Source organism: Acomys russatus, chromosome 5, assembly GCF_903995435.1.
Source record: "Acomys russatus chromosome 5, mAcoRus1.1, whole genome shotgun sequence".
NCBI classification, from domain to species: domain Eukaryota; kingdom Metazoa; phylum Chordata; class Mammalia; order Rodentia; family Muridae; genus Acomys; species Acomys russatus.
Genome location: NC_067141.1, coordinates 43,901,316 through 44,045,494, shown reverse-complemented (window position 1 = coordinate 44,045,494; position 144,179 = coordinate 43,901,316). Strand labels below are relative to the sequence as shown.

The 144,179-nt window shown below is 45.3% G+C and overlaps 2 protein-coding genes across 2 annotated transcripts; one reads left to right on the top strand and one right to left on the bottom strand.

Moving 5' to 3' along the window:
• The first annotated feature begins 29,831 nt into the window (after positions 1-29,831).
• Positions 29,832-107,782, top strand: LOC127189440 (tight junction protein ZO-2-like). Its single transcript, XM_051146268.1, is given in 24 exon segments — positions 29,832-30,020; positions 65,368-65,421; positions 69,015-69,139; positions 71,531-71,633; positions 72,580-73,062; positions 73,064-73,199; positions 78,363-78,466; positions 79,633-79,786; positions 82,528-82,636; positions 82,733-82,863; positions 84,088-84,154; positions 84,892-85,042; positions 88,639-88,747; positions 89,742-89,952; positions 90,727-90,914; positions 91,379-91,474; positions 92,828-92,907; positions 93,880-94,090; positions 100,431-100,531; positions 101,775-101,987; positions 103,109-103,219; positions 104,413-104,727; positions 106,447-106,532; positions 107,515-107,782. Coding segments are annotated over 24 exon segments (3,564 nt in total). The 5' UTR covers positions 29,832-29,960; the 3' UTR covers positions 107,681-107,782.
• Positions 107,783-122,397: 14,615 nt separating this feature from the next.
• LOC127190067 (tight junction protein ZO-2-like) lies at positions 122,398-125,082 on the bottom strand. The gene is made up of 4 exons (XM_051147114.1): positions 124,919-125,082; positions 124,683-124,813; positions 123,546-123,612; positions 122,398-122,586 (listed from the first exon to the last, which is right to left on the bottom strand). The coding sequence occupies exons 1-4, from the start codon at positions 125,065-125,067 to the stop codon at positions 122,415-122,417; spliced, it is 519 nt and encodes a 172-aa protein (XP_051003071.1). The 5' UTR covers positions 125,068-125,082; the 3' UTR covers positions 122,398-122,414.
• Positions 125,083-144,179: the final 19,097 nt, after the last annotated feature.

Below are 144,179 nucleotides of genomic sequence, written 5' to 3'. Positions count from 1 at the left end.
CGCGTGCATGCCACTGCCCACATGTGGAGGCCAGAGGGCAACTTAGAGTCAGTTCTATTCTTGTGTGGTCCCTGGAGGTTGAGCCCAAGTTGTCATGTGGAGAGGACAGAAGCGCCCTTACTTGGTTCTTAGGCTCTGGCACAGGTAGCTGTGTCTCAGTGCTTTGGTGCCTGTAACTTGGGGTAGACTGTCTTCGACTTTCAAGTCAGAGAGCACAGGCTCCTAATTATTTATACTTTTCCCAATGTAAATGGTGAAGCACTTCTTGCCTTAAACTAGCTCCTGTGGGGTTCTGACTCTGCGGTGAGGCCTAGTAGCCCCTGGGTGCTCTGAGTCCCATGATCCAGGCTCACTGTAGATAACAGGATAAGCACATTACATCTGTCAGTTGTCATGGTTTCCTCAAGCATGGCGTTGGAAGCTTTCTAATTCTTATAAATGAGAGGACTTGAGTGCTTCATAAATTAATTTTGCATTTAAACTATTCAGTACAGAGGTTCAGAATCTGGAATGGTCACAAGGGAGGGCTCCTTTAGACACACAGACTGGGTCCGTCGTCTCCATTTTCCATGGCAGCCACAGGACTTTCTCCTTGGTGGCTTCTGCTGCCACTCCAGTCCTGGGATTCCCAGACAAACTGGTTCTCAACTTCCCTGATAGTCACATAAAGACGCCTCTGCCTCTGGCTTTTGGGATCCTTAACTTGATGTTGGAAGGAGTTGTAGCTGCAGGTGTGTAAGAGACCCTCGTTTTTGACAGGTTGAAAATGAAAGCTGAGGACATCTTCTTGAATATTCTTGGCTGTGTAGCCAAGGATGACCTGAAACTTCTGATCCTCTTGTTTCCCTCTCCTGAGTGCTAGGATTATAGATATGTGCCCCAAACCCTGTTTATGCCTTGTGGGGAATCGAGCCTAGGACTTTGTGCATGCTTGGCAAGTGCTCTACTAACTATATTCCCAGCTGATTTCCTTTTCTTTTTTATTTATTTTATTTATTTTTCCAGAGCCTTGTGCTTGCTAGGCAAGTACTCTACCACTGAGCTAAATCTCCATCCCCTTATTTTTTTAATTTAACTTAATTTTATTTGGAGATAGGGTCTTTGTATCCCAGGCTGACCTAGACTTCATAAGATCTTCCCTGAGCCAGTGACTCTCGGGATTTAAACCATGAACCAAACCCATATTTCTAAAGAACCTTCAGAATGATAAAGAACACATTACATATATCGAAGGATTATTTTGTCCAGATTATGTTTTTCTATGTTACTGTCTGTATTGCAAAAAAAATTCACACAAAAGAAATGAAGCCAGGCAGGACGTAGTGGTCCACGCCTTTAATCCCAGCACTTGGGAGGCAGAAGTGGGTGGATCACTGTGAGTTTGAAGCCAACCTGGTCTACAAAGCAAGTCTAGGACAGCCAGGGCTGTTACATGGAGAAACCCTGTCTCAAAAAACAAAACAAAACAAAAACAAAAACAAAACAAAAAAACCAAAAAGCAACAAAAAAGAAATAATAAATATATTAGAAAGTTGAACAATCTCATTTGTAAGAGGGAAGTTAATTCATTGTCATATTTCCTAATGCATAATTATTTTCCTAATGAAAGACCTAATTTTAATTTTATGTGAAGTCATCATAGACAAGAATCATTTTGTAAGAGCTCTGTGTTAAATGTTGGGATCCAAGAATTCCAGTAGCAAATGACACTTGACAACATGCCATTTGTAGCCATTGTAACTTGATTTTTTTTTTTTTTCCTGTGGCCAGCTCAAGCCTCTTATTTGGGAGGGTTACATAGTAATTTTTTAAAAAGATTTATTTATTTATTATGTATACAGCATTGTGCCTGCAGGCCAGAAGAGATGGTTGTGAGCCACCATGTGGTTGCTGGGAATTGAACTCATGACCTTTGGAAGAGCAGTCAGTGCTCTTAACCTCTGAGCCATCTCTCCAGCCCTACATAGTAATTTTTATCACACTCATTAGAAACACAATTTTTTAGAACAAAGTCTGTTGCAAAAGTGTAATTACATCTTCCTTTATGGTTAAATGAAGCCTGGATGGAACTTTTTCTCAGGGCGACAGCTGTAGCCAACCAAGTTCAAGTTCACTCTATAAAAGAATTTTTGTGACTAACTGCTGCTAATTGTTTACAAGATAACCAGTGGGAGTAACATTCATGGACACTATGGAAATGAACTATTTCAATACCAAATGACTTGTCCCTTGTTTTTCTGCACTGTACTGTGGTCACATGATGTTAATTGCTTAATCAGGTAGAGTGAAATAAGCTCTTGGCCTTTTTTTTTTTTTTTTTTTAAGATATTTATTATGTGAACAGTATTCTGCCTGCGTATATGCCTACAGGCCAGAAGGGGGCACCAGATCTCATTGTGAGCCACTGTGTGGTTGCTGGGAATTGAACTTAATGGTCTCTGGAAGAGCAGCCAGTGCTCTTAACCTTTGAGCCATCTCTCCAGTCTGAGCTCTTGGTTTTTTTGTAGTTGTTAGTAGAACCCAACTCTTGTATATCCTCAATCTTCTCATCTGAAAAAATGTGAAAATGGGCCAGACATGGTACTCTGGAGGCAAAGGCATGCAGATCTCAGTGAGTTTGAGGCCAGCCTGATACATATACATACTGGACAGCCAAAGTTACATAGTGAGACCTTGTCTTTGTGTGTGTGTGTGTGTGTGTGTGTGTGTGTGTGTGTGTGTGTGTGTGTGTGTGTGTCTGGTGGGGATATCTATCTATCTTTCTTTCTCAGGGCAAATATTATCTTTGACTATCTTTTATTCTTTGATAATTTTTTGTATATATATATTGTATCTTGATCCTATCCACCCCTAACTGTCCCCACCACCACCAAAGCTCTTCCTACCTTTACTTTTTTACCTCTGTAACCTATGGAGTCAAAATAGTACCACCTCCTGGCATGCTGACTGATATTATTCGTTTATCTTGTGTAGGAAGTCATAACTGTCGTGAGTCAGGAGGGCAACTGTTACGTCATGCCTAGAGGACAGCATTATTTCCTATTCTTTCCATACTGTATTCTTCAGTGTTCCTTGAACCTTGGTGGGGTGGAGTGGGATGGTGGTGGAAATAATTGTCCAATTAAAGGCTGAATACTTAGCAGTCCCTTATTATTCTCAACACTTTGACCAAGTATAACGGTTTGCACTGATGTCTACCTAATATGAAAAGCTTCTCTGATCAGGTTTGGGACCAGCACTAGTTTATGGAAATAAACATATGTGCTTCAACTCTAGAGCCTATAACTTCTTGAGGCAGGAGCTTCTGACCGGGTTTACAGTACCAGGCATGACTTTCTTCCTGTGGAGCAGGCCTCAAATCAGTCGGGATGCAGTTAGTCCCCCCATCCCACCCCCCGGCTTTCATGCTACTGTTACACCAGCAGGCACATTTTGCCTGAGAGATCAGTTTTATAGGGTCCACAGCTTTCTACTGTTACCCTGCCTCCCCAGCAGCCTGCACATCACGTTCAGCACTATGAACGCTAACCATTAAAATCAGTTACAACTTAGTTTCTCTGTGTACTGCAACAGTGCATTGTGGCTTCAGCAATAGGGTCTTTCCATCTGTTGGTAGGCAACCAGCAGAAAAGGGTTTGAGGGACATGTGGGGGCCTCACTGATGAATTATTCACAAGAAGGCATCCTATATCTGGTACTGGCTTTTCATTTAATAATCTGGAAACATTCACACTTTTAAGGAAATACGTGTGGAAACGGTAAATTTAAGTTGTCCACTTGAAAGTATTAAGAAGGCAGACTTTTGGGGGTGTGTCTGTGATGATGTCTCCAGAGAGGTTTAAGAAAGTGGTCAAGACTCACCTCGAATGTGGACAGCAGCATCAAGGACTAGGGCCCTGGACTGAAGCAAAACGCAGAAAAGGGGAGAGACAGCCTCGTAATGGCTTTCCCTGTCTGTTCCCTGTGAGCCGCCACCAAGGCTCCTAGGCTGTGATGGCCTCCAGGGAGTTAACCCTCCCTTCCTCAAGTGGGCTCTTGCCAGGTGTTTGACCATGGTATCAGGAAAAAGAAGAAATATACACAGTTTAATTTACTTACTGAATCCCAAGGAATTTGAGAGATTGGGAATTTAAGTCATTTGGGAGAGAGGAGAGACAGAAACAGAGAGAGAGAGAGAGAGAGAGGGGAGAGAGAGAGAGACAGACAGAGATGAGAGAGAGAGAGAGAGAGAGAGAGAGAGAGAGAGAGAGAGAGAGAGAGAGACTAATTTGAGGAAAGCCTATTGAGCAGAGAACATTTATAGAAGGTAGGGTTCAAGAGTGGAGATGGAGGCGGGGCAGGGACTCCTGGATTGTGCTGATCACAATTTTACTTGATGATTCTTCCTCCTCTGGTTTTATTTTCTCTTTATGTGTGGGTTTGTTTTGACAAGAACAGCATGGTTCCTGTATGTTGCTGTAGCATAGTAAGTGGGGGTGGGGGGAACCCAAACCCACAACTTGAAGAAGCTAGTGAGGGAGCAGTGTGTGATTTGGCTCTTTCAGAGTGACAGGACAGGACTAAAATGAAAGTCAGCTTGCTGGCTGTTTAACAGATGATTCTAAGAGGGTTCTCCTGGGATGGCAGCTGTCTTAGACATAGCTGGATCTAGAAGCCCAAAAGATAACATTCTTTTTGGTACTGTTTTTCTCACTATCTTGTGAAGAGCTGTCTTTATGAGGTGGGACATGTGACTGCTAACAGTCTTGTTTACCTGCCAGTCTTGGCTACTGACTCCAATGCAAAAAGAAGGCATTCCTCTTTTTCTTTTCTTTTCTTTAAAGATTTATTTATTTTCTTTTACCTATAAGAGTGTTTTGCTTACATGTATATATGTGGACCACATTCATGTCTGGTGCTCATGGAGGTTACAAGAAGACATCAGGTCCCCTGAAACTGGAGTTATGAATGGTTATAAGCCACCATGTGGGTACTGAGACCCAAACACAGGTCCTCTGCAAGAGCAACAAGTGCCCTTAACTGTTGAGCCGTCTTCTCAGTCCTGGCATTCCTCTTTTAAAGTCATATTCATCTCAGGAAAGATTGATGATATAGTCTGGCTCATGTGTACCGTGAGCACAGATAGAGCATCACGTTGGATGGGTCCACTTTACCATGTGAGCAGAGGGTGGAGTCTTAGAAGAAGGAAGAGGGAGGTGAATTCTGAGTATCTCTAGTCCGGATACTTTCATTCCAACAGGTCTTACCTATTTTGGGTTTTAAAAGATACTAAAAGGGCCGGGCGTGGTGGCGTACGCCTTTAATCCCAGCATTTGGGAGGCAGAGGCACTCGAATCACTGTGAGATCGAGGCCAGCCTGGTCTACAAAGTGAGTCCAGGATAGCCAGGGCTACACAGTGAAACCCTGTCTCGAAAAACAAAACAAAACAATGCTAAAAAGGATTAGGGTAAGATATGATGCACAGGCCTGTGATCCTGTCTCTTAGGAAGCTGAGCTGGGACACTCACCATGAGTCTGAAGGCAGCCTGGGCTACCTTGTGAGACCTTCTCCCAAAACAAAACAGTAATCATAAAATAAGCAGTATGGAAATGTGATGAAACACCTTTTTTGTTGTTGTTGTTTTATTTTGCTTTTTGTTTTTTTTGAGACAGGGTTTCTCTGTGTAGCCTTGGCTATCCTGGACTTGCTTTGTAGACCAGGCTGGCCTCGAACTTGCATCAGTCCACCTGCCTCTGCCTCCCAAGTGCTGGGATTAAAGGAGTCAGGGCCAGGCAGATCTATATGACTTAGAGGCCATCCTGGTCTACAGAATGAATGTCCAGGGCAGCCAGGGCTACACAGAGAAACCCTGTCTGGAAAACAGACAAACAAAACCCCAAACCCACAAAAAACAAAACAAAACCCCATACAGAATTGTTTGCAATTAAGTAGGCTTCACTGTTGGCCCCAAGCAAGCAGTTCATAGCAGAGGAATATTGCTATAAAATGGCAGCTGGAATTCCTTCCTTGTTTTTCAAAGCTCAGCTTTCCAGGAGAGATTTGTAGAAAGGGCAAATCTGTTTCTGATTTTATTGCATCCAAAGGCAAGTAGGCTTTTGACCAGTTACTACCAGGCCCTGAAATCAATCACCTCCTCTGCCATTAGTGCGTGATGGATTAGTGGCCTCAAAGACTTATGTGCAGATTAATCAGGGAGCGTACATTAGAAGCTGCATTTAAAGCCATCCTCATCCCTGTGGATCATTTCTGGTAGTGCTTTATGCAGAGTTCTTTAGCTTTACCTAATACTGACATTGTGAGGTCTGAAAGACCTTTTCATTCTCCCTGGCTTGGCTTCACCCCCTCCTGTCCCCTCCCTCGTTGATTGGATAGGCCCAGCACAGGAGACAGAGCACAGGAAAGAAAGGAGCTATCGCATCAGTAGAGAGCAACTGTTGAGTTGTTCTAGTTGACTGGTGACCAAAATTTACGCGACTGTGTACTGAGAGAGGCAAGATGAGGTACAAGAAATACATGGCTATTCTGGAGGCGGCTGTGGGCATCACCCCACTTAACAAAAGAGAACTTCTGCCTGAGAGCCGGAGGCATGTAAACCTTTGGCAGCACCCTGGGTAAGCAGAGATGCCCCCACCCCCACCCCTGAGAGCTTCTCTCCTAATGAGGGAATAGTTTTGGCTGTTTGGGGGACCAGAGAGAGAAAAGGGCTTTTCTTTCATGGAGATGACAGAGTTGAGTTAGTCATTGAGAAGGTTTGTTCGTTCTTTTCTTTCTTTTCTTTTCTTTCTTTCTTGGTGTATATAGTGCTGTCAAACAGATTTTAAAATATGGGAAGCAGAGCCCTGAACACCTGAGAAGATGAAATAGGTGCACTAAAACCCATTTGTACTATTTAGGTTTTTAATGTTCAGTGTGTGTGTGTGTGTGTGTGTGTGTGTGTGTGTGTGTGTGTGAGAGAGAGAGAGAGAGAGAGAGAGAGAGACAGACAGACAGACAGACAGACAGAAAGACAGACATACTGACTGACTACTGCAGGGGTGGTTGGCCTGAAACAGATTTCCTATCACAATTCTATGTGAAGCCTATTGATTTACCATGCCGGGGAAAGTTTAGTTCTTTTCTGCAGGGTCACTCGTCTCAGTGCAAACATTTCTAAGGCCCTTCTTTTGTTTCTTCGCACAATGTTGTTTAAAAGTGCCTGGCGAGCTGATGGTATTTTTAGGGCCTGAATGACTTACACTATAAGCAGTCACCAATCACCATGAGGTATCTTTAATAAGTGGGATTTATTTTAAAAATGAAAATTGCTGGCTTCATTATACATTCATTGTGGAAGATGTAGAAAATTTATAAGAATGAGTGGGTTATTTATAGTTCCATTTCCTTAAGAGAATCTCTGATCATGAAAGTCAGTGATTTTCAGCGTAGGAAGAGGAAAAGAATTTTGCCGTCCACTTCCAGGGGACATTTTGTAATGTCTTGAGGCATTTTTGTTGGTGCTAGCACCGAGTGGAGAAAGGCCAGTGGCATTACCACCTCCTGCCATGCACAGGACAGCCCCTCCATAGCACTGTGACCCAGCTACAAATGCCAATGTCGCTGCTCTCTAGACATTTGATTTGGATAGATTTTTTTTTTTTCCTGTCTGTAAATGGAGTTTTTTTATTAGACATATTTTTTTTTTCTTCTGTAAGTCAGGCCTGAAATAGAATTTGGAGACATTACTATTTATTATGTCCTTTACTCTTCTCCTGAGACTAAAATGTGGAGAGATTATGCTGTAATAAACAAACTCATTTTTGTTGTTTGCTTTTTGTTTTTTGAGACAGGGTCCCTCTATGTAGCCTGGCTGTCCAAGAACTGACTATGTACTGCAGGCTAGCCTCGAGTTATTTTTTTATAAGTTTGAGTGTTTTGCCTGTGTGTATGGCTGTATATCACATGCAAACCTGGAGCCCACAGAGGCCAGAAGAGAATGTTGCCTTCTCAGGAGCTGGAGCCACAGAATTGTGGACAGCGTGTTGGGAATCGAACTTGGATCCTGTGGAAGAGCAGTCAGTGCTCTTAAACACTGAGCCATCTCTCCAGTACTGAAGTTATTGTTGTTATTTTAGTTAAAAGAATTAAAATATAGTAACTTCACTCTCCCCTTCCCTTCTTAACCATGGTGTGTGTGGGATGTGCATGTGGTCCAGGTGCCCTTGGAGGCCAGAGGCATCATATCCACCTGGAACCGGCTCTGCAAGCATCTGTGACCCACCTGACATGCATGCTGGAAACGGAACTTGGGTCTTCTGAACGTGGGTCTTGTGAAAGAGCAGTACTTGCTCTTAATCACTAAGTTGTCATCTTTCCAGCTCCCAAAATGATTTTTGTTGTTGTTGTTTTGTTTTTTTGAGACAGAGTTTCTCTTGTAGTGGCTTGTCCTAGACTCGCTTTGTAGACCAGGCTAGCCTCGAACTTACAGAGATCAGCCTACCTCTGCCTCTGGAGTGCTGGGATTAAAGGCGTGCGCCACCATGCCTGGCCTTAAACTGATTCTTGAGAGAGCCTCAGAGTGTGGCTGCACAGAATGAAGCTTAGACCTTGGTCTAAGAGCAACCGAACTGTAGAGCTGGCAGGATCTTCTTTTGGGGGAGGCCCTAAGTTTCCTGCAGCATACAGGTGCCAGGCGATGGGGTCCGCTGGGGAGCCTGACTGGCCAGCACCCTGGGACAACTGGATTAGGGATGCTTGTTGTGAGCATGGAGTCAGGGAGTTGGGAGGTGTGACAATGTGGAATGTGTGTCTTCCATTTCTGAGTTCTCATTTAGTCTCCCCTTGCTAGAGTGTGAAATGGCCTCATTTGAGAGTGCCTGGTGCCTTTGGGAGCAGGAAGAGGGCATTGGACCCCTGCTACTGGGATGAATTATGGATAGTTGTGAACCACCATATTGGTGCTGGTTATTGAACCCGGTTCTCTGCAAGAGCAACAAGTGCTCTTAACCACTGAGCCATCTCTCCAGCCCCTAATATGTTAATTTCATTAATTAGTTTTCCATTTTCCATAGACTTCAGTATCTTATTTCTTTTTAAAATTAGTTAATTAATTTTATGTTTTATGTGTATTGGTGTTTTGCCTGCAGGTCTATCTGTGCACCATGGGCGAACAGTACCCACAATGGCCACAGTTGTCAGTTATTAGTTGTCATGTGGGTGCTGGGAATGAAACCAAGTCCTCTGGAAGACCAAGCAGTGCTCTTAACCATCCAGTATCTCTCTAGCCCCTTAAAGTCTTAGTTCTTAAGCGTTTGCATATGCGTCAATCACTCTGCTAAAATATAGGGTCTGGTTGTAGATCTTTGTTGTGGAGGCTCATAGACCTTCATGCATTGTGTCCATCCTGTCCCGTGTCCCAGCCCCCTCCCCCCTGCCCCCATTCTTTAAGACACAGTCCGGGCTCCCACTCTTGGTTGTCCTCCTTCTTCAACTGGTTATTCTGCGTTTCCAACACACTCACAGATGCTGAGGGGCAAGATGATGCTGAGGGTTTGGTCCATGGGCCGCACAGTAAGTAGCATCCAGAGACACACACCTTCCATTGCACTTGCTTTCTGTCTGTCTTGAGACGTTGTACTTGTCCATTATCCTGATGGCTCCCCCCATCCCCACCCCAATTCCTCCACTCCCAGGAGCTGTTCAAGAGCTCAGTGGTAGGAAGGTAGATTATTTGGCTGCACTTCTGTGAGGGAAAATTTCTCATGAACATTCCCCCCAAGAACTGGGCATGCTGGCGTGTGCTTGTAATCTCAGCACCTGAAAGCGGAGGCAGGAAGATCATTTATTCTAAATCTACAGAGTAAAGTTGAGGCCAGCTTGAGCTACGTGAGATTGTTTCCAAATTAAAAAAAAAATGTAGGCAAGCTAAATTAAAGATGTTTTAGACACACCAAAAAAACTAGTTAAAAACAAGTTGCTTCAGTAAAAGAAACTGTTTAGAACTGATACCTGTAGGAAAAAAAATCCCACATTCAGGCCAAAGGCGTAACCAAGCACATTTTGATTTGCTCGCTGTTTATTTATCTTTGGAAGTAATAATAGAAACTACGAATGGGCTGGGCTCGATCTGCTGCTTGCTTTGTAGGAAGTCCAGACGACCTTGGGTTAGCCCAGGCCTACATTTCCTGCTGCTCCTTGGAGAGGGGAAATGGCCTCTTGCCTGAACAAATAAAATCGACACCATCCCTTACTTCTGGTTGGGCGGTGCAGGAAGGACAGGGCTTAATGCAGAGAGCCAGTATCTTTTTTGTGCCCCAAACAGAAGAGTGGGTCTAGCAGTGCCAAGAGGGTACATTCCTCCTCCCACTGCAGAAAGCCCAGCACTGCTGGCATCCAGCACAGCCCAGATACGAGCTTGCCCCCTTGTGGTGGTGGCAGGGATATGTAGGGGTTAAATGTTCTTGCGTTGAGAGTTACATACAAAGCACCTGTCTCTTGAGATGACAGTGGTCAGTAATATAGATTCAAAGGTATAAGCCAGTTTTACTGAAGCCGTACAAAGGAAGTCCCTTTGTAGTTTCAAGTGTTTGCTTTGTGTATGCTTTAAAATCTTAAATCTTATGTACATCTTATGTACTTTCTTACCAGGGCTGATGGATACATCTGTAATCCCAGCACTTGATGGGAGGATAGGAGGATTATGAGTTTAAGGCCAGGCTCGCCTACATATTGAGACCCTGTGTTAAAAGGGAAAACGTTTTCTATTTCTCAGTGTCCTTCTCGTTTGCTATTTTTCCCCCTCCCCATACACAGAAGGTAAATTCTCTGAAATTCTTGTACCTGAGGGTTAGGCCTAGCCCAGTGTCTGTCAGTTGACAAATAGATTGCTAGATTGTGGGACGTCTATAAGGTGGACTGTTATTTGGCTGTTAGAAGTAATAGTGCATCGAGGGCTGGAGAGACAGCTCAGTGGTTGTGTGCCTACTGCGCTTGCAGGACCAGAGCTCAGTAGCCACCACCAATCTTGGGACACTTGAAACCTCCCATAGCTCTAGTTCCAGGGGGTCCAACACCAGGGATTTTCATGCGAAGACACAAACACGTGCACATTAATTAACTAATTTTCAAGACAGGGTTTCTCTGTCTATCCCCGGCTCTCCTGGACTCGCTTTATAGACCAGCAACCTGTCTGCCTCTGTCTCCTGGAGTGCTGGGATTACAGGCGTGTGCCACCATGCCTGCCTGTAAATAGTTAAAAAGGTGCTGCAGCCTCTGGAAATGGAGTTTACATTGGGTTGTAAGCTGCCACTTGAGTATTGGAAACCAAACCTGGGTCCTCTGCAAGAACAGCCAAGTGTTTCTAACCACTGAGGCAATTCTCCAGCCACATAAACAAACAGACAGACAAACAGACAGATGGACATTTTAAAAAAGAAATGGATTTCTGATATATGCCAAGGATGAACCTCAAGTATGAGATGCTAAGTGAAAAGGGTACCTGCCATAGGTCACTATTGTAATGGACAGTTACATGAAATACAGAACAAAGGTAACCCTGGGAGGCTAGAGAGATGGCTCAGTAGTTAAAACACATGCTGCTCTTATAGAGGACCTGGGTCTAAGTCCCAGCACCACTATGGTGACAACAAATGCAGGTAACTCTCGTTCTAGGGGTTCCACCACCCTCTTCTGGCCCCTGCAGGTACTGCATACACACAGTGCCCCGACATATATGCAAGCAAGAAACTGATAGATAGATAGATAGATAGATAGATAGATTTACAGAAAAAAAAAGTAAATCTCTAGAAACACAAGTGAGATTGGTGGTTGCCTGGGGTCAGAGGTCAGGGAGAAAATTATGGGGCCAGGAATGATTGCTCCTCGATGCTGGGTTTCTTTTGGGGGATAATAGGTGTGCTCTGGATTACAGTGCCTATTGTATAAGTCTGTGTGTATTTACAAGCCATCCTTTGGGGTGAGCTACGGTGGTCAGATTTCAGTGAATTAATTCCCTAGGAGCTCATCAAGTTGAGGGTGTGCACTAAGACCTAACTAATCTGTCTTCTCCAGGGTGCGGAGCGCTGCCTTACTCTCTTCTCCCTGTGAGTGGGACTGGTACCCAGGCTACAGCGCCAGGTCCAAGGACTCAGCGGACCACAGACTGGTGTCCACGTACAGCCTGCTCTCCCAGGTACCTGCTTGCTTGTCTATTACTAACCTAGTCACTGGCTCCCACCAAAAATTTGGTATATTATTTCACATCATCGATAAAGATAAAGTCACTATTTTCTTTTTTTTTTTTTTGGGTTTTCGAGACAGGGTCTCTCTGTGCATCCTTGGCTGTCCTGGACTCGCTTTGTAGTCCAGGCTGGCCTCGAACTCACAGCGATCCGCCTGCCTTTGCCTCCCCAGTGCTGGGATTAAAGGCGTGCGCCACCACGCCCGGCTAAGGTCACTATTTTCAAGGTTGCCAGTATGTTTATGTATGTTTTCTAAAGAAATTTGATGGCAATGCCTTGTCTGTTTGTTTTGGGGTTTTTTGTTTTTGTTGTTGTCTGCTTGTTTTTGAGACTAGGTTTCTCTGGTTTAGCTCTGGCTGTCCTGAAGCTCACTCTGTAGACCAAGCTGGCACTCAGAGATCTTCCTGCCTCTGCCTCCCAAGTGCTGGGATTAAAGGTGTGCATCACCACTGGCCTGTGGTAATATCTTGTTTACGGAGTAAAGTGCTGAAGTATCCTATCTGGGTTAAGGATAGGGGCCCTAGGTTCAATCTCTATTCTTGCATAAAAAGCGAAAGAGGAAGACCAATGGCTTAGCTATGGAGAGCGCCTGTTGCATCTTTCCTAGGTTGGGTGATGTGTTTTCTTGGCTGAGGCACATGTGTAGATCTCCCCCCCATCCCCGCTCTCTCTTGGTTTTTGGAGATAGGGTTTCTCGCATAGTCCTGGCTGTCCTGGCCTCACTTTGTAGACTAGGCTGGCCTCAAACTCACAGAGATCTGCCTGCGTCTGCTTCCCAAGTGCTGGGATTAAAGGCGTGCACCACCATGCTGGACTGTGTGTAGATCTCTTCTGGTTCAAGATAAATGCATAGCTGGTGGGAGTAGCTTTTGGTAGGCCTGGTGTCTGAAGTTGGAGATTGTTTTAGTAGGTCACATTTAGCTCATTCTCATGGATAGGGCAAAATTAAGTAAGAGTGGGAGGCACTTGGGAGTAGATTTAAAAAAAAAAAAAAAAAAAAAAAGAGCACACTGGCTTCTGAAGATAGACTTTTTTCTCAATTTTAGTAAGGACTCAGAGTGAGAAGTACCTGTTTACTGACTCATCTTTAAGGATGAATTATTTAAGATTTACAAGGTATTAGGTCTTATTGTGACAGATGCTTGGGTGTTATAAAAGTAACTTTTATTCACCTGTTTTAATTGTCTCGGAGGATTACTGCCTTTGTCTGTTAACCTAGGCCTACTCATTGAAGCTTCTAGCCTCCATACAATCTTATCTAGGCCTAGAATGTTTTCAACCTCCAAGACTTACTTATCTCTTTCTGAGCTCTGGCTGCCTGGTTCAACTCAGCTATTCTGGCTCAAACTCCTCTCCCAGCTAACTTATTTAATCTGGCTTTTCTCTCAGCCTCTGAATTGCTCTGTTTGACATAAAAGGCATGTGCCACCACACCTGGACTTAAGCTTTTCTTTACCTGAGACTTGGTCTATACCAGGCTGGTCTTGAACTCAGATCTACTTGCCTCTGTCTCCTGGGATTAAAGTGTGTTTGTATTCCAGCTGGATCATATAGACCTAGAAGGTCTTTGGATGTCATCTCTTGCCAGAGCAGCCATGTTTTGAATTAAAATGTCTCTACAGGGTGTATTTATTCTTAGTTAGAGTTTAGCCCTGATGAGGCCCATCTGTGTCTGGCCCAAATGGGGTTGGACTTTTCTCTATGTTCTTGGTTCATAATTCCATCTGCTTCCTCTGGCAGCTCCTGCCTGGGTGGAGAACAGGTGTCTAGGTTAGACTATGTAGTGAGTTCCAGGCCAGCCAGAGCTACATAGTGAAACTCTTCCCAAAAATCATGACAAAAAACCAAATCACAGAAAACAACAACAAAAGACCAAGCATGATGGTGCCTTTAATCCCAGCACTCGGGAGGCAGAAGCAGGAGTATTGGTGTGAGTTCGAGGCTAGCCTGGTCTACAAAGTGAGTCCAGGACAGCCAAGACTACACAGGGAAATCCTGTCTCAAAAAAGAAAAAAAGAAAAAAAGAAAAAAAGGGAAAAAAGAAAACAACAACAACAAACAAACGAACAAGCAAACAAAACAGAAAAGAAAAAGGCTCCCTCTTGTGTTTAACTTTTCCTCTTCTGATAATGGCTTGTGGCAGGGAAGAGAGATGCCTTCCCAGAATGCTGAGCAAGAGATGCTGAAGGAGGGTTTTAACTGGGTTATGGTTCCAGCAGATGCCAAATGAGATTGGGAAGAGAAAAGATATGAAAAAAAAAAAAAAATAGACTGTTGGGATCATAGTTAGAATTGTTTCTGATAAAAATAGCAAGATGCTGGTTTTGGTGTTTAGAATGTAAATCTCAAGGAACTTGGGGGATCTCTTAGAAGTCAGACACCCCTGGCTCGTTTGTTTAAAAATCAGCTGCGTGGTGGTGTCTAACACCCTTAATTCCAGCACTCAGCAGGCAGAGAGAGGAGGATCTCTTGAGTTTTGAGGTCAGCTTGGTCTATAGAGCAAGTTCCAGGACAGCCAAAAACAAAAAAGAAAATCCACGTTGAATGCTGGTCGGTAGGCCAGCCTAGACCACAGAGACGGTGTCAGGACACCCAGGGCTACATGGAGAAATCCTGCCTCCAAACAACAAGAACACAGATCAAGGACCCTTTCTCCCTTGATGAGTAGAGGCTTGCACTTGGCTTGTGTTATTTTCTCATCTTTCTAGGAAGTACTCTTGGGTATTTCATAGTTAACTTCCAGAGCGCCTTTCTTAAGCCTTGTGCTAAAGCCCACGTCAGACATCTTTATTAAGTCTCAGCTGCTTCACAAGCAAACAGCTACACCGGAACTTGGGAGGCAGGAAAGGTCGAGTGCGTTCTGGAACCTGAATAAAATTTCCATTACTGAAGTCAATGAGTCGATGCACTCCTGCAAATGCATCACTCAGGAGGAGGATTGCTGTGAGTCTGAGGCCAGCCTGGGCCACAGAATGAGACCACCTCTGGGAAAAAAAAAAAGTTTTATTTTTATTTTTGTTTAACGTGGCCTGCATATCTTAGATTAGGGTAGAGTTTTGATTTGCCTTCTTGCACACCTTTCTTGGGGCCCTCGCCCTGCCTACTCCAAAAGTGTGGGAGTAGCTTGGTACAGTCAGCCTCTGAGAACATGAGAACACTGCCAAGCGAGCTCTCCCAGAAGTCCCCGGGGCAAAGACAAAGACACCAAAACCAGGCATCCCAACCCTCATTTATTCCACTTAAATACACACAGGGAGAAGCAAGAAGAAAGATGGGACCTGTTGAAATAATCAGGATGCAAATGGGACACACTTCTTTTTACAAACGGTTAGCTTTCCCAGCTGTCATCTGGTTACATAGACCAGGTGAGCATCAGAAAAGAGGACTCAGCCGAGGGCAGGCGTCTGAGGCCAGCTTTGCTTACCTCTACGGTGAGGACACAGACCAGCCTGGTCAGCAGCTGCGACTCACCAAGAATCAGTGCTTCCTCTGCATTTCAGGGATGTTTGCATGGGGCCAGGATGTGACACGTGCCCTCAGTGGGTGACCTCTGTAAGGATGGCAGCTGGCAATCTCAGGGTAATAGGAGTTTGGTCCTATTATAATACTTGGTTGTGGAATATATTAGCAACTTAAGTAGCGAGTTAGGAGATATTCTAATTGTATAAAAAAAAAACAAACCAGTCATGAGCTAGAGAGATGGCTCTGTAGTTAAGAGCACTGGCTGCTCTCACAAAGGTCCCAAGTTTTATTCCGAGCACCCACATGGCAGCTCATGGCCATTTGTAACCCTAGTTCCACTGGCTTTAGGCACACACATAGTATGTAGACATACATGTTGGCAAAGCACCCAGACGCATAAAAATGTTAAAGTATAATTATAAGCAAAGTGCCTAGTAAATTATTTAAGCTTATTAAATAAATATTATAAGATTTGAGATTAATTTTCTTGTTCTATCACTTCTGTTGATAAGACTTGGTACATTCTTTAAATATATATCCCACAGGTTATTAACTTATCTAATTAGCTTATTGTATACACTTAACTAATCATATAGCTTATGCCTGATTCTTAAAACTGTTTGCTTCCACGCTATCCATGTTAAAATAAGTCTGAGGAGTGTCATCTATCTTTTTTCTAAATCTTCATGATAGTTTTATTTTTTGTATATTTAAAGTTGTTATTATTATTATTATTATTATTATTATTATTATTATTATTATTATTATTATTGTGTGAGTCACACAACTCAGCAAAGTCATTCTGTTTTTTCCTTTCACCTTTACGGAGGGGATCAAACTCAGGTCATGAGGCTTGCACAGCAGTCTCATGTTCTACCGGCTGGCCTTCTCAGTGGCTCCTAAACCAGTTAAAAAAGAACTTCAAAGAATGATGTAGGAACTAGAGAGATGGCTCAGAGGTTAAGGGCACTGACTACTCCTCCGGAGGTCCTGAGTTCAATTGCCAGCAACCACATGGTGGCTCACAACCATCTATAGTGTGATCTGATGCCTTCTTCTGGCTTGCAAGTGTACATTCAGACAGAGCATTATATACGTAATAATAAATAAATTAAAAAGAATGATGTATTGGGGTGTCTCCTCACAGATGGCTTATGCTCTATGAGAAGATAGTCAAGCAACATTCTTAACAGTTTTTATTTTGGATGGTGGTGGTAATAGACCCAGGGCCTTCCATATGCTAATGAGCACATGTGCCCCCACTGAGCTAAACCTCTAACCCTTTAATGATTCTTTTTTTGGGCAGGGGGACAGTTATTTTCGAGATGGGGTCTTTTTATGTTGTCCTGGGTATCCTGGAACTACCTTTGTAGATCAGGCTGGCCTCGAACACACAGAGAACTTCCAGCCTCTGTTTCCTGAGTGCTAGGAATAAAGGTGCCGTGCTCAGCCCTCTAGGATTCCTACATGCAGTACAGCAGACCACAGAAGAGCTTCTGGAGGCAGGCGTGTAGAGTTGGATTCAGTATCCTGCCTCTCTACTTAGAGAGACCTGGTGGAGAGTGCTCATTTGATGACCAAGAGTGCTTGGCTCAGAAGTGACATTTTGCTACCTTTTTTTTCTATTACTGGGTTCTACCAATTGGAGACCATAAGCCTATGGGGGCCGTTCTCATTCAAACCACGGTAGCATCCCATCACTGGAGTTGGGTCAAATTCTGGCCCAGAACCTCATTGACAAGGCTGAGTACTACCATGGTCTCTGCCTATGGCCTGAAGAAACCTGGCACTTTGCCATTGAAGTCTCTGAAAAGCCAGAGCCCGCATAAACTTATAGCTGCCTCTTTCCAACTTAAAATCTCTTCCCAAAGAGCAGTGCAGGCCTCTCCATAGGGTTTAAAAATATGTATGTGTGTGAGCGAGAACACGTGTGCCATGGTACATGCGTGGTCAGAGGACAACTTTCAGGAGTCCATCCACTCTCCTTCTGTCACGTGGGTCCTGGGGATTGGACTCACATGCCTCCCCTCCCAGGCCAAAGCTGAATCTGAACTGCACGGCCAATTCTTTTGCCACTATTGCGACTGACAAAACTCATCACATTCACAGATATTACCTGGTCCTAACACCCAGCAGTGGATGCTGGGCTTGGGGATCCTTGCTGTGGGCTGGTAGAGGAGAAGGCGGCGGAAAGATGCGGTTTGCCAAGAGCGTGCCTCTGGGAGTCTGACCGCTTTGTACTTACTGTAACATCTTTTTATTCAGTCATAGCATTCACAGCGATGCGTTGCCAGGGATAACAGTGAGGTTCAAGAGAGGGAGGCAGAGGCAATCAGCTCCTCTGCATTCCTTGGCCACAGCCCTTCCTATTGTTCTCCTTAAGACTCCAGCTTTTCCTAGCCAGACCACCCAGGGCTCCTGCCTTTTTCATACCAGCCCTATGTTCCTGAAAGGCTTGTTTCGTGGACTCCCATTTCCTTGCTGTATCTATAACTTAGATCTTTCCCTTGGGCGTTGCTTGCTGGTATCTACTCAAACGGGTGCTTCCTACTTGAGGCAGAGAAAGGAATCTAAGCAGGAAGCCAGTGATGCCCATCTCTAAACGTGGGAGTCCGAGGCAGGAAGAAGATCACAAGTTGTAAGCTAGTGTGGGTTACATAGACCTTTTCTCCCAAACACACACACACACACACACACACACAAAAGGAAGAAGAAGAAAAGAAAAAAAGGGAGATAAATAAAAGAAACCTAAGGAGCAGAAAAGCGTCTGGGGCCCGAATGACTGAGGCAGGGTCTCAGAAGCCACAGCCACACAGGAGGCTAAGTGTGACCGGAGACAGTGAGCTCGTGAGATTAAATAGTCCATGAGGTTGGAGACGGTGGGTCACCTCATACAGATTTTGGAGGTTGTCTTTAAGTTACTATACACTGGAGGTGAGGCTTCAAAGCTCAGACGTTTGTTTCTCACAGTTCTGGACCCTAGGCCACCCAAGATCAACATATGCTGGATGATTCAGTTCACTAAAAAAAATTTTAATTCAATTTTATTAGTGTGTGTTGTGTGTTTTGCCTGCATGTATGTCTGCACACCTTGCCTGTGTGCAGCACCCTTGGAGGATAGAAGAGGGTGTTGGATTCCCTGAAACTGGAGTTGCAGATGATTGTGAGCTGCCATGGGGGTTGAACCCAGGTCCTCTGGAAGAGCAACTAGTGCCTTGATCACTGAACCATCTCTTCAGCCCCTCAGATTCATTTTTCTTTTGTTTAAAAAAAAAAAAAAGATTTATTTATTTATTTTATGTATACAGTGCTCTATCTGCATGTACACCTGCAGGCTAGAAGAGGGCATCAGATCCCATTATAGATGGTTGTGAGCCACCATGTGGTTTCTGGGAATTGAACTCAGGACCTCTGGAAGAACAGACAGTGCTCTTAACTGCTGAGCCATCTTTCCAGCCCCCAGTTATCTTTTTTTATTAAATAATTTATTTATTGTCATTTTATGTACATCGGTGTTTTGAGTGCATGTATGTCTGTGTGAGGGTGTTGGATCCCCTGGAACAGAAGTTACAGACAGTTATGAGTTGCCATGTGGGTTCTGGGAATTGAACCTGGGTCCTTTGAAAGAACATTCAATGCTCTTAACCTCTGAGCCATCTCTCCAACCCAAATTCAGTTCTTGATGAATTCACTTATTGTTGGTTTGAAGAGACTTCATTTCTTAGTATAACATTTCCTTCCTTTTTTAAAGGTATTTTTAAAATGACTTATTTATTTATTATTATATATACAGTGCTCTGCCTTCGTATATACCTGTGGGCAGAAGAGGGCATCATATCATATTACAGCTGGTTGTGAACCACCATGTGCTTTCTGGGGATTGAACTCAGGGCCTTTGGAAGAGCAGGCTGTGCTCTTAACAACTGAGCCATCTCTCCAGTCCAGTATAACATTTCCTAACTGTGTGGAGACAGGGTGGAATGGGGAAGGGGGAAATGGTAATTAGTCCATTCATCCCATTGCGGACCTCACTCTTTTTTCTTTATTTTTTGCATGTCCATTTGTATGCATGTATGTATTTGTATGTGTATATATGCAGATGTGTGTGTTGTATGTTGTGGTGTGTGTGTGTGTGTGTGTGTGTGTGTACAGAGGTTGATGTCAGCTATCATTCTTGATTGTTTTCTACTTTATTTACTGAGCCCTTTCTTGCTGGGCTCGCAGCTTGCTGATTCAGTCTAGTTAGCCAGCTTGCCCAGGGCGTCCTCTCCCTCCACGCCCGTGCTGGGATTGCTCCAGTATACCCAATGTACATTGGTATCAGGGCTTTGAAATCCTGCCTTCATGCTTGTGTGGCAAGCATCCACCGAGCCAAGGGTCCCACTTTTAAATCTGAGCTTGGATTGGTGATTTTTGAGTGCTAGGTGACCCCTCAAAACTCCATACACATAAAGCAACAGGCTTTCTGTTTCCCTGATACAAACATTGTCTGGGCTGTGGGAGAACTGGATGGGAGGGGAGCCAGTGAGGCTGGATGCAGACAGTGAAATGGTGGGTTTTGAGAAGAGAGATTTTCTACAATAAAAACATATAAGCCAAAAATAAATAAATAAATAAATAAATAAGAAAAGAAAAATCAGAGAAAAAAGAGATAGATAATCTTATAATTTTTTTTTTCCATTTTGACTTTTATTATTTCCAAAGTATCTGTGGAAATTCACTACTGCAAAACATTGTGTGTGTGAGATCCCTGTCTTTACTCTTTTGATGGTGTTTTTTTGGGATTGTTCATCATGGAAAGCATCTCTTTTTGCTGTTTTGTTCAAATGTAGTTGTGGTGGTGGGTTGTGCATGTTCCCCCCCTGCGCTTAGCTGCCTTCCACGGTAGAGGTGAACCCAGGGCCTCACACAAGATTCTAGTGAGCTATAACCTCGGCCCATGCTTTCTTTGTTTTTTGTTTTTTGTTTCTATCAGCATCAAATAACATTTTATTTGCTAGTTTTAAGTAAAATAGTATAATCTTATTTTTGTGAAACTTATTCTGCTTTCTGATTAGTCATCCCTATAACCTTTCAGTTGGGTATACTGTAGTTTTTGGACCATAAGATACACTTTTTCCCCAAAAAGTGTGTGTGGGGGGGATTAGGGTGCGCCTTATGGTCCAATTGCTATTTTTTGTTTTGTTTTGTTTTTCTGCTCTAAAAACTGGGTGCTTATGGTCAGGTGCATCTTATAGTCCGAAAAATATGGTATGTCTAGGATATTTATCTAATTTCAGAGGCAGATACTAGGCCTCACATGGTTTTCTTTTTCCTTTTTTTTTTTTTTTAAAGATTTAATTTATTTATTATGTATACAGTGCTCTGCATGCCTGCAGGCCAGAAGAGGACATTAGATCACATTATAGATGGTTGTGAGCCACCATGTGGTTGCTGGGAATTGAACTCAGGACCTTTGGACCTTTGGAAGAACAGCAGAACAGTCAGTGCTCTCAACCTTTGAGCAATCTCTCCAGCCCTTCTTTTTTGTTTTTTGAGACAGGGTTTATCTGTGTAGCTCTTTCTGTCCTGGAATTTGCTCTGTAGATCAGGCTGGACTCCAACTCACAGAGATCCGCCTGCCTCTGCCTCCCAAGTGTTGGGATGAAAGGCGTGCACCACCACTTCTAGATGGTCTTAGGTGATTTTTTAAAGTTTTTCTTGGCTAGTGAGGTGGTTCCTTTGGTCAAGGATCTGGCCACCAAGCCTGATGATTGGGTTAGAACCCCAGGACCCACACCGTAGATAGAACTGATTCCTGCAAGTTGTTCTCTGACCTCCACACCTGTGCCATGGCATGCACAAGCTTGTGTGCAGTGCACAAACCTATAGATCAATACATGTAGAAAAAGAGAAAAAATTGTCTGTGATTTTTCTAAGTTCTTAAGTGTTTTTTTTTTTTTTTTTTTTTTTTTTTTTTTTTTTTTGGTGAGTATTTAATCATTTTTATAGAACTCATTGGTGGAAAAATTTAACAAAAATGCAAGTAGTCCATAGCAACTATTACACAGTGTATATGATCTGATTTATTGACCAGAAGAATGTTCCTGGGGAAAAATTGCAGTGTTTTTTTGAGACCCTGAAATACCTTGACAGCTTTCTGCTCTTTCCCTGTGGAATGCTATGAGGACAGTCTGGAATACAGTCTGCTGTAAATTACTATCCAGCCAACTAGGAACACTGTTTGCAAAGGTAAACCAACAGTTTTTAATTGGTCAAAAATACAATACATGGAAGTCAGTCTGAGAACTTGCTAGTGGTTTATAATGTGCTCATGATTGGCTTGCATGCTTCAAAGTGCTACTTGAGAGCCTGCAAATAAACTCTGCCTGAAGTCTGCATAACCCCATGACTCAGAATTAAAGTAAGCTTTGCCACACTGTCCTATTTCCAGGGCCATTTTTAAAACTGACATATTTATAATCTTGTTAGATTACTTAATGACCATAAAATATATTGATTTTTGTGTAATGAAAGGGTATTTGAGCACAGGAAATTCTAACTTACTTTGGAACCTTCAATGCATTGTATAGATAGACACATGGGCTTTTTTGTTTTTTTAAGACATGGTTTCTCTGTGTAGCCTTGGCTGTCCTGGACTCACTTTGTAGACCAGGCTGGCCTTGAACTCACAGGGATCCACTTGCCTCTGCCTCTGAGTGCTGGGATTGAAGGCAGGTGTCACCACTCACTGCCGGCACTTAAGTTTTTAAAAAGGATTTGTTTATATTATTTTATGTGTATGAGTGTTTTGCCTGTATGTATGTGTCCTATGTGCCTGCCTTTAGAGGTCAGAAGAGGCCATCAGGTCTCCTGGAACTGTAGTTATGAATGGTTATGAGTCACCATGTGGTGCTGGGAGTTGAACCTGGGTCCTCTGGAAGAGCAACAAGTGCTCTTAACCACTGAGCCATCTCTCCAGCCCATGGGCAGAATTGTTCACCACTTAATAGACAGTATACTTTATTTTTAGACACTAGGAGTAATTCTTTTAAATCACAAGGTTTGGAAACAAAGCAGTTAAGAGCATATGCTGCTCTTACAGAGGATGTGTCAGAGGGCTCACAGCCACCTTTCACTCCAGCTCCAGGGGATCTGATGCTCTTTTCTGATCTCTGAGGGCATTGTATCCCCCACCCCCACCCGCTCTCTCTCTCTCTCTCTCTCTCTCTCTCAATAATATATCTTAAGAGTTTTGAGTTTTTTTTTGTTTTAATTATGATATATAAGCTGAAATCCTACTGATCATATTTTTTTTTAACAGGTATGAAATCACAACAGACTACATCCATTAAAATACAACCAAAAAGTATTTTCCCGTCGCACACCTGGTAATTTTTTTTATTGAAGTTAGACCATTATGTATGATATAATGGCATAACTTTGGGAATTAGATCATCTGCCTTCCTCTGGTTTTCTTTTGGTATTTACCATGGATTACAGTTTCTTAGTTTATTTACTTTCTTGATTCTCCACCTCTAGTTTTAAATTTTTATCTAGTTTGCAAAATAATGGACTTCACTAATTATATATATATATATATATATATATGCACTGCACACACGCACGCACGCACGCACACACACACACTATCTCACTCATATTTGCAGAAATAAATACCTCATGATTCCTGTGCTATGGTCGTGTCCATCTCTGTTCATCTCGGCTGTAGATTTGGACGAGGACCACAGGATTCTAAAGCCTGGGGATGTAGATCAGGATGGGTACATGTTTAGTATGAATGTGTTTCTGAGGCCCCAGGTTCCATCATGCAGAGTGGCGATGGGAGGGGAGAAATAAATCATTATTCTGCCGAGTGGATGGGTTGGACAAGAGTATGTGGCATGGTAAGCTCCACATCTAAGTAAACAGTTCTGTGGGAGTGTAGGATTTGGAAAGCCAAAAAGGGAGCCAGGTGTGGTGGTGCACACCTTTAATCCCAGCACTCGGGAGGCAGAGGCAGGTGGATCGCTAAGACTGGCCTGATCTACAAAGTGAGTCCAGTATAGCTAAGGCTACACAGAGAGACCCTGTCTCCAAAAACAAACAAACAAACAAACAAACAAAAGGAATCAAAGATGAGTAGTAGTTTTTAACCATCTTTGAGAGTGAAAGGACCAATATGTGATAGCTAACAAGGAGTGCACAAAAGTTGGGATACCCTCACCCCAAGCCCACGGGGTACGGAGGTGTTGTACCGGGAAGGTAAGGGAGGCATTTCTTCCTTCTGAGAAGTGTCAGGGGTCACATGAGGCTTTAGTTGCTGCTTGGGCAATTCTTCTGACTTGTCATCATTTGTCAGCTCTTGTGTGTGTATCTTGCTCTTTCTTCATCATATTGTGGGCAGCTCTCTGTTATATCCTGTCCTTATCTCTCTCTACCTACCCTAAGGGGGATAGAGTAGGTATTTAAGAAATGTTTGTGGAAGGGGTGGGTCTGTATGACTCCAGTCTGCCTTTAGGCGTAGAAAGTGGCCTGGAGACCATTCAGTGAGAGTTTACATTGCTCCCAACTGAAGAAAGTAGGTAACCATGCTGTAAATATATACACACAGACACAAATGTATATAATATATATTCTCTGTGTGGCGGACCTGGGGGACACCCTCTGTATATAGATCTCAAATCTTTATTTTTTATTTTTGTTTTTTTAAGATTTATTTATTATGTATAGTGTTGTGCCTGCATGTACACCTGCAAGCCAGAAGAGGGCATCAGATCACATTATAGATGGGTGAGAGCCACCATGTGGTTGCTGGAAATTGAACTCAGGATCTTTCGAAGAATAGTGTTCTTAACCTCTGAGCCATCTCTCCAGCCCCAGATCTCAAATCTTAACTTAGCCCTGCCCTCCCTCGTCCCCTTCTTTTGTTGTTGTTGTTGTTGTTGAGGCTGTCCTGGAACTGCCTGTGTAGTTCACCCAGGCTGACCTTGAACTAGAGACTCTCCTATGTCAGCTACTATGACCTGATTTCTTGCTTAGATTTCTCTCTCTGCCTGGTGAGTGAATCTTAGCATTCGGCAGGAAATCTGGCTAACTGTATTTAGTTTGTCACATTTGTTTGAGTAGTTTTATTTATTTATTTGAGACAGAGTCTTACTGTGTCGCTCTGGCTGGCTTGGAGCTCACAGAGACCCACCTGCTCTGTTTCCTGAGTGCCGAAACTGATTTATGTAACTAATCTACTTCAGAAACCTTATGCGCTGTAATTTAGAAACTGCAGAAGCATTCATTGTAATTTCAAAAGAAAAATTCTTTTCATGACGCTGTCACCAAAAGATCTTTCCCTTAAGCTTTCTGATTCTTCTATGTGTTTTTCATGATTTATTATTGTTATCACAGGTTAGCTAAAACTTGTTCACTTTCATTGACGGTTTTTTAATTTTTGTTTTGTTTTGTTTTTCTCAAGACAGAATTTCTCTGTGTAGCCCTGGCTGTCATCAGACTCGCTCTGTAGACCAGGCTGGCCTCAAACTCACAGAAAGTGCCTGCCTCTGCCTCTGGAGTGCTGGGATTAAAAGCATGTGTGACCACTGCCCAGCCCATTGACAGTTAACACTGTCATTATTCTCCTTGCTATATACGTTTTCTCATATTTTAGTTACCCCCCCCTTTTGTCATTGTTTTTGTTGACTATATACTGAAGATTGAATTTGGCCTCATACATGCCGGGCAAGCATTCTACCACTGAGCTATATCCCTGGTTTCTTTAAGAAATTAAAAAAAAAAAAAAAAGATTTATTTCTTTATTATTATGTATTCAGTGCTCCGCAGGCCAGAAGAGAACATCAGATCCCACTATAGATAGTTAGGAGCCACCATGTGGTTGTTGGGAGTCAAACTCAGGACTGCTGGAAGAGCAGCCAGTGCTCTTAACCTTTGAGCCATTTCTAGCCCCTAAAAATTCTTGGTTTGTTTTTGTTTTTCGAGACAGGGTTTCTCTGTATAGCCTTGGCTGCCCTGGGCTTGCTTTGCAGACCAGGCTGGTCTTGAACTCACAGCATTCTACCCGCCTCTGCTTCTCGAGTGGTGAGATTAAAGGCATGCACCACCACACCCACCCCTAACATTATAAATAAATAAATTTATTTTTTGAGACAGGGTTTCTCTATATACCCTTGGCCATCCTGGACTCGCTTTGTAGACCAAACTATCCTCAAATTCACAGAGATCTGCCTGCCTCCAAGAGTGCTGGGATTACAGGCGTGTGCTACTGTGCTCAGCTCCGGTTTCTTTTGGGATTTTTAAAATTTTGTGACAGGGTCTTACTAAATTGCTCAAGCTAGTTTTAGACACTATAGTCTAGGAATGTCATGACCTTGAACAGTTCCCTCCCAAGTAGATAAGTAGCTGGGATTTATGTGTTGCTATTTATATTTTTGTATTGCTTTGCTTTTTTTTTTTTTTTCATTGAGGAAGAGCCTCCCAGGGAAGTTGAAGCTGGCCTGTAACTCAAAATTCTCCTGCGTAAGTGCTGGGATTATAGACCTCGGTCACTAATGGTAGGCCTGCTTTCCGTTAAGTAGGATTTAATAGCCCTTAATCACTGGATATAGATGGCTTCCATCTCCCCTCATTGGAAACAGACACCTAGCGAAGTAATGAGACTGTGAATTGAAATAGCTTTGGCCAATATCAGCAGTGGGTCTCTGTGAAGGTGGCCTTCAACTCACTACATAGCAGAGGGGACTTCCAATCCTCCTGTCCTCACCTCCACATTGTTTACGTTGTACTGGGGATCAAACTCGGGACTTTGTGTGCAGGCTCAGCACTCTCTCAACAGCACTGCATCTCCAGTCTGAGTCAGTTCTTTTTTCTTTTTTTTTTTCCGAGACAGAGTTTCTCTGTGTAGCCTTGGCTGTCCTAGACTCACTTTGTAGACCAGGCTGGCCTTGAACTCACAGCGATCCGCCTGCCTCTGCCTCTTGAGTGCTGGGATTAAAGGCGTGCGCCACCACCACCCGGTCTGAGTCAGTTCTTAAGTGACTTCCTCACAGTTCTGTACTATTGGCTATGTTCCCTTTCCTAAAGCACACACTGCCCATGGGCACCCTTTGCCCAGAAAGTTTCTTCTGCCCTTTCAGCTTTGCTCTGATTTCTGCCCTGCAGAGTTCATAATACTGGCATTCCTATAGGCAGGTCCTGTCGTTGGTCCGCCCCGTGCCTCGAACTACATCAGGTGTCTGAGTAACCTGGTGCCTTCTCACCACACGCCAACACTCACAGCTCCTGGATGATTCCCAGACCTCCCTAGTCAGGTACCCATTAACACCTCCTGTCGCTGGCACATCTCCACCTGGATGACACATAGCTCTGGACTGTTGTGTGTCTCTAAACTCATTCATTATCCTTCCTCAGGCCCCTCCCAAGGTAAGCTCCCTGCGCCTGAATTCTCCATTGTGGTCAAAGTGCTGTCTGCTTAAGTATGCCACAAACCTGTGAGTTGTCTTCGGCTCACTTCCCTCTTGTCTCTCACAACTGATTGGAGCCATCCAGCCCTATTGAGCCTCTTCCTCAGTTTCCTTTGAATCTGGCTCCCTTTCATCTGATGCCGCCTGACTTCAGAGCCACGTCATATTCTTGTCTGCTCTCTCACAGTGGTACTTTGCACAGATTAAATTCTCACCGCTGCTCGCCAGACTCTTAACTGCCAAACCCATCTTCCCAGAATACAACAGAGAGATCTATATAACATGCTAACTTAATCCCGCTTTTGTAAGGGTGCTTGGCAGTTGCTGGCCTGCGTCACTTCACACCATGGTATCCTTAGGGAAGGCTAAGGGTTACTGCATTCTTTGTTTCTACATATTATTTTCACCTGGAAGACCACTTTAACTTTCTCTCACGTGTGCATCCTTACTTCTTTTTATTTATTATTTATAGTTTTCTGCCTGCATGTTAGCTTGCTCGCTAGTAGAGGGCACCAGATCTCAGTATAGATGGTTGTGAGCCACCATGTGGTTGCTGGGAATTGAACTCAGGACCTTTGGATGAGCAGACAGGGCTCTTAACCACTGAGCCATCTCTCCAGTCCACATCCTTACTTCTTAGCATGCATTAGCAAGCTGTCTCTGGGAAGCTGTCCATGAAACTCATCCTCTCATATCAGCAGGGAAGGGCTTCCATTTTCCTCTTGCTTGCTGACTGCTGTAATAAGACTCTCTGAGGCAGGAGGAAGGCTGGCCTGACCTGTCTAGTGAGACGCTGCCTCAAAAGGGGGTGGGAGTGGGGAGGAAAAACAAATTCCAGGAGCGGGTTTGAAATCCTGCGTCACTATGAAATACATCGCTTCTCAGAAAAGAGCGATGAATTTAGGTGTAATCTCAACACTCCAAAGCCTCAGGCAGGCAAAACTCTAGGTTGAGGGTAGCCTGGGCTACATAGCAAGAGCTTGTCACACATACTAGCTGTTGTATGGCCTATGCTGCCATCACAGAGCTCATGTAGCAACTGAAGGGAGGTTTCAACAGTTTATGCAATGCTAACTCATGTCCAGGTGTTGTGCGGAAAGAATTGGGGTGATGGCATATAAATCTGTCATCATTTGTCACGATGGGAATATTCTTTATCTGCTCTGCCTAGTACAGCCATTGGGCGGGCATGTGTGCCTGTCATCCCTGGGAATGTAAGTAGCATGACTGAGAAACTGAAATGTTCCTTGCCTCTCATTTTTAGTTCACTGAAAGTGAAATGTAAATACAGGCGGATGGCATGGGCTGCTCGCAAATTGGACAGCCCCACTCTAGGGAGGAACAGGTAACCAACCATTCGACAGGTGTAAGTGCTACTTGGTATGTTCTGAGCCCTTTCTTTCCTTTGTTGATGTTTTGTTGACGTTATAAGCTCATGAAAGTAAGGTGTGATTGGTTCACAAGGGCAGTCATTACCATTGTAGGCCAGCACCACCCAATTTGGAGAACCATTTTTAAATAGGTGCTTAGATGAAGCGAGTAACACAACGTGCACAGGTCAGGAAGACCAGCCCGCGTTCCTGTGGAGACTGGAGATAAAGTGGGAAATGTTACTCACAGGGCTTACTCAGAGGCGTGGACTTCCTAACTCCAAAGGAGGCCAGCAGCCTAACGCTTTGAGGGCAGCATCTGCAAGACTTGTTTTTCCACATATACTGCCAAACTTGTTCTGATTAGACAGGAAGTGAAGCCACTTTTCAGAGAGCCCGCCGGCATCTGGATCTCGTCATGGGGCTGTCCAGACTTTTCTACCTTTTACCTTTCCATTTGTGCACCAAGGCTAGGGTTTGCCCTCCAATTTGAGGGAAGAACTGCGGGGGGTGGGGTGGGTTGCAGCACTTTCTCTTTTAACCCCAAATCACTTGTTTAATTAACGAATCAGTATTTGACTCCAAATACATGGTGTGCCCCTATAATAGGACAGTTTATTTAAATCGCACGACTCTTGCACGAGGGGGACTTTGAATAAATCCTGTTGTTTCAGCCTTGTGACCTACTGTCGTTTATACTCAAGAGACAGAGAGGGTTTCAATCTCGTTATTGGAGTTGTTGGCGATATGCCAAAGAGGTAACCTGGCCCGCATTGCCCTAAAAAGTCTCACTTTACTATTTACTCTGAACACCTTTGTACCCTTGGAATCTGGGTCAGCAGCGGAGCTGCGAAATTTGGGGTGCAACACTTGTCTGTGCTGGCTGGCGCTGCGGGACTCAAAGCTTTGGGGTTTCTCCAGCTGTTCTCTGGTAGAGAACGCAAGCACTGCTTGTGGGAAGCCCCGGGATGCTTTCTAAAAAGTGTTCCTCAGGACGCCGCCGCGCGACCTCCCGGGCATCCGTGGACGCGGGCCAGCCTCGCCAACGCTAAGCGCTTTCCCCGGGCGGGCGCTCGGCCGGACCTGCGGGCCCTTAAAGCGCGCGGTGGAGCGAACCATCCGGCCAGCGAGGCGGGGGTGTAGGCGGCACGCGTGAGCTCAGGAGCCTCCTGCCGCCCCAGGTCCTCGGTCGGCGGCCGGGAATCGGAGCGCGTGACGTTGCCCGCCGCGGGGCCTCGGGAGCGGCGCCGGAGGGCAGTCCCCCGGCGGCGGGGGTGGTAGCGCCCGCTGGAGTTTTCCCGGCCGAGCGGCTGGCGTGGGCGCAGCTTAGGCTCGGGGCGGGCCGGCTGCGCCGCGGGAGGAGGGACAAAGGGGAGGCTCCCTGTGGTGGCGTACGGGGCGGCCACTGCAGCTTGTAGTTCTGAGCCGCAGCGAGGAGGACGTGCGGGAAGCGCGCGCGAGATGCCGGTGCGGGGAGACCGCGGGTTCCCACCGCGGCGGGAGCTGTCTGGCTGGCTGCGCGTAAGTTTCCTTTCGGGCCGGGCGGCGAGCGGCTGCGTGGGAGCCGGTGGGCTCCGTGCGGCTCGTCGCTCTCTCTGGGCTTGGTATCTTTGGGTACTAGTTAGTAAGGGTCCTCCCGGAGGGGAGGACTGCTAGGATGGCGCTGATGGCTCATGGCCTTTCTGGAATCACTTGGCTTTGAGATGAAATCGCAAGTAGGGGAAAGTGTGGAAGTGCCCCGGTGTCGGCTCCGAAGACTTTCTTTGCCCGTGGCTCTGTGTGTGTGTGTGTGTGTGTTCGTGTTCTTTTTCCACCTTAATGCAGAGATTCTGTGCCCGTGGTCGCCGACTGGACGCCTCAGTGTGTGTGTGTGTGTGTGTGTGTGTGTGTGTGTGTGTGTGTGTGTGTGTGTGTGTTCGTTCGTTCTCTTTCCAACTTAATGCAGAGGCTCTAGCCATGTACTGAGAGAGACCGAGGACTCTGGTACCCAAACCCTCACTTTCCTTTTCAGTCAGCTGCCTTCGCGGTACAGCTTATTTTGCAGTAGGTAATGAAGATGGGGTTTTGGAAGAAGCCCCAGAGAGGAGTGATGAATGGTTTGTATTCTGGTAATATCTTACCTGTCATCAGTCCCTTTTATTTTATGTCTCCATTTGTTAAGTTTCCGCTTTTACACAGTAGTTTATTTTAAGGTATAAATAATCAAGGATTCCGACTTCAGGCCTTTTCACATTCTTGAAATGTGAAGAACTTGGGAGGGAACCTGCCAGGACCCAGTAATGGAATACAGCCTACCCCCCCACCCCCACCCCCTCTATTTTAGTTTTAGTTCCCGGGCTGAGTTGCTTCTCTGGCAACTGTCTGACCTGAGTAATAATGGCTGTGGCTTTCCTGAGCTTCCCAGTGAACAGTCATTCCCTCCTAGAAACTGCCCTGTGCTGCACACTCCCTGTCTCCGCTGCGGAGTCCCAGCGGAGAGGGAAAGAGGCCTCCAGAGCTCCTAGGTGGTCTATGTTGGCGGTGCCCATAACCCCTTACAGAAAACAGGTCCTTCCATCTGCCCAGGACAGGCTCACCTGGGAAGAAGGTAGTTTTAGCTGAGAAATTAGGAAGTACTAATTGCAGTTGCCTCAGAGTGCCATTTACCATCCTGCTTGGGGGAAGGATGTATTAGTTAATTCAGTAAATTTTCTTGAAGGATGTTGCTTCAACGTGGGGAAGGCAAAGATAAGTCAAAGTCTTGTGTCTCATCCACAGTTGTGTAAGGGTAGTGTGCAAGGAATAAATGGTACCAACAGTGCCATTTAGAAGTCTGGCAGGGGGCTCTTCTTAGTGGGATGGGGGGGGCGGGAGCCATAGCCAAGTAACAGTGGATTTTGAGCCCCACCCCCTACCTCCAAGAGTTTCTTGCAAAGGTTGATAAAAGGGAGGATTTTTCCTTTTGAAATTCTGGTGTGTATGTGTGTGTGTGTCTGTCTGTCTGTCTGTCATTGTCTTTGTGGGTGTGGGTGTGTGGTGCTGGAGATTTAACCCAGGGCCTCAAGCATATTTCTGAGCTGTAATCCCAGCTGCAGCTTTTCAGTACCACTGAGCCACCATTTAATAAGCACCTACGTAGTGCGAGTCCTTTTGAGAAGATAGAAACTTGACTAAGACTGGCTATTACTGCTTGCAGCAGCCTAGTGAACACCAGCATGGCAGCCTGCTTTTTAGATGGATCTGGGTTTAGATGACTTCTGGCTCTGAGGAGGAGGGGACGTGCAATCCTGATGCACACTCTGCTATTCAGAATTGCAACAAAGGATGGGATTGTCTTCTCTGCATCCCTGGGCGATTCTTGCAGGGAAGAAAGAGCGTGTGAGCAGCCACTATGGAGAATGGCCGGGAATGATCTCCATCACAGTGCGCTCACCGGCGTTAGGGTGTTAGGTCCACAGTGGTCGTTGGCTCCAACATTTTAGTGTGAAGGATTTGGGGTTGATAAGGGAGGCGAGCTCTAGGAATATAGGTAGGAGGTACCTGATATCTATGAAAAATCTGAGACAAGGAAGGTGTTGGGAAGTCTTGGGAAGATCTTTGGGAAGCCTTGACTGCCAATAGCAGAACTTTGGGAGGGTGGAATTGCAGGAACTTCTCATGTGCTAAATAATGGTTCGACTCTCCTCACGGGCCAGTGAGCTGCCTTCATAATAAACACTCCACTGCTCTCCCTACACAGTAGTAAATGGTACTATTTTCTTGAGGTTTGCTTAAGAGTAAGACCAGATTCATCTTTGTGTCGCCCTCTGGGGAATTCATTTGCAGTGACTTTTGCCTCGATTTATTTAACCCTTGATCTAGTTCCTTGTACGTTAACAACAGATCACAGCTAACCAGCTATCTCCTGTGTGAGCAGGGAGCATTTTTCTAGTACATCCGCATGCTTGGGAGATGACAAGATTCCTACCAGTCATTTTCTTCTCACAAGATTTTCTCTCCTTAGGAGGCTATCTTTTAAGGAGACAGAATCTTGAAACGAGGTGGAGTCACTTTAGGTCACTGTAGCTCTGTGTAAAATTGCAGTTGTCTAAAAAGACATTCCGATTTGGTTGGGCATTGGCTTGAGGTGTGGGTGCCATAGGGCAGCTGTGGAATTGGGAAGGTCCAATCATCACTCAGCCTTTCGACATCTCCCAAGATAGTTAGCCATTAGGGAATTCCGTACCTAATCCCTAAGACAAATCCCTTTAAACAGCCTGGCCATATTAAAGATTTCTCTCAACTGAGAGCTGGCTCCCAATAAAACGCCTCATTCGTTACCAACAATCAGGGATGCAAAAACCTGTGGCCACAGTGACCTTTGGCCCCCAGTTTTGATGCTGGAGGTAAGGATCACTTTTGGTTTGGTGCTACCCAGTCTTGGGTGGAGAGAAGCAAATGAGCATGTTAGCTGGCTCACTGGGAGTCTTGGGATCCTCAGCCTGAGAGAGTCAGGGGCCTAGATTGAGAGGCCCAATTTAACACCCGTTTGGTGAATTAAGCCCGTCAGGCTTCGTATATACTTGGTTTAAGCATAGTAAACCATTCAGTGCCCATTTAACTAGCACAGGAAAATTTGTGATGTCCCCTCCTCCTTTTTTATTTTTATTTTTTGGTAGCAATCCATACAGCTCAGTCATTTGGGAAGGTCTAAGGAGGTATTAGCTTTAAACTTGAAAAGGAACTATCCCCAGTATCCATTATTGAAACTGCAAGTGATAATAATTTGGGATGGTACCTGGGAAAAGCTAGTCAGGTAGGCTTGCTGTGTTTTTGTGACATGCGAGCTGTCCGTTGGAATTCTGCTCTCCCCCGCCCCCCCTTTGATTTAGACATGTACTTCTCAGAGTCTGGCAACTGACTTCCGGAGCATGGGAAGGTCAGTGTGCGCTTGGGCAGTGGTGTTGCTGACCCAGTGATGGGCATGCTAGAGCCCTAAGCCTGGGCTGCACCCTCAGGCCTCTAGTCTGGCATTGTTGGTTTGTGTTTAATGACCTTGGCCATTATTGGGAAGCTTCTTCAAGGTAACTTACCTGGGAACTCAGACTTTGACACCTCCAAATACTTAGCCATTGATTAAGTTGTTTTCACCCCAGAGTATTTTCCTGCAAGTATGTACAAACTTGCAGCTAATTTAAAAAAAAAAAATTTAATTAATTTTATGTGTATGACGCTTTCTTTGTATGGCTGTCCCTGTACCCCTTATGTACCTGGTGCCAGAAGGGGTGTTGGGTTCAGTGGGACTGGAATTACAGAGGGTTGTGAGTAGCCACGTGGGGGCTAGGAATCAAACCTGGGTCCTCTTCAAGAGCCGGCAGCGCTTTTAATGTTCGAGCTACCTCTCCAGCCCTATTTTGTTTTGTTTTTGTTTTTCTGAGACAGGGTTTTTCTCTGTAGCCCTGGCTGTCCTGGGACTCTTATAGACCAGCCTGGCCTCAAACTCAGAGATCTGCCCACCTCTGCCTCTCCTGGGATTAAAAGTCCTTGCAGGACCACCACCTGGCCATATTTAAATAATTAAATAATAAAACAGCAACATCAGACTAACCCAACCAGCTGTGGGTTTAACCCTCTAGAGGCAGAAACAGGCAGATTTATGTGAGTTCTAGGCCAGCCTGGGCACAGTAAGACCCTGTTTCAAAATAAACACAAACAGAAAACCACCATCACCAACAACAAAACTGACTCAATAATTCTCTCCCACAGGGATTAAATTATTTTTTATTAGTTTCTTGAAAGGGACATATTCTGTTTTTCAAGTCTTATACATGCAAGGAATTAAAAGCAAAGCCAGCCATCAGTCCCACTTACTTCAAGATTGGGTAACTTAGGGTGAAGCAAAAATAATTGTTGGGCTAGAGGGATGGCTCAGAGGTTAAGAGCACTGACTGTTCATCCAGAGGTCCTGAGTTCAATTCCTAGCAACCACATGGTGACTCACAACCATCTATAATGTGATTGATACCCTCTTTTGGCCTGCAGGTGAACATGCAGGCAGAGCACTGTATATGTCATACATACATACATACATACCTACATACTCTTAAAAAAATTATCAACTAAGACTGAACCTGTATTAAGAAGAGTTTTGTGCACTCTGGGAGACAGAGGCAGGCGGATCTTTGTGAGTTCGAGGCCAGCCCAGTCTACAAAGTGAGTCCAGGGCAGCCAGGGCCGTTCCACAGAGAAACTCTGTCTCAAAAAACAAAACAAAAAAAGAGTTGTGAACTTATGATAAGTAGTAACAGGTGTAATAGCTGAGAGATAAGTGTGGGGGCTGCTTTTGCTGAGACTTGGGCAGAACCGTGTAAAACACACATGACTTGGTTCTGGAGAACTCTGAGTGTAGCCCTGCGACACCTTCGGAAGCCCCAGAATCTTCCTGAGAGACCAGCAGTGTCAAACACCACGGAGTCTGTCTTGAGCATGCACATGTATACCCACCCCCTCCACTGCTGCAGTTCTTTTGTCTGTGTTTGCCCACGTTGTGTCTGCCGGGCTCTTTTACCATCTAGCCCAACTCTCTTCCTTTCTGTGCTTTCTACAGGTAGGTGTTGCACCGCCAAATATTGGAGCGCAAATGCTGTTCATTCCTTTGTGATAAAGTGGAGCGAGAGGGAGGAGGTCCTTTGGCTCTTCTGGAGAATGTCACTTTGTTTTCAAGTGGGGCCCCGGGAGAGTGCAGATTAGCTTTATGGTGCTGGGGGATGGAACCCATCTCTATACTTCCAGTGGATATACTGAGCTGGAAAAAATGGGTTCCAGCAAGGATGTTGTAGCAGCTAGAAGGCTTGAGGTAGAAAACTACCCACTTGCTTTGACCTAAAAAGAACAGTTAAGATAACCTGCTGATGTTGAATGAAAACCAAGAGGGGACACTGTGAGTCCCAGGTGTTCTCTCGTGTGCCTGGGGTGCCATTTGCCTAGTGGTGCCTTTGCCTAGTGACTTGAGTTTAGTCATTTCACATCAGCATGCGCGTTTGTCGAGTGCACCTGCCAGCTGGTTAAAGCTAGGCGCGTGTTGATGTCAGCGACGCGGGCTGACATCATTCCGTAGTAGGATATATTTTATGATATGCTTACTTGAATTTCAGACTACTGTTTAGCCTAACTAGACTTTCATGGGTGTGGTTTCTATTTATGATTTTTCCTCCTCCGGTTCTATGAGAGGGAGCAGTAAATATAGTAGGGGTGAGAATGTAATCTGGACACATCTGTGAATGAATATACCTCCCGTCGCTTTTGTTGTTTCAGGGAACTGGGGGTGGAACCCAGGGCTCGGGATATACTAAGCACCTGCTGTGCCATGTACCTGTTAAATTATTATTATGCCTACATGTATATTGTACAGCACATGGGTACCTGCTACCTTTGGAGGCCGGAAGAGGGTGGCCGATCCTCTGGGTCTGGCCTTACAGGTGATTCGGAGCTGAGAAGTAAGTGCTGAGAACCAAATCCTGGTCCTCTGGGAGAACAACCAGTGCTCCTAAGTGCTGAGACACTTTCCTGGGCCAGGTTTGTGGATTTTGTTGGTTGTAACAGTCGTGCCCCCCCCCCCCCCCCCCAGGACTGTACTGGTTACTAATGATTAAAGTCCAGTTACAATTTTGCCATTATAGTAGTGAAAACTTTTGAGAGTGTTTCAGGTCAATTTAGTCCCTTGAGTTGAAGGTGAGCAAGGTATTGTGTGACAAGACTTTTCCTGGTAGACAAAACACACTCAACTCCCCCAGTTCGAGAGCCCATGACAGACTGGCTTTTAGCAGTATAATTAACACCAAAGTCCAGTTTGGTGAACCAGTGAGTTTTATTGGGGTTACTTACAGGAGTATGGATGAAGGGTTACTTACAGGAGCAGAAAGGACCCTAAATCAGCTGCATCACCAACGCTCAGCTCACCCCAGCAACATGGGCAACAGCTCAGGCAGGTTGAAGCGCCCTTGAAGATGCTTCAGTTGGCCCAACTGGCTTCCAAGCAGGTCTGCTTGTCTGAGAGTCTGAAGGCCAAGACAGGGCCTAGTAAATCTGGTCCATTTCAGTGAGTTCTTGAAGCTCTTTTTCTGTTTGTTTGTTTTTTGTTTTGTTTACCTCCGTGTTTAAGGAGCTCCCCTGCAGAATGGAATGCTTTTAATCTCTGAGGAGACTGTTCTACAACACAGGGTAATAATGCTTTCTAGTAGCACTTGGCCCTTCTAGGGCATGGAGCTTCCAGGGCCTTTGTTCTCAGGAGGAAGGAAAAATAAATTTGTCAGATGGCTTCAGTTTGCTTTCATGTCCCGACTGTAGCAATTTGTTTACACAAGCTGAGAGCCAATCCTACCCGGGTTCAGTTTCTTCTTTTTGCCTTACAAGGATAGTAACCACACCTGAGAGCCTGGGTGGGTGGAGTTTCAGCCTGCAGGAGTCATGCATTTACCTCAGAGAAGTCACCCGCCTCTTGCCACTTTCGAGTCTGTGGAGGGAGTTTCCTGGGTAAACTAAAGGACTTCCTGATGAGCTCAGTTTCGAAGGAGCATGCTTCCTCTTTGCCTTCTTCAGTCCGGAGTCAGCTGCTCCTCTGTTTGGGATTGGCTGGTGTGCACCTGCCCCTGTTCATTCCTGCCCAATACATAGCACCAGTCACGTCCCATTAGCTGTGGGCCCTGCCCTTGTGTGAGTCATAGCGGTAGGCCCAAGGGCTTTTGGGCCAGGGCATCAGTCATATTCACTGTGTACTGATCAAGTAGACCTGATTTGGGAAGGCATGAGGTAGTATGACTCAGACTAGTGGGGAACATGTGAGAAAGAATTCCTTGTATTTATGTAGTGAGTGAATGATAGTTCGTGAGCAAAAAAGTCTTACCCAAAATGTCAAATTACATCCAGAAGAACTCCAAATTACTTGCTCTTCAGCTGTGTGTGTGTGTGTGTGTGTGTGTGTGTGTGTGTGTTTAAAAGAGATCCATTGGGTTTTTTCCAGAAACACATTTTAAAAACTATATATATTTTCCTCCCCCTCCCGAGACAGAGTCTCTCTGTGTAGCTTTGGCTGTCCTGGACTCGATTTGTAGACCAGGCTGGCCTTGAACTCACAGTGATCCATCTGCCTCTGCCTCCTGAGGGCTGTATTTTTTTAAAGGCAAACTTCCCAGGGTGCCTGGTCGTTAGTTGCTTGGCTCACAAGCACAATGGAAAGATCGGTTATTAAGTTGCAGCTTGAATAATGTACTAGCACAGAGCCGACAGCTTCTCCTCCCGCCTCAAGCCAGTAGCATCTGCCTTCCCTCCCTCCTTTTTTCCAGATTTCATTTAAAATTTTTTCCTGAAATTTCTGCTTTATATGTATGGAGATTTTTGCCTTCTTGCAGGTCCGTGTATTATCTGTGCCTGGTATTCTCAGAGGCTAGGCAAGACTGGAATTAGAGATTTCCCCCCTCTCCCCACCCCCCTCTCCCCACCCCCCCCCCCCCCCCCCCAGCCCGTGAGACACGGTCTCTGTATGTAGTTCTGGCTGTGTCCAGGAGCTCACTGTGTAGACCAGGATGGCTTCTAGCTCACAGGGTTCCTTCTGATCCCAGTTCTGGAGTGCTGGGGTTAAAAGTGTGTACCACATGGCCAGCTTACAAAGACAGTTGTTAAAAGGAAAAGTATAGGCTCAGGATCCCCAAGACCAAGTTCTCAGCACAAAGGAGATTTATTTGCCCCGGAGGGACAGAGGGCAAGGAATAAGGGACAAAGACAAGAGATAGAGGATGAGGGAGAAGGAGTAGGGACCAAGGGAGAAGGACAAATGGGACAAAGGACTACTCTGGATAGAGTGGAGACATAAGCGGTATGTAGGCAAATAGTAGTTTATAGAGGTAAAAAGGGGAAACCTTGTGTCTGGATGGGGTGTTTGTTTTTAATTGGGCCTGTTAATTAGGTGAGCCAAAGGGGGCTTTTATTGCTCACCTTCAATACTTTGATATCTGGACCTTGGTTTATCAGCCTTAGGAGGAGGAAGTGGACAAAAAAGGGCACAGACCTTGGGGGCTAGCCTTAGAAATGTAATCTAACAGTTTTCAGCAAGACAAAGGGAAATGGGGGGCGAAGGGCAAAGCCTGCCAGAGCCAGCGCTCGCCACATTGTGGCCATGCTACTTTGAGTTGTGAGCTGCCACGTGGGTGCTGGAAAATGAACCCAGGTTCTCTGTAAGGGCAGCAAATACTCTTAACCACTGAGCAGTCTTTTCAGCCTGTGTTATATAAAAAATGAGTTTGAGTTATATTTAATATACGTGTGTGTGCACATACGTGCCTCATGAGGCCAGAAGAGGACATCAGATTCCCTGGAGCTGGAGTTACAGGCAGTTTTGATCCACCTGATAGGGATGCTGGGAGCTGAACCCAGGTCCTGGATCAACAGGAAACACTCTTAATTGCTAAGCCAGCCTTCTCTCAGCTCCAAGATTTTATCGTAATTTTAATTATATGTGTGTGTTTCTGGAGGGGTTTGTACACATGACTAGGGGCAGTACACCAGGGGCAGGAGGCCAGGGCCAGTAGATCTGCCTGGAGCTGGAGGTATAGGCAGTTGTGAGCTGCCTGCTGTAGCTTCTGGAAACTCTATGTGCTGAGCCACCTCTCTAGTCCTACTGTAGCCTTCTTTTAGGACTTCTTGAGAATTCATTTTCCTTCTTTTCTCCACCCTTTCCAGGCAACGCTGCATGCAGTGAGCCTCCCACACCCTCGTCTTTTGCCATAGAATTTTCCCCAGGGTGAACTTTTGCTGGGGTGAACGTGGAAGAGGCTGCGGGCTGCAGTTGGGAGCCTTTTCTGGTCTGCTTCCAGCCAGACCAGCGACCAGACTCCTGATTGATGTTAGGGACGGGGGACTTCCTCCTTCATGGACTCCTGTGAAAGTGCTTGCTCTGGTAGCTCTTCAGCCTCAGGTTAGCTCCTCTTGAGCTGAGCATAGCCTGGGGGAAGCACTTCCCTATCCTCAGGCTGCTCTGGTTAGTGTCTGCATGAGTTTTAAGAGGAGAGAGAGAGATTTATGGCATCCTGGACACTCCCTGAAATTTCCCAGGTATAGAACTTTTGTTTCTTACCTCCTGATGTTACTGTTACCAGGACAGAGGGACAGCTGGAGACTCTTGGAAAGTGAGAGCCCCCCAGGTGGTCCAGAGTGGCCTATGGCCTGTATGGGGATTTATTTTCTTTCCTTTTTTGGGCTCCTGGGGAAAAACCCGTGGTTCTGTTTCTGGAGCTATACCCCAGCCCTAAGTGAAGTTTTGTTTTGTTTTGTTTTGTTTTTCTGACACAGGGTTTCTCTGTGTAGCCTTGGCTTTTGATCCGCCTGCCTCTGCCTCCTTGCATTAAAGGTATGTGCCACCATCCCCAGATTTTTTAAAAAAAATTGTTTTGTTTTCTGAGATAGTTTCCCTGTGTAGTCCTGGCTGTCCTGAAACACTCTGTGTAGACCAGGCTGGCCTCGAACTCAGAGATCCTCCTGCCTCTGCCTCCTAAGCTCTGGAATTAAAGGTGTGCGCTACCACAGCCCAGCCTAAGTAGAGATTTTAATGTAAGGTCTGGGAGGGATACTAGTTGAATACCCTGCTCAGATGCCAAGTTTGGCAGATGACTCTCAGAGAGACGGGTTGAGAAGGGGGAGAAAATATGCTATCAGCTTTCTTTTTTTGTTTTGTTTTTTCGAGACAGGGTTTCTCTGTGTAGCCTTGGCCATCCTCTCACAGCGATCCACCTGCCTCTGCCTCCCTAGTGCTGGGATTAAAGGCGTGCGCCACCACGCCCGGCTCGCTATCAGCTTTCTTAAGAACTGGAGTTTAAAACAGTTTGTCTGGAAGAATGTTCCATACAGAAGAATTTCCCAAAGGAACAGAAGAGCCCAGGGAAGACCTGTCCTCTACAGTCTGCGTAGTCATTATTGAACATTTTCTATCCTGTCATGTTTACGGTGATTATTGAAGTACAATTTATATACAGATTTATGTTTAAATTTCAGATGAAGGGTTTTGTTGTCGTTTTCCAAGACAGGGTTTCTCTGTGTCACCCTGGCTGTTCTGGACTAGCATTGTAGACCAGGTTGGCCTCGAACTCACAGAGATCCGACTGCCTCTGCCTCACAAGTGCTGGGATTAAAGGTGTGCGCCACCATTGCCCGGCCAGATGAAGAGTTTAATGATTGTTTTTATTTTTATTTTATTTTTATTTATTTTTTATTTTTTTGGTGCTAAAATTGAGCAGTTTCTATTGTGATAAAATATAATGTTAAATTTAATATTTAGAAATATGTGATTCAGTTAGTGCGTGTTCTGTGCTGTGCCATCTGGCCACAGAATTCCATGGAGTCACTAGTGTGGTTGTCATTTGGATATAAAAGAGGGTCATTTTGTATCACCATAGAACTGGCCCCACTAAAGGGAGCCTACTTGGTTCCCCTCTCCATGGACTAGTTTTGCTTGGCCTGAAGAAGGCTTATTTTGGTTTGTTCGTTTTTTGAGACAGGGTTTCTCTGTGTAGCCTTTGCTGTCCTGGACTTGCTCTGTAGACCAGGCTGGCCTTGAACCCACAGCGATCCACTCGCCTCTGCTTTCCCCAGTGCTAGGATTACAAGTGTGTGCCACTAGCTTGAAGAAGACTTTTATAAACAAAGTCAATATTTATGTCTTTCTTTCCAGAGACTCTATGACATCCATCTGTGTTCTTGTGTGATACTCAATAGTTCTTTTGTTGCTCAGTAACATACCATGTGTATGCACACTCAGCATCATTCCATGTGTGTGTACACTCAACATCATTCCATGTGTGTGTACACTCAGCATCATTCCATGTGTATGCACACTCAACATCATTCCATGTGTATGCACACTCAGCATCATTCCATGTGTATGCACACTCAACATCATTCCATGTGTATGCACACTCAGCATCATTCCATGTGTATGCACACTCAACATCATTCCATGTGTGTGCACACTCAACACCATTCCATGGAAATGCACACTCAGCATCATTCTATGTGTGTGCACACTCAGCGTCATTCCATGTGTGTGCACACTCAACATCATTCCATGTGTATGCACACTCAACACCATTCCATGTGCATGCACACCCAACATCATTCCATGTGTGTGCACACTCAACACCATTCCATGGAAATGCACACTCAGCATTATTCTATGTGTGTGCACACTCAGCATCATTCCATGTGTGTGCACACTCAACATCATTCCATGTGTATGCACATTCAACACCATTCCATGGAAATGCACACTCAACATCATTCCATGTGTATGCACACTCAGCATCATTCCATGTATGTGCACACTCAACACCATTCCATGGAAATGCACACTCAGCATCATTCCATGTGTGTGCACACTCAGCATCATTCCATGGAAATGCACAGTCAGCATCATTCCATGTGTGTGCACACTCAACATCATCCATGTATAGGCCCACTCAACATCATTCCATGTGTGTGCACACCCAGCATCATTCCATGTGTGTGCACACTCAGCACCATTCCATGGAAATGCACACTCAGCATCATTCTGTGTGTGCACACTCAGCATCATTCCATGTGTGTGCACACTCAACATCATTCCATGTGTGTGCATAGTCAGCATCATTCCATGTGTATGCACACTCAATGTCATTCCATGTGTGCACACTCAGCGTTATTCTCTGTGTGTGCACACTCAACATCATTCCATGTGTGTGCACAAGCAACATTTTATTCTTTTGATAGACTTTAAAATTTTTTTTCTGTTGCTGGGCACAGTGGTGCACATCTTTAATCCCAGCACTTGGGGAGGCAGAGGGAGGAGGATGTCTGGGAATTTGAGGTCAGCCTGATCTACAAAGACAGTCCAGGACAGCCAAGGCTACACAGAAAAACCCTGTCTCAAAAAACAAGAACACGGGCTGGAGAGATGGCTCAGTGGTTGGGAGCACTGACTGTTCTTCCAGAGGACCCGGATTCAATTCCCAGCATCCACATGGCAGCTCACAACTGTCTGTAACTCCAAAAATCTGACACCCATAGACATACAATGCACATAAAATAAAAATAAATAAATTAAAAACAAAAACAAAAACACACACAAAAAATTGCTATTATGAATAAGGCTGTTTTGAAAATTCTGGACACATTGTATTGGACACATAACACATATTGGGCACATAACACATACTTCTTCTATGTGAATTCCAAGCATTAGAATTTCTGTGGTGAATTAGGGAAGATTGTCAGTCTGTAACTGTGACATCACACAGACCCTGACCATAAATTATATTGTCTTGCTATTTATTCCCTTGATCCTCAAGCTGTTAACTATTTTATCGTGTCCAGTCTTTGTATCTGTATTCTATGGCATTGTATGCACATCCTGTGAGTCAGGATTTAGTCAGGAAAATATGTCCTGCTGATTTCTAGGAGGGAGAGATTTAATGCAGAATATTGAGTGTCCCTTAAACCGTAGAAGGCTGTTGGAGTAAAACCCATAGTCCCATCACCAGCTTTCAGATTTGTCCCACAGACCCCAGGATCGTGCTGTTGGCCCTAAGCCTTGTCAGCTCTGAGGCTGGGGTGGGGGTTGGGGGTGGGCAGGGAAGTCAGCTTCCTGCTGCTGGCACAGGGAAGAGGAACACTGGGCGGCGTCTGTTGTCCTTCATTCTTTCGGATTGTCCACGTGTGCTCCTTGTGCCAGCGGTTCCTCAGCCAGGGATTTGGAGATGTCTGGCTTCTGGTAAAATAGCCCTGTGCCAGAAAGTCCTGGATGCCTCTTGTGATGGCCACAAGGTACTCAGTCAGTGGAAGTGGCTGTCATCTCTTATTTCATCACCATTTTGGAGGAGCACTAGACTTTCCATTTGTGCGTTCCCGAGTCTGTCCTTGACAGTCAGTCACCTGATACAGTCCAGAAGACCTGTAATAGTGACCTTCTTCATAAGGCATCCTGCCTTCGGAAGGACCTACATGCTGTGATTGAACTCTGCTCTCTGCCTCAGCTGGTCTCAAATTCTGTATTTGGGATTCCAGGCACATGCCACCACTTCGGGCTCTGGATACGTTTCTATAGGAGGAGTCAGTGTGAGAAGTCGCAACTTGAAGGCTTGGGGGTGATGCTCAGTTGTGGAACACTTGCTTAGTATGTTCTAGGCCCTGGGTTCATTCCCCAGAACTGGAAAAGAAAACAAAACCAGATAGATGGATGTGGTATCAAGCCTGTAATATCGTCACTTGGGAAAGCAAAGGCAGGAGAAATGAGATTTTCAGGTTAGCCTAGGCTACCTAGCAATTTCAGACTATTGAGGGAGACCAAAGAAATAATGACTTTCAAGTTTACGAGTTAACGAAGAAATAGAAGATGGTTTCTTAATTCTACTAACTTAATTCTTTGGTGAATAACTTATCAATCCTAGTGAGTGCGTTGTCTTTGGAGTCCTTTTAATTTGAGGGTGTAAATTCAAAGTCGTATATAAATCTGATTTATTTTAATGGGCTTTACCCATTTTTAACTTCTTTTGGATTTTGTCAACTGAAATGGAGACTACACATCGATCCTGTTTTGTGCGTCAGATCTCATGACAGAAGAGTCTATGAAAAAACGTGGGCAGAGCTGAGTGTTGCGGCCGGCATACACCTTGGATCTCAGCACTCAGGGAGGCAGAGGCAGGTAGACCTCTGTGAGTTCAAGGTTTATAAAGCGAGTCCAGGACAGGTGAGGCTACACAGAGAAACTCTGTCTCAAAGCAAAGCAAAACAAAAAAAAACAAAACCAAAATCCATCTGGGCAGTGGTGACCACCTCAGTCATTTGAGTTTGTTTTACAAAATGTAAAATTAATAAAATATAAGCTTTAAGAACCTTTAGTACCTTTGACAGTGTCCTCTTTCACCCCTGAAGAAAACTTGACTCCTTTCTTTTTTCTCTGGGCCCCCCCCCCCCCACTTTGGGATATTGGTGAGTTTTTCTCCTTCATTCTCTTCTACCACTGCAGCCGCCTTTACCCTTGCTCTCTATTACTTGCTCAAGGTTAGCTGGAAACAGTGGTCACACGATCCATCAAAGGCCATTTGAGGCTTCTTTTTGTCCGCAGTACTGCTTCTTTGAGAAACTGGGCGTTATACTTGGAGAATAGACATCTTGAGATGCACAGGACCTGCAGCTTTGCTCCAGCCCTGAGATTAGCTGGGGCTGGGTATTTCTGTGGATTGGAAAGTGCCAGAAATATATTGACAGAATCCTGTTTTGTCTGTCTGTCTGTCTGTCTCTCCTCTCCACCCCCCCCCCCCCCCCCCCCCCCGTCTTTCTTTCCTCTCCAGACTTGGAGTCAGCCAGAGCTCACAGTAGATGTCCAAACAGTTTACAGTGCCTGAAACAATGAACAAAGGGCCTCAGTGTGTGGAGAGCAGAAAATGGAGCTGGAGGGAAACTTCTGGGTAGTGACCTAGTTCACTCCCCTCTGCACCCCTCCCCATTCCCGAGCCTAACATACGTGTATTTTATTTTGTGGGGATGAGACCCAAAGGCCTCATGCGTCCTAAGGATGCGTTCTACTACTGTGCTATGTCCCTAAGCATCCCACCCCCACCCCCTGTGTGTTGACCTAGATACCTATAAATATTTAGGCTTAGTATTATAACTTGAAGAGGGATTTGTCCTAATGCTTTATATATTTTTGTGTAGTACAGTATTTATTTTTATCCTCTTTATTTATTTTTAAATCAGGTCAAATTCTGGGGTTGACTGGTATTCCCTGGACAAAAGTCAGGAACTTAAGAAAGGCGGCTGAGATTCTCTCCTATAGTTTGTGCAGGTTGCTCTGTATAGGGACTCTAGGCATCTTGCTTTTCAAAGATAATTTCTCACTGCGCTTTTCTGCTGGAAAAAAAAAAAATGTGGCCAAACAGAACTCGGTTAAAAATAAATTTAGCTTGGGCATTGCCAAGTTTCTAAGTGTCGTGTCTATGATTGGCTTGTCCAGAAGACAGGAGGTCATGCTGTGTTCTGCGTCTTAGCATGGAGGCCTTCCTATCATCTGTGGAGCACGGGGAAGACTCTCTGGCCTCTGAGTGGGGAAGAGCACAAGAACATGCAGCCCGTGTGGGTTCAGATTCAACTTTGGGACTGGAAAGATGAGGCAGAGTGATGGCTCACGAACTAAGAGCATTGGCTACGTGGGGGACTCTCCCAGCTCTTGAGTCACCACTGCCCTGTCGCCTGCGTCATTTGGAGTGTGACTTGAAGAATAGATGTCAGAGCTGGTCCAATTGGATCATGTCCCAGCAATGAAGTGTCCTAAGAAAACAGCAGTAGTGTATCCTTCCTGACAGTTCCCAGGCTTATGTTTTCGGCTTCATACTTAGGCTCGTGATTTATGGATTGACGTGTTGTAGACTGGGAAGCTGTCATCCCTGTCTGTCCCTTGGTCTTTGGAGTGTTCACACTTGGCTGTCATTCATAGTATAAACAACAGAAGCCCTTTGACTGGGGGAGAAGTTGATTATAACTAGCTCTTTGAGATGGTAGATTACAAAAATGTCTTCTAAAGTATAAACATTAAGTGCCCTTTGAGAGGTACGTATATAGTTATAAGATCAGAGAGTCTTTAAAAATGCATTTTATGTGTATTATGTGTGTGTCTGAGTATATGTATATGGATATATATCAACATGTATTCCAGAGTCTGTGGAAGTCAGAAGAGGGCTTTGGATCCCCTAGAACTGAAGATACAGGTGGTTGTGAGTGTGAGCTGCCATGTTGGTGTTGGGAACTGAACCTAGGTCCTCTGTAAGAGCAGCCAGTGCTCTTAACTAAGGCGCCATCTCTCCAGCCCCAGAGCTGAGGGCTCCGAGTGAGGGTGTGAGCCACACTGGATCTACCTGATGATATCGGAGGCTTGCTTTTACGTTAGGAGGGATTGTTTTCGGCAGGAGGGCAGATCTGCATCTTTGTAGTCCTAGGGCGGAGGTAGCATAGTTACTGCTTGGAGAAATGAAGGAAGATGAAAGGAAGAGAAAGGAGAACCTGGGTCCTAAGGACTGCAGCCTCTTAATCTCCCTGCTCCCTCCCTGCTCTGTTTCCCCAACATCTCTTCCCTTCTCCAGTTGACAAGGGGCTGGAGAGAAGGCTCAGTGGTGAAGAGCATTGACTGTTTTTCTAGAGGACCCGAATTCAATTCCCAGCCCTCATATGGCAGCTCACAACTGTCTGTAACTCCAGTTTCAGGGGATTGGCACACTCAAATGTATATATACGCAGGCAAAACTCTAATGCACATTTAAAAAAAAAAAGTAAATTATTTAAAATTAAATAAATTGACAAAAATGCATCTGTTTGTGGCCTACAACGTGATGCTTGGATACAGGCCAACCCCCAACCCCACCCTACAGTCGCCATCCTCCGCACTTCCTAAGAGGGACCTTACAGAGGGCTCAGTGGCTGAACTTGCATCTCTGAGGTGACAAATCTGAAATGCTCCTGAGTGAAGCTTGGAAACATGTCCTGGTTTTCACAGGTGCTGCGATGTTCACTGGGGACAGGTTCATTTCAGCTCAGCTTCTGAGCCTTGGCCAGAACTCTGCATAAGCTGTCTCATCGGATACCTGCAGGACAGGCTCAGGTGCTGTCCGTGCTTGGTGCTCTGTCTCACGCTGCATTTGGTTGTGTGTTTTTGCTGGTGAAGCTGGGGCAGGAAATCTCAGGGCTTAGTAACAGTAGGGCTGTGGTTTAGACCCCACTGAATTCTCCCGGACAGCTGGGAAGGAAGGGTTAAGTTCATTTTATAGGCTTAGAAACCACGAACACTTGCTGCTTGGTATGTGTTACAGAGAAGGAATATGAGCCCAGGCCCATTTGAAACCTGCAGGTCATCTCGATTCCACCAGCCTCTGCGTCTCTACCTCAGGCTGGAAGAAAGTCAGGGAGAAGCTCCGCATTCGTGTTGAACCTTCATCCCAGGGTACTGTGATTGCAGCCTATCAATTGTAAGCATCTGTAATACAGGACCCTCTCACCCCACCCCCATCTCAGTGTCTCAGGAGGGCCTCGAACTTTCTTTGCATCTGAGGATGACAATACAAGTCACACACCAGGTGTATGTGGTACTGGGAATGGAACCTAGGGCTTTGTGCATTCTTAGCAAGTAATCTACCACCTGAGTGTGTCCACAGGCCACGTTATGCGATCTATTTTGGTTTACTGTTTTTAATTTTAGTAACTCAGTTGTGCAGTACTCAGATGTGCCTTTTGTAAACGACAGTTCTGTGTCTCAGTATCAAAAGGTTGCATATTCTCTGCTGGTTTCTAAGAGTGTAGGCGTTCTTCCTGATGGATATAGGGATAATTTTTACCACCAGGAAATCATGTGTAAAAATCATACATCAGGGTTTGTTTGTTTGTTTGTTTTTGTTTTCCAAGACAGGGTTTCTTTGTGTAGTCCTGGCTTTCCTGGAGCTCGCTGTGTAGACCAGCCTCACCTTGAATTCACCTGCATCTGCCTCCTGAGTTGGCTCAGTTTCAAGACATGCACCACCACCGCTCGGCTGATACATCAACATTAAAAAAGATTTGTTTATCTATTTTATGTATATGAATACTTTATGTATACCTGCAGGCCAGAAGGGGGTATCAGATTGCATTATAGATACTTGTGAGCCACCGTGTGGCTGCTGGGGATTGAACTCAGGACCTCTGGAAGAGGAGCCAGTGCTCTTAACCACTGAGCCATCTCTCCAGCCCCATACATCAATACTTTTAAGAGCTGTTTTCAGAGTCTCTGTGGCCCCAGAGACTCAGAGATGAGTATGACACAACCTAGGGGAGGTGGATTACATGGGCACCCAGCTAAAACCACGCCTTGATTCTAGAAATATTGTCAGCCCAGTGTGCTTTCTTCAAGTCTTCATGGCTTCTGGTAGAAATAACTGTCATTCCTCAACCCAGTTTGAAAACTATTATTGATGTCAAGATAGCTTACAGCTACAAAAGGTGGGTTGAGAAACAGAAAAAAAATAATGTGTGCTTGGAAGCTTGCTGTGTTGGTCACAATTTTGTAAGTTTTGTTGGGATCAGAGTACAGGTCTTAAACCATTGCTCCCCCCCCCCCCCCCCCCCCCCCCGGAGCTTTAGGTCCACCAGATACTAGTGTTTTAGAGCAGAGCTGCCCGCTTTCTTCTCATCTAGCAGAAAGCATGTGTATTGGTATAGTGGAAGGTGTTTGTTTGAGAAAGGGTCTCGCAATGCAGCGCTGGCTGGCCTGGAACTCACTATATAGACCAAGCTAGCCTCGAACCCACAGAGATCTAAGTGTCTCTGCCTCCTGGAAGGCATGTGCCACGGCACCTGGCTGTAGTGGGAGTTTTGATTGGGAATAAGGATCAGTGAATTCTGGAGCCCAGACCATTTTTGGGAGTGGGGCAGGTATGGTGCAGGAAGGAGGCTGTTGAAAACTGGGCCAGCCAATCACAGGGCTAGAAGGAGGCAGGAAGACTTTGGTGGATTATCTACCCACCCCGGATTTATCTCCCGATAGTTAAACAAATACATAAACAAATAAAACCATTGACAACAGGATTACCACTTAACAGGACAGCTGAGCTTGTTGAGGGTGGAAGTGGGAAAGAAGGCAGCTAGAGACTTGGCGGTGTGGAGAGGGCCCAGTGGTCCTCCTGTTGGTGGCACTTTGTCTTGGTGACTGATAGCCTGTATGTCCATCAACTGCCCTCTTACTGAGTCATACATACATGTCTGCCAGGAGCTGCCAAACCATAGTCTGCCACTTACTTTCTTATGTTCTTCCCGCCTTCCCCCCCCACCTCCCCCAGCCTTGGCTGTCCTAGACTCACTTTGTAGACCAGGCTGGTCTTGAACTCAGAGATCCACCAGCTTCTTCCTCCCAGAGTGCTGGGATTACAGCACTGTTTTCTTTTCCTGTCCACTTCGTAAAAAACATTTGCATGTTTTCGAATAAGTAAAATTTGATTTTAATTTTTGAAGCTGTGTGTGCTGGTGTGCATGCCGCAGTGCTCCTGGAGATCAGAGGGCAGTCTTGTGTGTCACTCTTCACCTTCCACCTTGCTTGAGATAGGGTCTCTTTATTTACTGCTGTTCCATGAGCCTCCGGGAATTCATATTTCTGCCTCCCACCTAGGAGTTCTGGGATTGCACACACACACATCTGGCTTTATGTGGGTTCTGGGGGATCCAAGTATAGACCCTGAATTTCTGTGGCAAGTGCTCTACCCATTGCGCCACTTCTTCCTTATATGGGTAAAATTTCAACAGTCATGTTTGGACCTGGAGTTTACACCCTTGTGTGTTTGGTTTTTCTGTGGTTTCAATGAAGTCTGGTGCCTGAAAGTATGTAGTGGAGAATTCAAGAAAGAAATGTTTTGAGTAATCTTTATTGCAGTATACTGTTTTGATTATTATTGTGTATTTTAGAATAGTTCCGTTTGATTATTGGTTGTTGTCATCTCTTACTGTCCCTTTATTTAGAAATTGCATTTTATCATGGACATACACTAAGGGTGGGCAGGAAGAAACATTATATTTAGGATTTTGTGTTGTCTGGGGTTACAGCCATCTACCTGGAGGCTTGGAATGTGTACGCTAAGGATGAGGAAGGTTAGCTGCCCCAAGGTTCTTCATGCCAGAAATGCAGGACATGTGTGGCTCAGTTACAAGCTGTGGCATAAGGATAAAGGGGAGAGCTCAGAGCTCAGCCGCCGTGTGACGGGTTCTGCTGATTCCACCTCTTTCTGATAGCCAGTGACCCTCTCCTGTGTCTTCTCAACACTACGTGTGAATATCATAGCAAGCCCTGGTTCCTGCGCCATAGGCTGGTTCTCACAGGCCATCACTGCAACAAACTGCTTGCCAGGGATGCCCTTGCTCACATAATTCTCATAGTAGCTCTTGCTTCATCTGCCTCATCCCTAGTGTGGCCAGACCCTGGGCGCCAGTTGCGTATGTGGGCATTTTCAATATAGCATGGACAGTAGAGGCTGGGCAGCTGCTTGATTACAGTCTGGAGCACAGAGTCAGGTATGGGTCATTCCTCCCCCAATGGGCCAGTCTTGCTGCTGCCTGTGGAAAGTTCATTCATTCGAGGATCTTGTTGTAGTCAGTTATCTCCTCCAACTTTTGCAAGAGTGGAGTTGACACTGTGGATAGTACGTGTAGTGGTGTTGGTTACTCCTTCAGCAGCTGGATGTCTCTCTTTTGCTCTGCCAGCTGGTGCTTGTAGTCGTCAGCCGAGCCTTAGCTCTGCAGTGTATGTCTGTTGCTGCACTAGGGATAGAAGGTGCTTAATATGGTTGTGGCTTGGTGGCTCATCTTTGGCTTGGTAGCTCATCTTTGGGCATCTCCAGGCTGTACTGGCTCCTCCAAGACTCCACAGCAAATAGGGCAGATGAGATTTTTTTTTTTCATCAACACCCCCGTGGAAACGGGTTCCATCGTACCTCAAGTGTCATCTCTGAAACACAGATCCTTCCATGTGGTGGTGGGGGGCCAGGTTCCCTTTTACAAGGTTCCCACTCCTTGACGCCTCCACTCAGTGCCACCCAGAAGATGCTCCAACTATCCCCTCTTGTTGGTTATTCCCCGACTGAGTTCTTTCTTCCTGGTGACAAGGGGTGGGTGTGGTATCACAAGTGGGAGCACTTGCTCTGGATAAAACTGGCGTTCTCTGGTTGAGGGTTCCTGCCTGAAGCTGAGGCCAGGTGGCTGCAGCTAGGGTCGGTGCTGCATCTCACTCTTTCCCCATAGAGGAAGAGAGGGATGGAGTTGAAGATTCTGGCCACTTCTGGCTGTCTTGGATGAACCCTGTGAATAGCTCTTGTTGTATTGGTGCACATTTAGTGTTGATGTGCATGGACTGTTTCTTCGTTTTCCTTTACGGTTTGTGAATCTGACCTCCGTTCTTGTGAGAGCTTTTAGTACACTCATTGAAAGCCCATTTCTAATTTCTTTTCTTTCTTTCATTTATTTATTTTTTCATTTCTAATTTCTTAATTTTGAAATCTTGTATTTGGTTAAGAACCAGTAGATTCTTTTAGTTTCTGTATTACTGCGCCCCCTAGTGGGTCTTTTGTCAGTCACCAGGCAGTGGCCTTTGCCAGGTGTCTGGTAAATGTGAATTCCACGAAAGGGAGAGGTTTTCTTAGGCTGAGAGGTCATGTACTCCTTCTGTCTCTGATTTTTGTTGCCAGCCATGTATGGAGTCTTTGAGAGAAGTTTAATAAAATGTAACTTGGAATTGAAAAAAATGTTGGCTCCTGTCTGCAAAATCTCTCAAGTTAACCTAAATCAAGGAAACCAGTGCAGAGACTGCCGGTGACTCAGCTCAAGCGATAATGCCATACAAGACGCTAGGCTTATTTTGTTTTGTGTGCGTAATTGTTTCACCTGCAGTATATATGTGTACCTTGTATGTCCCAGTGCTGGAGGTCAAAAGAGGACATCAGATCCCCTGGAACTGGAGCCGCCATGTGGCAGCGAGCACTCTGATCCACTGAGCTATCATGACAGCCTCATGCAAGATGCCAGGACGAGGAGTTTCTAGAGTAGAAGCTCCTGGAGTTTTTGGTTTAAATTTTGTCACACATACTTTGTCATCTTTCTTCTGAAGCCATGGTCATTAGCAAGACTAACTGATGTGCAACCCCAGTATCTCCAGCAGCTTTGACTCTGAGGGTCTCTATGGGGGAAACCCCACTGAGGCTTGAGGGCAATACAGGGCGACTTTTCACAACAGGTAAGAAATATCTGTGCTTTTTTTTTTTTTTTAAATGTCTGTGCTTTTTAATCCACATGTCATGAAATGTGGACGTGGGGTGAGAATCTGTGTCCTCCAGTATATATTTGTGCAAGGATTTGTTTTACATGCATGAATATTTGGTGCATGTGCGTGCGTGCGTGCGTGTGTGTGTGTGTGTGTGTGTGTGTGTGTGTGTGTGTGTGTGTTTATGTACTTTGTATGTGCTGTTGTGACTCTGGAGGTCAGAAAGAGGTGTCGGATGCCATGGATCTGGAGTTGCAGATAGTGGTGAGCTGCTGGGGACTGAACCTGAGTCTTCCGTAAGAACAGTATGTGCTGAGCCATCCCTCCAGCCCTGTAGGATGTAGTTTAATAAAGCATTAGAACCCACCTAAGCCATTGATATGGTTAACACTTCGTAGTAACTATGGCTATTTAAAGTCTTTAACTACTTAAAATTAAATGAAACTAGACACTCAGTTCTGGTCACAGTGGCCCCATGAAGTTATGGGTGTCCATATCGGATAATACAACTATGGAGCATTGACAAGGCAGAAAATTCCTGGGAGCCAAGACAGTTAAGCTCTGAGGTCTCCAGCATTACTATGCTATGCAGGGCTCTAGAGGACCTCGGGAAGTCCAGGCACTTGCGGCAGCTTCCAGCTGTTGGTGGGGTCACACATCCAAGGATGTGTCCTCCACACTCCTGGTCTCTTCTCCAGTAGGAAAGGGATGTCTGTGCAGGCACCCAGTTCGCAGCCCTAACCAGGCTCACTGATAAAGGACAAAAGCACAGGTGTCTCTTTTCTGCGTGAGCCATCCTCTCATGGTGCCATAGGTCTGGGAGGATCAGTTTACCTTGTGTTGTCCCACGGGGCCAACCCTACAAAGCAGCACTTAGCCCAGCAGTGGTAATGGGTAGTTTCTGAACTTGCCTTTTGACAAAGCAGTTTATAATTTCCTTTATCTTAGTATCTATTGTGGGGTGGCAGTTTGTGTGTTTGCTGTTTTTAAAGTGAAGCTGTATTTTAATGATAAATGGGCTGAGTCAGATTGAAAATCACACGCTAGGCGGGGCTGTGTCATTGTTGCCAAATTAGCACCTTCCTTTGGGGCTTATTAATGGCTTCTTTGTAATTACAAATAAGGATGGTCTGTTTAAATTATGCCTTGCAGCTTAGTGTAGGAGAACTATGAACACAGAGGTCTTAAATGTAATTATCTGCTGGAATGTGTGTGTTATTAAACTGAGGTATTTGTAGACTTGGATTCAAATTGTCCCCAGTCCCCTCTTTTGGGGCCTCACCATGAACAATCATGGGGCTCCTGGGCTTGTGGTCCAATTACGTTCATCAGTAGGTTTTTTCCAGGCCCTGGTGGGTATTTTGTGGAAGCCATAGCTTCTTCAGTGGAAAAGAGACGGGCTGTGTGACCCCACCAACTTGGGTTCAGTCCCTTGCCACCTCTTAATTCTATGACTACCACCAAGTTCTTTACTTTTGCGTGTGTGCATGTGTGCCTGCGTGCACGTGTGTGTGGGTATTTGGGGAGGAAGACAATGGCGTGCCTCATGAGTAGCTCTCTGCTGTGCTTTTTAACCAGGGTCTTACACGGAGCTCACTGAGTAGCTAGGTTGACTAGGACTTGCCAGTGAACCCTTTTGGTTCCCAGTTTTGGGTTCACAGACCACGCCTCCTCACCTGGTTTTCTTACGTGGTTCCCAAGGACAGAGCTCAGGTCCTCAGGCTTAGGCGGGAGCACTGTACTGGCTGCTCTACCTCCTAGCCCGAGTTCCTGACTTCAGTCTCCTTTCTGCACAGCCTGTTTGAAACCCGGACTCCAGTGTGTGCACTGCGTGATGAGTATCTTATAGCAGCCCGAGAGGGGTGGGTTGTGTGGTGTGAAAACGGGCACAGGAAGAGGAAATGACTGGCTCACAGCACATGGTAGGACATAGGTGTGAAACCTTGCTTTTGGATCGTACAGTCTGGAAGACATAGTTGTTTTGTGCTGAGACATAGTCTCATGTAATTAAGAATGGCCTCATTTGCTGGGTAGCAGAGGTGGGCTTGAACTCGTATCTCATCTCTGCTTCCCAAGTGCTAGAATCACAGGTGCGCACAGCAATTCCTTGTGATGTGTTTGTTAAAACACATTTTTATTGAAATGTATTAATCAAAGGTGTGCAGCTAATAGCTTCTGTTGGTTGGTTGGCCATGGTGACTGTTCCTGCCTCAGCCTACTGCTATGATGGGAGCAGACATCTGTCCAGCCTCAGAATGCCTACTGCCTCCATGGGAGCTGTCCATGATAACAGCAACCTTTCCTACTTCCACCTAGTGCCTTCACAGGAGCTGCCCAAGAGGGTAGCATCTCCTCTTCAGTCTCTGTCAGCTATTCATTCCGCAGGGAAAGGCTTCCCTGCTGTGGATCCTCTGTAAATTTTGTAAACTTTATAACCCCTTAAGGGAAAAAGTGGCCAGAACCCTGCCTGAGAAAGCTCCAGCAACCCAGACCTCTGAAACTATTCTCCAGCCCCTCAGAAGGACTCATCCCAGATTATGCTAATTTGAAGTAAAAAGTCTGGGCAAAACCCCACCAATCCCTGAACAAGAGAGCTGACTAATCCCCGAACAGGACAACCCACCAATCTCTAAGCTCCCCAAGCTCAGGACTTGAAGTCCACCAATCTTTATGTTGGAAGTCCTTGCCCTAGAAAGCTCCGCCCCCTAAGAAATCCTATTATGAAGGCTGTGTCTACCCAGTTCCCTGCAGCCTTCTCCCAGGAACAGTCAGCCACTCCTAGAGTCGTCCCTCCAATAAATCTCTCTTAAGAGATTTACTGCCTGGTGTGACTCTCACCAGAAGAAGCAATGAAGAGGAGGAGAAGGAGCAGAGCTCAGGCTCCTCGGCTCATGGGGTGGGGGTGGGGGGTGGGGTGTTGGTGTAACCCTCCTCTGGGAGCTGCAGCGCCTCTGCAGAGGAGGCCTCCTTTCAGAGCGGTCCTTCTATCCAGGCTCCTGGAAGGTCAACAGCAACAGCTTCTATATTCACAATTGTGTACCCATCGTCACACACACAAAACGAGCCATTAATCATCACCCTCTAGGCAACTACAAGCTACTGTTTTTGGCCTCTTCTGCAAACAGAATCACACGACTCATCTTTTTCTGCATGAGATTTTACTTATTATTGAAAGTTAGTTTATTTACGTTGTAGCATGTGTAGTTACGTCCTTCCTCCTTATGCTCAGGGAGTAGTGTGTGATAAGGGTAGATTACATGTGTGCCCAGCCATCAATTGTGCACATTTGGGTAGTTTCCACTAGTTTGTTCCTAGGTATAATGCCTTTACTACACATACGCATGCACACACACATGCATGCACGCGTATGTGTCTTGTGTACATTTTCAGTTCTTTTGGGTTCCAGGCTAATCTTAGTCCTTTTAGGAGGAAATCAAGCCGGCCATTCTAGCCTGGGTGTAGTTGGCACACACAGCTGTGCAGTGTTGTGCCAGGGTAGTTATGGAGACCACTGTATCTGCTTTGGGCATTGAGCAAACTTTGTATGAGCTCTGTGTCATCAGGTCCCCACAGTTCTGCAACGGTTAGGATCTTAAGCCCCATTTGAAAGCTGAGGCAGGCACTCCACTGTGTGTATGTGTAGGCCATGGCACAAAGCTCGGGTAGGGGACTGTTCCTGAGCTGGACGTCTGTGATTCCTGCTGAGTGCACAGCAGTGAGCAGGCACTGAGTTTACAGGTGTATTGAGAAGTCTTGGCTGGAAGTGTGGTGATTTCTTCTGTTCGTTCGTTTGTTTTCGCTGTTGCTTAGCCTTTTTGGGACAGAGTCTCAGGTGACCCAGCTGTCCTCAAACTCAGCACACAACCCAGCCTGGTCCCTTGCCTTAGCTTCCTAAGTACTGGGACTGCAGGTGTGAGCCCTCACAGCTGGCTTCAGAAGTCTGGTTTTGGAACCTAAGCTAGTAGCTTTCTCCCCCTTCAATATATATAACTTCTTTATATATATATGAGTCTATGCATGTGCACTCAGTGAGCAGAAGATGGTGGTGGGTCTCCTGTAGCTGCAGTCACAAGGGGCTGTGAATCACCAAGAGGATTCTGATAACTGAACTTGGCTCCTTTGAAGAAACAAGTACTCTGAGCTGAGGAGCCCCTAACTTTTCTTTCATCCTCTTTGGCTTTTTGAAGCAGAGTTCCTCTGTGTAGCCCAGCCTGTCCTGGAACTCACTCTGTAGACCAGGCTAACCTTGAATTCAGAGATCTGCCTGCCTCTGCCTCCTGTGTGCTGGGATTAAGGATGTGTGCTACCATGCCTGGCTCACCCCTAACCTTTATTAAAAAGAGCTTGGTTGCTTTAAAACTTAGTGATTGTGCCCCCAGGGCGTCCTCACACCTCTGTCATCTTGACCTAATTCTTAATTACTTAAACATACTCCAAAATGTTTACCTGAGGTAAATACAGTAAGATTAGGTTAAAAAACAAGAACTTCATAACTGTTGTGCCTCAGCAATGGGTCATTTATGCTGGGAACCTGCCAGGAACCTTCTCTAAAGTTGTTATAAGAAAAAAATCTTGTCTGAAGATTTGGCCTCAAGCGGCCTGCTGCCTCAGCACACCCAGCTGCCATCTTCCATTATAGCTTTATATGTTCTCTGCTGCTTTTAGAAAACATGGAATTGGTTCTTTGGCCACACATGTGGTTCAATGAGAAGGGTGTTGCTATGGACATCCAGGGCGTGGGTGCTGTTCAGAAAGGAACACTCCAGAAAGGTTACTATGGCGAAGTCGGAAGAGTCTGCAGTGTCGCCCAGCCTGCTGTTGACAGTGTTGTAAACAAGCCATGTTAAGGGCAAGACTGGCCAAGAAAATTATTATGCAGATAGAGCATGTGAAAACAGTCAAAGAGCCGAGGTAGCGTCCAGAAACGGGTGAAGGAAAATGGCCAGTGGAAGAAGGAAGGAAAGAGATGCTGCCTGGGTTCAGGCACAGCACCAGCTTAGGCTCAGGCCCAGAAAAAGCAGGCCATGAGAAGCAAGCAGTGGGAAGGTGCCCAGCGATGGAAGCCTTTTTCCCTGTGACCTGAGGACTAAGAGATAAAGAAGTGTGTTCTAGGCTGCATGTACTTTTCTTAATAAACAGACATGGTTTGTTCTTTCCCCTCAAAGGAAAAAAAAAAAACCAAAACATATTCATTGTAGGATGAAAAGTAGTAATATTCATCAAAGGCTTTGTGTGTGGGATGCTCCCATCGCCTCCGGTAGTCAGACTCAGATTCATCGGTGAAAATGGCGAGCCAGGGGAAGTCTCTGGTGCAGCTAACCCATGGAGTATGGGCAGTCACTGAGAATCTGTGTGAAAGCCCCCAGATGTGGTGCTTTTTGCTCAGTTGCTGGTGCCTCTCTCTCCCCTCCCTTCTCCCTCCCTTCCCCCTGCCCCCCTACTCCTTCCCTCCCCAATCTTTGTAACCATCTTGTGTCCTATTCCCTGGGTGGGTATCTATTTTCCAGGCTCCTAAGAAGTAAACTAAATTGTTTCAAATGCACATGTAGGAAGCCTGCTATGAAACCGTGTATGGCCCAGCATCTCAAACACACCTTCAAGTTAGGGTCTTGGATCAGAACATGCTGTTCCCTCCACACAGAGTGCCTTTCTATTGGACAAGTTTGTCCTCCCGCCAGGAGCTCCTGTGAACTTGTGTGAGAAGGCACCTCCTGTGGTAGGTTCATGCCTCCCTCCACCCCAGCTCTCCCCAGTTAACATTCCTCCTAGGTCACTTTATGTACCTGTGCTTGCATCATCTGTCAACCTGCCACAACCAATCACTGAGCTGGTTCCTTCCTGAGAGTCTTTTGTACCTACTTGCTGGTCCCTTTCTTTGGATAGCTAGCTGTCTAGACTTGCTTATGATTAATTTCTCCCACTTTCGTAACCACGGCATTTGTGGTACTTGGTGCCTCTCGGAGGGAGGCAGAAGCAAGAACATAGCTTGAGACCAGCCTGGGATACGTATTCAGATCCTGCCGAAAAATAACATGCAGATGGCAGCAGAGAGCAAGGATTGGATTGCTTCCTTAGTTAAACCCTTCGTTTCCTCTGAGGGAAGGACATTTGGTGCCTGTCCCTCAACGTTTGCTGCTAAATCTCCCGCCCCCCCCCCCCCCCCCCCCCCCCGTTGGTACCTCGAGAGTATATGTTGAATGAATGAGCTTTGTGTTTTCCTCTGCCATACGCTTACACTGAGTCAGAAGCTTACCCTTCCTACTTCCCCCATTGATTGGGGGCAGGGGTGGGGGTCACTGCCTTAGGGGAATGACTCAGTGGTTTGTCACAGTATATGCCTGCTGTGTGGCAAGTGTCTTGACTATAAAAATGGATGTATATGATTTCAGGTACACCCGGGTCTCCTGGAGTCAGCCTTCCTGCAAAGGATCTTTTGATGTCACTAGTAGTCATGCCAGTGGGAACAGGCTGTCGTTGCTCTGACGTGACGTTTCCAAGGCTGGTCTCTACCGCTCTACACAGCTGCAGGGGGACTTGCCTCATTTGTGACTATTGCTGACCCTCTGAGGTGTAGGTGGGAAAGTGGATAGAGCACATCCAGTAGTCCAGAATAAGAAAAGACTTATGGCTTTAAAGCCTACTTCTTGGGTGCTGGAGAGGTGGCTCAGCGGTTAAGACGCAGGACCTAGCCTCAGTTTCCAGTACCCACACAATGTCTGGCAAAGGTTTGTAACTCTGGTTCCATGGGATCTTATGCCTTCTTCTGGCCTCCATGGGCACTCCTCCCTACCCTCATAGATTTGGTGCACAGACATGCACATAGACAAAACACGATATACACATAAAATAAGTCTAAAAAAAACAAAACCAAAACCAAAAGTCTCAAACTTACTTTCTTACCTTTATTTCACGTTATTTCCATGATGTGGTCTAAATTTAGATCTGTCCCAGTCTCATGTAAACCATGTGGCAGATGCTTTGTCTGCAAACAGCTCAGCCTGGTGATGTGACACTCAGTGGTAGCAGCAGGAGCGTCCTGGGACTGGCCAAGACCACACTTTGAAAACCTGGCCCTGGGTTTAGAATCCAAAACTCCACAAAGAAGCAACGGCAGAGCTCTTTATCATTTCTTTATCTAAGTTAATGGTAAGGTTGGAGGCCGGGCGTGGTGGCTCACACCTGTAATCTCAGCACCGAGGAGACAGAGGCAGAGACAGGCGGATCTCTTTGAGTTCAAGGCCAGCATGGTCTACAAAGCTAGTCCAGCATGGTCAAAGCTACACAGGGAAACCCTATCTGGAAAAAACAAACAAACAACAATTAAAAAAAGAGGCAGGAGCTTTGTTGAACAAGTTCCCCATCCCTGAAGCGGTGCCGACCTGTCTGAACCAGCTTCCGTTGTTGTCGCCCAGTGTACACCGATTCTCTTTCTGCCTTTTGAAGGGATAACGCTGGCATTTCTAGCAAGTCAGCTTACCTGTTAATTTCCTACATTTTATGCTTCAGTGTAGAGTGCATCTATGGACAAGTTATTTGTCTCTTCTTTTCCGTAGCCTTGTTCTTGTTTGCAGTCGTTCCCTGTGCCCCTGCTTCCACGAGTCCCTTACACACTAAAAGTTGCTGAAGCTCCAATCCCTTATATAAGGCGGTATAGTGTCCCGTGGAGCTCAGATAGGTCTTCCGTGTACATCTCTAGGTTCCTTATAATATCTAATGTAATAGAAACGCCAAACAGTTCTATTATTTAGGGAATAATTGCCCCAAAAGGCTGTACATGTTTATTGTAGACAAGTCTTGCTTTTTTAGTGCTGAGACAGGATCTCACCAGGGGGTACAAACTGGCCACCTCCTGGGTGTGAATCCCAACACTCGAGAGGCAGATCCATGTGAGTTCTAAGGCCAGCCTTGTCTACAAAGCGAGTCCAGCACAGACGTGACTACACAGAGAAACCCTTTTCTTGAAAAACAAAACAAAAGAAAACAACCCCCCCCCCCAAACAATAACAAAACTGACTGCCTATTCCCACTGTCTCACCCTCCCCAGAGGCAGGAGGTTGAGGTGGTTTTTTGTTACTTGATTTTTAAAATCTTTTTTGGTGTGTGTGTGTCTTACTTTTTTTAAAAGGTTATTTATATTTTTATTCATGTGCATGCCTGTTAGTGAGTGTATGTCACATGTATGCCGGAGCTCACGGAAGCCTCCAATTCCCCAAACTCGAAATATACGCAAATGTGAGCCACTTTATGTGAGTCTGGAAATCTGAATTACTGAACCATCTTTCTACCTTCAAACACTATTTTTTAAAGCACACTCTTGGGATTTGTAGATATGGAAGGCTAGTGGTACTTCAGAAGTTACAACTAAATGCCAAACAATTTTCCATGGCTGGAAGAAATATGTGCCATAGTGCTGTCTTCCTCATGTGGGAGAGAGGGAGGAAAAGAAAGCGGCCGAAGTGGTGCGAACCCAGCCTGCCTTCCCTTTGCCTCACAAGTAGTGCTTTTCAAAACACTTGGCGTCCCTGCTGTATGGATGTGTCACTGTGAGATGACAACGGGATTTGCTGGGAATGTGGGCCACTATTGTATCCGCCTTACGTAACCACGTGGAGTGGTGGAAATGGGCGAGCAGCCTGGAAGGTAGGCAGTGGGCAGCCCTGACTCCGCGGAGCCATGAAGGCCGCGCAGGTCTTCCAGAAGATGTGGATCCAGGCAGTTAAAAAGTTGGAGAGCTGGAAAGGCCGTGTGAGTCCTCTCTAAGCTTTCCCCTTTCTTTCCTGCTCTTTCTATGCCGGAGGGGAGGGGAGGGGAGCCGAGCCCTTCACACAGTGGTACAGTGAGTCCTTTATCCTCAGATTTATTTGTGTCTTGGCAGCTTCTAGTAACAAATTGTGAGATTGCAGAATGCGGTTTGCAGTCAATGGTAGAATTTTAAATACTGGTCTTATTTTGAGCAGTCCTAGGTGAAACTGATAGCCGCTCGCTGGATTTGTGAGTCAGAGACTCTGCCGTTTCCCATGTGTTGGGAATCTCAGCGAGCTTGGCTTCTTGGGTACAGATTAGCAAAGTGCTTTGTGTGTTAGAGCATTTTGTGTTTGGGATCAAACATTTAACCTTCTTATCCTGTAGAAGACCATGTGCCAATGTCAGGGCTTTCACATCACAGGGGAGATTTCTTGCATTACTTTTAGCCCACAGGGTATTGTAACATGGACGGGCATTTGCTGTGTGGCTTGGATTATGATAAAAATGTGTCCTTAATAAACATCTTGAGATGAATCTTAGTTGTCTCTGTCACTGTGAAGCAGCAATGTATGGTCAGGGAGCTTCAAAGTTGCCTGTTCAGGATCATTACAGGCAGTCAAGACTTAGTTATCTACCCGCAGTTGGTTCTAAATGTTTCTTTTTGTGTGTGTTGGGAGGCAGAGTGAACATGTGTGTGCACTCCGCTTGTGTGTGGAGTCTGGGCTCACTTGCCAGTATTGTTCCTCAGGAGCTGGATTTTGAGACAGGGTCTCATAGAGCCTGGAGCTTGCGAGACTGGCTAGCCATCAGGCCCCCATTACCCCTCTGTCTTCACCTCCCCAGGTCTGGGATCACCAGGTGGTTTTACCTACATTCTAGGGATTGAATCAGGTCCTCGTGTTCGTGCAGTGAGCCCTTTGGCCAACAGAACTCTCTTCCCACTCTTAAAGGGTAGTTACCCATTTGGTGAAGTGTTTCCCAAGAAAATGAACCCTATAAAAGGCATAAAAATAACAGATTGAATAAGTCTTGGCATTAGTTCAGGGTCATTCTTAAAATAACTTCTACAAAGCTTCTTCTTTACGATAATCCACAAAGCTCCTAACTTTCCATGGCTTCTAGGAATGACTGTTCTAATATGGAGGAGGTTACCATTAATGTTCCTTCCATGGGAAGTAATGTGATCAGAGAAAATCACAGAAAGCACATGGCAGCTGGCTTCCGGTGGATGGAATCTTATTTCTGACCTTGACAAGGGACCCTGGGCCTATAGATGGGTCCAGATTTTTCAGGTGATTGAAGTTGCAGATCCTTCTGTGATTTAATCTGCTCAAGATTCTATGCCGCCTTCAACTTTCTAATAAAGGAAAGAGAGGTGCTGAAGAGTCTTGAACACCCCGGGCTCCCCCACACCCAGTGCTTGCCCCCATCTGTACCCACTGCACGTGTCTTTCTTGTTGTCCTTGTCGCTCTCACACTGTGGACACTGCTCCTACCTGCCTCCTCCTCCCAGGAGAAGTTGTTACACGCTCCTTTGCCCCTTGTGAAATTGAAATCGTATTCAAACTTCTGGGACCAGATGCTGCCTTGGGTGTTAGAGCCTTAGCTGGAAGTTGAGCACCCCTTGCTGCCCCTACCCCTACCCTCGGCACTTTTGAACTTATGAAATGATCGGTAGCTACAAAATAGGTATGGAAGGCATAATGTATAGCAAATATTCCAAGTTCATCGCGTTCTCTCGTCCCCACCAAAGCATAAAACTCAGTTCTCTTGTGTCCCACCCCCTTCTCCTTCCCTGGCTGCTTCACCTTCAGTTTTGTGTTACGTTCCTTTGCTTTTTTCCCCTTCTTTTGAGATGGGTTCTCACTACGTAGCCCTGACTGCTCTGAAGCTCACAGAGTGAGTGCTGTGATTAAAGTCATGTGTCATCTTGACCGGTGACCAGCCTGCTGTCTTTTATTATTAAAGAGAAAAACTGAGCTGGGAGGGTAACTCAGTGGTAGAACAAGTGCCTCGGATGTGCAAGGCCCTGAGTTTGATCCCCAGCATGGCAAAAGAAAGGAAGACCCTCCCTCCCCTACAGAAACCCCAAGCCAAAGCAAAATAAAAACAGTGCTCATGCTAAACAAACAATTTGGGAGGGTTGCTCCATAGTGTCTTCGTCTTCCTTTGACAATGTTTGCGTATTGCGTTGTGTGGACACATGTATGTTCTTAGCTTCAGCACCCTGCTATGCCGCCACCCCCCGCCCCACGTCCCCCGCCGCCCCCACGCCACCCAGCGCCACGCACTCTGATAGCCAAGGCTTTGCCTACCCCTCCTATGCCTTTTGTATCTTTCTGACCCTAGATCTAATATGAATTGTAGCTTTTTAATCTTTGAGAAGTCTGATCTCTGGGAGACAGATGGTATTAGCCGTGGGAATGTCCCAGAATTGAGCACACGGGGCTGGGGTGTGCAGGGGGGTGGCAGGAGGGAGGACAAGAGTCACAAATGCCTCTCAGTCTAAGTAATCAGTTAAGTCATTTGACAGGAGGCTACTTCATCTTTCTTCTGTGCAAACAGAATTGCGGTTTCCTAACTCTGTGCTTCCCAAGGGGGTCGGTTATCTGATCAAGTGGATCTGTTGGCATCATCGTCTTTGGCTCTGAGCGCCTCTGTCCCAATGTTAGGAGTCTGAGCAGGGAGAAAGCCCATAGTATTTCGATATTTTTCAGCACCTCTTCATCTCTATAATTATCAGTGCATGGTTAGCCTCCTGAAGCTTTAAAAAAAAAAAGTTTAATTTTATAAGCATTGGTGTGAGGGTGTCAGATCACCTGGAATTGGAGTTACAGACAGTTGTGAGATGCCATGTGGGTGCCAGGAATTGAACCTGGGTCCTCTGGAAGAATAGACAGTACTCTTAACCACCGAACCATCTCTCCAGCCGCTTGCTGTTTTGTTTTTGTTTTTTTCTTGACAGGGTTTCTCTGTGTAGCCTTGGCTGTCCTGGACTCACTTTGTAGACAAGGCTGGCTTCGCATCTGTCTTGTCTCTACCTCCCTGAGTGCAGCCATCGATCCCTCAGTTTGTTTCTTGTAACTTTCGTGTGTGTGTGTGTGTGTGTGTGTGTGTGTGTGTGTGTGTACACATACATGCACGTGTGCATGTAAACTGTGAACTCGGGTTTCTTACATCTCTTGGAATTCTTGCTTCCAAAGCCTTGGTTTAAACATGTCCCTTGGAGAGGATCCTTGCATTTTCAATGTGGTGGCATTACCAGTGCCACTTTGGCATGTTTTGGGAGGATGTACAGTCACTTGCCATAATTGGACTCACTTCCAAACCTGAATACAGGCCCCTTGATAGGGATTCTCCAGAGCGATAATTTCTAGTTATTTCCATAATACTCATGAACCAGGCTAGTTTCTCAGGAGTCCCTATGTGGAAGTATTTTCCCTTCTGCTGTCTCTCCTCTGATCTCCCACTCCTTTAGGTCTGTCTGTAGGCAGGTCTGTCTGTAGCTTTGTGATTTCTCCACCTTTCTAGCTCTCTTAAAGACAGCCTGCATTTAACGGATGGCCAGTCTTGAAGAAGCACCACTGTATTAAGGGTCTCCCTGGATATCTCTTAGAACTGTGTTAACAGAGGAAGTCCCAGGCATGTGTTCTACGCCATCTGTTGCTGACAGAAAGCCAGGAGACCACACAGTTCACTCAATTTGACACACACCCTATTATTACAAGGCCAAGGGTTTCTTAAGATGTAGAAAACTGGCCAAAAATCATTTTTGACAGGAGAGAGAGAAATGGGAGAATATATTTAAATGCAATTAAAATTTTATTATATTTAAAATGGGTGTGTGTGTGTGTGGGGGGGGGGCGGCGGGGGAGATATCATGATGAGTGGATGCTCATCATGCCATGGTGCATGTGTGGAAGTCGTTGGACAACTTTCAGAAGTTGGCTCTCTTTTCCCACTATGTTGGTCCTAGGAATTGAACCCTGGTTGTTATGCTTGGCAACAAGCACTTTTACCTGCTGGGCCATCGTGCTGGTCCCCAAGTAAGATGTTATATAAAAAGTCTCCTAACAATGGTGTTTCAAAGAGGTTGTCAACTGGCTCACTACTTACCACTTAGTCTCTTTTTAGAGCCTCTGACCATGTCTTTCATTTACTCTCTTAGTAGCAGGACTATCATGTCCTAGAAGGTCTTATACAACTATAACCAGTGTAATATTTTGAGCAAATGCCTGCATTTTTTTTTAAAGCATGTAGAGTTAAACAGTTTTATATCTGGCTTTGGGGTGTCTGGTGTTCACTCAAGTTGTCTTTGCTGCCACACAGGGCCCAGGCATGGAGGAGCTGATATGGGAGCAATACACCGTGACCCTGCAGAAGGTGAGTTCTGCACGGTCTGTGCATCCTCCTCTTGGCCTTGGTGTCTCCCAGGTCATCATCTTTCTCACTTTTGCCTACACAGTCTTGTTTTTTAATCTGTCTGAGGTGGGCAGCGCATCCCTGCAACTGGCTGGCAGGAATGAGCTTGTCCCAGAGAGTCACATGCTCTTGTGCTTTTGATCAGATGCTGCTTACTATACAACACTTCAGGGGATGCTTCTCTCCTCAGAGAGAAAGACTGTGAAAGGGAAGAGGGAATGAAAGTAACCTGTGCCTGCTTGAGGACGTTGAAGTAACATTTCCCAGTGGTCACACCCTTCCTTCTCGATCTCACCCTCCCTTCTGGTGTTTGAGGTGGGAATTGAACTTATGCCCCCTCACATGCTGAGAACACAAGAGGCCCTTGGTCCAGTCCACTGGCCTATATACCCTCTCCCCACCTGGTCTATAATGACCTATCTTTTAATAGTAGTAAGTCCGCAGTAAAGGTGAAAAGACTGGCTTATAAGTCAAGAGGTTCAGTGTGTGTGTGTGTGTGTGTGTGTGTGTGTGTGTGTGTGTGTGTCTGTCTGTCTGTCTGTCTGTCTGTCTGTCTGTCTGTCTGTCTATCTATCTATCTATCTATCTATCTATCTATCTGCATCTGCCTGTCTATGGAGATGAGAAGCCAACCTTGGGTGGTTTTCCTAAGGTGTGTTTTATGTTACTTTTTGAGACAGGATCTGTCAGTGGCCTGGAGCTTAGTATTTAGTCTAGCTTGGCTGGCCAGTGGGCTCTAAAGCTACACCTGCCTCCACCTCTCCTGCTGGCCTTTTGAATACACTATAAAGTCAGTTTCTTTGACTTGTTTTGTTTTTCTTTTTTCTTGTTTTAAAAACCTAGGCTCCTGATATATGTGTGCGTGTAATTTATTATTATGTATACAATGCTCTGCCTGCATGTGCACTTGCACACCAGAAGAGGGCACCAGATCATATTATAGATGGTTGTGAGGCGCTATGTAGTTGCTGGGAATTGAACTCAGGACCTCTGGAAGAATTCTCCAGCACCTCCTCCCCCCAATATATTTTTAAAGGAGTGGAGTTAACCACAAAAAGAGTTTCTGTCTATGAACTAGTAAGATACTGAGTGAGTAAAGTATTTGTCACATAATTGCAGGAGCCTGAGTTGTGTCCCTGGCACCCTTGTAAAATGATGGCCTTGCTGGTGCATGCGTACAGTTCCAGGACTGGGAAGGCAGAGACAGGTAGATCCCTGGGGTTTGCTGACCAGCCGGCCGGCCAAGTCCACTGAGCAAGCTCCAGGCCAGTGAGAGCCATTGTCTCCAAAACCTCAGAAAATGGTGGATAGTGCCTGAAGAATGAGGGTGCCCTCTGGCTTCCACATGCACACACATGTATTCTACACACACACACACACACACACACACACACACACACAGACACACACACACACACACACACACTACCTATCCGTACCCCCTCCACACAAAAAGTTTCTGTTTACTCCTTGCTTTGGGTTGAAAGTAAAATGCTACATATATTTATTTGTTTTTTAAAGCCACTCCACAGATTCTACCTTTTAAAAACAAACTTTTTATTGAATTGCGAATTTCACATCATGCACCCCAGTCATCTCCCCATCTTTCCATATCTATCCTTCACTCTTGCAGCTCCCCCCATTAAAAGAAAGCAAGCAAAAAATCCCAATGTAGAACCTGCGGTGTGGCATGTGTGTCACACAGTATACCTGTTGCCCAGACAGCTTTTCTTACAAATGTTCATTGCAATGAGTCATTGGTCTGGTTCGAGGCCTCTGGCTTCTGCCGCACTGTCCATACTGGGTCCTCACTGAGACTCCTCTCAGATGTCCTGTTGTTGTCCTGGGCCGGTGAGATCCTGCAGCTTTGTTCTGGAGGACCAGCCACTTCACCGGCTCCTGGAGTTCATAGATGGGGTACATGTTGGGATGGGTCTGGGTCATAGCTGAATTGGCCAGCTTGACGGCTCTCCCATGTTCATGCCAGTGGGGGCCAACTCTCTGACACTGCCCAGGTCCACGCCCTCAGGGATAGCTTACCTGGGCCCCCACCCCCAGGGCCAGCTCTCCTATGCTGTCCAGAGAAGGGGTGGGGTCAGCTCTCCCAAGTCCTGCAACCAGTGAGAGCAGGGACCAGCTCTGCCCAGCCCTCAGATGTCAATATATTCCTAGATGGGGGACATCTGAATGGCCTCTGGTTATAACTGTTGTAGTTAATATTACCTGTACGGCCTAATAATGTTTATTATCAGGCCTATAATTATTATTACAGCAGTATAACCCGCTAGCAATCAGTTAAGACACAGACGCCTGATATATTTCAAAACAGCCTTGGTTAATTAACCTGGGGCAGGGCAGATATCAATCCTCTAAACTACTTCCCATAGTGGGGCATCTGCTTCTAATCATTTCTTTCTTTCTTTTTTCTTCTAATAATTTCTGTCAAGCTACTTCTCATCTATAATCCCAAATACTTGCTAATGTTCTTCATCTGGGCCAAATCCTCCATCCACGCTGGCCATGTGCTCCTCTTCCACCTAACCCATGATGGTGCGCCTCCTTCTCCTCTCTCTCCTTCCCAAGATTCTTTCTGTCTCCCCCCAAGCCTGGGAACCTAAGCCACGCCCATCTCATTTGCCCTGCTCAGCTGTTACCGCTTTTTTATTAATTAGCATCAAAATACATCAGACCAACAGATAACAGACCGCCCACTGCTGCAGGGCCACAGACCTAGACCTGGCCTTTAGGGGCAACATGGGCCAAGACTCCACCACAGCCTCAGCATCACCAACTACTCACATCAGGCTGCTCCTCACTACCCTGGAGTCTCCAGTTCCCCGCCTCTCCATTGTGCCCACTGTTCTGCTTCTCTTTCTCTTCCATCTCTCCATCACTTACTCCCTCTCTCTTCTTAGTGGCTCCCAGGACTTATGGGTGTCTGGGGATGTTCTAAGCATTCTGTGCCCCACCCCTGTGGCACCAGATGGGAGTTGTCTTCAGAAGTTACCCTTTTGTTGTTGTTGGGGTTGCTTTTTGTTTTGTTTTTGAAGATAAGGTTTCCCTATGTACCAGAGCCCTGGTTGTAGAGCAGGCTGGCTTGCCTACTGGAATTATAGGCATCTCACATTTGTCTAAAGATAGACTTTATAAACACAGTTTCACGCAGAACCAGTTTTTATTGAAGTTGTTCCAGCTCAGGCCAAAGGATGCTGTGAGAGGGTCTACCTGGTGTTAGAACAGCACATCTGTCGTGAGACAGCAGACAGTCCCCTTCTCCTGCCTCTTGAGATAACGTCAGCCTGGGCCTGTCAATCTTTTCCACGTTCCAGGAGGCTGCCCCCTTAGATACAAAGCAATTTCCCTTTAGGAATCTGTCAGCTGACCTCAGGGCGGCTTTATTTGGTTTTTCATTTGTTTCTGTAAGCCCATCTGTTCCCGGGCTGTCTCTGCTTATTGATTTGACCTTTATTTTATTGAGTGCTTGTAATAAATCCTGAAAGCCACTTATAGAGGGATTTTTTCATTTTTTTTCCCCCCCTAATTCCAATGAACAGGATTCCAAAAGAGGATTTGGAATTGCAGTGTCCGGAGGCAGAGACAACCCGCACTTTGAAAATGGGGAAACGTCCATCGTCATTTCTGATGTGCTCCCAGGGGGACCCGCTGATGGCTTGCTTCAGTAAGTGTCCTCACTCCCCTCCCCCACCCCTGCCAGCCCTGCAGGTTGACAACGGATGTGTGTTTTGATGATTGTGTGTGTTTACATCTGAAGCCTTGAGTGAGAATTCCGATCACAGCTAATACGGTATGCTTTAGCAGTCACTAGGCTTTGGGGAACATGCAAATGTGGAGGGAAGAGGGAGTCCCTGTGTGTGGATCCTCCCACCCCATAGGAAGGTAGTTAGAACCATCACTTGAGGGCTTTGGAACCTTATAGCATTTCTGTGAAACCCCTGCCCCCAACCTCCCCCCCACCCCCACCCCTTCATTCTTGACTTTGCTGACACTGTCTGTGGGCTGGGCTGGTCTCCAGTTCCCCACACAGGCCAGGATGACTTTGAATTCTAATTCTCCTGCCTCTGCTTCCCACGAGCTGGATTTACAGACCTGTGCCACGGCACCCAGCTTATGCAGTGCTGGGGATTGGGCCCAGGGCTTCATGTCTGCTAGACAAGCATACCAACTGAGTGACATTCTCAGTCCCTGGGGACCATTTCCGAACCTGTAGCTTATGTCACCATAACAAAGCACTCGAGAAAATAACTTAAAGGAAGCACTTACTTATTTTGGTTCACAGTTTCAGAGGGCTTTGTCTGTCCGGGTGAAGAGAATGTGGTAGAACAGAGCAGCTCACAGCACGGTGGCTGGGAACAGAGCGTGGGAAAGACAGGGACAGCACCTGCCCTTTCTGGCTTTCTCCTTTAGTTCCTCAAGCACATAGGATGGGTCACCCACATTCAGGGTAGGTCTATCCCACCTCGATTCTCTTGAAAACATCCCCACAGACACAGCCAAGAGTGGCCTTTACTAACCTTCTTGGCGCCTTTCAGTCCAGCCAAGTTGACAGAACTGAACCCTCAGTTCCCACACTTCTCTTTATATATGTCCTAGTACACATTGCTTTGGGATTCAGTGAAGATGGTTAGCATGTACTAGGGTCATGGGCTAATCTTTAGCCGTACCCGTCTCCAACAAAAACCCAGCGAACAACTCCTCTCCACAGAATTTAATAGTGGGAAAATTCCTGATAGTTAAATCTAAGTTATCTAACTGCCAGCCTTCTGTTCTGATGAGATAACCCCACTTTAAAAGATGGATTCTGAATCCTATCGGGAAAGAATCTAAAGGTAACTGTGTGGCTGCGTGGGCCAGGTTACTCGAAAGTCGAATTTGTGTGAGATTTAATGTCTGTGTTCCTATCTTATTAGTTGGCAGTCTTATCAAAGTTAGTCTTTTATTTATATTAGTATAAAATTTTTTTTTTTTTGTTTTGAGACAGGGTTTCTCTGTGTCCCCTTGGCTGTCCTGGACTCACTTTGTAGACCAGGCTGGAATGAAACTCACAGCTATCTGCCTCTGCCTCCTGACTGCTGGGATTAAAGGCATGTGCCACCACACTCAGCGTTAGACTAATATAAAACTTTAATTAAGATGACTTTGGATGAGCCTAAAAGTTTTTTTCTCCCCTGTGATTTTAATGTTCCTTTGAGAATCTTGAGGCAAAGAAGCTAGGCCTGGCCTTTAATCTCAGCACTTGGGAGGCAGAGGCAGGAAGATCTCCGTGAGTTCGAGGCCAGCTTGGACTACAGAGCGAGTTCCAGGACAGCCAGAGCTGCTACACAGAGAAAACCTGTCTAGGAAAAAAAAAAAAAAAAGGAAGAAGAAGAAGAGGAGGAGGAGGAGGAGGAGGAAGAGGAGGAGGAGGAGGAGGAGGAGGAGGAGGAGAAGAAGAAGAAGAAGAAGAAGAAGAAGAAGAAGAAGAAGAAGAAGAAGAAGAAGAAAGAAGAAACAGCAGCAGCAGCAGCGCGGCCTGATTGTGCACATTTATAATCTATGTATTCATGAGCTGGAACTAGACACAGAACGACCAGTAGATTAAGGCCATGGTTGGCTGAGCAGTGAATTAAAGCGCAGATTGGGCTACACAAGACTCTTCTCAAGACAGAAAAGGAATCCGAGACAAGCTTTGACCTCTTTTCCTGCAGACATTGCTCAAATGATTACATGAGGGATTGCGCCTTGCTGTGTCTTTCAGCGTACACAACCAATATGGAGTTCCTCTTGCTGTCCTGACTGTTTCATGGTTTCTGGAAACAACCCCGTGGTGTGGGTAGGACAGGCCTTTTACACATACATGGTGGTTCTTAGTAAAAGCCCGGAAGCTGAGTGTGTGGCTTCTGGTTCCTTTCCTCTGACGAGCTCAGACCAGGTTAGCCTGACTTGTGTGAGCCGCTCCCCCTGAGCCCCTTAGTAAGCCTCCTAGGCTCATTTGCTGCTTCTGTTCCTCTCCCCAGTGTTCTAGATGACTTGCCATGAGTTTCTGTGACTGATGTTTGTTCCTCCTTTACAGAGAAAACGACAGGGTGGTCATGGTCAACGGCACCCCCATGGAGGATGTGCCTCATTCCTTTGCCGTTCAGCAGCTTAGGAAAAGTGGGAAGGTCGCAGCCATTGTAAGTCCTGGGATGGCACGCCATGCACATAGATACATGCAAGCCGACAGCCTTACACATCGACTGTAAATAAACACTTTTTAAAAGAAAATCTTCAAAAATTTTAGAATATTTTTTTGTTCAATCAGAGCCTAAAGGAGAGGTGGTTCTGTGGTTACGAGCCCGTATTATATTGATCTTGCAGAAGACCTGAGTTTAATTCAGTAACATTTGTTTTCTGAGCATTTGGCAGAGTTATGTAACCCAGGGCCAGCATTCTTTTTGCAGCCTCGATGTTACAGATGTGGCAAAGCTGTGTCTGAGTTACCCCCCCCCCCCCCCCCCCCACCCCAGGAAGGTTGCAAGCACCCCTACTTATTTATTGCTGCGCGCGTCTCCTAAGAATAGGGCTATCTCGTCATCAAATCTAAGACCACCAGTAACTCTGCAGCGCCATCTGATATCCATTCCACGTCTCAAGATGCCGAGGATGAGCCTTCCTGGATCCAACTGTCCTCCTTGCGCTTGCTTATCTCCTCAGACACTTTTTGTCTAGATGGGGTACCTTTCCCCTGCTCTTCTGTAACATGTGCAGGAGTGCCTCGTTTCCTGGCTTTTCACTTGACGTTTATGAACTGACTGGAGCCTTTGGGGGCTTTTCTTACTGGGTCAGAAGTGGATTTTGAAGTGTTCAATATACACAGCTGCCGTCATTTTTTTCCTCTCTTCTAATTTTGTAAGGCTTGTTGTCCTTGGTTCCAGAGAGGGGTTTTGGAGGGTTGGCAGGGATACAGGTGTTTAAGGGATGTAGTTTTTGCTTGTATATATGACCCCCCCCCCCATCCCCTCACATACACTGAGTATTGAGAGGGACAATTTTATTGAAACTGGAACCAAGCCCACTGCCTTCCCAGTTGTCTCTGTTTGCGCTGTTATGCATCTGCATCTACTCTCTTTGTCTGAACAGGTGGTCAAGAGGCCCCGGAAGGTTCAGGTGGCTCCGCTTCAGGGCAGCCCTCCTCTCAGTCATGATGACCGAGGTTTTGAGGTGATAGATGAATTTGATGGCAGAAGTTTCCGCAGCGGCTACAGCGAGAGGAGCCGGTACAGCAGCCACGATATGCTCAGCCACAGCTGGGAGGACAGTAGGGAAAGAGGGCGTCCCCAGCATCGCACACAGAGCCAGGAGCGGGAGCGCAGCCGTGGCCGGAGCCTGGAACGGGGCCTGGACCACGAAGACTATGGGAGCAGGCGTGAGCGCAGCCGTGGCCGGAGCCTGGAACGGGGCCTGGACCATGACTTTGTATCCCGGGACCACAGCCGTGGCCGCAGCGTTGACAGGGACTATGACAGAGACTATGAACGCACCCATCACCAAGCCTATGAGCCTGACTACGAACGGGGGTATAGCCCATCATACGACCGCAGAGCCCAGGCCGAGGCCCATTACTGAGCGCAGCCGTAGCCGCGAACACCTACGCTCCCGCAGCCCTAGCCCTGAGCCTAGATCCCGTCAGGAGCACAGGGGCCAACATGATCCTGAGAGGCCCATCGGGGTCCTTCTGACCAAAAACAAGGCAAATGAAGGTAGGCACATGTGATATGGGAATGAAAGCCGTACCTGCCAGCATCACCTGGTGCTCACCTGGCACCTGCCAGTGTTGAGCACCCACCTGAACCGGATGGCACTCGCGAGCTTATTTATGCCTCACCGCCATAGGAGAAACAGAGAGACACAGTAGGGCCCTACTGATCTGGACGCAGGTGTCTCACAGGCAAAGCCAGATCCTCAGAGAAGTTCCTCTCCTCCGCTCTTGTCAGAGTGAAGCTTCTCAGTCTCCCCTGTGTACCCGGAACCAGAGACTGTAGGGGTCTGTGTGTGAACAGGCCATGCTGGGTGAACCTGGCACTTCTCAGTGTGGGAAAACAAAGCAGAAGTCAGTATTCCTGCTCATCTTGATGGAGTTCTGTTCTAGGCTAGGGGTGGTGTTGAGGAAAAGTCTCTTATGTAAGCCCCCTCCCTCCAGCCTTAGTGGTAGGAGGCGGTCAGAGGGTTTGGAATGTATGTGGAAGCCAGCTCCACTTTAGTCTGCTTGCCCCACCTTGCGTTCCTGGAGACATGGGCACACTTAATCCCAACCTGGATTCATTAACTTGTGTGCGGTGAAGCTGTTAGCACAGTCCATGCAGGAGGTTTCTGAAGCTGAGTAAGTAGGGGGGAGCTGGAGCTCACACTCAGCTGATCTGAGATGAGGAGATGAACAGGAAATGAGCCGTTTCCAGTCTTGGGCCTTGTTTTCCTACTTTTGAAATTTCTTTCCTTCTTCTTTTTGCTTTTTCGAGACAGGGTTTCTCTGTGTAGCCTTGATTGTCCTGGACTCGCTTTGTAGGCCAGAATGGCCTCGAACTCACAGTGATCCACCTGCCTCTGCCTCCCAAGCTGAAATTTCTTTTTTTTCTTTTTAAAAAATATTTATTTATTTATATGAGTGTTCTGTTTGCATGTATGACAGAAGATGGCACCAAAGCCCATTATAGATGGTTGTGAACCACCATGTTGTTGCTGGGAATTAAACTCAGGACCTCTGGAAGTGTGGTCAGTGCTCTTAACCGCTGAGCCATTTCTCCACCCACCCCCCTTCTTAAAAATTTATTTATTACATATACAGACCAAAAAAGGGCAACAGATCTCATTATAGATGGTTGTAATCCAACGTGTGGTTGCTGGGAATTGAACTCAGGACCTCTGGAAGAACAGCCAGTGCTCTTAACCTCTGAGCCATTTCTCCAGCCTGAAGCGGAAATTTCTTGTGACATAACTTTTGTCTTCGCTGGTTCTAGTACTGTTCTAAGAAGAAAAAGCCGAAGAGCCTCTGACAATGCTGTAGCTTGGGGCTTTGCATTTTTTTTGTAGGTTTTAGACAAAAAGAGCCTATTTCCTTAAATTTTCCTACTTAAATAGCTGGAGTGATATAATGACAGTAAAGGGGTACCTGGAGTTGGGGTGGGGTGGGATGGGGGTAAGCTGAGATTGCACACATTGCTGAGGAGAGCCATCCTTGTCAGCAACTTTGGGGACATGAAGATGTCACAGAGTCTTTAAAGCTATTGATGAGGAGATGGCCCTTCACTGGGCCCCAAGCTGGCTCCAGGTGTCAAAGTGTGGAGAACAGAGAAGTTTTAATTTTTAAGGGTGAGCATTGGGCAGGGCACCTTCTTCCAAAAATTTGACCCATTCTGAGGGACATTGATTTGGAAACCTTTCCTGTTTCCCTGTCCCCGTCCAGCCCCCCCCCCTCTCTGTGTTCCTGCCATAGAAACAACCATATCATACAATGTATTAGAACTGACGGAATGAGCGTGCGAGCGTGTGTGTGTGTGTGTGTACATACATACATGTGTATGTAAAGGGGATTCGTAAGCATGGTTCGGTAATCTAACAGTAGAAGTTTAATGAAAGTCTCAGAAAGGCCAAGAATCCCGTAGTTGCTGAGTCCATGAGACTGGATCTGTCTCAGCAGTCATAGTCTGGTGCCTGCTAGGCTCTCGGGGGTATTCAGTCTACATTGGAATCTGGCTGTCGTAACGGGCGAACGAGCTTGCCAGGCAGAGCAAGGACAAGCAGACACAAAGCAAAGACTTCTTTCTTCCATGCCCTTTTATGTGAGCCGCAACTAGAAGGTGTAGCTCAGATTTAGCATGGGTCTTCTCAGCTTTAATAATCCGGTTAAGAAAACTCCTCAATGGCATGGCCAGTTGGGTGCAGGTACTGTCAAGCAAGATTTAGCTACCATCCGCCTCCATATAAAAATCTTAAACAGAAGCTTCTTGGAATATTACTTCTTCTGCGTGATATACTCAAGAGTTTCCCACTGCAGTGGAATTTTAAACTAGTCTTAGACACTCATTAAATCAGTTGAAGACCCACTAATGAGCTGTGATCCATAATCTAAGGAGACAGTGTTGGGCTAGAGAGATGCCTCGGTGCTCAGGGGTGTTCAGGGTTCTTCCAGAGGACCAGAGTTCGGTTCCCAGCTCCCATGTCAGGCAGTAATTCCAGCTCCAAGGGATCTGATGCCCTTTTCTGGCCTCCACAGATACCCAACACACACACACACACACACACACACACACACACACACACACACACGAATGAAAATAAGTCTTAAAAAGTAAAGCTTTAAATAAAATAAAATGAGGGCATTATCTTATGAGATTGCCCAGGTCATAACTGATCTTAGTTAAATACAGGAATAAAAAGCTAATGTTCCTCTCCTGATCGGCTGTTTTGCTTTTAACTGTTTTGTTCCCCAAACTTTAATATCATTAAACAACTTTCGGTGGTGATGACGTGTAAACCCATGGCCTAGGATATGCTAGAGAAGTGTTCTCGCCTGATTCTACTTACAAACAAACAAACACCATTTCCCCCCATGACTTTATTTATTTGAGTTTTCCGTGTATGAGTGTTTGTTTAAAAGTAGAACTGAGGTGATGGACAGCTGTGAGCCACCATGTAGGTGCTGAGAGCTGAACCTGAGTCCTCCGGAAGAGCAGTCAGTGTTCTTACCCTCTGAGCCATCTTTCCAGCCCTCCATTGCAGAAAATTATGATTATTTATAATTTTATCAATGGAGAGGGGCATCCATAGCACGATGTTTGCATGGAGCTCATAGGACAATTCCATGAGGGTCTGTTTTCTCCTCCCACTTTATGGGCTTCAGGGATTGAGGTCACTTTAGGTGGGACAGCAACCACCTTTATTCACAGAGATATCTCACTGGCCCCAATCTTACCTTTTTTTAAAAATTATTTTTATTTTTTGTGTGAGTGTTTTTACCTGTGTGTGGGTATGTGAACCACACGCATTGCTGGTGCTTGAGGTGTATCAGAGGCCCTGAAACTAGAGTTACAGATGGTTGTGAGCCACCACATGGGTGCTAGAGACTGAACCTGGGTCCTCTGCAAGAGAAGCAAGTGCTCTTAACTGCTGAACCTTCTCTCCAGCCCGTAATTCCATTTGGAAAAAACAAAAAAAAAAAACAAAAACAAAATGGCTAGGCAGTGGTGGCTCACGCCTTTAATCCCAGAACTTGGGAGGCAAGGCAGGCAGATCTTTGTGAGTTCAAGGCCAGCCTGGTTCACAGAGTGAATTCTAAGATAGCCAAGACTACACAGAGAAACTCTGTCTTGAAAAATCAGGGAGGGCAAGTGTAATAAAATAAAAGTATAAAAAAAAAAAAAAAAAAGAAAAGAAAAGAAAAGAAAAACCAGGGAGGGGAAAAAAGAAAAAGAAAACAAGAAAAAAAAAAGTGCTGTCTTTTGCTAAAATTACCCTACAGCTTATTTATTTCTACGTAAGTCACACACAAATGGTTGCATAAAAAAATGAATTTTCTAAGAAAACCAGTGCTAGGCACGAACTGCTATCACCAGGTTCCTTGCTGTGTCACAGAAGCTGGTTAATTCTTTTTTTTTTTTTTTTTTTCGAGACAGGGTTTCTCTGTGTAGCCTTGGCTGTCCTGGACCCGCTTTGTAGACCAGGCTGGCCTCGAACTCACAGCGATCTACCTGCCTCTGCCTCCCGAGTGCTGGGATTAAAGGCGTGTGCCACCAAGCCCGGCTTAATTATTATTATTATTTTTTTTTTAACTAAAGAAGTGTTCATACAGAGCACATGCCAGTGGGACTGTTTGCGGACACTCCTGTGTTACAAAGGGAGCATTAAGCTTTTAGGAGGCTAGGTGAGGCTCAGATGTATAAGGAAAGTGAGTCAGAGTTTCTCAGCCCTTTGTCCTGGGCTGTGTGCTCTCTAACCAGCAGGGCTTTGTCATCCTTGGGAGAGACATCCCACCCTGGGAGGGTGTGAACTGTGCCTCAGAACTTCTATTAGTTCTTGGTTGTGGTGCTAAAATGGCGACCCTAGAGCCTTACAAATGAGTTTACTACAATTGATTTTAAAACTACTTTTTTTGTGTGTGTGACTACAAGAGGATAGTAAGGTGTTTTGTTTTGTTTTTTGTTTTTTTAAGAAAGTGACTGATTTGAAAGTATACAAAGCAGTCAGAACACTGATAATAATAACTTCAGAACTGACTGTGTTGGCTCTCAAGCTTACTTAATTGTTAGCTTTCAAAGTCACTACAATTCATCCTTAAAATCTGTCTTTTTACAGCTTAGTAAATGAACTCAGCATAGTCTGTAGAACACTTGACACATTAAAAAGTGTGCACCCCTCCTAACTGCAGCGTTGCTTTTTTTTCGAGAAAGTTCAAAGTGCTGCTGACTCATGGCTAGTGCTCCAGGCATAGCTTTGCCCAGCTTACAAACACCCCGCGCAGTATGAACTGTTACAGCTGAGACACACTGTGTCCTCAGCTCCCTGTGGGCAGCCTCAGAGCCAGCACATTCTCCTGGTAAGAAGGAGGAAGTAGATGTTGTCCTCAGCCTTTTATTTGGAAAGTGTTTGTTTTAAGCGGATGTCCACATAGCCTTCACCTAGTTTGACCAGTTAGCATACGGTATTACCTTCCTTTCTCCTCCCTAGTTTTGTTTTGTTTTTATTTTTATTTTTTCTTTCTAATTCTCTCTACCACTTCATCCTCTCTCCGATTCCCCACTTTCATTCCAGGCCAGCTAGCTTAACAGAGTATCTATCCCATATAAGAATTACATTTTCATAACTGTTTGAAGTATCTTTAAAGCCAGAGTTACGTTTGAGAGTGTGTGTGTATCTTGTTTGTCCTCTAGAGTATGGTCTGCGCCTGGGGAGTCAGATCTTCATCAAGGAAATGACCAGAACAGGGCTGGCAACCAAAGACGGCAACCTTCACGAGGGGGACATAATTCTCAAGGTGAGAGGACCAGGACAGGGAATGGTGTGCAGCACTGGGTGCCTGCACGCACCCCACACCCACACCCACACCCACACACCAGCACAGAATCACTGAGTGCTAGCAGCGGGCCAGGAGGAGGAGGGTAGAGGCAGGAAGAGGAGAGGGATGAGGTGATCTTTGTCAAAGAACAAAAATAAACAGATATAAAGAGTAGGGATGATCCGGGCGTGGTGGCGCATGCCTTTAATCCCAGCACTTGGGAGGCAGGGGCAGGCGGATCGCTGTGAGTTCGAGGCCAGCCTGGTCTACAAAGTGAGTCCAGGATGGCCAAGGCTACACAGAGAAACCCTGTCTCGAGACCCCACCCCACCCCCAAAAAAGAGTAGGGATGTAGCTGGGGAGCCAGGCTCTTCCCCAGCTCAGGAGCCCTGCCCTTTCCAACCCCCAGCCCCCAACTCCCCCTATCCCACCCCCCAAGCCCCCAGCCTCACCCCACCCCCACCCCCGCCAAGAGGAAAAAACAAGGACAAAGAAGCCTTAGAGTCTGTACCAATTACAAAGGAAAAACCTCAAGGAACACTTTCCTTTCTCCCTGTTGATTTAAAGTTGAGGTTCCGGTTCCCATGCCGAGGCAAGGTGAGTCTGAGAACCACTGATCTGTGACCGCTGAGTGTTTGATAGGTTTGTTTGGTGGTTGGCTTTTTGAGACAGGGTTTCTCTGTAGCCCTGGCTGCCTCTGTAGGCCACTCAGTAGACTTGGCTGGCCTGGAACTCAGGGAGACCTACCTGCTTCTGCCTCCCACGTGCTGGGATTAAAGGCGTGCAGCACTACCGGCCACTGTTCGGTAGTCTTTCTAAACCTCTCTGATTAGGAAGCGTGTTCCGGCAGTAAAGCAAGCTGTAGACTTGAACTTGCAAGTTAGATAGGTTAGCAGAGTAACCTAAATTTACCCTGAACCTAAGTACAACTCTTGTCTGTTCTGGGCCTGTGTGGTTACATTTAATTTAAAGCATAATTCACCTTCATTACGTCATCCTGACGTCTGGATGACGGCTAAGTCAGCAAGTTCTTTCCAGTTCTGGGGTGGGGGTGGGGATGGGACTGGGAGGGGGAGTAAGGGTTTTAACTGAGCTGTGGACAGCCGTCCTGATGTGAATAGCGTCACCATTCTTTATATACGCAGATCAATGGAACTGTGACGGAGAACATGTCCTTAACCGATGCTCGGAAGTTAATAGAAAAGTCTAGAGGAAAACTGCAGCTCGTGGTGCTGAGAGACAGCAAGCAGACCCTCATCAACATCCCATCCCTAAATGACAGCGACTCTGAAGTAGAAGGTAAGAAGCCTGTGATCCAGGCGGGGCGTCACGAGGGCCACTCCTGAACGCAGCCCGGGGCTAGAGGGGCTAAGGAACCTTCCTCAAACTTAGATTCAAAGAGTATTCCTGATTTGTTTGTTTGTTTGTATATTAAAGCATCTTTTGAAATAAGATTTCCAATAGGAAATTGTGACACACTTAATTAGGCCACTGAGAGCAAAACTTAATAGTAAAAAAAGAAATATGCATGACCAGTCCAATGAACTAAGCATTACCCATTTGCTAAGTGCTAACACAGACACAAAGTATAAGCTTTGTGCTTCTTAAAGGTGGCAGAAGCCAAGCATGGCAGTGTCTTTAATCCCTCTCTGAGCAGGCAGAGGCAAGGCTGCACTGTCTACCTGGCAGGTTCCAGGCTAGCCTCAAAGAATGAAAGAAAAGGAAAACAACAACAACAAAAAAACCCCCTGTGCTTGTGGGTGTGTCTTCCTTTCTTTATTAGACTGTCTTATATGTTAACTCTAGAGCTTACAATCTGTGTTAGAATCAGAAAAATCTGTGTTAAAATGCCAGTGCTTGGGAGACAAGCAGGCAGATTTTGGGAGTCCGAGGCTAGCTTGATCTGCAAAGCAAGTCCAGGTCAGCCAGGGCTGTTACACAGAGGTACCCTGTCTTGAAATACAAAAACAGCAAAACAAAAATATCTTAATAAATTCTAACTCTGAATTGGGAGGCAGAAGCAGGCAGATCTCCATGAGTTTGAGGTCAGCCTGGACTACAGTTCAAGTTCCAGGACAGCCAGAGCTGTTACACAGAGAAACCCCGTCTCGAAAAACCAACAAAACAAAACAAAAACTAATAAATTCCAAATCTGCTTAAGAAGAGGCCAGGCAGTCAGTTTCCCACCCTTGGAAGGTGTTCTGAAAGTGTCTAAAGTGACTGACTAAATACTCAGTCAAAATGGCTCAGTGTTAGGGTGCTTGTTGCTCATTAATATATGTCCCTGTCCCTGTCTGCTGTTGTTTGTTTTCTTCTAAACTTGGATAAGTGCATTTATTCCAGCTTTGCATGTAACTCGCAAGGGAAGGAATCACATACATGAACTGCTGTTTCACACTGAGAAACATTTAATGTTGAACTTTAGGGACCAGCCAGCTCTAAATGGTTGTTAATAATGTAAAATATCCTTCTCAGAGTACATGTGGTGTCTCCAAATTGTGGAGTTCAGATCGCTGCCTCACCTTCAAAGGGTGTGTTAGCAAGGAGATGTAATGCCGGGTCCAGTGAAATGGTCGCTAATACTCTCTCATGTGCATATCCTAAAAGCAGTGCTAACAGGAAAGCAGAGAGACCATGGCCACCAATTGAAGTCGGTTACAGTTTATTTCCTTACCATTCACCATGTGGTCTGCACAGCGTCAGTGTCAGGGAGCCTGATCCAGCGAGGTCCCTGCATGGTTTGAATATACATTAAACTCTAAGGAGCGCTGGTCTGTTTGGCAAGAGTGGTTTCTACAGCCTCAGATTCAGGCGATCGTGGGTTGAAACTATGTGGGGAAAAGAGTCCAGGAAATCCAGGGTTCTTTTTCTTGTTCTGCCAGCAGTCCAGTGTAAGCACAGTTGACACGGCGTTTGCAGTGTGTCGTGTATTATAGATAACCGTGCAGGAGAACAGGTTAACACTTAGCATCTTCTATAAGGGACGTAGTCATCTGCCCAGTTTGGTTGGAAATGGTTCTGGAAGCAGTTTCTACAGCAGACACAGAAGGACGCTACTTGTAGCTGGATCGTGGCCTCCCTAACACAGCTTTGAAAACAAGTGGGAGGAGAGAAGTGTAAGGTGCCACGGACATCTCAGTTGGGTATAGGTCCTTGGGAACAAGAGTTCTGGAAGCATCGGTGGGCAAAGATAGGTGAAGGGACAAACAGACAAACCCAGGGGAGTGTTTGAATCTGAGTTTATTTTGCAGGCAAGCAAGCTAGATTTTTATACACATTTTTTGGAATGGGGAGTATTTTTGTGGTTAAATTTTTTTTCCTTTCAAGAAAGTCACAGTTCAAAATACAGGATGCAAAGTAATAATGTTGTCATCAATCTTTTTTTTTTGTCATCAATCTTGAATCATCATTCTTAAGTTATTTAGATTGGTATCAGTGCATGTGCCCTTTTTATCAAAGGTCAATGTTCTCTCATTATGCCAAACACCTGTGAGTCAAGACAGTGTTTTCTTAGCTCTTCTTGACGCTATCTGGAGCTTTCTTAAACACTTTATTTGTTAGTCATAATATAAACTATGATTAATCCTTAGCCATGTTTTTATTAACAAGTGGAATGGAACTTGGCTGCAGTCCCAAGTTAAGGCATCTCCTAACAACACAGTTACGTTTAAAAGTTCTGATATGAAAGTAAAAACAGAATGTTCCAAAACAAGAAGGCTGCAATCAGTTACTCCTGGCAGGAACATCACACCCATTCTAGGAGGCTCTCCTGGCTAGAGGGTCATCGCCTCAGGCTGTGCGGTATCATTTGTCACACAGACTCCCCTGAAGGGGTTGTGACAGTAAGGCTCTGTATTTGACTGCCTCTTCAGTAAGTCATCTCTCTCTCTGAAAACTAGGAAGGGTTTTTTTTTTTTCCTCCCTCAGTAAAAGAAAGAACTGCTAAGCTGATGGTTTCCCTTATGTTTCCTGCTCAGAGAACAGTGTAGTTTTGGTACATATGTGTCTCACTGAAGCCATCTTTTCTTATTTTGAACCAGATATCTCGGAAATAGAGTCCAACCGATCTTTTTCTCCTGAGGAGAGACGCCAGCAGTATTCTGATCAGGATTTTCATTCCTCCAGTGAGAAGCTGAAGGAGAGGCCAAGGTAAGGCGGGGGCTTTCGTTTCTGTTAGTCCCGGTGCGTGTGGTGACTGTGTGTTGTGACTGAATCTGCTGAGACAAGACCATGTATGTGCTTCAGTTCAAGAGAGGACACCTCAGGCCGACTGTCCAGGATGGGCGCCACACCCACTCCATTCAAGTCCACAGGGGACATCACAGCTGCAGGTGCCACTGAGGCCAAGGAGCCCAAGTACCAGGAAGAAATGCCAGGTAAGGCTTCCAGATCATTCTTTTCTCTGTATATGTTTTACACAAGCTGGTTCATGCAAACCATATGTTCCCAGCCCAGCTCCACTGACTGGAAGGCTTGTGTTCAGAAATATGGGCTTGGTATTACCAGGGAATGGCTGGAAAAAAAGCAAATTTATTTAAAAATAATTTGTAAAGATGAAGAGACCCTCTTTATTTTTCTGTTTTAATGTGGGAGGTAAAATCCATTCTAATATATGATCATAATTGGCCACATTTTGGCACATTATTCTCATTGTTCCTACACTGTAATTATCATCATAACTCTAGGTACATAAATATTTATATTTGGGGAAAATATATTTTTTGGCTGTAAGGAACACTGCTTCATGCATGCATGAGCACCTTCTACTTTGTGTGTTTTTGTTTGTTTGTTTGTTTTTCCCTGACTTTAAGAAACTATGATAACTATTAATGCCTTAAAGTTAAGCTTCATCTTTCTCTCATCCCCCTCCCCCCACCTTTCTTTTTTCTCTTTAAAGAAATAAAAATGAGGGGGCTGGAGAGATGGCTCAGTGGTTAAGAGCACTGGCTGCTCTTTTTGAGAAATCCTGAGTTCAATTCCAAGCAACCAGATGGTGGCTCACAACCATCTAAATGGGATCTGATGCCCTCTTCTGGCCTGTATGTGTACATGCAGATAAAGCACTCATATACATAAAATGAATAAACCTTAAAAAAATTAAAATGAGGACAGTTTAAGAAGGGGAAAGTACTTGGGAATGGGGTTAGTAATCAAGGAAAGTGTGTTCTGCCGTTTGATGGGATGGCATGATTGTGACATCAGACACACTTAAAGCCTGTGGATTTTGCTTTCTTTATATTAAGGAACACACTCCTGAGGGTCTTGATGACAAGAAGGAAGATGTTTGTCTTGTTGTGATTTATTTTCGTGGTATGTTGATGGAGTCCACAGCATCCTGCATGTGAGGCAAAGCTACGCCTCAGTCCACACAAAACGTTTTTAAAATCCACAGTTGCTGGGGAGTGGAGAGACGGCTCAAGGGTTGAGAGTTTCCCGTCATCCACATGGTGGCTATGACACTCTGTAACTCTAGTTCCAGGGGACTCGATGCCCTCTTCTGGCCTTCACAAACACTAGGCACGCACACGGTACATATATGTGCATGATGAAAAATCTCTTAGGAATAAAACAGAACCAAATAAAAATCTTTAAACCCACAGTGCCTCAACCCAGAACGGCCCCAAGAACTTTTCTTCGCCCTAGTCCTGAAGATGAAGCAATATACGGGTAATGTACTTGTATCACCCTCTGCCCCCCTTTCCTCTTCCACACAGCACATTCTTAGCTGTCTCCACCCCAACCCAGGTGGTAACTTTGCTCTACTCAGCCACGTTTAACCAACCTTATTTCTGATGTTCATAAGAAAGAGGAATCATTGTGAAACAAAACAAAACAAAACTGGGATGGAGTGAGCTTTGTGGCTTTGGCATCTCTCCATTTACCCACACAGCTTCTTCTCTGAACGTTTCTCTGAACACTTGCACCATGCAGATGTGTAACTCCCAAACAGGTGAAGCAGCTTCAGACTACAGTGTTTGAGGAGAGACTGCAGGGGTGTCATGGTCCTGGATGGGGGAAGGGAGGAGGAGATGGGTTGAGTGGTGTCCAGACTGCAGTTGTTGGACTAGGACTGGCTTCCTTGGATCTGCACAATCTCTTTGTGCTGGAATAGACCTGGGAAGGCATCCACCTATCAGGTAGCTAGAATCAATCCCTGGCTTTTCTGTCATCTTAGATGAGCTAATGTGGTAAATTCTGTACTTTGGCTCCTTTGTGGGCTGGTAGATGTTCCTATCACTGTCCCAGGGAGAGAAAATATCAGACAGATGAGAAAATGAGAGGGCACTTTTGTAAACCATGAAGTCACTCCTGAGCTAGAAAATAGATCTGTAATCTCTTGATGTGAATCCTTCATTTTAAACAATATGTTTCCTCTTTCCTTTCTGAAACCAAACCTCCGACAGCCCTAACACCAAAATGGTGAAGTTCAAGAAGGGCGAGAGCGTGGGCCTCCGCTTGGCTGGTGGAAATGATGTTGGGATATTTGTGGCTGGCATTCAGGAGGGCACCTCAGCAGAGCAGGAGGGCCTGCAAGAAGGAGACCAGATTCTGAAGGTGAGGAAGCCCGCCCCCTAGCGGCGACTTGGGAAGGTGCTTTCCTGGGTGTTTTTCAGTAAAGGAGTTCTGAGAACACTGGGTTCCTGGTTGCTCTGAAGGTTTGGCATGCTGAGAGCTGTCAGGATTTGGAATATACTTATATCTCTGTGTGCGCGCGCGCGCGCGCACACACACACACACACACAGGTGAGAAATCCACATGTCATTAACTGGCGATCTGGTAAGCATTTCTAGGCCCAAAGGAGAGGAGAGAAGCTGCAGAATCGCTCAGGGAGTCAGACCTCAAGGCACAAGGACATCCCTGCCCTCTGTGCTCTGCTGATATGGTTCAGAGATGCCTGCAGAGTGGGAGGTGTCAGGCCTTGCTCATGAGCATTGCTAAGCTTTCCAGTGAAACTCTAGGACCTTCTTTGGCTGCAGGCAGGGCCCTAGAAGACTATCTTATCTGAGTGAATGTCGAGACAACACATGGTCCTAGGACATCTCTCCAGCCCCAGCTTCCCGTGCTACTGATGAAAATCTTTTCAAATGCCAGCACGTACTAGTTTGTACCTGGTGGACATGCTCATGAAGAGAAAGCATGCTTCCCCGTTACTGGGAAGCCAGAGGCTTAGAGCTTTGCTCATTAACAATTGTTGTATAAAACACTATTAAAGACAAAGAGAATTGCGTCCATACTCAGAACTTTTCTAGAAAGATTTCTTTGTTTCCTGGCATCACCATGGTGACCAGGGAGATGCTGGTGGGCACTGACTTGTCTTGCAGTAGTCCTTGGTAGAGGTCTGGCAACAGGTGGCCTTGACCATCACTCAAGCTGACGACAGAAAGGATCTCTTTTCTGTAAAAGGCTGAGAAAGACTGAACTCCCCTCACTGGGCCGAGAGGCAGCTGTGGCACAGTGAGCTGGATGGATCTGATACTGAATCCTCCCCAGGCTCCCAGCAAAGCCAGCCGGGCCCTGCATACTGCTCTCAGATAATGAAAGACGATATTTGCCTGTCGGAAAGGACCGCACAGTCTGACCTTGAAGTACAGAAACACTGGTCTCTTCTTTACTCCTTGGCCAGCCTGAAGATCTGAACAAAACTGTCTTCCTAGCCCAGCCTTTTTTTTTTTAAAGGGGGGAAAGAATGGTTTTTTTGTTTTTTGTTTTTTCTTTTTAGGTTTTATATATTTATTTTATATATAGTGCTCTGCCTGCACGTACACCTGCATGCCAGAAGAGGGCATCAGATCACATTATAGATGGTTGTGAACCACCATGTGGTTGACGGGAATTGAACCCAAGCCCTCTGGAAAGGTAGTCAGTGCTCTTAGCCCTTAAGCTGTCTCTCTAGCCACCTCTTTGTTATGTATATGGTGTGGCTTGTATTTCTCTTTCAAAAACTGTTATGAAGTAGAAAAGTCAAAAAACCAAACACATTTATGAAGTGGGCAGCGGAGGTTGTTGTGATTGTTAAATCACAAGGATTTTTAAAAACTATGTGGGGAATGAGAGGAACACCTGTGCCATGCATGCCATGCCATGCATGTGGAGGTGAGAGGGCGACTTTTAGGAGTCATTTCTCTCCTGCTAAATGGACTTGCGATTAAATTAAACCGAGGTCATAAGGTTTGGTGGCAAGTGCCTTAACACTTGAGTCATTACACTGGCTTTGGATTTTTAATATGTAGCTTGCAAAGTGTGTTTTAATTTTGACAATTATAGTTTTGGTCCCAGCACAAGGTCATAGAAATAGAGGGGTCCCTGAGGCCCTATCTATGTGTTCCCTTTTATATTAAAAAAGATAAATATGAGTATTTACAATGTACATAGAAAGCATTCATAGATACAGATGAAGCTATGTAAAAGGCACAAGAAAGGGCTAGATAGCAAAGTTCTGTTAGCTCTGTTTGGGGACAGAGCTGGGAACGGCAGCACCTTACATGGTAGCATTGTTTCAAAGAAGGCTGATTGTTTTTGCAAACCCCTCTCCTCTCTCCTGTACTCCTCTAGCTCCCTCTTCCAGGATGCTCCCTGAGCCTTGCAGGGAGATGATCTAGCATAGATGTTTGATTTCGAGCTGAGAGTCCCACAGTCTCTTATGATCAGTTATGGGTCTTCTCATTGATACTGTCAACTGTATAAAGAAACTTTTCCGAGTCAGGTTTGTCGATGCGTGTCTTTAGCCTAGCACCTCAGGAGTCAGGGGCAGGGGAGATTTCTGAGTTCAAGGCTAGCCTGGTCTACAGCCTGCTTATCTTGTCGCGTCCTTCTGTAGTGTCACCCTCAGTCATTGTGGGATAAATGCTGTGGGGCCCCTTGCCAGGAGGACGTATAGACTAGCAGGTTAACGACACAGCGGCAACTGGTTTTCCATATATAACCTAACGCATCAGATCTCATGAGCACATGTTAGACATTTTTATTTTGTTTTGTTTCTGAGACAGAACCCCCACTGACCTTGAACTCAGAACCATCCTGCCTCAGCCAAAAGCACTGGCATTCAAGTTGTGCCTCACTGTGTCTGGGGTTACATAGCTTTTGCAAGATTGGAGTCACAGGCGAAAGGTTGAGTTAGCCCGTGAAAGTGTATATTCAAGATTTATTTGAGTTAATTTTAAGGAAGTGTGGTGCCAGGTCTGCTTGTTCCAGACCTCACCATTCCATGTTGATCATAGTTATCTGTTGATTACTTAAATATTGGACATTTCTGGTACAAGCCTCCTTGGGAGGCTTGAGAAAAGGGAGACAGAGAGAATGGTAGGAGATTCTAATCAATTCAGTGACAAATTCTTCATCTGAAGGACTGGCAGATGCGATGGTGTGCAGAGCACCGAGGAAGGAAGGTAGAACAGCACAGGGGTTTACTTACTGGGCCACAGTCACCTGATTTGCCTGGAAGGAATTAAATTAGGCTCAGGTTGGAGGAGCCACAGCAAGACTTGGGCTGTGACCGTTTTATTATTGAGAGCAATCAGGCTTTTTATACCTTTATCAGAAACAGAATATAATGGCCATTGTAGGGGTCAATACAGTTGTAGTTGCCAGGATACAATGAAGCATGCCAGCTATAGAAGGCACACAAGATTAATGTCTAAGACCAACTAGCCTGTCAAGTTTCCATGTTTTCTTGACTTCCAAGGGAGCATACAGAGGCCTGGGCACTTCATTGCCTGAGGGAGCGCATAGGCCTCCCAGGAACTGAAAGGCACATTGTGCCCCAGGAGCCATGGACTCTAACCTGAAAAGCCAATGACTCGTGTCTCACAAGTCAGCTAGGCCAAACCAACTCCATGGGTCCCTTCACATGCTCACATAGCCCAGGCCAATAGAAAGGTGCTGCTGGGCAGGTGAGCTGAGCGGCAACGGTACACACTTGTGCACATCCAGCTTTTGCTCTGGCCAGGTCTTGGTGGGAACAAACAGAAATTTAGGAGTTACCTTTTTCAAATTTTGGAACTACTAGGTATTAATCCTAGGTCTTTGTGCATGCAAAGCAAGTTCGTGGCCACTGAGTTATTTCCCCGGCCCCATCAGGACTTAACTACTCTTTTTGTTTCATTTCCTTTTTAATCACCCCCCATCCCCCCACCCCCTCCCCACCTTCCAGGTGAACACACAGGACTTCAGAGGGCTGGTTCGGGAAGATGCGGTTCTTTACCTTTTAGAAATACCCAAAGGTGAAACCGTGACCATTTTGGCTCAGAGCCGAGCGGATGGTGAGCAAGTTTGGTCAATTGTTTGATCTGGAGGAGGTGGGAAGGATTGAGAAGATATCTTGGGCCCAGAATAAGCAACACTGGGTCACAGGTGCATGCAGAAAAATTGAGTAACTGCCCCCATCTACTGAAACAATTTGTTAGTTGTGTGCCTTTCGGAGTTAAACTGCTTTTCTGAACAGTGATGTATCCTCACTTATGTTAGAATTGTCATAGTCTCTATTTGATGGTGACATTAGCCCCTCTCCGCTCTCACCAATCTCACAAGTTGCTTCGCCTTTCCAGGCCCTCTCCTATAAAGCGGGGGACAAGAATATAGTCCCTTCCTGTTTGTGTCAGAAGGTTGGTGAGCAACTCCATTAGTCAGAGGTCCCCAGAGAAACAGAACCAACAAGACAGAAAGGCACACACTGTTAAGAGAATGGTTGATGTGAACGTGCAGGCTGGCGAGTTCCACTGGGACAGGGCGAGCTAGCAAGTTGCAGACCTGGCAGAATCAAAGATTCAATCTTGGGGTTAGCCTGCAGGTCTCACATGTAGGAGAACGCATGATTTAGAGGCAGCAGGCCTGTGGGAGAAAAGCAGCTCTTTCAGCTGGAAGGCCACTGGGTGGGAGTAGTAACTCCCTCTGACTGGACAGAATATTCTGCCGAGGCTTTCAACTGATTGGATGAAGCCTCATCCTTATTAGGAGGAACAATTTGCTCAATCTACCCTTTTGAATGTTAATTTCCTTCCCCCAGCACACACCATGTCCTCTCAGAAAAGACCTAGGATATGTTTCATTGATTGTCTAGCCCCACCCCCCCCCCCCCCCCCCCCCATACACAGTCAGGTTGACACATGAAATCCACCATCATGGTACTTCAGGTTAGTGGTTCTGCCTTCCTTCTGTTGGTTCCCATAGTTCCCACAATGCACTAGGAATGAGGAACTGGGAAGGGTGTGATCCTCAGTCAAGCCCAACACAGCCAACAGTGCTTTTGTTTTCCAGTGTATAGAGACATCCTGGCTTGTGGCAGGGGAGACTCGTTTTTCATAAGAAGCCACTTTGAATGCGAGAAGGAGACTCCACAGAGCCTGGCCTTCACCAGGGGAGAGGTCTTCCGAGTGGTAGACACCCTGTACGATGGCAAGCTGGGTCACTGGCTGGCTGTGAGGATCGGAAACGAACTGGAAAAGGGCCTAATCCCTAACAAAAGCAGGTAACTAAGACCGCTTCCCTAAGCATCCCTTAATCCCTTTCCCACCAAAAGGCAGCAGAACCACCTCTGAGGAAATCCCGCGTGATGTCATCATTTGGCGACATCGGTTGTTTATGGGGATGGAACTGGAGCTTCTGCAGTCTTGAACATCTCAGGCTTGGTTGCTGCGCTTGACTTATTTAAGGATAGCCTGCTGCCTTGCTTATGGGAAACACTGAGCCATAGCACCCTGGCACACCGGGTCTCCATCCTTAGGAGAGGCTTGCACACCCCCAGGGAACACTTGCTGGTGTGGCTGTGGAGACTTCACAGTGATGGTCAGTTTGCTACATACAATCATACTACATACCCTGTGAGCCAGACATGGCATGCTCTGTACTGAGCTATTGCCCGTGGTTTTCAGAAATCCTGTGGACTTCTCTCATTGCCATGACAAAATACATGAGAGAGAGAGCAGAAGGGAGTGAGAGGTGGGGGTGGGGAAGGCTGGTCCTCAGCTTGCTTTCTCCCTTGTATTCAGTCTGGGCCCCAGCCCATGGGAAGGTGCTGTCTGTTCGGATGGGTTTTTCCTTTCTACAAATATCCTCATAGGTCTACCCAGAGGTGCGTTTCCGTAGCAATTCTAAATCTAGTCAGGTTGACAGCGAAGCTTTCACACGCTGCCTTTTGTGGCTCCACAGTCCCTTCATTGCCTCCTTTGTCAGTCTGACTGGGTCTTAAGAACAACCTGTTCCCACGCTGTGGAGAATGACTTCTCCTGCCTTCTTCCCTCAGAGCTGAGCAAATGGCCAGTGTCCAGAATGCCCAGAGAGAGAATGCTGGGGACAGAGCAGACTTCTGGCGGATGCGTGGCCAGCGGTCCGGGGTCAAGAAGAACATCCGCAAGAGCCGAGAAGATCTGGCAGCCGCTGTGTCTGTCAGCACCAAGTTCCCGGCCTACGAGAAGGTTCTGCTGCGGGAAGGTGAGGCAGCTACGTGAACCTGGAAGTGATCTGCTGAGCTCTGAGCCGATCCCTCCTGTTGTCTCTGTAACCATCAAGTGCCAACTTCACCTGGATGACTCACACCAAGGGCGTGGTGAGGGAATCCTACCCAACAGGCAACGCCAGCGGCTCAGGTTCTTCAGTGGAGGCGAACTCTTGAAATGTGGGGAAGTTTTAATACTTACACTCAAGTATTTGTGTGTTACCCATTGAGTGGGGCTGTGAAAATACAGCATCAGAGAATGACAAGTGAAGTTTCCATAAACTTCTTTGCAGGGAGGGCAGCGGAGGCTTCTCTTTCAGGAAAGAATGGGAGTCCTGTTGAGGTGGGATTGTTCAGCTTCCTTGGCTGAGTTTGCCAAAGTGTAGACAGTATATTTCCCTCTCGTCTAGCCATTATGATCATGGGTGCGTATCTGAAAGCCTTTCTTTTTTCCTTCCAGCTGGCTTCAAGAGACCCGTGGTCTTGTTTGGCCCCATAGCTGATATAGCAATGGAAAAGTTGGCCAACGAGTTGCCTGATTGGTTTCAAACCGCAAGTAAGTCAGTTTGGGGAGTTTTGCTCCCAGAGTGTTAAATTTGAAAGATTTCTGGCGCACGAAAGCAGAAAGAATGCTGAATAGCCACATACCTGCCTGGAGTCACATATCGTGTTGTCCGATACACTTTCTCTCCATCACCTGCCCCTAGACAGACACGCGTGCGTGCGCCCTTTGAAGCTGCTAAGCTGACAGTTTAAATTGCAGAGCCATGAGACTATCGACGAGTATACGTTTGGGTCCCTTCATAATAAGGATATTCTTGTACACAATGAGGATGCCGTTGTCCCCTCAGTAACGAAGAGATTTAATATTAGTGTTTTAGTTTGAGCATTGCTAATCTGAAGTATTCCGAAAGTTGAAACATTTCAAGTGTCAACATGATAGTACAAGGCAAAAATTCCGTTTTTGCTCTCATGGGAATGATCAGCACTTGTATGCAGACATACTGAATAAAGGTGCTGCATAAAATTACCTCTAGTCTATGAGTCTGAGATAGGGATGACAGAAATGTTTGTTTTGTTTTGTTTTTGTGAGCAGGGTCCTTCAAACAGCTGCTCGGTGTAGCTGAGGAGCACCTTGCAATTCTGATCTTCCTGCCTTCATCTCCCAAGTGCTGGTGACTCATATATTTTAACACAGGTTTCCTTTTTTTCAGATGTTTTAATTATGGATATGTAAATATTAAAAAATCGGTAGCATTTCTGGTCCCAAACATTTTCTTCTATCTTTTAAAAATTCATCTATTTATTATGTATGTAGTATTCTGTCTGCACGCCAGACGAGGGTACTGGGTCTCATTGTAGATGGTTGTGAATTACCATGTGGTTGCTGGGAATTGAACTCAGGACCTCTGGAAGAGCAACCAGTGCTCTTAACCTCTGAGCCATCTCTCCAGTCCTCCTCCTCCTCCTCCTCTTCTTCCTCCTCCTTCTTCTTTTTAAATTCAGGCTCATCCATTGCCATTGATATTTATGACTTTTTAAGACTTTATATTTCCAGATCCATCCTTTTAGAGAGAATTAGTTGAGCTATCGATACTTGGAGAGCATCAAGTACTCTCTGTTAGCTTGACGTAGCCATTTCTTCGTGATTAGATTTCCATCTAATAGGGCTGGGTCTGTAGCTAAGTGGTGTGGCACTTGCCTCTTATGAGTAAAAACCCCGGTGTGTGATATGTGAACACATGCACACAAGCACTTACGTACACACAGGAATACATACACACATGGTCTCATCTCAGTGCATGCCACGAGGTCAGGTGGCCATTTCTGCTCATGTCAAGTTGGGGATTTGGTTGCCACTGTTTTCTTTTTCTACCATTTAAGTAATGACCCTGTTTTTCTTTTGCAGAAACTGAACCCAAAGATGCAGGATCTGAGAAATCCAGTGGAGTTGTTCGGTTGAATACCGTGAGGCAAATTATTGAGCAGGTAAAGAAGCTCATGGGGTCAGAGAGCTGGGTTGTGACTTGGGCTAGAGTGCGTTTTAATCAGGTGCTGATGATCAAAGCACATGGAAATACGAGCCGTGTCGCTGTGTGAGCCAGACACTGTTCTATGGCAGTTTCCATTCTAAACCAAGTAACACTTATTAATGGCCCCTCTTTCTTGGGGGAGAATATATTTCAGGACCCCTGTTGGGTGTCAGAAACTATGGAGAGTATCAACCCCCATGTATATATATACGTGTGTGTGTGTGTACACATACACACAAACACGTACATCCACATGCACACAATATTTATTCACGGGCATATCTGTGATAATTTAATATATAAATTGGCACGGGGGAGATAAACAGCCAGAACCAAAAACAAAGTAGACCAATCATAAAGATATACTCAAAAAACAAAAACAAAACCAAAAAACTTGTTCCAAATTACAAGTTTTTGTTGTTGTTGTTGTTTGTTTGTTTTATTTTGTTTTTCAAGACAGGGTTTCTCTGTGTAGCCTTGTCTGTCCTGGACTCGCTTTGTAGACCTCACACCCCTGCCCCCCCCCCCCTCCCCCTCTTCTTTTTTTTTTACTCACTGTTGACCTCAGGAGAAACTGAAGGATGACTTTATGGACCAGGAGGGTTACTACAATCCTTCTATAAGAAGTTTTAAGTGATAATATGGAAACGGGTGTAATATGGAAAAAATATTTTTGGCTTTTTAGTTTAAATACACAGGGCAAGGTAAGGTGGTGCAGAAGGAAGCAGATCTCTGTGAGTTTAAGGCCAGCCTGCATAGTGATTTCCAGCCAGAGCTACACAAGTGAGATTCTGTCTCCAAAAAGAAAAAAAAAATTTTTTTAAGTTAAATGTACATATTTTATCTGGTACAGTTTTTGCCTGGGGGAACAAACCCCTTGATGCTGTTGTTCCGTGTCACCACACACCATTCTTTGTCTTTGCGACAGGACAAGCATGCCCTGCTCGACGTGACTCCCAAAGCTGTGGACCTGCTCAATTATACCCAGTGGTTCCCAATCGTGATCTTTTTCAACCTGGATTCCAGACAAGGTGTTAAAGCCATAAGACAGAGATTGAGTCCAACGTCCAATAAAAGTTCTCGGAAGCTCTTCGATCAAGCCAACAAGCTCAAGAAGACCTGCTCTCATCTGTTCACAGGTAAGTGGGGTTTAAACGGTGGCCGCTCAACAAGAGAAATAAGGAAATAATCTTGAGTGTGGGACGTGAAGTTGTGCTCGTGACTCATTCAAGAATAGTTAATACTGTGGGAGTGGATATTTGGACCTATGGCGTTTGTATGTTGAACTTTGTGATTTTTGACAGCCAACACGATCGTAAAGATCCAAAACATAGTAATAACTGGTCATCTCAATGACAATAGATTTTTGGTAGACTCAGGGTTAATGATTGAACCGTGTGTGTGTGTGTGTGTGTGTGTGTGTGTGCGCGCGCGCGCTCGCTAACTGCATGTTTCTGTTCTCTACTTACTGCTAGTGATGCATTAACTGACTGTGTGATTGGAACTTACTGCAGTGGCTGACAGTGTCTCCCAAATAGAAACCTGAACACTCTGAATGTGGAGGATTTAAACTTTTGTTACTTCTGCTTTTTAGATGTAATGATACGCTGAATGTATTTTTTTTCTAAAGTATTACCCTTTTAGAGATACATATTAAATTGAATCTCTATAAATTATCTAGTAAGCTCCCTAGAATTTGCATAGCTAACCTGCAGTAAGAGGAGAGGACACAGTGCAGATAGACTGGCCAAGCAAATGATGCAAACGTGGGTGCTGTGAAAATGAGAGTTTATATACTGGCCTCTATTGTGTCTGCAAATGAAATCTTCCAAAATAAGGTATTTCTAAAATGCCAGAAATAAAGACACATTGCAGCTTTTACCCAGGATAGTGAGATGGTCTAAAAATACGATATTTTCTGTACTATCTTCATAAATAAGCAGTGTGAGTATGCAATTTTTATTTTTTATTTTTTAAATTTTTTTCTTGGTTGTGCAATGCTTTAATTTGTGGGAATGCTATAAGGATACTACATAGATCCCACTGTTTTAGTTCAGTGATTTAGAGGTCAGTGACAGTTCTCATCAGCTTTTGACGTTTGGGAAGAAGATCGAGGTAAATGGATATGTGCCCACATTCGACCACTGTTTCCTGCTGTTTCGCTTTTCTTAGGTCTTCGTGCTGTGGTCAGAGTTGCAGTTAAGAGACAGTGTGACCAAATGCACAGGAGAAAGTGCTCTGTCTTTGGGCAAAGCCTTATCCATGGGGCTCCGTGGGGCCCCTCGGGTTTTAAGTGTGCCTCTGACCTGAGTGTTGTGGGTGTGGGTTTAGTGTACTCACTCTTGTATCTCTCTTCATTTCTACTCCGGGCAGTTGCAGCTTACTTTGCAGAGGCCGTGAACAGTAATACTAGTTGGACCCGTGTGCTGCCTACTCAGACTGCTAGAAACTTCTACAGATCCCAGTGTGGCTGAGCCCAGACTAGAACTGGTTTTGAGCACATCCCATGTACCTCACAGCCCAGCTAGATAATTCAGATGCCAGAAAGGCTCTTGCATAGGTTGGTTAGCCTTGGTCCAAAGTGCTTATGACCAGAAATGTTTCATATTTTAGATCTGGGGGTGCTTTTATAGACATTAGTAAGCATTTTGGAGACAAGATTCGTCTGAACAGCAGATTCCTTTATTTTTCCCAGGGTCCTAGGCACAGAGCCTGGAGGCGATTATTTGCCACAATCATCACAGTAGCTCTGTGGATGACAATGCCGCAGTGCGGGCATTGTGTGCACTCTCAGAAACTTTCAGACCCTGAAGCATATCTGATTGGAGATTTGGAATTAACCAGCTCTGTATTCCTAAGTCCTCCTTTGAGCAGATGAGAGAGAACTCACCCATATGAACATAATATGTATGTGACATGTGACACCAGGAGACCCATTTCATCCCCCCCCCCCCACCCCGACACATCCACTGGAGCCCACTGAGTGCCTGGGAGCTTCCCTCAGAGTCAGATTTTGAGTTTTATGCAAGGATGTGAGAAATTGGAAAGGGGGATCCAGGGTTGTGGAAAAGGAATCAGGCTTTGGAGACCAGACAAGGAGGACAGCCTGCAGAAGGTAGCTGGTACCTGTGGGTGATTCCTGTGGGAGTCAGCATTGTTGGCTCTGGCTGCCAGGGGCTGCTGCTGATCTGAAGGACTCGTGTGTGTGGAAGGGTTTGTCATACAAGATGCTTAAAGGGACAAACATGGCTGAAGCCAGCATCAGGTCTCAGAAGTAGGCCTCAGATGGGCTCTGGTACAGCTCAGCATTTTCTTTGTTTTCTAAAAATTGATTTATTTTCTGTGTATGGTGTTTTGCCTCCATGTGTGTATATGTACCACATGTGAGCAGTGCCCGAGTAGGCCAGAAGGTATCCGATCCTTCTAGAACTTGAGTTCCAGGTGGTTGTTCGTAGTCCACTTGGATGCTGGGAATCAAACATGGGTCCTCTGGAAGAGCAGCCAGTGCTCTTAACCACCAAGCCTTGTCTCTAGCTCCAAGCACGTCCTTTCTGATGCACGCTGGTTGAGAAGCAGAAAGTTCAGAAATAAAGAGGTGAAGGTGGGTATGGATGTGCACTGAGTGTTGAAGTTCAGAGTGGGGATCTAACTGGAGTACATGGCCCGTCTGATGCAGTGAGCCATGTAGTCTTCAGGACAGAAGGGGCAGGGTTATTGATAGCTTGGACCCAGAAGCCTGTTTCCTTTTTTGTTTGTTTGTTTGGTTTTTTGAGACAAGGTTTCTCTGTGTAACCTTGGTTGGTCTGGACTCTGTAGACCAGGCTGTCCTTGAACTCACAGAGATCCACCTACCTCTTCCTCCCGAGTGCTGGGATTAAAGGTGTGCACCACCACACCTGGCTACGAAGTCCCTGTTTTCTTGCAACTCTCTTTCATACAGTTCTTCCAGACTTTTAATCTTGACTTCTGAAAGCTGTGTGGAGGTTACACGAAGCCTTTTTATTGCCCACTCACTCCAAGTCTGCCCACAGAGTGAGATTGGTGGTGCATGCTGTGTCCAAAACACTGGCTTTTAACCCTGATCAGAAGACCCATGAGCATAATTAATATTTTATTTCCCATGGCCTTAATGCATGGTATCTTTATGAATTAATAGGAGGGAATGATAGATTTGCTTTGATGAGCACAAGTCATGTTTTCTGTCTTACATGGTCTTGTGAGGCTAAGTATCCTATTCTATGCTTATTTTTAATACAGTTAATGAGAAAATTTTCCCACTGAGGAGATTTTATTTGTGACAATATTAAAATCTTTTTATTATGATCTTGATATACTCATTAATTAAGACACACTTTATCAGAGACTTGCTCAAAAGTATGTTGGCCTGTCAAAGTAGTTTAAAATGTTATGCCTGCATACCCCTTTCTCAATGGATATATTTAGTATAAAATACGTTTATACATATAATAAAATGAAATTTGAATTGCATGTGTTCTTAGGACCTTGTGGTAAAATGCTCAGTTCATAGTTTAAAGACTGCTGAGGTGGCCTTATGTGACACCACCTTTGTGATAAACTGGGGCATGTTAAAGCATGGTGGGATGGTCTCGCTATCTTACCTACTTTCCAGGCTTCATTAAAATGAACTCTGGAAGTTTGGAGGAGCTTACAAGTGCTATCACTATAATTATCTTTCTATATCACGTTATAGAAAAATGTTTTCTTCTATGTGGCATTTGCTTGTTCGTTTGTTTTGGACTTTGAAAGAGCACAAGAGGGAAGTGAATCTTGTACCAGCTGAGAAAAATCCAAACTGCAGTAGGTGATACTTGAATTCCTAGGGGAGTGTAGGAACTGTTAACAACAGGAAAGAAATGGGCTGCAGGGCGGCTTGCCTACTGAGCCGGCATCTGGCATGTGAGTGTTAAAGTGGCCACGGCACAGCCTTCCTGAGATGACGTTTGTGTACTGTACCACTTGCCCCATTTGAAGGGCACATCACAGTGGGTTTTAGATCTTTTGTTGTTGTGTAAACATCACCACCATAATTTTTAGACAGAAGTTTCATCTATCAACAATCTCTTGCAATTTTTTTTGCAACCCTTCCAGCTTGCATGGTGCCTTTTGGTGCCTCTGTCACTAGGAGTAGGAAGGTACAAATGCCAGGGCTGGCCATGGCTGCCCTGAGGTTCTAAGATGCTAACAGGGACATTGGCAGCAGGGGGATCCTTTTATAATTCCAGCTCCTTGAGTTTGAAAGTCAAAGTCATATGTTTAAAAAGAGGTGAGGTGCATGAATCGGACACTGCCTTTGAGTGGGGCCTAGCAAGTTAGCCTCTCTGTGACTTTGATATCAGTGTTTCAACTCTTGATTGCCAGTGAAACATTTTCTGGTTTTTTTGTTTGTTTGTTTTCTGACATTCCTATTGGCAGGGAACACAAATGTGTCTTTTACATTTCTTAGAGAGCCCCTTTAACTTTAAGTTTTCTTTGTGGCAAATTCAGACTCTATCAGACAGCTGCTGATAGAAACCTGTAAAGGGCCTCTTAACATTCTTTATACATCCGTTACAAGTCACTTGTTTAGTCCCTGGGGTGCACTGTCTCACTTCTATATTTACATCTTGGATCATATTTTAGCTATGAGTACAATAGTCTTTGTGAAGTGCCATGATAAATAAGGACACAAGAAAATCTATGGCATCAAGGTTAATTTCCTTGGGCTGCCTAATGTTCAGTCTGATGCCATAAATAACTAATAGCTGAGGAAACTGTAATCTCATTCATGACTTCCCAAGGTCAGAGGTAGAAACTTTTTCAAGTTTTTGAGGGAGGCTCTCAGGTATCCCCAGCCCAACCTCATCCTTCCTATAGCCAGTGCTGCCTCCCAGGCAGGTCCAGATGTATATCTCATTACAAATGTGCATCACTGTACCTGGCTTCAAGATTAGGATTTTGTAAATTCTAATAAAATGAAATGAAAGAAAGCCAAATTTAATTAAAAGAAAACTTAAAGTATAGCTACTCAGAAATTTTATATAATAGTTCATTTGGCTTTAGAAAGGATATATATACTACCATGAATTCTAATAAAAAGTCATGAAAGCATAATTAAAAAAGCAATTTTAGAGGGCAAGTGAGATGGCTCAGTGGTTAAGAGCACTGGCTGCTCTTCCAGAGGACCCGAGTTCAGCACCTACATGGCAGCTCACAACTGTCTGTAGTACCAGTTTTGGGGGATTAAACACCCCCCCACACACAAATATACAGGCAATACCAATGCATATAAAATAAAGATTAATAAATTATATATGTAATCATTTCTAATTTATCTGTAACCCGATTGTTTGTGTTTTAGATTATTTTTATATTAATGCAATGTCTATTTGTTTATTCTCTCTCTCTCTCTCTCTCTCTCTCTCTGTGTGTGTGTGTGTGTGTGTGAGAGAGAGAGAGTGAGATATCCATCAGGCTGGCCAGCTGGCCATTGAGTGCCCTGAATCCACCTGTGTCCACTGCTGGAGTTATAGGCACATACAGCCATGCCCAGCTTCTTTTAAGGGGATTTGAACTCAGGTCCTTCTGCTTTCACAGCAAGTGTTCTTACCTACTGAGCTGTCTCTCCAATCTCTCCCACTCTGTTTAGACCATTTTGACTCATCTTGTCATTCGGAGCAGTTTTGCTTGCCTATTTTATCTTTACTACATCTGTAAATGCACATTGTTGAAGAGCGGATGCATGTCATTGGTCTGCTAGCATCTTCTGTCTGTGCTACAAGTTGGTGTCTTTACATGGGCTGTGTAGGGCAATGGTCCAGGCTGCAAACTCAGAAAATAATGTTACCAGTTTGTACTCAGTTTTCTTTATTTGCTTGGTGTGAAGTATAAAGTTTTTGATTTCACCACTTGTCTTGGTTTTTCTCCCCCTTTTCATGATAAAAAACACTGACAAAAGCAGCTCAAGGGAAGAATAGCCTTATTTTAGCGCACAGTTCAAAGCACAGTCCATTTTTATCTGTACTCTTTTTTTCCCCCAGAGCTGAGGACCAAACCCAGGACCTTGTGCTTGCTAGGCAAGCACTCTACCACTGAGCTAAATCCCCAAGCCCTCCTGTACTCTTGAAAATGTATTTTATTTTGTTGTTTTAGGGCTGGGGCTATGGCTCACTGGTAAGATGCATATGTGGCATTCGAGATAACCTGAATTCTGTTCCTAGCATTGCAAACACGCACGCTCTTCTGAAGAAATATGTATTGTGAAAACAAGCCCTTTGTAGTCTGTAGTGTAAACTAAAACATGTTTAGTTGCAGTCAACCAAAAAGATTGCTTTTGATTATTATGTGATTAGGTGACATGCAGACTTCTGGATCTGGCAAGCTTTTCTTCAAATGTGGTATAAATAGAAATAATGTGACTAGCTTCCGGAATAAAGGTTGCTGTGGAAGTTGATGGTGACCTTTCTGTTTGTATTTCTGCAGCCACAATCAATGTGAATTCAGCCAATGATAGCTGGTTTGGCAGCTTGAGGGACAGCATTGAGCAGCAACAGGGCGAAGCGGTCTGGGTCTCTGAAGGAAAGGTATGTGGCCTAGGTTTGCTGCTGTGAGGTGAGACTCTTGTGGTTTTGATGCTTCCCCAGAGGGCAGTGAATGTAGTAAACTGTGAAAAGCAAGATTTAATATGTTCTTTGAGTCGGAAGCTTTATAATTCTCCAGCAAAGTAATAAAACGAAGGGACTTTGTAAGGCACCGCCTGACGGGTGCCGACCTACATTCACTTCCTCTCTACTTTTAACGTAGCAACTAGAATTGCATCCCAAGTATTCTAATCAGAGCTTACAAGTTCTCATTCCTAATGCCAAACCGTACTAAGGACACGGGAAACTCGGAGTGGAGATGAGAGGCAGGTTGAGAACCATGGGTAATGCAGATTAAAAAGAAAAAAAACCGATACCAAGAGAAGTGCTCACAGCTGGAATTAAGAAGTGCTCACAGCTGGAAGTATGTGCTTAGTAAGGAGGTCGGTGGAAAATGCATCATTACTCTGAGTTTTGAGTAGGTGATAAGAAAACGCTAGTGGCCTTTACTAGTCCTCTCAGGATGGATAGCATCTCAGTCTGTAGAGATATTGACCACACGGGGGTGCTGTAAGAAGGAGAGAGTCAAGAACCTGGGGTCCCCTCATTCTAGGAACCTTTCCTCCAGCTAAATTGAAGGAGCTGATGAGCCTTTATAGTGAGCCAGGTTTTGATTTTGTTTTTGTTTTTTTTTGTAGAATGAACTATTTTGCTTCTTGGGACTTAGGTCTAGCATCAGCCAAACACTTACCGCCTTCACCACTCCCTGGAGAGAACAAGTCGAGGAGGACGTTAGCTTTTGTCCTCAGGGTTTTGAGATATTTTTTTTTCGCCTGGTCTGGGGATTGAACACAGCTACTTCTGTGAAACATCCCAGCCTGAGTCTGGGAGTCTGGTAAATGAGCAGGAATGAATGTACATAGCACAAGGCAGAGACAGGGAGCAGCAGGAAAGCTGGAGAGGAGCTGGAAGACCAGCAAAACCAGGAAGCTTACCTTAGCTGGCATAGAGGATGGACTGTAGCAAGGATCGACTGGAGGGCCTTCAGTTTGTGTCCCTGTGCAGAAATTAGCCCAGCATCAACATCAGGTCAAAGCCAGTGATCGCAGGACACCAAAGGCCCCTTCCCTTGCTGGCACAGGTCAAGGTTTCCAACACTTGGCTCAGCCTTGGGCAGTTCTCTTGAGTCCCCACTCCCAGGGAGCCAGGCCAGATCCCACTCACCGTTCAAAACAAATTCCTCTAGATGGAAGGGATGGATGACGATCCTGAAGACCGCATGTCCTACTTAACCGCCATGGGCGCGGACTATCTGAGTTGTGACAGCCGGCTCATCAGTGACTTTGAAGATACCGACGGCGAGGGAGGCGCCTACACTGACAATGAACTGGATGACCCAGCCGAGGACCCGCTGGTGTCTTCCATCACCCGCTCCTCGGAGCCGGTGCAGCACGAGGAGGTGAGGCGAGGCACAGCACACCCTGGGCAGCTTCCTGCAGGCTGTGAGGCCGTGAGGGTGCTGTGGAAAGCATCCCCAAGGATTGATTGGAGCTGAGGACTGCTAAGAGGGCACACTCTGAGCCCGTGCCTACATGGGTGTGCCTGTGGGCCATGGAAAGTAGAGCCAGAACGAGACATTGGAAAGGGTTGAAGGGTACCATTCACCACTCTCTTGTCTTCAGGAGTGAGAGATGAATAGATCGGCTCTATGTGCCAACTGTCCAAATTGCAAATGGAACTTTTATGAATACGTTATGGCTGTATTTGCTTGTAACCTTTGATTAGGCCTCTCTCTCTGTACTCTTAGGAGCCCTGCTTTTCTTCCCCCCTCAACCTTTAACCTCCTAATGTTGTCAGGGCTCCTGAGTGTTTCCCCATCAGTTTCCTTCTGTCTGCATTTCACTTTTTAAACACACTTCATACGTCTGATCAGATGCACTGTGTATCCACTAGTGTACACAGTCCTACAGGCGATCAGTGAGCACTACTGTAGGGTGGAGCGATTGTTGGTTGCGCCTCAGAGAACATTGGAAGGAAACTCACTGTGCACTAGGGTGTCTAAGTGCAATTCGATGATAGTTGTTATGGACCACCCCTTAGCAGGTTAACTTGGTCTGGTAAATGATCGGTGAGCTAGCAGTACTCAAAAAGTAAATAAATAAATCAAGGAAGAAAAAGCCTACAACACACACACACACACACACGTACGCACACACACATGTGCACACTTCATATACAGTTGACAGGTAAAGAGTAAGTTCATGTCCACGCACATAGAAAGAGCTAACACTTAGAAGTACTGCTGGCAGTGACACAGGCCTTTAGATTTTAGGAGTGTTTAGGTTTGTTTCTCTTCCCTTTTAAGCAGAGCCTGCTGCCTTGTACTCAGCCAGGTTCCTGAAGCGAGTCCTACGCTTTCTCTAGGGATGGAGGGTTGGTGCCTCTCTTCTCAGCAAGAGAGAGCTGCCTTAGCTGTTCCACGTCTTAGTTTCCACAAGCTTTCAGCAACCCAGCGGAGCGGAGTGCTACCTTCTCTCTGCGTGGGTGCTCTTGCTGAGAACGAACGTTTATGTTTTGTAGAGCATAAGGAAGCCCAGCCCAGAGCCACGAGCTCAGATGAGGAGGGCTGCTAGCAGAGATCAACTTAGGGATGGTAGCCCGCCCCCAGCATTCAAGCCAGAGCCGCCCAAGGTATGTGGCTGGGAAGTGCAGCATGGGAAGGAGGAGGACACAAGTGCCTTGGAGCCCTCGGGCAGCCAGGGACACACACAACACTGAGACAGTGTTGGACTGTGATGTGGAATTACCGTGTGTTCAGTAGAGTCTGCCCTTCAGGCCACTGAGTGACCTTGAAAACCAGAGAAGTGTGAGAGACAGGCCCAAAAACTACTATTAGGAAAGTGTATGATTTTAGGCTTCCCAGAGAATGAGGTACTTAGTTATTTACTCTCCTTATTTATATTTGCAGAAAGGTGAGATGTGGTCAAATGCTACACGCCAGAGTCACAAAATCTCAGGGCTTTATTTTCTGTTTTGTTTTTCTATCCAGTTTCAAGTTTTCTGGCCACGATCTAATTTAGATGCACCAGAGGATCCTACTGGTGGTCTGCTGAGGAAAACAGGCATTGCTGTTGTAAAGAATGCCTCTCACTATAAGAGCATCTTAGTTTATTGAATTAATAAACCATAATCTTGAACGGAATCAATGTGAGGGCTCCAGGGTGTGTGTCATGTGGTTCCTTGCCCCAGATGGCAATCAGCCTGCAACGATAGGCTCGTCTTATAGCTCAGAAAAATGTTTTCTAACTCAATAATTAAGATGAGAAAAAAAACAGCAACTGTATAAGCTGTCAGCAGTAATTGGTGACTTTATATAACATGACACCAAAGGCCTGCAGCAGACCTAGGATTGAGAAAAGTGAAGGAGCAATTGCTGGTGGCACGGTGTCCTGCCTGCCTCACCCCCATGTCAGGTCAGCCTTGTTGTCCCACAGCCAAGTGTAGGTCTCACCCTTTGGCGCAGGCTCATGACCTCCATGAGGTTTGACCTCAGAGAAGCCTACTTTTTCATTTCCAAAATTGATTTCTTCTAAGGTCTTCTGTGAGATTCTAATCTTCTCCAAACTTTGAAGTGGGTTTGTTCTACCTCTAGCTAGTGCCAGCTACGAGCTACCCCACCTCTGCCAGCACTACTGTCGCCCATAGGTAGGGCTCAAGATGCCTGACCAGTGGCTGTTTGCCCTGTCATATTTGGTTCTTTGTCTACATGGTTACATTGCCCACCTTTGGAAACTGATCAGGAAACACACTGTATTAAATCACTAATGTAGTTCTGAAAACATACTGAAAGCCCAAGGTCAAAGGCATGCCATTGCTCTTTGCAGGCCAGAAGCCAGAACAGAGAGGAATCCTACGACTACTCCAAGCCGAACCTTTCCACCATGGCTGGCAATGAAACCCCGGGGGGCTCTACCAAAGGGTGTCCTCCCCCTGTTGCGGTGAAACCTGCCTTGGGACGATCCATCCTGAAACCTTCCACTCCAGTCCCCGTGCCTGAGAGTGAGGAGGTGGCGGAGAGCACCGAGGAGCAGGAAGATGCTCCCAAATCAGTCCTGGGCAGGGTGAAAATTTTCGAGAAGATGGACCACAAGGCAAAATTACAGAGGATGCAGGAGCTCCAGGAAGCACAGAACGCGAGGGTAATTGTTTTAAACTACCAGAGCATCTTAGCTTGCCCCGTGTGAGAGTTTTCAAGACATTTGCTCTCAGTGTAGCAGCGCGCACCCCTTTCCCCACTGCCGGGATCGTACCAGGCACAGCTGCCAGCACAGGTCTCTGGGCCGCTTCCAGACTGCCTGCTGCCCGCTCGACTTTTTGGCTTCCAAACGAGAAAGCCTAACAGAGCCAGGTGTGATGGCGCACACCTTTGATCCCAGCACTCGGGAGGCAGAGGCAGGTGGTGGATTTCTGTGAGTTTAAGGCCAATTAAGCATAATCTACAAGGTGAATTCCGGGACAGTCAGGGTTATACAGAGAAACCCTGTCTTGGAAAACCAAAATAAACAAGGAAAACCTGAAACCAGTACCAGTCCCACTGAGCAAGATTCAGCTCTCCATTCTGCACACCTGTGTCCTGGTCTGGGCTAGAGACTGAAGAGTCAGTACTTCTTGGATGTTATTTTAGCTGGGCTGTGGGTGATGGTTATTTGGCCCCTCATCCTTTCCTGTGTTTTTCAGATTTCCGTAGGATTCTGGCAGCCACTGGCCCTGTGGGCTGTAGTTTTCTAGCCGTTAGCATGTATGAAATGCACATGAAACATTTCGGTATCAATGAGCTCGAGTGATGCTGGAAGTAGACCTGGCAGCTTGACCCCAGGGCAGGTGAATCGATGGAGCCCAGGAGTTGGTGATGAGCCTGGGTGTCACAGCAAGATCTTCCCTCAAAAGCTGGGGACAGAGGCAGGACAGGCTTTCTCCCACCCCACCACCCACCCCCTCTCCTTTTCTTGCAACCTTGCTGATGTTACCTCAGGTGACACGGCACATGCTGCAGCTTCAGTCGCCAGAGTAGTTGGGACTCCAAGTGCCAGCTTAACATAAAAATGTATCAGCCATTTGTAAGTAGACAGCTCAGTGGTATAAAGTACTTTCGCATCGCTTTGCAGCTGTCACCGCTTTGGGCTCTCAGGAACTTTCCCAATTCCCAAGTGGAACTGCACCCAGCTCACAGTGAAATCCATTTCCCCCTCCCGCCACTGCCACACCATTCTATAGTCAGCCTCTCTGAATTTGATGGTTAGGAGCTTCACATATGTGGAGGCATACAGTATTGGTCCCTTTTGCCAAATTACTTTATTTAGTGCTGTGCTTCGTTCCTCACCATTTGGTACATTACACTAGGCACCACCCAACTATGGAAACAGGCTTGCTTGTTTGTTTGTTTTTTCGAGACAGGGTTTCTCTGCGTTATCTTGGCTGTCCTGGACTCGCTTTGTAGACCAGGCTGGCCTCGAACTCACAGCGATCCCTGCCTCTGCCTCCCAAATGCTGGGATTAAAGGCATGCGCTACCACCGTCCGGCCAAAATTCTACATTTATTTATTTATTTATTTATTTATTTATTTATTTATTTATTTATTTGAGACAGAGTTTCTCTGGGTAGCCTTGGCTGTCCTAGAATCCCTTTGTAGACCAGGCTGACCTTGAACTCACAGCGATCTGCCTACTTGTGCCTCCCAAGTGCTGGGACTAAAGGCGTAGGCCACCCCACCCGGCATGGAAACAGGCTTGCATTTCTTTTTCTTTGACTAGAAATGAACTGGGAGACGGTGGTAAACTGGCGGCAGGGTAGGGCCTACAGGTGGCCAGCAAGAGAGCCATTCAGTCACCTGTTCTCTCCTGTTTCCTCACTGTCACAGATTGAAATAGCACAGAAGCACCCTGACATCTATGCGGTTCCAATCAAAGCCCCCAAGCCAGATGCCGGCCTGGCCCCGCACATGAGGTAAGGGTTATCCGATGGGTAGGCCAGAGGGGGAGGCTTCTCCAGCATTTGGATTTGAAGAACGAATGTGCTCTACCCCAGATGTTGGAGTGCTAAGAATTTCCTTCCCAGGCTAACTATTTACCTTACCCTCTTAGTCAGACTTAACTATTAAGATGATGGAATCAAAAACCGGGCAGAGACAGGTGTGAGTTCCAGGACATCCAGGGCTATGTAGAGAGACCCTGACTCACAAAGATTCCCAAGTCAGAAGGTTCTGGCCACTGGCCCTGTGTGCCCAATACCCTCTGGCCCATTGGAGCCTTACCTTGTGTTAGGAGGGCACATGAGCAGAATTCCTAGGGCTTAGGTTTCTTTTGTCACTAAAGTTTACTCGCTCATAGCCTAGCTCCTTAATCCCTTTGTATCACCATGCACAGTCAGGCCACTTGTGCCAAACTGGGTCTGCAGGACTGTGACAGGCAGTTGACTGGTACAGCATTTAAGTGCTGACCAGGCACTAGGCGTTATCGGTGTCTTCCTGTGGCAATCTTGTGTTTAGTTATTTCCCGCTTCAGGAAGCTGGAGTCTTGTTTTAAAGCTCTGAGATACTGAAGGCATGTAGATTACTCTTTGAATGACACTGGCCAAGTTGACACTGACAGAAGAGATTTGGTATAAATGATTGACACTGGAAAGAACTCTTTGCTGAGTTGGGGGCTCAGTGGGGAGCATAGGAGTGCGACAGGTACAGTCTTCCTGTGTTAGTTCAGACAACATATGGCTGTCCAAATAGGCCATGGCCTTGACCCATATCATAGCTCTTTCCTTATCACCCTGTGACCCTGAGGAGGGACCAGTAGAGGGACCAGCAGAGCTCAGGCTGGTGTAGGATGTGCTCAGGGGTCAGGAAATGATCAGCCTGCTGAGCTGCTAGCTTCAGTGACCCTGTGGGCAGCTGGACATGGGTATGGGTTATGTTTTAACATCTTTATTTTGTTAGTTCTAGACCCCCGGAGCCACAGAAAGCTCCTTCTAGACTTTACCAGGACACCAGAGGGAGCTACAGCAGTGACCCCGAGGAGGAGGAATACCGCCAACAGCTGGCAGCACACTCAAAGCGTGGGTACTACAGCCAGCCCTCCCGGTACCGAGACACGGAGTTATAGGTGTCAGCGCATGGACTCCTCCTGCAAGGCCACCTGGAGATCTTCTCCGCTTAAAGTGCACTGTGGAGATATGGCGGGGACCCAGGCAACAGTACAAATTACCAGAAGGCTCTGTTTGTGGGGCGGGAGTAAAGTTGATTATGACTTTTGCTCAGAATGAAGAGAAACATTACAGTCTGATACTGTTACTTGCTTTGGTGTGGACCAAAAAAAAAAAAAAAAATCTGTATTAATCTCTCTGTATTTTTAATATGTATATTAAGGAGCAATAACTATTTTTCCTCATTCATTAGCTGCCTTCCAGTACTGCTTCAGAGTGAAGCAAATGTGAAAAAGGAGTAAAAAAATTCAGAAGTATTTTATTACAATTCTCTTAAGTGCCTTTGACAAGATGTGTCTTAAGTTTTCTTCCCTGGAGCTTAATGCAAAGCTATAATGGACTAAAACTTTATTTTGACTAAATTTTTATACCAGTTTAGCAGTGTAACAGCTCCCCTGCACCGTGTCATCTTTTTGGGGCATTGTCTTTGTGGTCTTTTCCCTAACTCCTGACTGTACATAGGACAGCTGCACTTGGTAGTTCGGCTGTCAGTGGGACATAGTTGGGAGGCCAAGAATTTAATCTAAAGTTTTTGATGTTGCCGTTTGTCTAAAACCACGTGCTCTATAAAAGCAGAGACTTGAGAGAAGGGTATTTTATTTCCTTTATATCAGCATATGTACTGACATCAGGTGGTTTTATAATTTAATAAAAAGGAGTGCATTGTAGTTAAGAACAGACTTTGTGATGAATCTCTTCACACCTTCCTTTTGGGGCAGTATTGGGTGGAACCCAAGGCCGTCATGCATGCCGAATGTCGTTCCTTTACTGAGCTCTACCCACAGCCTTCATGTTTTTTTTTCCCCTGCATGCATCTATGTGCACCACATGTGTGCTTTGTGCCTATTAGAGGTCAAAGAAGTCATCATATCCTCCTCCCCCAACCATGTGGGTGCTGCAGGTCAAACCTGGGTTCTCTGCAAGAGCAGCAAGTGCTGTAAACCACTGAACGAACTATCTCGTCCCTCCTTCCTGTTGTTGATCACACAAGTGAGAACTTAGGCTTAAACACTGGGAGATGGGGACACGTGAAGAAAATGACCCCATCACAGCCCTGGTCGTTGTCAGGCATTTCCTCCAGTTACTTATTTGTGCCTGTCTATGAGAGATCCCTGAGGTGCTGCTGCGTTTGCCCTTCTTTTCCTTTATCCTTCCTACTTCGAGTTTTATTGAGAATGTTTCTCTCCCAGAATGATGAGCTCCACATGCCCGCTGTGACTAATCCCCGTAGACTGATCTTGCCCCTGCTACATAAGCGAACGCTCGCCCATCTGCTGTTTCGATTCTGTCCATTTTTGCCTCCGTTACATTAGGCTGTGCTTGTGCGCCAGCCATCCGCACATCAGCCCTGCCGCAGAGGGATTCTCAGAAGTGGATTTAGCAAGAGGAAGAGATGGGGCATTTTTTAAAAAGCGTGCGTTTACTATTAATTGCTTCCCAGAAAAGTTCCTTTATTTCCACATCACTCTTGAAAGAATAAAATAGGTGCAGACTATAAATGGGACACTTTAGGAATCTAAGCTCATATGTATCAAAAGTGTGCTGAATTTGGGAGAAGAAGACTGAAAAGGACAGGCTCCGTTAAGGGTCCTTTTCATTGTGTCCAATAGTAAGCTTACGTTTCAGTGAGCTAGAACTGGGGCTTAATGAACTATACTCTAAGCTTGTTCTTTTTCGTGCCCATCAATCTGGTGCTGTGACTCTAAGCTGGCCATTGCTGTAGCTTGAATTTCTGAGCAGTCTTCAAGGCAGCGACTAATGTTCATTAATTAATAAAGCTCAGTTCATTAATAAAAGCCACCAACCGAGCAGCCAAAAGGGTACACTGCTTAAACCCGGGATGACTTACTCTTTTTTTCCTCCTTAAACACAGGAACAAGCCGCCCCAGGGAAGAGCATTTAAGGATGGTGTGGAGGCTTCCCTGCAGGCGCTAGCACAGGCTGCTATGAGATACAGACGGGCAGTTTGTCTGGTCTCTGGGACGGCCATCAGTGACCAGTGGACACCAGTGTTCCTCCCATCACTTTCTGCTCGTATGTTGCTTTGTTCTGAGGAGGACTCAAAGGTCCCCACAGTGTGTTGGAGTAGTGACAGTGACCGCAGTGATGTTAGGTAGATGAAGAAAGGGGAGAGGAATGAGACTAGGGAAGTGGGCTTCCGGTGAGGGTGCCATCCACTCTGCGGTGGCTCCTTAGGTTCTCAGACGTGGAGGGGGAGCTTCCAAATGGCCACTATATAGAAGGGTGATGGGGGGGGGGCAGGTGTCAAATTTTTATGGTGTTTTTTTATTTGTCATTTTTTTTTCTTTTGAGACAGATCTCACCGGCCAGTCCAAGCTGTTCTAACATGTCAGCTCTCCTGGCTCAGCCTCAGTGCTGGGGTTCTAGGCACGTACCACGACGGCTGGCTTGGTGTTCCTCTCGCTGTGTAATCTTTCATGAGGGCAGTAGCACTCAGAAGTTCTTGCAGAAGGGAGTATAAGGTGTGCAGCGGCACTCGGAGTCTGACTCTATCCTGAGCTCTCCATCCTGAGTTTGCATCTGTCTGGAACGCATGGCTTGGAAGGAAAAAAATCTCTGCTGAAATGAGTGATGCTAGAAGTGGGTTGGGCTCCGAGCGCATATGTCTCTCTGAGGAGGGTGGAGAATAGCATGAGTGTGTGCTGGAAGGATGCGGGTGAGGGCTGGGCCTGGGCAGACACATCCTGCGGTCCTTCTGTAATTCATGGCAACTTGTCTCTTCCCTTCTTAATTGTTTGCCCTCTGTGTCCCTACCTTTCTAAAGCAGTTCCATTAGGGACCACAGGAAGGATAGAAGGGCTTTGCTAAAGGATGTGTGGGAAACACTTAAACATTACTCACCCCCATTAGCAGCCCGGGAAATGGGATTACTGCAAGTCGGGTTGGAGGGTTTTTATCGGAGATGCTGGGTTCAGAATGCTTTCCAAAGGGCAGCCAAGTGAGGTGTGAGGTTCTCTGAGCAAGTCTAGTTTGTAGATGGTTCAAACTACGGGTATTTATTATAAACAGCAGCATGCTGGGCACAGTGGTCACGGTGGCTAGTGTTAATTGTCAGTCTCTCTGTCACTAGGGAGGTGTGCTTCTGTGTGTGCCTCTGGGGGCCCTATCTTGATCATGTTAATTGAGGTAGGAAGACCTGCCCGCTGTGGGTGGCACCATTTCCTGGCTGGGATCCTGCACTGCACGAAGGCGGCCAGCTGAGTGCTCATGTGCTTTTAATCTGTGTCCTGGGTTTGAGTGTCATGTAACCAGCTGCTTCAGGCTCCTGTTGCCTTGACTTTCCTTCCATGATGGACCTATGAGCCAGGATAAACCCTTTCTCCCTTAAGGTGCTGCTGCCCGAACAGTTTCTCACAGCAGCTGGGAATGAAGCTACGATGGTGGCGTATGTTTGCAATCCTGAGCACTTGGAGACAAAGGGTGGAGCATCACCGGAGTAGTTTTGAGGCCGGTGTGTGCTACATGTGAGGTCTAAGATTCCTAGGGTTACATGGTGAGACTTTGTCTCAACAGACAGGAGCAGAAAAAGTATATTTTACACTAATAAGTATATGGGTGTTTTTTTTTTTTTTATCTGTGTCAGGTGGCAGATTTGCAGCTTCCTCACTGAAACTCAGTGAGGGAAAAAGCTAAAGCAATGCACAATATGCTTGTTTTTCTGCCAGAGATGAGGCTACAAGTGAACTGATAAAGCCAGGGACATGCCTGCAGGGATGGATTTGGGGCTGCAAGGCCTCTGCAGCCAGAACTGCACTGAATCAAGCAGGCTGAGTAAGTAGGAACTACAGGGGAGGTGCTGCTCACAGGAAGATCTGCCAGACTAGAAGAGGTCAGGCTGGTGGCTGGGGTCAGAAGGAAGGACCTAGTGAACACCTGCAGAGACCCAACAGCATCCATCTCCTCCTCCCCCTCCCCCATCCCCACCCCCACCACCAGGGGGGCCTGCCAGAGCCAGGAGAACTGAGACCTGCTGCTTTCAGTTCAGCACAGCTGAGCAAGGAACTCATTCCCTAAGTTAGTGGTGTTTTCAGAGAGGCTTAGTTTTGCAATGGGCAGCTGTGCAGAAAGAGACTCGCTGCTGGTCGCCCTGTGACTGTTGAGTGCTCATCCCTCAACGGGGCATACTGCCTCCAGGGTTCAGGGACTATTGTAGAAGAGGTGGGATGACTGTAAGAGCTGGAAGGTGGAGCTGTCTTCTGCACATGGCATGGCCATTGCACTCATGAACTCACAGCAGCCAGAGTTCCCTGCTCATGATCAAGCCCGGCAGCGGGTGGAGGAGGGGCTCCTGAAGTCTTACTACTGTGTCAGTGCTTGCCTGCCTGCATGCGTGCATGTGTGTGTGTGTGTGTGTGTGTGTGTGTGTATGTCTGAGTGTGTGAGACTTCAGTGGTATAGAACACTTGGCATCTAACTGCTACTGGGTGTTAGTGTCACTTTGGTGGTGTAGGTAAATTGCCCATGGTCAAGCAAGCAACCCTAATTAAACCTAGGGGCCGTTAAACACACAAAAGTAGGAGGGGCAGCTGGTAAGGGGTCCAGAGGTCATGGGAGGGAAAAGAAAGGTGAACATAATCAAAATACATTATATACATGTATGAAACAGGCAAGAATAAAAACGTTTAAAACAAAGCAAAAGAAAATAAAAATAGAGTGCTGATCAGAATGTAAGAGTAATAATATAGTCCAACCCCAAATAAGTTCAGACCCTGTGGTGGCTTGAATAAGAATGGCCCCATAGATTTATATATTTGAATGCTTAGTCACCAGGGAGAGACGCTGTTAGGAGGTGTGGCCTTGTTGAAGGAAGGGTGTCATGGAGGTGGGGGGGGGGGGCGCTTCGAGGTTTCAAAAGCCCAAGCCAGGCCCTTACCCCTACTTAGGTATTTGAATGTAGAACTCTCAACTCTTTCACTAGCACCATGTCTGTGTGCATGCTGCCATGCTCCCTGCCATAATGAAAATGGGCTAAACCTCTAAAAGTGTAGTAAGCCCCAATTAAATGCTTTCTTTAGCCAAGTGTGGAGGCACACATCTGTAATCCCAGCACTGGGGGAGGCAAAAGCAGGTGGATCTCTGTGAGTTTGAGGCTAGCCTGGTCTACAAAGTGAGACCAGGGAAGGCAAGGGTACACACAGAAACCCTGTTTTTGGGGGGAGGTGGGGAAAGAAAGAAAGAAAAAGAAAAACCAAGTCAATCAAACAAACAAATGCTTTCCTTTATAAGAGCTGTTATGGTCATGGTGTCTTTGCAGCAATAGAAAACTGACTATGACAGACCCCAAATGTCTTCTCTTCTTGTGATTCCCAGCCTGCAGAGGCTGCACAAGAGGCTATGAATCAGATTCTATAGTCAGAGACTTACAGCCAGAGCCCCCCAGTATGACAATTATTAGTGAGAAGCCTCCGTGTCTCACTGTGGTCAATAAAAAAATCCACAATTAGGGCTAGAGAGATGGCTCAGAGGTTAATCTGCTCTTCCAAAGTTCCTGAGTTCAAATCCCAGCAACCACATGGTAGCTCACAAACATCTATAATGAGATCTGGTGTCCTCTTCTGGTGTGCAGGTGTGCATGCAAGCAGAACACTATAAGTAATAAATACACCTTATTTTTAAAAATCCACGATTAATATCAATGTGGAAACCTGGGGTTTTAAATATATATTCTAATTTTCTTTAAGTAGTGACTTAAGTAGTGCTTTATTGAACTGAGTAACTAGATGAAATTTGTTCCTCTGTCCCCTTTCCCACAGCCGTACTCTGTTGTGCTGATGTGAACTCTCTGACTCTCCACCAGGTAGCAGGCAGAACCGGCTCGAGTGAACAGGAGCCATCTTTAGACAGGAAGACACTGGTGCGTTGAGCCACAACAGTCAGGTGTCTGTTGTCCCTCAGGTAGAGTTCATCACTGCCCCTGATTCATCACCCGTTCTTGTGTCTGTGTCCTTGGTCACACCACTTTATACTTTCAGTAAAAGGGTCAGAATAAGTTTCCCACTTCCTTGCTTTGGATTGGCTGGGTGTGTTAGCTTTCTATTACTATCCCAGATATCTAAGGAAAAAGAGAAAGGATAAAAGAAAAAAAAATCTCTTCGGGCCCATTTTAAAGGTTTCATTCTATGATCTTTGGGACCAGTGGTCAGTCCTCATATCATGCAGGGAGCACAATGGTAAAACAGTGCTGCTCTCTTCACTTGCTCCCCGCTGAGGAGCAAGTGAGGTGGGACAGGAACTGTGTTGTCTCCTTTGAGGTTCTGACTCCTGTGATGTAAAGACATCCACTAGGACTCGGCTCTTAAAGGATCCATCAATTCCCAACAGTACCACCCTGAAGATCAAACCCTTCAGCACCTGGGCCTTTAAGGGATCTTCAAGGTCTAAACTATGGCACCCTGTGACTTCCTCTTGTGTTCCTCTGCCATCCCATTAGTAGAACTGTCTCGGGTGGGCCTGTGGTGGTAAGAGAGAGGTGGAGAGAAAAATACTTTGCCTGACACAACCCAGATCAGCCCACCTGTGCGTTTGGAGAATAACAAGCCGTTTCTAAGCCATTGAGTTCTGGGGTGTTATGCAACAATATCCCACAAGGTTTTCTAAGCCCTTTCATACAAAACATGCATATGTTCCAGCTGCATGAGAATGTGTTTTCTATCTTCTGGGGAAACCTTTCTCTCATCTTTGTCATTTCAAAAAGCCCCTGTGATGGCTAATCTTGGTTATCAACGTGACAAACTTGGCAAGAGGAAACCTCAATTAAAGCCAGCTGTGGGTGGAGCCACTCCCGGGCAGGTGGTTCTGGGAAGTATAAGAAGGCTGGCTGAGCAAGCACCAAGGCAGCAGAAGTTCCTGCATGGTCTTTGCCTCAGTTCCTGCCTCCAGGTTCCTGCCTTGAGCTCCTGTCCTGCCTTCCTGCAGTGATGCACTGTGGCAGGTGATCTGAAATAAACTCTTTTCTCTCCACGTTGCTTTTGGTCATTGTGTTTAGCACAGCAATAGAAAGCAAAGTAGGACACCCCTATGTACCTTTCTAGGTCTAGCTAATACACGTCCTACCATAGCTTCTCCGATTTCCCCAAACTCATCAACTCCTTCAGCAATCTCCATGGCTCTTCACCTATGTCCACCTATGTATTCTTGAGCGTATACTAGCATAGTAGAATACTGCATATATGTGGCCTTCACTCGAATAGACATATACCATATACATAAAAATATAAGCTAAAATTTTAAGAAGAGGGACTGGAAAGATGGATGGGCAGTTAAGTTGAAATCCCAGTACCCACACTGGGTGGCTCACAACTGCCTGTAACTCCAGCTGCAGTGGGCATGGACATCCACACACATTTAGCACTTACATATGTAGACAAACATAAATAAAAATAATAAAGATTAATCAAAATAAAATACTCCAACCATCCATCACAGATCTATCCCCTACCTGTTTCTCTTTACTCTAAGGAGGGGTACCTTAGAGTATTTCCTTTCATGCTGAGCAAAGTTTGTGGGAAAGGTGCAGTGAATAATACTTATCTTTTATCACGGTTATGGCTTGATAGGAAGTGGCCCTATGTGTTTTGAACACTTGTTTCATAGCTGGTGGCAGTACTCGGGGAGGTGGCAGAGATTTTAGAAGGTCAGATCTAGCTGGAATAAGCAGGTCACTTGGGAGCTGTATGCACCCCAACCTCTTTCTGTATCCTCTGTGTTCTCTGTGTCTTTCTGTGGTCTCTGCCTCTGCTCAACCCTGAAGAGATTCCTCCAACACACACTCACATTAGGCAAGAAGCCAAGTGACCACAGCTGAAACCCCTGAAACAGTGAGTTGGAGTACACAATTCTTCCATTTTGTTGTTCCTGTCAGGTCTTTGGTCAGAGCTACAAAAAAAAACTAAAGCGGTCTCACAGGAGAGTAAATGCTGCACAGACTTCTAACATTGTGTTCATGTCACCTTCATCAGTGACACTGTAGTGATCCATGCAAGATAGTGACTGACAACCAGGCTGATTAAGCCAGTTAAAGTTTCACGTCACTTTATTGATAGCCAGACCAAGAGTGGACTTGTGCCTACAAAGTCTCTTGGTACCCAAGCTCAGAGATATAGTTTTAAAGGCAAAAAACACAAAGGCCACAATTTATGTCAAAGTTAGATGAGGGTCAGAGTAACCTTGAGATGTTCATTCCTGGCATAGTATAGTCATTATTTTAGACATAACATGGTAATTAATTATTTTTATTTATTTATTTTTTAGTTATTTTGGTTAATACATCTGGATGGACCATGGTCAAGGTTATGAAAATCTCAAATGTCCTCTTACTGCAGGGCAGTCAGAGGGCTGAGAACTGCCTAATCAAACACAAAATTGTGTCATAACAGGACCAAGGTACCTTAGTCACTTCAGTATTGTTTATGAACTGAAAACAGAGGAAGATATGGAGAGAAACTGTCTTGTTTTGGGAGTGGTGGTGCATGCTCATAATCGCAGCCCCATGGAGCTGAGTCATTGGACTACATGTTTAAGACCAACCCGGGTTATAAAGTAACCCTATAAAAAAAATAAACAATAAAGCAACTGTCATGAACTTAGCATGACCAGGCAAAGGGTGTCTAGGGTTCTCTTGCATCAATAAACTGGACACATCAAAGATTTTACTTGCCTCATTATGAGGGGACTAGAGATGTAACAATATTAGGACATCAGAGCAACCAAGATAAGCAATAGCATTTGGGTGTGGGAGGGTGGCTCAGTGGTTAAACACTTGCGGAGGTTCCATTCCCAGCACCCACATGGCAGCTCACGGACACCCATAACTCCAGATTCAGGAGATCTGTCTGACTCCTTATCTCTGTCAGCACTAGGCATGCATGAAGTATTGCAAATACATACATGTAGTCAAAAACACTCATACATGAGCTAAAGCTAAAAAAGAAAACTGTTGGCATACAAATCCTAAGGTATGTACAAAATTGCTTACTGTCCTACACAGTAATAAATGAAAACCTCTATAATTATTGGTTCCACCACATAGAAATGATTTGTGTCTTTCAGACAAAATTCCACACACATCATTGCTTAGGTATAGTAACTTGGGTCAATGGTTATAGCGTCTGGTCCATCCTCATGTGAGTCATTATACTGAATAATCTCACACATTAGTCTGTAGCTTTTTTTTTTTTCCTTAAATCAAGTCTTTACATTTGGATTGTAGCAGGTAGGAATGTTAATTAAAAACACCTACTATGTGCCTCTGTATGAAGGAGAGAAACTTGTTCTTTGGGATCCCAAGTGTGGGATCGAACGGTCTAGTAAGAGAACAGGTGATGTTAATTCACTAGCAGGGCAACCACCTCGTGCAGGAGCTTAATTGCTACCAGATGAAAAAGATCCTGTGAACAGACTCTGGGAGGAGCTATGTAAATGAGCCCAGAACTGGCGGCTGCGGGGATTGGAGACTTGGGATAGGTTTGGCTGTTCATCGCTGCCTTTCAAGACGCTCCTAGAGAAATCTGCTTGAGGGAAGGCTTCAGAGCTCCAGCTCCTGCTGAGGCTCTGGGGTCTTGTTACCCTCGGTTCCAGTGGAAGAAATCCTGCGGCTCCCGACTGGAGAATCGTTCCTTGGGACTGATATCCTTAAGGTTTTGTTGTGTCAATTAATCTTCATTTCCTACTGTTTTGGTGAATCTGGTTATAATTGACGTAGGCTCAGTCAATAAATTGTTAATAAAATATTTTGGTTAAGAAAGCTGAGACTACATCTGTAGATAGACCCAGACATTGTGGACTGGCTATGACTTACTCAATTCTCTGTTTTTGAGTTCACATTGCAGATGCTTTTGTTTGTATGATTTTTAGAGTTTTGGATTTCCTGAGCTGAGAAACTGCCTTGGTTGGCAGCAGTGCATAGTAGGATTCAAAGCAGTCCCTGGCTTCTGAATTCAATTTCTTCTCATCTAGAAGTCTTTTCTAGTGGTTTTCTTCTACAGGTCTACTGTCCTGAGTCTTTATTGGTAAAATAGAACAATCTGGGAATTTCATTTAAAACAACAGTTTATGCCCTGGTAACTTTAGAGCCTCAGTGTAGGGAAACATGGTATCACCATGAAGATGCCTAAGATCCTCTTCCATTTGTTGAGATGCTCTAACTTCAGGACCAAAACCAGGCAAAAGCACACCATAAGACAGTCCTTCATCCATAAAACTCTGAAGAGTAAGGCATGTTGTCACTGGAGCACAGGCTGCCATGAGCCGCAGCTGACCAACAAAGGCTTTAGCTGTGGGTTCAAGTGTAGGCTCCATCTCAAACACCGACTCCAGATACAAAGTGTCAAGATCATGACACAGAAGCCATGCTGCTGCTCTTCGTAGTCTTACCTCAGGGTCAAGGTCTGTCACTGGGGCTGTTGCTCCTCTATGCACAGTTGCGCACATTGCATTGAATCTTCTCGTTATCTGGTGAGCGACAGCTTTTTGAGGACTTCTAACAGTATAGTACATAAGTCCAAGAGCTACTTACATGTCTTTTCTCCAACGTGTATTTCTGGGCCTTTTAACACTTGTGTGGTTTTAGGTTTTATCACGGGCTTACCTGAGTCTTCAGTTCTATTCCACTGGTCAGTGCATCTCTTTTCTGCCATGACCATGCTGTTTTTATTACTACAGCTCTGAACTATAACTTGAAATTAGGGATGGTGATCTCTCCAGCAGTACTTTTTTTTTTTTTTTAACTTTTATTGAATGTCTATGATTTACATATCATGCACCAAAATCCCTTTCCCAGTAAAATAAAGCAGACAAACAAGCAATCTTGTCACAGAAGCTGTAGTGTATCACCCAGTATAGCCTTTTGTCCACATATGTTTACTTTTAAATGTTCATTGCTACAAGTCATGGGTCTGGTTGGAGGCCTACACTATTATTACCAGATCCTCACTGGGACTGCTGTCAGATATCCTGTTGTTGCTGTGTGTCAAGGAGATTCTTAATCTTTGAATCTGCAGGTCCAGCCCCATCATGTGTTCCAGCAGGTCATACATGGAGTAGATGTTGGGGTGAGGTTCATTCAGAGCCCTGGATCAGGGCCTGTTCCCTTGTCCTCAGGGCAGGCCCGCTCTCTCACTCCTGTGTCATCATGGCAGAGCCAGCTCTCCTGTTCCCATGTCTTTAGGGCAGGGCCTGCTCATGCACTCCCGTGTCCTCGGGGCAGGGCTCCAGCAGTATTTTTATTGTTCAGGATTGTTTTGGCTATTGTGGGTCTTTTGTGACTCCATAGGAATTTTGAGATTTCCCCCTCACCAATTTTTGTGAAGAATTACATTGGGATTTTTGACATTTTAGGTTGGCAATTTTTACAATATTAATCCTACCAACTTCTTCAAGTTCTTTCTTTGGTGTATTAAAATTTTCACTGTACACGTCTTTTCCTTTCTTGGTTAGATTCATCCCAAGATTTTTTTTATGTTTACTGTTGGTATATAAAAGGCTACTGATTTTTTGTGTGTTTATTTTAGGTACTTGGCTGAATGTGTTTAATTAGCTTGAGGAGATTTCTGATCTTTAATGTATAGAATAATGTGATGGTAAGATCCTACTGCTGAAGATGGGACACACTTGAGTCATAGGATGTGGGAAAAGTCAAGATGGTACTGACCTGGAAGTTTCATTACTATCAACTAGCTTTCCGAATGCTCTAAGTTCACTGCATGCCAACAGTGGAGAAAGGCCATCAAGTATATAAATATATAATATATATTTCCCTGTGTTGCTGTTTTGATTGCATTTATATCTGTGTGAGAGTGTCAGATCCTCTGGAACAGGAGAGATGACTCAGCCATTAAAGGCTAGGCTCACAGCCATCAAGTCTTAAATAGCAGCGAGCCCTACAATAACTAGCTTGGCAAGACAGGCTGGTCAACTGGTATAATAATGGCACAAATAATGTGGCAGTAACTAACCTCTGGTTGGATTTAGAACCCATATCTGGTACTATTAAGTAGGCCAAAAACCTATGGCTGGCTCTGTCATGGACCCTACGGGAGAACCCACTACTAAATTAATAAAAGCAATAAACTATAATAAATTAATATTAATTATAAGTTAATAAAAGTAATAAACTATTGATCCTTATGTCCATACTAGTGCACCTCTCAACACTCATCAGAGAAGTTTCTTTATTTTTCCCTTTTCTTTTTTTCCCCCAAACAGTATTTCTCTATGTAGCCCTAGCTGTCCTGTCTCTCATTTTGTAAACTAGGGTTGATCTTGAACTCAGATATCTCCCCTGCCCTGACTCCTGGGGTGCTGGAATAAAGACACCCATCATCACACCTGACCCATAGATTTTTTTTTTATATGCAGTTGATGGTGATTAATTAAAAGACACACAACTGGTCAATATACTGAAAATAAAGAGACTGTGGAACACTGGACTCTAAATGGAACATCTAGGCTCAATCATCTTCCTGCAAGGCTCAGGGAGCATCCTGGAAGAGGGAGCAGGAAGTAGAGGAGAGAGGAGAGGGGTTTGCAAAAGCAATCAGCTCTTCTTTGAAATAATGTTACCATGTAAGGTGCTGCCATTCCCAGCTCTGTCCCCAAACAGAGCTAATAGAACTTTACTGTCTAGCCCTTTCTTGTGCCTTTTACATAGCTTCATCTGTATCTATGAATGCTTTCTATGTACATTGTAAATGCTCATATTTATGTACTTATTTAAATTAAAAGGGAAGACATAGATAGGGCTTCAGGGGGTCTCTCTATCCATTTCTATGACCTTCTGTTGGGACCAAAAGTATAATTGTCAAAATTAAAACATACTTTGCAAGCTACATATTAAAAATCCAGGCCCATTGAGATGCCTCAATGCATCAAGGCACTTGCTGCCAAACCGTATGACCTGAGTTTAATTTAATCCCAAAATCCATGTAGCAGGAGAGAAATGACTCCCCAAAGTCATCCTCTCACCTTCACATGCATAGCATGGCATGGCACAGGGGCTCCTTTCACTCCCCTAATCTACTACATACACACAAATAAGAAGTAGTTTTTTAGGGGGCTGGAGAGATGTCTCAGAGGTTAAAAATCACTGACTGCTCTTCCAGAGGTCCTGAGTTCAATTCCTAGCAACCACATGGTGGCTCACAATCATCTACAATGTAATCAGATGTCCTCTTCTGGTGCACAGGTGAACATGCAGGCAGAACACTGTATACACATAATAAATAAATAAATCTTTTTAAAAAGTAGTTTAAAAAATCCATGTGATTTAACAAGTACACCAACCCCGAATCCCCACACCACAAATGCAAGCTCCACCATATGAGTAACAAAGAAGCAGTTAAACCAAGCGGGGGATAGAGATGGGAAATAATCATATTCCTGTTATCTGTAGGATCTGCTGTGTTCTTGTCAGGCCTTATCTACAAAAGGCAGAGCCATTCTTAAAACCTTAACAACAACAACAACAACAAAATGTCCAGGTTATGCACACTGTTCCCTTTGTATCTTCGGGCTGGCCAAGGAGTACAGAACACACTAAAGTGAAGAGGGTTGGAGACCAGTGTTTCTGTACTTCAAGGTCAGACTGTGCGGTCCTTTCCGACAGGCAAATATCGTCTTTCATTATCTGAGAACAGTATGCAGGGCCCGGCTGGCTTTGCTGGGAGCCTGGGGAGGATTCAGTATCAGATCCATCCAGCTCACTGTGCCACAGCTGCCTCTCGGCCCAGTGAGGGGAGTTCAGTCTTTCTCAGCCTTTTACAGAAAAGAGATCCTTCTGTCGTCAGCTTGAGTGATGGTCAAGGCCACCTGTTGCCAGACCTCTACCAAGGACTACTGCAAGACAAGTCAGTGCCCACCAGCATCTCCCTGGTCACCATGGTGATGCCAGGAAACAAAGAAATCTTTCTAGAAAAGTTCTGAGTATGGAAGCAATTCTCTTTGTCTTTAATAGTGTTTTATACAACAATTGTTAATGAGCAAAGCTCTAAGCCTCTGGCTTCCCAGTAACGGGGAAGCATGCTTTCTCTTCATGAGCATGTCCACCAGGTACAAACTAGTACGTGCTGGCATTTGAAAAGATTTTCATCAGTAGCACGGGAAGCTGGGGCTGGAGAGATGTCCTAGGACCATGTGTTGTCTCGACGTTCACTCAGATAAGACAGTCTTCTAGGGCCCTGCCTGCAGCCAAAGAAGGTCCTAGAGTTTCACTGGAAAGCTTAGCAATGCTCATGAGCAAGGCCTGACACCTCCCACTCTGCAGGCATCTCTGAACCATATCAGCAGAGCACAGAGGGCAGGGATGTCCTTGTGCCTTGAGGTCTGACTCCCTGAGCGATTCTGCAGCTTCTTTCCTCTCCTTTGGGCCTTGGATTTCTCACCTGTGTGTGTGTGTGTGTGTGTGTGTGTGTGTGTGTGTGTGTGTGTGTGTGTGTGTGTGTGTGTGTGTGTGTGTGTGTGTGTGTGTGTGTGCGCGAGTGCGCGCGCGCACAGAGATATAAGTATATTCCAAATCCTGACAGCTCTCAGCATGCCAAACCTTCAGAGCAACCAGGAACCCAGTGTTCTCAGAACTCCTTTACTGAAAAACACCCAGGAAAGCACCTTCCAAAGTCGCCGCTAGGGGGCGGGCTTCCTCACCTTCAGAATCTGGTCTCCTTCTTGCAGGCCCTCCTGCTCTGCTGAGGTGCCCTCCTGAATGCCAGCCACAAATATCCCAACATCGTTTCCACCAGCCAAGCGGAGGCCCACGCTCTCGCCCTTCTTGAACTTCACCATTTTGGTGTTAGGGCTGTCGGAGGTTTGGTTTCAGAAAGGAAAGAGGAAACATACTGTTTAAAATGAAGGATTCGGGGCTGGAGAGATGGCTCAGAGGTTAAGAGCACTGTCTGTTCTTCCAAAGTTCCTGAGTTCAATTCCCAGTAACCACATGGTGGCTCACAATCATCTATAATGAGGTCTGGTGCCCTCTTCTGGCATTAAGGCACACATGGGGCCAGAGTACTGTATAAATAACAAAGAAATAATAAAATAAAATGAAGGATTCACATCAAGAGATTAAAGATCTATTTTCTAGCTCAGGAGTGACTTCATGGTTTACAAAAGTTCCCTCTCATTTTCTCATCTGTCTGATATTTTCTCTCCCTGGGACAGTGATAGGAACATCTACCAGCCCACAAGGAGCCAAAGTACAGAACTTACCACATTATCTCATCTAAGATGACAGAGTAAGAAGCCAGGGATTGATTCTACCTACCTGATAGGAGGATGCCCTCTCAGGTCTATTCTAGCACAAAAAGATGATGAAGAGCCAACGAAGCCAGTCCTAGTCCAACAACTGCAGTCGGGACACCACTCAATCTGTCTCCTCCTCCCTTCCCCCATCTGGGACCATGACACCCCTGCAGTCTCTCCTTAAACACTGTAGTCTGAAGCTGCTTCACCTGTTCAGGAGTTACACATCGGCATGGTGCGAGCGTTCAGAGAAACGTTCAGAGAAGAAGCTGGGTGGGTAAATGGAGAGATGCCAAAGCCGCAAAGCTCACCTAATCCCATTTTTTTTTTTCTTTTCTCAGAAATGATTCCTCTTTCTTATGAGCATCAGGAATAAGGTTGGTTAAAGGTGGCTGAGTAGAGCAAAGTCACCACCTGGGTTGAAGAGGACACAGCACCACTGCTGTGGCTGTCAACTAAGAGAGGTGATGAGTGTAAGAGGACAGGGTGGGGCCAGAGGGTAATAGAAGTACATACCCGTATATTGCTCCATCTTCAGGACTAGGGTGAAGAAAAGTTCTTGGGGCCGTTCTGGGTTGAGGCACTGTGGGTTTAAAGATTTTTATTTGGTTTTGTTTTATTCCTAAGAGATTTTTCTTCATGCACATATATGTACCGTGTGCGTGCCTAGTGTTTGTGAAGGCCAGAAGAGGGCATCGAGTCCCCTGGAACTAGAGTTACAGAGTGTCATAGCCACCATATGGATGACGGGAAACTCTTAACCCTTGAGCCATCTTTACAGTCCCCAGGAACTGTGGATTTAAAAACAAAAACAAAAAACTTTTGTATTGTAGCTTAAGTGTGTGTATCGTTTTACCTCGCATGCAGGACACTGTGGACTCCATCAATATACCGTGAAAAGAAATCACAACAAAACAAGACAAACAACTTCTTTTTTATCATCCAGACCTTCGGGAGCTTGTCCCTTAATATAAAGAAAGCAAAATCTGCAGGCTTTAAATGTGCCTGGTGCCACAATCGTGCCATCCCATCAAATGGCAGAACAGACCTTTCCCTGCTCACTAGCCCCATTCCCAAGTACTTTCCCTTTCTTAAACTGCCCTCCTTTTATTTCTTAAAAAGAAAGAAGGAAAAAGAAAACTTAAAGATGAAGCTTCACTTTAAGGCATTAATAGTTACCATGGTTAATCAAGTCAGAGAAAAGAAGTGCCCAAAACACAAGGTTCACATGTAGGAGGCAGTGCTCTTCATAGCCAGAAAGCAATACCATGTTCCCCACATACAAATATTTATGTAACTAGAGTTATGATGATGATGAGAGTGGTAGGAACAGTTAGGGTGATGTGATTGGGTTTCTGGATAGAGGGCAAGAGGGCTATAACTCAAAAGTGTCAAAATGTTACCAATTCTATCATGTATTAGAACAGATTTTATCTCCCACATTAAAACAGAAAAATAAAGAGGGTCTCTTCCCTTTTACAAATTATTTTTTAAATATATTTGCTTTTTTTTCCAGCCATTCCCTGGTAATACCAAGCCCATATTTCTGAACTCAAGCCTTCCAGTCAGTGGAGCTGGGCTGGGAGCATATGGTTTGCATGAACCAGCTTGTGTAAAACATATACAGAGAAAAGAATGATCTGGAAGCCTTACCTGGCATTTCTTCCTGGTACTTGGGCTCCTTGGCCTCAGTGGCACCTGCAGCTGTGATGTCCCCTGTGGACTTGAATGGAGTGGGTGTGGCGCCCATCCTGGACAGTCGGCCTGAGGTGTCCTCTCTTGAACTGAAGCACATACATGGTCTTATCTCAGCAGATTCAGTCGTAACACACAGTCACGCGCATGCACCGGGTCTAACAGAAACGAAAGCCCTCGCCACACCGCCTTACCTCGGCCTCTCCTTCAGCTTCTCACTGGAGGAATGATAATCCTGATCAGAGTACTGCTGGCGTCTCTCCTCAGGAGGAAAAGATCGGTTGGACTCTATTTCCGAGATATCTGGTTCAAAATAAGAAAAGACGGCTTCAGTGAGACACATATGTACCAAAACTACACTGTTCTCTGAGCAGGAAACATGAGGGAAACCATCAGCTTAGCAGTTCTTTCTTTTACTGAGGGAGGAAAAAAACCTTCCTAGTTTTCAGAGAGTGAGAGAGACATGACTTACTGAAGAGGCATCAAATACAGAGCCTTACACTTCTCTCCTCCCATGTGTTTTCAAAGCTGTGATAAGGAGGCCACGATCCAGCTACAAGTAGTGTCCTTCTTTGTTTGCTGTAGAAACTGCTTCCAGAACCATTTCCAACCAAACTGGGCAGATGACTACGTCCCTTATAGAAGATGCTAAGTGTTAACCTGTTCTCCTGCACGGTTATCTATAATACACAACACACTGCAAACGCCGTGTCAACTGTGCTTACACTGGACTGCTGGTAGAACAAGAAAAAGAACCCTGGATTTCCTGGACTCTTTTCCCCACATAGTTCAACCCATAATCGCCTGATCTGAGGCTGTAGAAACCGCTCTTGCCAAACAGACCAGCGCTCCTTAGAGTTTAATGTATATTCAAACCATGCAGGGATCTCGCTGGATCAGGCTCCCTGACACTGACGCTGTGCAGACCACATGGTGAATGGTAAGGAAATGAACTGTAACCGACTTCAATTGGTGGCCATGGTCTCTTTGCTTCCCTGCTTTCCTGTACTATACTCACAGTCCAGACCAGCTGATCAGACTTCTGGTAGACTGAAATGAAATCAACTTTCAGAACTAGGCATGTTGGTGTACACTAGGAAGCGCCGAGGCTTCTTGCCTGCCCACAGTGCCACTTCCCCCTGTAGTGTAAACAAAGGACCAGTGGGGAATCTGACAGTGGGGTCTGGGATAAAGCCACCCCTCAGGTAGCTTGTACATATGATGGAGCCCTCTCCTGAGCTATACCCCAGTCTGGAACTATTTCAAGACAAGCACCAGTTGCCACGGCTTTTAGAATACGCATATGAGGGAGTATTAGCAACCTTTTCACTAGACCCTGATAGGATTCAGAATCCGTCCTTTCCTTCCCAAAATAGCAAGAATTTTTCTTTTTTATTTTATTTATTTATTTATTATTTTTCTTTTAAGTGAAAAAAAAAAAAAGACAGTTTTTAAGGAAGTAAGGCTCTTACTACAGTCTTAGTATTTTCAAGAGGAATAGATGAGCATTCAAAAGCCACACGTTTTTGTTGGAATTCTCTTTGTGGAGACAGAGTTGTAACTAAGAGACTTTAACGGTATTTTATCCTTGCTAAGAGATTTGACCCATAAAGGGAAGTGTGGGAGGGTGGTTTTACACATCTATCATTCTCGAAGAGAATTTGTGCCACTGCTGTGTTCTGAGACTGTGGTTTATGCAAACATTTGAAGGATTTAAAAATATTGCTTTTGGCAATGACCTAGTTTGTGCAAACTATAGGTATGTGGTTCACAACACAACTTGGAAAATGTGGATACACAGACAGTTTTGGGTTTTTTGTTTGTTTGTTTGGTTGGTTTTTTTGGTTTTTTGAGACAGGGTTTCTCTGTGTAGCCTTGGCTGTCCTGGACTCACTTTGGAGACCAGGCTGGCCTTGAACTCACAGCGATCCACCTGCCTCTGCCTCCCGAGTGCTGGGATTAAAGGCGTGCGCCACCACCGCCCGGCTCACACAGACAGTTTTTATTTACAAGACAACTCGATTTAACATCCTCCAACACCTGTTCAGGAGATCCAGGAGAAACTAGACCATGCTCTCGATAGAACAAACGTCATATTTCTAATCATTTGTTGAGAGCTAGAATGTTTTTAAAACACTTTGCAAAACAAGATGTAGCAAATGTCAAATGCATACCTATGAAATAATACTTGGGTTATTTTCTACATATGTCCTTGATGTTTAGATACTATGTGACAGTGCTGGAGATCATGAATAGCAGGTGAGTAATTATGCCCTAATTTGACTCATATAATCACAGAAGATGGAGAAATTCCAGAGAGAAAGGGAAGTTGTAAAAGATGTGGTTAGTCAGGGAAAAGTTCCTGGAGCTGCTGCTCGCAGGCAGCTGGCCTTTAATCTGATTTTACCAGTAGTCTTACTGGAAAAGCTAGTTTATAGCCAGAAAGGAGTAGCTCGGGGGTCTTAGAATGACCATCCCCCACAATAAACAATAAACCACAACAGATGTTTAACTGCCAAACCACGACAGGGTCAGCTGGTTTCTGGTAAACGACAGACTGCTGGAGAAATAGGAACCTAGGCTCTGACAAGATGGAAGAACATTGGCCTTATATCCCATCTCCAACATGTTTGAAGTAGTTGGAGCCTGCTTTGCTTCATCATTCTTGTACATGTGTGATTCCTTTTCCTCTTTCTTTCTTTTTCTCTCTCACTAGCCCCAATTGCTAGAGCCATCAGCTCTGATCTCCAGATACCAGAGCCATTAGCTCTGGCTGTTAAGGAGTTAAAAGAAAGTTCAGAGTCACCAAGACACCAAGAGCAAACAGCTTTTGGTCAGCAGACATGATAGCCAGAAGCTATCAGCCTGGCGATTTAAGAGTTAAAGAAAGTATAGAGGGAGGCACTAGTCATATACAGTGCTGGCTCCTAAACACCAAGATGCCACCAGCTCTTTGGCTTCTTCCCCCCATACTCCCCATCCTCGGCCCCAGATGCAATGTCCTGCATGAGTTTATCCCTAAAATGTCAAGGCAGGACTTGAAAAGCAAAATAAAGCCACACTGACAGGGGTTTAAATGCAAATTGTTTATCTAAGGGAACAGCCTTGTGGAAGGCAGAAAAGATTGACAGGCCCAGGCTGACGTTATCTCAAGAGGCAGGAGAAGGGGACTGTCTGCTGTCTCACACGGGATGAGCTGCTATAACACCAGGTAGACCCTCTCACAGCATACTTTGGCCTGAGCTGGAACAACTTCAAAAAAAAATTGATTCTGCGTGAAACTGTGTTTATAAAGTCTATCTTTAGCTGAACGTGGCCATACCTGTTATTCCAGTACTTGATAGGTGGTAGCAACAGAATCAGAAATCCAAGGCTAGCCATGACTACATGGCATACTGGAGGCTGACCAGGACTACAGGAGATCTTTTCTCAAAAAAGGAACAACGGCACTTTAAATTCAAGTTAGAGAGATAGTAATTGCACCCCAATTTAGGATGAGAAGAACTACATCACCTTTAAAAATAAAGCCTAACTTGGGGCCTGGAGAGATGGCTCAGAGGTTAAGAGCACTGCCTGCTCTTCCAAAGGCCCTGAGTTCAATTTCCAGCAACCACATGGTGGCTCACAACCATCTATAATGAGATCTGGTGCCTTCTTCTGGCTTGCAGGTGTACATTCAGGCAAAACATTGTATACATAGTAAAAAAAAAAAAAAAAAAAACCTAAACCTAAATAGAAGGAGGCTGGGATTACAGGGTTGGGGAGATGGCTCGATGGGAAAAGACGAGTCAGTGCACACAAAGGAACTTGCAGCCAAGTCTGACAAGCCAAGCTCAATCCCTGGGACCCACAAGGTGAACGTCAATCACTCCCACACATGCTCTGACCTCACACAGTGCTGTGGCATGTGACTGTGAGCATGAATAAGGCATTTAATAAGATAAATAAATAAAACGCTAGTATTGTGATCTTGAAAGAGGAAAGCACTAAACCCTTTCCAATGTTCTTACAAAATGGGAAATAAAAGTTTATTATCTATCATGGATTTAGCAATGCATACAAGTAAACCTAGGAAACACATAACCTACTTCAGTGTTTAAAAGGCTAAGCTACACAATAGGAAACTCATGACATTATAATCCCAAGTCAGGGTTGATAAACTAACACTACACTCAGAATAAGTGAAGATCTTTATCCAAAGACAAGTTTGTGGGGGGCCGGATGTTCAAACTGCTTACAAACACAAAAAAAGCCCAGCTGTCTCCACATGCCTTTGGAATTGCCGGCACAAACACCTGGCACCTGGCACCTGGCACCAGACAGCTCCGTTTTCTAAACGAAGCATCAGGTTCTTTATTTTTGCAACCTGAGGTCCACATCTCAGGGGATATATGATATCAGGGCACATGGAATCAGAAAGATGCCTGGAGTTAAATGGGCAAACCACATTGAAGAATTTGTGATGGCTGGTCTGGAAGTCAGGACACGTGGGTACTGGCCCTGCCATGAAGTTCTAAGGGTAAAAGGAAATTGTTCCCTTTAAGGAACTGGTCATCTTTCTTGAAAGTGGCAGAACCTAGAATGATTTGGCGCAGGACGATCTCTGTGGAGTCCAGAAAATGCACACTGACGTTGGCAGCTTAGGTAAGGACTGCAGACCACAAGCCGACAGCAGGTAAGGTGAAGCGAGGCAGAAGCAGGCTTGCCTAGAGGGGGCGTGCGTGCGTGCGTGCGCGTGCGTGCGCGCGCGTGTGCGTGAGTGTGCGTGTATGTGTAGGATACATGTGTGTGCATGTGGAAGCCAGAGGGCACCCTCATTCTTCAGGCACTATCCACCATTTTCTGAGGTTTTGGAGACAATGGCTCTCACTGGCCTGGAGCTTGCTCAGTGGACTTGGCCGGCCGGCTGGTCAGCAAACCCCAGGGATCTACCTGTCTCTGCCTTCCCAGTCCTGGAACTGTACGCATGCACCAGCAAGGCCATCATTTTACAAGGGTGCCAGGGACCAAACTCAGGCTCCTGCGATAATATGACAAGCACTTTACTCGCTTAGCATCTTATTAGTTCATGGACAGAAACTCTATAATGTGGTTAACTCCACTCCTTTAAAAATATATTGGGGGCTGGTGGGAGTGAGGGTGGGGTGGTGTCAGGCTGGAGAGTTCTTCCAGAGGTCCTGAGTTCAATTCCCAGCAACCACATGGTGCCTCACAACTATCTGTAATATGATCTGGTGCCCTCTTCTGGTGTGCTAGTGTACATTCAGGAGGAGCATTGTATACATAATAAATAAATAAATAAATCATATGTGTATATATTCAGGAACCTAGATTTTTAAAACAAGCAAAAATAAAAACAAAACAAGACAAACAGATAAATTGACTTTATAGTGTATTCAAAAGGCCAGCAGGAGAGGTGGAGGCAGGTGTAGCTTTAGAGCCCACTGGCCAGCCAAGCTAGACTAAATACTAAGCTCCAGGCCACTGACAGATCCTGTCTCCAAAAGTAACATAAAACACACCTTAGGAAAACCACCCAAGGTTGGCTTCTCATCTCCATAGACAGGCAGATGCAGATAGATAGATAGAGAGAGACAGACAGACAGACAGACACACACACACACACACACACACACACACACACACACACACACAGACACACTGAACCTCTTGACTTATAAGCCAGTCTTTTCACATTTACTGCGGACTTACTACTATTAAAAGATAGGTCATTATAGACCAGGTGGGGAGAGGGTATATAGGCCAGTGGACTGGACCAAGGGCCTCTTGTGTTCTCAGCATGTGAGGGGGCATAAATTCAATTCCCACCTCAAACACCAGAAGGGAGGGTGAGATCGAGAAGGAAGGGTGTGACCACTGGGAAATGTTACTTCAACGTCCTCAAGCAGGCACAGGTTACTTTCATTCCCTCTTCCCTTTCACAGTCTTTCTCTCTGAGGAGAGAAGCATCCCCTGAAGTGTTGTATAGTAAGCAGCATCTGATCAAAAGCACAAGAGCATGTGACTCTCTGGGACAAGCTCATTCCTGCCAGCCAGTTGCAGGGATGCGCTGCCCACCTCAGACAGATTAAAAAACAAGACTGTGTAGGCAAAAGTGAGAAAGATGATGACCTGGGAGACACCAAGGCCAAGAGGAGGATGCACAGACCGTGCAGAACTCACCTTCTGCAGGGTCACGGTGTATTGCTCCCATATCAGCTCCTCCATGCCTGGGCCCTGTGTGGCAGCAAAGACAACTTGAGTGAACACCAGACACAACCAATGTCAGAAATAAACACATACACACACACACACACACACACACACACACACAGACACACACACACACACAGACACACACACACACACACACACACACGCAAAAGTAAAGAAACTGGTGCCAGTAATATAGGTAAAAGGTGGCAAGGGACTGAACCCAGGTTGGTGGGGTCACACAGCCCGTCTCTTTTCCACTGAAGAAGCTATGGCTTCCACAAAATACCCACCAGGTCATGAAAAAACCTACTGGTGAATGTAACTGGACCGCAAGCCCAGGAGTCCCATGATTGTTCATGGTGAGGCCCCAAAAGAGGGGGACTGGGGACAACTTGAATCCAAGTCTACAAATACCTCAGTTTAATAACACACACATTCCAGCAGATAATTACATTTAAGACCTCTGTGTTCATAGTTCTCCTACACTAAGCTGCAAGGCATAATTTAAACAGACCATCCTTATTTGTAATTACAAAGAAGCCATTAATAAGCCCCAAAGGAAGGTGCTAATTTGGCAACAATGACACAGCCCCGCCTAGCGTGTGATTTTCAATCTGACTCAGCCCATTTATCATTAAAATACAGCTTCACTTTAAAAACAGCAAATACACACACAAACCGCCACCCCACAATAGATACTAAGATAAAGGAAATTATAAACTGCTTTGTCAAAAGGCAGGTTCAGAAACTACCCATTACCGCTGCTGGGCTAAGTGCTGCTTTGCAGGGTTGGCCCCGTGGGACAACACAAGGTAAACTGATCCTCCCAGACCTATGGCACCATGAGAGGATGGCTCACACAGAAAAGAGACACCTGTGCTTTTGTCCTTTATCAGTGAGCCTGGTTAGGGCTGCGAACTGGGTGCCTACACAGACATCCCTTTCCTACTGGAGAAGAGAGCAGGAGTGTGGAGGACACACCCTTGGATGCAGTACCAATAGCTGGAAGCTGCCTCAAGTGCCTGGACTTCCCGAGGTCCCCTAGAGCCCTGCATAGCATAGTAATGCTGGAGACCTCAGAGCTTAACTGTCTTGGCACCCAGGAATTTTCTGCCTTGTCAAATGCTCCATAGTTGTATTGTCTGATATGGACACCCATAACTTCATGGGGCCACTGTGACCAGAACTGAGTGTCTAATTTCACTTAATTTTAATTAGTTGAAGACTTTAAATAGCCATAGTTACTACAAAGTATTAACCATATCAATGGCTTAGGTGGGTTCTAATGCTTTATTAAAATATATCCTACAGGGCTGGAGGGATGGCTCAGCACGTACTGTTCTTCTGGAAGACTCAGGTTCAGTTCCCAGCAGCTCACCACTATCTGCAACTCCAGATCCATGGCATCCGACACTCCCTTCTGACCTCCAGAGGCACTGGACACACACAAAGTACACACACACACACACACACACACACACACACGCGCGCACGCGCGCGCGTGTGCGTGCGCGTGCACCAAATATTCATACACGTAAAACAAATCTTTACAAAAATATATTCTAGAGTACACAGCTTCTCACCGCACCTCCACACTTGCACGATGTGCAGATTAAAAAGTGCAGACATTTCTAGCCTCTTGTAAATAGCTGCTCTGCATTTGACAGAAGCTCTAAGGGCTGTGATGTCATCATAGCCACTTGCCAAGTATGCCAAGACCTGGGTTCAACCTCCCCCCAACTTTGTTAACAAATAAATAAATCAAAAGCCCAGGCTTGGTGACACATACTTGTAATTTCAGCACTAGGGAGCAGAGGAAGGGAGATCATCAAAAGTTTTGAGGCAAGCCTGATCTACACAGCAGGTTCTGGGCCAGCCAGGGCTACATAAATAAGACTCTGTAGGTGTGTATTTTTTAAAAAGCTATTTTATTGGGGTTCTTATAACTCTACCTCCCTTCCAAGCCTTATCCACCCTAATACCTGCCAACCCTCCAACACTAGATAGGACAGAAAGGTTTGAGGGGAAAGGGGCAATGCATGTCTCTTTACTACTTCCTGCTGTTTAGGGATGTATTTCCTTAGGGAAAGTACAATATTTCTAGTCAGGATATCCTGCAGTCCATCAAACCAGCAATAGCAAGCACAGCAGCAGGATGAACCAGCAGCACAGGTAGGCAGCAGCAGGGAGAGCAGCCACCATCCTCTTCTTCCTTGGAGCACCCCCTGATCCCCCGCTGCCCCACCGCCCAGGCTCTGACATTTATAACTTTTCAGAGTTCTCAGAATTAAACTATATGCAGATGGCAAAAATCACGCCTCTCTCAGAGCCTGCACGAGGCAAATAGTCTGTTGCTGTGGACAGTCTGAGGCAGCCCTATATCCCATACCTGGGACTAAAACAATAACATGTTTACATAACGTAACTGAGTTTTTAAAGAAACCAAAATTACTACAAGACCCTATCTCGGGAGCCTGGCATGATGGTGCACGCTTTTAATCCCAGCACTTGGAGGGCAGAGGCAGGCAGATTGATATGAGTTTGAAGCCAGCCTGGTCTACAAAGGGAGTCCAGAACAGCCAAGCTTACACAGAGAAACCCTGTCTCAAAAAAACAAAACAGAACAACAACAACAAAAGACCCTATCTCAAAATTCAATCAATCAATCAATCAATCAATCAATCAATCAATCAGTCAGAGACAGGCTCTAGCAGTTTATGGTCATCATTAACCAAATGTGATGCTTCTTATGCTTTTTCCACAAAAAAGACTTTTTGAAAACAGTTTCATATTTCAAAATTGCTTTTAACAATATTAAGGTTGTTTTTCCCCCCTGCAAGGGAAAAATGTACACATGTTGACAAAATTTAGTAAATGGCACTTTGAAAACTGTAAATAAGGTTGGGGGAATCTAGCTCAGTGGCAAAGCAATTTTCAAGCATGTATAATGCCCTGGGTTCAAGTACCACACAAAAAAATTAATCATCAACTTTATTTTAAACCATTAACCTATGGCATTATTTAAAGCTTGTGGTTTCAACTGTATATGTATTCCTGATATACTTAAAATGTCATATTTTATCTGAGTATGATGGCACACATCTGGAATCCCAGCACTAGAGTTGAGGCAGGAGGACTGAGGCAGGAGGATTATTGTGAGTTCAATGCTAGCCTGAGCTACCAGAAAATTTATGGCCAGCCTAGTATTCCTAGTAAATTCCCACCTAAAAGCAAAACAAAACTAACCCCCCCCACCCCCAAAAAAGAGAAGGGTATGAATATGAACAAAATACATTATATAAAAATTTTCAAAGAATAAGGTCACTACTTAAAGAAAAAATTCATAACTTGATTCATAAGAGAATATATTCTTGTGGTCTTGTGAGGGGGTACAAGTGCACAAGAATGACGGCCTACTATCCCTATTAGGAAATCTATAGGGAAGACAATGAAAAGCTTCAGATTAAGAGCCAGATCAGAAGAGGAGGCTGCTGAGGTGGGGAGGGGAATGGTGAAGTTTCCTCTAAAGAAACCCTCAGAGTCAAAGACAGGATAGTGGGATTGCACATCAGTTAGTCTTGTTAATAACTGTGGCTTCAGAAAACAAGGCTGGAGCGGGGCCTTTAATCCCAGCACTCGAGAGGCAGAGGCAGGTGGATGGCTGTGAGTTCAAGGCCAGCCTCGTCTACAAAGTGAGTCTAGGACAACCAAAGCTATACAGGGAAACCCTGTCTTGAAAAACCAAAAAACCAACCAACCAACCAACCAAAAACAGAAAGTGGGTGATGAAGTTTCCATGGCAAACTTTAATGAAAAATTTCAGGAGCTGGAGAGAAGCTTTACTTTCACTAAAATCAGGGACAAGACAAGGCTGCCCACTCCTGCCATATTTATTCAACATAGTACTTGAAGTTTTAGTTAGCGTAGTAAGACAACTAAAGGGGATCAAAGGGATACAAATGGGAAAGGAAGAAGTCAAAGAATCACTATTTATAGATGATATAATAGTACATGTAAGTGACCCCAAAAATGCCACCTGGGAACTCCTACAGCTGACAAACACTGTCAGCAAAGTGGCTGAGTACAAAATTAGCTCAAATGAGTTGGAGGCCAGTCATAACTATCGGAGTTTCAGCCTTAAAAATAACTTAGGATGCAAATTAATTAATAAGTGAAAAAATAATAAATTGGGGACTTGGGGGCGGGGCAGAGCTCTGTGAGCTCAAATCTAGACTGGTCTATATAGCAAGATTCCAGGACAGCGAGGGCTATGTAGCAGAGTTACCCTAACCCTAAAACACCAAACCAACCAAACAAATATTTAAAATGATACTAAGCACCACCAGCTATCAGAGAAAACCAAATCAAAACCATCCGTGCCAAGTTAGATAGCTCAATTGAAAAACACAGAAAATGGTGGCAGGGGAGAGGGCTTAGTCAGTAAGTTTGCCATGCAGAAATCTCAAGCTGAGTCTGGATCCCCAGCTCCCATATACAACCCAGGCACTATGGTGTCTGTCTGTAACCTCAGGGCTGGGTGATGCAGAGACAGGCAGATTGCTGGAAATCATTAGCAAGCAAAATTTAACTGAATCTGTGAGTTTCAGGGACAAGAAAAGACTTTGCCTCAAAAATAGATAGATAGATAGATAGATAGATAGATAGATAGATAGATAGATAGATAAAACAGAGGGGCTGGAGACATGGCTGAGGCTAAAAGCACTTGCTGTTCTTTCAAAAGACCCAGGTTCAGTTTGCAACATCTACAAGGCAGCTCGAAACTGTATATAACTCTGGCTTCAAGGAGTCTCTGTGCACTTTTCTGGCCTTCAAGGGCACTGTACATAGGGTGCACTGTATGTAGGCAAAACACTCATTTACATAGGATAAAAATTAAGTCTTTTGACAGGTGTGGTGGTGTAGGCTTTTAATCCTAGCAGTTGGGAGGCAGAGGCAGGAGGATGGATGTTAGCTCAAGGCCAGCCTGGTCTACAAAGTGAGTCCAGGGCAGCCAAGGCTACACAGAGAAACCCTGTCTCAGAAAACAAACAAACAAACAAAAAATTAAGTCTTAAAAAAAAAATAAGATGGAGAATAATAGAGGAAGAAACCTGAAATCAACCCCTGACCCTATGTGCACCCCCCCCCCCAGACAGGAACACATACATATACCACACACACACATGGACACACCCACAGGAACACATACATATACCACACACACACATGGACACACCCACAGGAACACATACATATACCACACACACACATGGACACACCCACAGGAACACATATATATACCACACACACACATGGACACACCCACAGGAACACATATATATACCACACACACACATGGACACACCACAGGAACACATACATATACCACACACACACATGGACACACCCACAGGAACACATACATATACCACACACACACATGGACACACCCACAGGAACACATACATATACCACACCACACATGGACACACCCACAGGAACACATACATATACCACACACACACATGGACACACCCACAGGAACACATACATATACCACACACACACATGGACACACCCACAGGAACACATACATATACCACACACACACATGGACACACCCACAGGAACACATACATATACCACACACACACATGGACACACCCACAGGAACACATACATATACCACACACACACATGGACACACCCACAGGAACACATATATATACCACACACACACATGGACACACCCACAGGAACACATACATATACCACACACACACATGGACACACCCACAGGAACACATACATATACCACACACACACATGGACACACCCACAGGAACACATACATATACCACACACACACATGGACACACCCACAGGAACACATACATATACCACACACACACATGGACACACCCACAGGAACACATACATATACCACACATACGTGCACACACACAAACATACAGAAAATTATAGGAATTCAAGTGAATGAAGATGTGAGGAATGGAGCCATCTTACATGGCTGGTATAAGACACAGATAAAGAATGATGCAGCTGCCATGGAAACCAGCTCAACAGATCCTGATTTCAGCAGATTTGCCACACACTTTCTACTTCTAGGAACACACCCAAGAAAAATTAAAATGTATGTTCATATGAAAACTTCTACATGAATGATCACAGTACCACTATCGACTCATGCCAAAATGTAGATGAATGAATACAAAACGATGACCATTGATCATTAATATCCATAAAAAGAAATCAAGTCGGGGCCAGGCATGTAACTCAATGGCAGAACCCTGATGAGCATGCATGAAGCCCTCAACCCCATCTCCAGCTCTACTAAAGAAACTGTGAAAAGTGTAGGCTAAGCTAAGGAAGCCAGCATGAAAGACTACATGTTGTATAATCTCATTTGTAAAAAGTGTCTGGTAGTCAAGTGTGGTGGCCCCTGACTGAAATCCTAGCACTTGGGAGGCAAAGAAAGATTGCTAAAAGTTCAAGCCAGATGGTCTGCATAGTGAGACCCTGTCTCAAAAAACCAAACCAAACCAAACCAAAAAAACAAAAAACAACCCCTCCCCAAAAAAAACCCAAACCCAAAACCAAACAAGGCCTGATGGTGGTGGCATATGCTTTTCATCCCAGCACTGGGGAGGCAGAAGCAGGCAGATCTCTGAGTTTGAGGCCAGCCTGGTCTGCAGCTCAGGTTTCAGGACAGCCAGGGCTACACAGAGAAACCCTGTCTTAAAAAAAAAAAAAAAAAAGCAAAAGTAAACAAGCAATCTAAAACAAAATTTAAAAATAAAGAATGCCCGAAATAGATGAATCTATAAACAGAAAGACTGTCCTGGCTAGTTTTATGTCAATTTGACACAAGCCAGAGTCACTGCAGAGGAGGGAGCCTCAGTGAGAAACGTCTCAATATGATCAGGCTATAGGCAGGCCTGTAGTTTCTTAATTAGTGGTTAATAGGGGAAGGCGCAGCCCATTGTGGGTGGGGGAATCCCTAGGCTGGTGGTCCTGGGTTCTATAAGAAAGCTTGTAAGCAACACCCCTGGACTTAAGCTCCTGCCTCCAGGTTCCTGTTCTGTTGAGTTCCTGTCCTTACTTCCTTCAGTGATGAGCAGCGATATGGAAGTGTAAGCCAAAGAAATGCTTTCCTCCCCAGCTTGCTTCTGGTCATGGTGTTTCATCTCAGCAATAGGAACCCAAACTAAGACAGCCAATGACTACCCTTGGGACATTTGGGGGAGGGAGACTGAGTCATGCTGGTCAACAGGAGAAGGGTCTTTTCAGGCAGACAAAGCGTTCATCACTGTGATAGTTATATGATAAGCGTACACTGAATTATGCATTGTAATAGGTGAAGTGGATGGTAAATGAATACAGTCAATAAAATTAATTGCTTGCTCCCTTTTCTTTCTGCAGGGTCTCACTACGTAGGCTTGGCAGTCCTGTGTAGAACAGGTCAGCCTCAAACTCAAGATCTGCCTGCCTTTTGCTGGGACTAAAGGCATGCACCACCATACCCAGCTCTGAAAAAAAAAATTGCTTTTTAATTGTCTTAAATCTACAGAGAGAATTACAAACAGACTTGTTAACTGAAAAGTGTTAGGTAAATTAAAGAGCGCTAGGCAGCTGTGTGGCGTTTTCTAGCTCCTTCTCATTATAAATTCTTCTCAAATGGAGATAAGAGGCAGCTTTCTGTTACCATTTTACAGTTTACAAGCACTTTTACACATGAGAGGCCTCACTACAATCCTGGAAGGAAGGAAGTATTCCTCTAATGTTCCACACAGGCGTACAGCTGCTCTGAGTCTGTGATATATGCTGCTGTTGGCTCAGCTCTGCTGTGTAGCCCAGGCCAGCATAGAGCTCTCCAACCTCCTGCCTAGCGCCAGAGCAACAGGGTTACAGGTGTGCCACGGCATCTGGATATGTGCAGTGCGACTGACGGCATTTGGAGTACCAAATAGCACCTTCAGGTGGCGTGCAAGAAGAACATTATTGATCTATGCTGGTAATAAAAGTGTCCCAGAGTTGGTTTCCCAGGCTACACCAATGCCACAGTCAAGTCAAGCAAAACCTTAGCCATCACATGTTTCAAGGGCCAGCAAAAGAACCTCTTGCTCCTTTGGAACTGAATTCTCTTTGTTGTTGTTTGCTGTTGTTGTTGTTGTTGTTGCTGTTGTCGTCGACCTCAATGCCTAGTGCAGAAGCTGATGTTGCAGATGGTGCAAATGAAGAGCGAATGGACGCCTCGCTTCCTGGCAGTGAGCGGGAGCAGCAACCAAGCACCTGTGAGTCCATGTGGATGGAAGACGAGAAGAACCATGGTCTCCATCAGAAGACCAGGGTGACCTCAGTTTCTGTTCTGTCAGGTGAGAGAAGTTGAGGGGAGGGCTGGAGGAAGGGGTGGGGGGGTGCGGGGGAGGCTGAAGGGAGGACTGGAGGGGGAGCAGGAGGGCCCCCTGAGGTGCTTGTGAAGATCGGATCACAGTATGTTCAGAAATCTCTGGCTCCCATGGGTCATCCACCCAGTGTTACTGACACTAAATCAAAGTTAAACACCTTAATCTTCTCTATGGAGAAACCTGTGGAGAATTCCAACTCTCCATGAAGAGCAGTGCCAAGAGGCACTCACTTAGAAAAAGAAAGAGGGCCTGACATGGCAGTGGACGCCTTTAATCTCAGCACTTGGGAGACGGAGGCAAGAGGATATCTGTGAGTTCAATGCCAGCCTGGTCTATGTAGTGAGTTCCAGGACAGCCAGGGCTATAAAGAGAGACCCTGTATCAAAAAAAAGAAGGAAGGAGGAAGAGAGGGAGGAAGGAGGGAAGAAAAAAGAAAGAAAGAAAACAAAGGTGTTGATTAGAACTGGCAAACTCAAACTGATTTTTAAATTTGTTTAATTATAATTGTTGTTATTCTGTGCTTTTGGTGTGGGTGCTTGTTTGAGCTCATGTCTGTGCACTACTTCTAACCTCCTCATGCCGGCTTCTGACCTCTTAGGGCACTACACTGGTGTGGTATATTTTGAAAATTTATTTCAAATCTTTTTTAGCCCCTTCAAATCCTGCTGTGACTCCAATATTTGTTCAGACAACCTTTTTCTTAAGGTTCATTTGATCTACTTTCAAAGCTTAGTTGGAGTCAGTGTTGGAGAGACGTCCCAGTGTTTTAAGAGCTGTTCTTCCATAAAACCCTGGTTTAATTCCAAAACCCAATTCCAGTGGCTACATTGCCTTCTTCTGGGCTCCATGAGCACTAGACAGACCGTGGTGGGCACACGAAACACCCATACATATAAAACACTCCTTCCTTCCTTCCTTCCTTTTCTTTTCTTTTTTTCAAGACAGGGTTTCTCTGTGCAGCCTTGGCTGTCCTAGACTCACTTTGTAGACCAGGCTGACCTCAAACTCGAAGTGATCCACCTGCCTCTGCCTCCCAAGTGCTGGGATTAAAGACATGTGCCACCACACCTGGCTCTCTTTCTTTCTTTCTTAAAGAAAGTAGGGGAGGGGCTGGGGAGACAGCTCAGTGGGTAAGGCACTTGCCACTCAAACTTCGCTCGTGGAGGACAGTAAATGCTTTGCAGGTGTGGCGTCCAGGCTGCACTCTCAGCTGGGAAGCTAAGACAAGGCCCCTCGGAGCAAGCTGACTAGCCAGACTAGCAGACCATCAACCTCTGGGTTCAGATGAGAGACATTGTCAATGTGTAAGGTGGGCAGCAACTGAGGAAGACAGCTGATGTCAACTTCTGGCTTCCACATGCAGGTGCATACACATGTGCGCACACACATTCAAACATGCACGGAGGTGGGGGGAGGCTGGGGGCTGGCATGAAGGCTCATGTGGTAAAGGGGCTTGCAGCCAAGTCTGATGCTCCTATCACCAGGACCCATAAGGTAGAAGGAGAAAACAGTCTCCACAAAGCTGACCTCTGACTTCCACAGGAGCACCCTGGCATGTATGCCAGCAATATAGCCTCACACTCCCCATAAATAAACAAAAAGGTTTTTGTTGTCGCTTGTTTTGTTTTGTAATTTTGAGACAGGGTCTCATTGTGTAGCCTTGGCTGGCCTGGAGTTTGCTAGGAAACCAGGCTGGCTGTGCCCTCAGAGTTCATCCTGCCTCTGCCTTCTGAGTGCTGGGATTAAAGGTGAGCAGCACCAAGCTCTGCTATAAAGTAATTTTTCTTTTTTTTGGTTTTGGTTTTTCAACAGGGTTTCCTTGTGTAGCCCTGGCTGTCCTGTACTATCTTTGTAGACCGAGCTGTCCTCGAACTCACAAAGATCTGCCTGCCTCTGCCTCCTGAGTGCTGGGATTAAAGGCGTGTGCCACTATGCCTGCAAAAAAAGTAACCTATCTACCTTTCTTTCTTTTTTAAAGATTTTATTTACTTTACGTATGCATACTCTATCTGCATATACACCTGAATGCCTGAAGGGGAGGTCAGATCCCATTACAGATCGTTGTGAGCCACCATGTGGTTGCTGGGAATTGAGCTCAGGCTCTCTGGAGGAATAGACAGTGCTATCATCTGCTGAACCATCTCTCCAGCCCCTAAGTAATCTTTCCTTCTTCTTCTTCTTCTTCTTCTTCTTCTTCTTCTTCTTCTTCTTCTTCTTCTTCTTCTTCTTCTTCTTCTTCTTCTTCTTCTTCTTTTTTTTTGCTTTTTTTTCCTAAGTAATTTTTCTTAAAGTGCAGATTCCATTCTCAGTCCCAAGGGGATGTGGAATTAGAGCCCGCCTACATCTCTACTTAGGTAACAGATGCAGGTTGAGCTCAGGGTAACTCCATTTTATTGCAGCCTAGACAAAAGAAAATCCTCCTGGCTCTTCATCCTCATTAAGAGAAAGCACCTGCAGCTGTGCTACTTTGGCCATTCAGGGACACCGGGAAACTTTGTTCCTATTCTGCCCACATGACTCCACTTCTTTTTTTTTCTGAGACAGGGTTTCTCTGTGTAGTCTTGGCTGTCCTGGACTCGCTTTGTAGACCAAGCTGGCCTCGAACTCATAGTGATCCACCTGCCTCTGCCTCCCAAGTGCTGGGATTAAAGGCACCACCACCTGGCTGTAACTCCACTTTTACCTTACAGTCCTAGTCAGTATTCTCAGCCCCCTGTAGAAAACTGAGTGTTTTTGATGCCGCTTAGCTGTACATTTAAAAAGGTTAAAATGCTCAGTTTCACGTTCTGAATAATTTTAAGGAACATTTTAAGTCCAGAAACAAAAACCTGCAAATTTATATGCTAGCCAAATATTTTCAAATCTCAATGAAGAGCCAAGTGCTCTGGGGTGGAGTGGGTAGGTTTAATGTACTGTCTTGCCCCCACTTTTAAAATAGCGTTCAAATTTAAGACTGGGAGGAAGGAGCCAGGTTCTGTGATGCACGCCTGTAATCCCAGCACTCTGGGAGACAGGGGCAGGTGAGTCTGTGAATTCGAAGCCAGCCTGGTCTACAAATTGAGTCCAGGACAGCCAAGGCTATCACACAAAGAAACCCTGTCTCAACAAAACAAAACAAAACAATAACAAAAACAAAACAAAAATTTAAAAAATCCAAACAAACAAACAACAACAACAACCCAGCAGGTAAACTAATGGAAATTTGGTTTCTTTGCAAACTCAGTTGTGTTATGTAAATATGTTTTTGTTCTAATTCCAAGTTTGTGATTTTAGCTTGAGCTTTAGCTTGTCCACATCTGTTAATTGTCTCATGAGGACTGTGGCTTTAGCCAGCTGGTAATGGCCTTCCTCCTACTGCACAGAGAGAGGCATGGTATAGGGCTCTGAGGATATAAATAAGACTACCGAGAGAGCATGACATAGCCTGTGGTGTTGGCATGTGGCAAGTAGCTGTTTGAAGAGATCAGAGAAGGACAGTGTGATGGTTTGGAGCAGATAGATAGAGTGAAATGCTTTGGGACAGTGGCTTGGAGGAGACTGCCGGCTGCATCTGCTGTTGACAGAGATGGGTATAGCCCAAAAGAATCTGATTGACCCTAAACAGCCAGGAGAAATGAAGGTACCTCTGTCCCCACTAACCTTCTTTCTCCTGCATAGGATTGGAAAGTTGGAAGGGAGGTTGAGGCCTAAACACCCCAAATAGAGTTTAAAAGAAAGAGCTACAGTAAACAATGCAAATAGTCCTATAATCCCAGATGGTTTCAGTGCAGAAATCTACTAGACTTTCAAAGAAGAGCTAATTCCGATACTCCTCAAACTATTCCACAAAATACATTGCCAAACTCATTCTATGAAACCACAGTTACATTGTTACCTAAACCCCACAAAGACCCAACAAAGAAAAAAGAATTTCAGACCAATTTCCCTTATGAACATTGATGTAAAAATACTCAATAAAGTACTCAAAAATTCAATCCAAGAACACTTCAAAATTGTCATCTACCATGATCAAGTAGGCTTCATCCTAGGGGTAGTTCAACATACGAAAATCCATAAATGTCATCTACCATGTAAACAAACTGAAAGAAAAAATCCACATGATTACCTCATTAGATGTTGTAAAAGCTGTTGACAAAATGCAACATTCCTTCATGTTAAAAATCTTGGGAGAGATCAGGGACAGAATAAGCATACCTAAACACAATAAAGGCAATATACAGCAAGCCAATAGTCAACATCAAATTAAATGGAGGGAAACTTAAAGCAATTCCGCTAAAATCAGGGACTAGACAAGGCTGCCCACTCTTTTTGTATCTCTTCAATATAGTACTTGACGTCCTAGTTGGAGCAATAAGACAACTAAAGGAGATCAAGGGGATACAAACTGAAAAGAAAGAAGTCAAAATATTGCTATTCGCAGATGATATGATAGTATACTTAAGTGACCTTAAAATTTCTACTGGGGAACTCCTACAGCTGATAAACACATTCAGCAAAGTGGCTGGATACAAAATTAACTAAAAAAAAAAAAAAAAAAAAAAAAAAAAATCAGCAGCCCTTCTGTACACAAACAATATATGGACTGAGAAAGAAGTTAGGGAAACAACACCCTTCACAATAGCCATAAATAATATAAAGTATCTTGGTTTAACACTAACCAAGCAAGTGAAAGACCTGTATGACAAGAACCTCAACTCTCTGAAGAAAGAAACTGAAGAAGCTATTAGAAGATGGAGACATCTTCCATGCTCATGGATTGATAGGATTAACATCATAAAAATGGCCATCTTACCAAAGGCAATCTACAGAT

What these genes read in the sequence shown, in the direction of transcription:
- LOC127190067 (XM_051147114.1), bottom strand. Translation starts at nt 125,067, where the DNA reads ATGTGTCTCACTGAAGCCGTCTTTTCTTATTTTGAACCAGATATCTCG. An exon ending in AAGCTGAAGGAGAGGCCGAG is followed by an intron (nt 124,814 to 124,918) that starts GTAAGGCGGTGT and finishes TATGTGCTTCAG; the next exon opens with TTCAAGAGAGGACACCTCAG. An exon ending in GTACCAGGAAGAAATGCCAG is followed by an intron (nt 123,613 to 124,682) that starts GTAAGGCTTCCA and finishes TTAAACCCACAG; the next exon opens with TGCCTCAACCCAGAACGGCC.